The sequence below is a fragment of the Saccopteryx bilineata genome, chromosome 3, assembly GCF_036850765.1.
Source record: "Saccopteryx bilineata isolate mSacBil1 chromosome 3, mSacBil1_pri_phased_curated, whole genome shotgun sequence".
NCBI classification, from domain to species: Eukaryota; Metazoa; Chordata; class Mammalia; order Chiroptera; family Emballonuridae; genus Saccopteryx; species Saccopteryx bilineata.
The window spans coordinates 253,892,540-254,036,718 of NC_089492.1; the positions used below are offsets into that span (position 1 = coordinate 253,892,540).

General features: G+C 40.0%; 1 protein-coding gene across 1 annotated transcript; it reads right to left on the minus strand.

Moving 5' to 3' along the window:
• Positions 1–9,676: 9,676 nt before the first annotated feature.
• On the minus strand, positions 9,677–105,882 carry LOC136331181 (putative selection and upkeep of intraepithelial T-cells protein 1 homolog). Its single transcript, XM_066269256.1, has 10 exons — positions 105,824–105,882; positions 77,000–77,081; positions 74,193–74,414; positions 52,578–52,655; positions 50,571–50,915; positions 46,099–46,380; positions 43,321–43,425; positions 31,394–31,498; positions 13,576–13,698; positions 9,677–9,874 (listed from the first exon to the last, which is right to left on the minus strand). The coding sequence occupies exons 3-10, from the start codon at positions 74,242–74,244 to the stop codon at positions 9,858–9,860; spliced, it is 1,107 nt and encodes a 368-aa protein (XP_066125353.1). The 5' UTR covers positions 74,245–74,414; positions 77,000–77,081; positions 105,824–105,882; the 3' UTR covers positions 9,677–9,857.
• Positions 105,883–144,179: the final 38,297 nt, after the last annotated feature.

Genomic DNA, 144,179 nt, shown 5'->3' on the forward strand with positions numbered 1-144,179 from the left:
GTGGCCAGTAGTCATGACCACAATGATAGCCGCCTGGCCCATGCAGGTTCACATTTGATTCAGACAGATGGTAATGAAACAATGGAGCCATGAACTGTTGGCTTTGGGAGCCCTGAATGGAAAAGAAAGTGTTTTTCCACTGTGTGTATTTCTTGTTCACCTAGTACAAGCTAGGATTAAAGCTAATGGCCCACTAGTTCTTGGCTCCATTGTTTCATTATCGTCTGTCCGAATCAAATGCGACACTGCATGGGCCAGGCAGCTGTGATGGTGGCCATGGCTATGGGACCTTCAGAATGTATCAAACATTTTTAAGTGAATTTATTGGGGTGACATTGGTTAATAAAATTGAAACCAAAAAATATATCAAAGTTTGTGCTGCTTGTCACTAATTCAGAGACAGACCTTAATGGGCATTTGTAGGTCAAATAAGTTTGTAAATATGATATATATGTTTGCTCGCTTACAATTTGCATAGGGTGTGGGAGACAGGCTATCAGCTGGCAAAGTCATTATAGCCTAAGGCAGGGGTCCCCAAACTACTGCCCGGCCCGCAGGCCACATGCAGCCCCCTGAGGCCATTTATCCGGCCCCCACTGCACTTCCGGAAGGGGCACTTCTTTCATTGGCGGTCAGTGAGAGGAGCATAGTTCCCATTGAAATACTGGTCAGTTTGTTGATTTAAATTTACTTGTTCTTTATTTTAAATGTTATATTTGTTCCCGTTTTGTTTTTTTACTTTAAAATAAGATATGTGCAGTGTGCATAGGGATTTGTTCATAGTTTTTTTTATAGTCCAACCCTCCAATGGTCTGAGGGACAGCGAACTGGCCCCCTGTGTAAAAAGTTTGGGGACCCCTGGCCTAAGGCTTAGTTTTAAGTCTAAGCCTTTCCTGCCCTTTTAATACTAAGATCTTTTCAAAACTAAACTTTTCTCCACACCCTTGACTGTTGCATGATTTGGGGTGTGCACTCTTATGAGGAATCCTATTTATGCCTCAGATAAGTAGCTTTGTATCAGAGACTTTCTTATTTGTATACTAGCTTAAAGGTCTTAATTTCTACACTATAAAATAAAGGGGACTAGGGGCTCTCTCTCTCAGTTCCTGAAATTAGCATTGCAAGGAGAAGCAACCAAGATGGCTGAGTGCTGAAGAAGAAGCCAGTTTGTGCAGAGTTTGTGTAGAGAGAAGGAGATGGGGAACAGAGGTGAATAAGGTTGGTGAGATACAAACCTTTGATTTTAGGAAACTTGGATAAGTCAGTGGCTTTGGGAGCCCTGAATGGAAAGGGAAGTGTTTTCTCACTGTGTGTATTTCTTGCTCACTGGGTGCAAGATAGTATTAAAGCTAATGGCCCACCAGTTCTTGGCTCTGTTGTTTAATTACCATCTGTCCGAAACTAATGCGAACCTGCATGCGCCAGGTGGCTGTGATTATGGCCGTAGCTACTGGTTTTACAGCATTTTATTTAGATGGTCAGCAATTTGGAGAGACAAGGGCTGCATTCTGAAATCATCTCAACTCCCTATCCCCTGCCAACTATTTTATAAGAAGAAAAGGGTAGGTATAGGTTTTGGGATTTCAAGGCCGAGTTAATCAGATCATAGTTGAAGTTCATTGGATCAAAGCAAATTTCTTTCCTTGGAGTACAAAAGTTTTGCTTGCAGTCCACAGGGGCATAAAGGTGGGTTGCTCACAGAAAAAGGGATCACTATCAGCTCCCTGAGGCACAAAGGTGGATTACTTGCAGATCTCGTTAAGTCCTTTAGTCCTGTTCAGATATCCCAGTTCCTGGAACAAAGATTTTATTTGCATTAACCATTATGCCCACTGACTATTATCAAAGCCAACATTACTCAAGGTAAAATTTAAACTCTTAAGTTTCCCCTATCAAAATTACATAGGTTTCAAGTGTAGCATTCCATAGCACATCATCTGTACATTGCACCACTTGTTTACCACCCAAAGTCAAGTCATTTTTCCATCACCACCTATCCCCCCTTTACCCTCTTGTACTCCCTGACCTCCTCTTTCCTTCCATAATCACCACACTGTTATCTGTGTCTATGATTTTTTTTCTCTTAATCCCTTTACCTTTCCTTCCCCTGAAATAGCTGTCAGTCTATTCTCGTATCTATGAGTCTGTTAGTTTATGTTGTTCATTAGATTCCACATATAAGTGAAATCATATGGTACTTATCTTTCTCGGATTGTGTTATTTCATGAAGTCACTGGTTCTACTGTCTGCCCAGTGTCCTGTGTTTCAGATGAGTAGTAAGATGTCCATAACTGTGAAGAATCTGTTAAAGAAGCACAAGTGTTGTTATTGAAGATTGTTGGGCAAAGAAATTTTGTAAAATGTGTTTTTTAGGTTTGCTAACTTATATTTTGCATTGGACTAGAAGAACCCTGTGTATTAGTCTGTAAAAGGCTGCAGTGCTTGCCCTCAGGGTGGCAAATGGCAAATTGCAAATTGCAGATTACCTTCCTGCTTGGGAGGAGCATTGTATTGCTAATGTTTCCTGGAGAAGGGATTTTTTCCCCCAGCTTGGGTTTTGCAGGAAGGGCAGAGGTGTGCAGTTGTGGAACCGGAGCTGAGGGGCTTTGGGAGCTCAGCTGAGGTTGGTGGGGGCCTTTGATTCCAGGAGGAACCGGAGAAAGTTTTCTGGGTTGTGGAACCGGAGAATGTGACAGGGCTTTGGGAGCTCTGAATGAGAGGGAAGTGGTCTTCCCTGCCTGTTTGCTTGCCCACTGGTACAAGACTTTAATAAACGAAATAGCCCACCATTTTTTGGCTCCACTGTTTCTTTACCATCTGCCCAAATCCAATGAGAACCTGCATGGTCAGGCACTGGTCATACGAAGATATATAGATTCAAGCTTAATTTGTGGTAAGGTGCCAGAGAATTAGTATTGGCAATGCCATTTTAAAAGAAAAAGTCAGGTTTTCTTTCCTGTCCTTTCTTTGGAAAATGGAGGGAGAAGGATATGAAAGTCTCCTGACTTACAAGGACAAGTGGGTCATTTGGTTTTAGTTCTCTGAAAGGATTAAGGTTTCTGAAGAGCTTCCTTTCCCTTCCAATAGAAGATAAAATTTGAGGAGCCACTGAGCCATTTCACCTGCAGATGTTGTAAAGTACCAAAAGGCTACAGAATTAATATTAATATTTTAGGAGGGTTGGAGAACATTTTATTAATTTGGGTTAAGGTGTGCAGCGAAATTGTGAGAATAGTCCCTGTACTGTGATTGACATGACCAGGATGGCTCTTGCCATTGTATTGTAAATGAAAAGGGAAGGAAAGCATAGATTCCCTGACATTCCACCACACCTGTGGGGAAAGGGGTGAATGGCTAGCCAGGTGCAGGAAGGGAAAAGCCAAAATAAACCTTTTCTTATAACTATGAGCCATTTGCAGGCATTTGTCCCCACGGAAACTACCTCTCTTATGTAAATGTATGTGGTTAATACATCTGACTCTGGACAGAGAGATAGCAGATGAACACTAGAAAATATAGGAAGGCCTTTTAATATGTAAAGAGATATCTTTCTACCATTGTGTTGACTTGTAAATTTTGTTTTCTCCAAAATGATGTATGGTTTGCAAATTGAACGTGGTCCTATCATGTTAAAGGACATAGGACTATAACCAATAGCGGTAAGGGGCTCCTAATTGCAATTTTTGCTTCTGTACTTCCCACTTACAAAACTATAAAAACTAAGTAGAACAAAGGGCTGGCATGCTTTCTGTCAGGAGTTCCCGCCAAGCTAGACAATAAAGCTTTGATGTGTAAACGATGGACTTTGTTCCTGTCTTCCAATTTTGGGTCCCTCCGAATTTGGATTAACAAATTTACATACCACCCTACACTGATTTTGGTTCTCCCTCCCTTCCTGGAATCCCGATATTAACTTGTACTTCTAGGCAAAGGAGGAGAGATAGACACTAAAATATTTGTGAATGTCTTTGATTGTGTTACTTGAAAGTTTTAAACATTTTTTAGATCCCCTAGACAAATGTTATAATCTTGTTAATGCTTGTGTCATGCTGTCATGCCCCCCCCCCAACCTGTATGTGGTTAGAGGGTATATACCAGCCTCTGAGATGTATTTGGGGCTGCATGATTTGGGTCTGCTATGCCCTGTGTCAGTCATATGTGGCTGGCATATTAATAAATCTCTTCCTTTTAATAAAACCCTTCAAAATTCATTTGGACTTGGTGTTTCTATGTAAACCCGCAGAAGTAAGGTACGGTATTGTTGGGCAGATAAAATATATTATGCTCACTTTGTTAAAGATGGCGCTGCCCATGTAGAGGTCCGTCACCCAGCTGATATTATTGTGTGTTGGGGGTGGGCTGTGGGCAGGCAGGATGCTTGTAGCCTGGGGCTTAGTTTTAGGACTAAGCCTTTCCCACTCTTTTTGATATGGGGTGGTACAATCCCATCATGCCTCAGATATGTGACTTTGTATTAGAGACTTCTTTATTTTGTATATTGGATTAAAGGTTTTGATTTCTACACTATAAAATGGGGACAGAATGGGAGCTTGCTCTCTTGGTTCCTGAGATTAGCATTAGACAGCAGAAAGCAGAGAAAGGCCACATGGAGGAGGCCAGGAGAAGCAGCCAAGATGGTGGAGTGCTGAGGGAAAAGCCAATTTGTGCAGAGTTTGTGCAGGGAGAAGGAAGGAGATGGGGAACAGAGGTAAATAAGTCTGGTGAGCTAGAAACCTTTGATTCTAGGAAACTTGGATAAGTCAGTAGCTTTGTGAGCACTGAATGTAAGTGGGTTTTGGAGCCCAGTGTGCTTTTTACTTGCCCGTCAGGTGCAAGCTAGGATTAAAGATGATGGCCCACCAGTTTTGGCTCCATTGTTTGTTTACCAACTGTCCGAATCCAATGCGAACCTGATGGGCCAGGCGGCTGTGATAGTAGACGTGGCTCCTGGCTTTACAGTACTTTACATCATTTGGGGGATCGTCCAGGATCTAGTATTTTGCATCACCAGGTAGAGACACCCTGAATCGACTGGTTTCTCTGGGGGGCTGCCTGACCCCGCTGGAATCTCGAGGAAAGGTGCTATCTGAGACATTTTCAGGGCTCCCCATTTTCTTATGGGTTTGGACAGTTCTTCAGCAGATGCCCCCAGTTCCCAAATTCATCAATTTGGACGATTTGGCAGAGATATCAATGAGGTAGATAAAGCAACTCTTTTGCTTTACTGAATTCTAGCTTTTCTTCTGTTCTGAATTCTAGCTTTCCTGTTTGGGACTGGTCAGTTTGCGACATTGCATAGAGGACTGGATGCAGTCACACTCTTACAGTAGGCTCTCCAAGAGTGAGATGTCAGTGAAGAGTTTTTAGGTCTTGCCACGGGCTTTGCTGGGAGATGTCTGGTTGCACTCTGGAAAAGACGTCCATTTGTGTTTGCACATTTATTTGTACTCTAGGAAGACAATTAGTGGGAACTGAGTCAACCAGGTTGATCAGTTCTGCCTCGGGCTTCCAGAGCCATCTGTTTGTGTTTGAAAATTTGTTCATACACTAGGAAGACCATTAGTGGGGACTGAGTTCTGCCTTGGGCTTCTGGAGATGTCCATTTGTGTTTGCACATTTATTCATGCTAGGGAGACAATTAGTGGGAACTGAGTCAACCAGATTGATCAGTTCTGCCTCAGTGTAAGCCAGTATCCATGGTCACCATCACAGCCGCCTGGCCCATGCAGGTTTGCATTAGATTTGGGCAGTTGGTAATGAAACCACGAAACTAAGAACTGGTGAGCCATCATCTTTAATCTTAGCTTGCATCCAGCGGGCAAGTAAAAACACACACTGGGCTCCAAAACCCACTCATTCAGTGCTCACAAAGCTACTGACTTATCCGAGTTTCCTAGAATCAAAGGTTTCTAGCTCATCAGACTTATTCACCTCTGTTCCCCATCTCCTTTCTTCTCCCTGCACAAATTCTGCACAAACTGGCTTCTCACTCAGCACTCCACCATCTTGGCTGCTTCTCCTGGCCTCCTCCACGTGGCCTTTCTCTGCTCTCCTCTCTAATGCTAATCTCGGGAACTGAGAGAGCAAGCTCCCAGTCTGCCCCACTTTATAGTGCAGAAATCAAAACCTTTAATCCAATATATATATACAAAATAGGGAAGTCTCTAATACAAAGTCACTTATCTGAGGCATGATGAGATTGCACCACCCCACATCAAAAAGGGTGGGAAAAGCTTAGTCCTAACACCAAGCCCCAGGCTACAAGGATCCTGCCTGCCCCCAGCCTGCCCCCAACACACATTAATATCACCTGGGCGATGGCTTCCATGTGGGCAGCGCCATCTTTAACAAAGCGAGCATAATATATTTTATCTTTCCAACACTAATATATTTTATCTTTCCAACACTCGGGCTTCCAGAGATGTCTATTTTTGTTTGCACATTTGTTTATGCTCTGGGAAGACAATTAGAGGGGACTGGGTTAGCCCTGAACTTCCAGAGCCATCTAGTTGTGCTCTCAGTAAAAGATATTAATAAGTGGGGACTTTGTTCGTGTTCTAGGAAGGCATAGTGGGGATTGAATTAGCCAGGATTAATCAGTCCCGCATCGCACTGTGTAAAGCCAGTAGCCAGGGCTACCATCACAGCCGCCTGGTCCATGCAGGTTCGCATTGGATTCGGACAGTCGGTAAAGAAACAACAGAGCCAAAAACTGGTGGGCCATCATCTTTAATCCTAGCTTGCACCCAGTGGGCAAGTAAAAAACACACTGGGCTCCAAAACCCACTTACATTCAGTGCTCACAAAGCTACTGACTTATCCAAGTTTCCTAGAATCAAAGGTTTCTAGCTCACCAGACTTATTCACCTCTGTTCCCCATCTCCTTCCTTCTCCCTGCACAAACTCTGCACAAACTGGCTTCTCACTCAGCACTCCACCATCTTGGCTGCTTCTCCTGGCCTCCTCCATATGGCCTTTCTCTGCTCTTCTCTCTGCTCTCTCCTCTAATGTTAATCTCAGGAACTAAGAGAGCAAGCTCCTGTTCTGCCCCCACTTTATAGTGTAGATTCATACCCTTTAATCTAATATACAAAATAGGGAAGTCTCTAATACAAAGTCACTTCTCTGAGGCATAATGGGATTGCACCACCCCACATCAAAAAGGGTGGGAAAGGCTTAGTCCTAAAACCAAGCCCCAGGCTACAAGGATCCTGCCTGCCCACAGCCCGCCCCCATCACACATTAATATCACCTGGGTGACGGCCTCCACGTGGGCAGCGCCATCTTTAACAAAGTGAGCATAATATATTTTATCTGCCCAACACACTGCATCAGTGGAGACTTGCCGGGGTCCAGCCCCGGGGGAGAATCCAGGGGTCCCACAGGAGGAGACGGCGTCGGCGAAAATGGAGTGAGAGAGCCGAATTCTTTTCTTTCTCTTTATTCTCTGGTTAGCATTTACTGCCAGGCATCTCTACCAAATGCTAGTATAGCTCCTTTTTTATACACGCACACCGAGTTACAATCACATGGTGTTAATTATTACTTTTGTTTCACTATGTTTTCATGTTTCCGGATAACAGTTAATTTACATCTATGAGTCACAAACCAGGTAGCAAATCATTCAAAATACAAAATAACTTGAATAGCGATAACAACATTAGTAAAAGCTTTTAGAGTATTAGTTTTAAAAGTTAACTATAAAGTGAGTTAAGGGGCAGAGAGAGATTAGCAGACGACAACAATGGACCACCGCTTGCTCAGGTAAATGGCCTTGGGTTTATGCAGTGTCTTACTTTTTCTCACAAGATTCTAAAAGGCTTGCCTCTAAAGAAATTAACATAACATCAAGAATAGCTTTCATTCAAAGATATGCAGAGTGCACTTGCAAGATAGCCCAGCATCAACACAAGACATTCCATGGATTTTCCTACATTTTTGAATCTCATGAGAACATTTCATTGAGAAAGCCTAGCAATTGCCTTTAGTCAAAAGACAATTCTCTTAGTAAAACATTCTTTTCTTGCTGACTACTCTCATTCTAGGCCACACAATGGGCCATTCTACTATACCTTACCTAAGATACTATTGTCTAGTCAAATATTACTTATTTATTATATTTAAACACTAGTTAAGTTTTGACTCTATTCTTCTCAGAATATACCACTATTTGCAGATCAAAGAAGAAAGGAATGTTTCTCTACTTATCAACATGAAAAGGCTAGGGAGGAAAATGTTAAGTGAAGACCTAAGGGTGCTCTGTGCACAGCCACTGCTTCCTACCCATTCACAAGTCACAATCTATTCTTTTTAACATGATTAAAAAGGAATTCTTCTACAAACTTAACCCTTTACGAGGGATATCATAGCCAGCCTCTTATGTCTATGAGCCCAGTTCAAGGGGCTTACAGGCTTTTCTGTGGAACTCACACCCTCTGTCTCATTTCTAAAGAAATTACTATGAATCTACAGGGAAAGCACGGTACTATTATCCCTGTGCCACAAATAATAGCACACACCCAGAAAAGGGGGGATATAAGGCCAGATTAATTCAAAAAGTCAAAGAGGGGAGTATCGTTGTGCCTATCCTTTGTGGTGACTTTGTCACCCCACAGCCATTGGTCTTCACTGCAGTGACTTTGTCACCCTGCAGCCATTGGTCTTCTCTGCTGTGACTTTGTCAATCAGCAGTTTTTGATCTTCCTCTGCTATGACCTTGTCAGCCAGCAGTTGTGGGTCTTCTCCTGCTGTGACCTTGTCAGCCAGCAGTTGTGGGTCTTCTCCTGCTGTGACCTTGTCAGCCAGCAGTTGTGGGTCGGCTCCCGACAGAGACTGAGTTAACCAGGTTGATTTATCTCACCTCAACTTCCAGAGACAGCTTTGTGGTTGTCAGATCTTGTTCTTTGCTTTTAATGTTTCTGTCTAAACACCCTGAGTGATTGATATGTAAGTGGAAATCTCTGGTGCTATGCACCTGAGAGGCCACTAGGGGGAACCACTTACTTTGTCTATTGAGCTGTGTGAAGTAATTTGTTTTGTTTCTGTCAAGAAAATCTCTGGTATAATTTTAATTGGAATAAGTAAAGCGTGCTCATTTAAATTTCTTGATTTGTGATTTGTGTATATGAAGTCTTTGTTTAATGTTGTAATGTTTCTGATTTTAAGGCCTGGTTTAAGTTCTTGTGTCAAAAATTGGAGATTTCTGGCTTAAAACTAGAGGGCAATCTTAAATGGTGAATTGTCTGAGCTGAAGATTCTCTTTGTTACATATCTTTCCTCAAATCCAAGATCTATAGCTTCAGGGCACTCTGTCAGACTTCTCCCCTGAAGAAATTATTCTCTTCTGTTGGCTTCTTCCCTTTGCCTTGTGTAATAATTAATACCTCTATAGTCAAACCTCCTTTATTCTGAGTGCTAGTTAATTATTGTCTGTCTTATCTCTTTTGCTTTTATTGGTGTGCTAATCCCTGGATTTTCCAGGACCATTTCAATTTTGTAAATTGGTGGTCCTTTGCTATTAAATATGGAAGGAGGGCCCAATACACAGAGGACTCCCTTAGGTTATCTCCTGAAGCACTTTCAAGAAGCTTATGGAGACATCCATGGGTATGGAATTAAATAGTCCAAAAGAAGGCTTCACACTCTCTGTGAATCAGAATGGTGCACCTTCGGGGTTGGATGGCCATCAGCGAGGACTTTTAATCTCCGGCTAGTAAGGGCAGTTTGGAACATCATAACTGAGGATCCAGGCCACCCTGATCAGTTTCCATACATTGATCAATGGCTAAATTTAACAATAAATCCACCACAGTGGCTAAAAGCATGCTCAATACAGAGAGGGTGCCACATCTTCCTAGTCAGGCCAGATTTGAGTCTGAAACAGAATAAAAAAATAACTAAAGTGACAGTAACAACACTTCAAGAAACAAACTCTTTTAAGGGCAAGGGGTCCCCAAGAGAGTGAAATATAAAAAGAGGGGAAGAAAATGATTTCAGAAAAAATAGGACTCTGCTAGGAAAGAATCAATGTGCATATTGTAAGGAAGAAGGGCATTGGAAAAATAAATGTCCCATATTACAAGCAGCCAAGGGAAGTGTTTCTCCAGCCTCTGGGAGGAAGGGCTTGCCAGTAAGCGGTCTGGGTGAGAGAAAAGCAGGGCCGGGATATGCTGTAGGCAGAGCAGCGGAGGAAGGGTGCTAGAGTAAGGTGACAGGGAAAACTAAGGGTGAGGTGGCTGGAGGAAGTATAGAATAGAAACTAATTTCAGATATTCAGATATTCACCTATTGACCAGAAGTTTTGCCTATTTGGAAAATACAGGGTAGGAATAGCATTAAAGATTAGAACTTTGCTTTAGAAAAATATTAAAAAAGGAAAAGGAAACAGGGCCAAGGTAAAAAGTCTTAGAAATTAACAAACCACAGGTGTGGACCTTGCTAGTTATCAGTTCCTTGAAATAAATTGCAACTCCAGCCTGACCAGGTGGTGGCGCAGTGAATAGAGCATCGGACTGAAATGCGGAAGGACCCAGGTTCGAGACCCCGAAGTCACCAGCTTGAGCATGGGCTCATCTGATTTGATCATAGCTCACCAGCTTGGACTCAAGGTCACTGGCTCGAGCAAGGGGTTACTCAGTCTGCTGAAGGCCCATGGTCAAGGGCACATATGAGAAAGCAATCAATGAACAACTAAGGTGTCTCAATGAAAAACTGATGATTGATGCTTCTCATCTCTCTCCGTTCCTGTCAGTCTGTCCCTATCTATCCCTCTCTCTGACTGTCTCTCTCTGTCCCTGTAAAAATAAATAAATAAATAAATAGCAACTCCAGGATGAGTGATTGAATCATGAGTAACAGGATTATAGGGGATGGGGTTATCAGGGACAATCCCTCCAGCTGCCTCTCCCCTTCCCCTCCCTAGGACATAGAGGTCGTATAGGCCCTCCATGGGTTGGGATTAATGGCTCGTTGTCCTCCACTGGTGTGTGAAAAAATGTGAGAAAAATATTTTCTATGTTAAAATTGTATATGTTATTTCAAAGGTCTTTCTGTTAATTCTTTTTTTTTATTTGCTGTTTCATAGCCCTGTGATGTTGAAATCTTGGTTTGGATATTTAGGAAATATGTAATGATTGTTAATAACGTCTTTTTATGTAATGTTTGGTTTATTATCATTTTTGAAGCAGTATTGTTCAGTGTAAGATCACCAAACTCCAGAGAGACAAATATTACTATTGATTAGCCTAACAGTTTGAATGCTAATGTAGTGAGTTATTCAGCACTGGAGAGACTCTGAAATCCTACAAGAGATGCCAAACCTGTTTTTTCCTGCAAATTTCTACCTCTTTTATTTCAACCAGCTAATGCTGTTTTTGTATTTCTCCAATCAGTTCCAGATATACAGAAAAAAGTTTATATAAACAGGTAAGGACTCTCAAGCCCCTTGGCGAGATCTTCTGAGCATGGATTTTAAGGTCTATAATGACCAAAGGAGGAACAGAAAAGGCAAATAGAGCCCAAAAAGAGATCAGGTAAAATACCAGCTCTTGGCATATGCTCTTAAAGGTTCCAATGCCCCAAAGGAGCTTCATAGGACTCCATCAGGGCCTTTCTTCAAGAGTGGAAAAGAAGGTCTTTGAGCTAAGATCTGCCAGGCTTCTCAGCTCCCATCAGGGACATACCTTTGCTATGGGAAAAAGGGACACTGGAAGGTAAACCCCACTGGTTTTAGGTAGTATCTTCATACTTATTTGAGTTCCTATGTTCCTATGTTCTGATTCTGAGGAAGACTGGCCTTTCATGCTCTTATCCTGCTTCTCCTTCTGAAAACTTGCCCTGTTTGTATGAGCTTCCCTTTGCAATGGGAGTGATGAAATCCACAGGGTAAGTCTTTATTGAACTTATTGACCTAAGTTATATGATGCCATTTTAGTTTATGGCCTGAGATTTAACTTAAATTTAAATGGCAGTAGGATCAATTTCACTTATTGAAGTTTAACTCTTTTTGGAGAAAGTTTTTAATACTAAGAAGTGGCAATTTTCTTAGCCACATCTACATTCATCATTTCCCATGAGAATATTGTTGGTGTAATAAGTGGTTAGTAAATAATAATATGCAAGAATTCAGATTTGGTAACTCTGCCTAAATGTCTTCACTGTTTTCTAGTCTCAGTATCCATAGTGAAAAGAAATACTTACAAAAGAGACTAAAATTTAAGTACCTATGACCCATGTGGTGGGAAAAACCTCTAGAATTAAATATCAAACTTAAAGCAAAATGATACACGTTTCAGTAAGTGGGATTTTTATTCACTGGCCTGGAAGGAGAGAGTATGAAGCTTAGATGTGGTCTCTATTCTTTCTCACTGTATAACCCCAGGTCCTTCAATGAACTGCATTGATTTATTAATCACAGACAAGAACGATGATTGAGAAATTAATTAAGAATTGGAGTCTAGGCCAAAGGTGGGATTCAGTCAGTCACACCAGTTTGGCAGAACCGATACCTCATTTTCTGTTGAGTATGTTGTTGTTGAGTATGTTTTAACAACCAAGCCGGTTGTTAAAATGGCACTTGTAATCAGGGTTCTCTCTCAGGTGGGTGCCTGGTCAACAGCCCAATGTGGCAATCACAAATTTACATCCCTTACTCTTTTTTAACATCCATCTGCCCAACAGTGTATTCTAAGTGCCTATTGTAATGCTCATTTCATCCATAGGTGAGAAAAATTGCAAATGAGAATGTCAACCAAGAAGCAATATGGAAATCTCTTAAATAACAGTTTTATTGTTTTTTTTCAGGTATTATTTAATATTTTAAAACTCTTATAACATAATCTAGTTTTGTGGACTTCTTTTATTGTTCTTATAAGCATTAAATAATAAACTACTTTACCGTATATTGTTTTTTTATGTTAAAACGGTCATTAGGGCAGAGAACCAGTTGTTAAATTATTTGAATCTCACCACTGGTCTAGGCATTCAAAAGGTATCAAATAAGTCTGTATTGGTTGCTGTAGCTTTTAGGTCATCACATCTACTCTTTCTTTTTACTGATACTGACTCTTACAGGGGAATTGCACATGATATGGATGGTATCTCCATACATGAGCCTTTATTACCAGATCATAAGTTTTAGGTGAAGGAAAAGTGCCATCAAAATGTCAAAAAGAATATTTGTTGTGAATCTGCAGCAAACTTACAACAATTAATTGGTCAACAGGTAAGTATGGTGGGGCTGAAGTCTTTCTCTGTTGCCACTGAGTCTTTAATGTACATGATGTACATGGTAAAAGCCTTACTCCCACACTTATGTGTTCTTTTATCAGTGAAGAAGGGTTTGGGAATTTAGTGGAATAAGCACTTAGCAAGGTATGAGGTAAATTCTAAAATGTCCTCATTCTGCTTGCTGGTGTAGAAAAAAAAATATGGATAACCCAAGATTCCTTTTCCTTTTTCCAGAGCTTATTTGATCCTATAACAGGAGTTTCAGTGTGCAGTTTAAAGACACGGAGATTCAGGTGGAGGTAGAGGAGATAACATCATCAGAGCTCCCACCCTCACCATCTCACTTACCTCTCAGGGTATAAAGTAGACCAAAAATGAGTACGGTGAAAAACATCATCAGTGTAGTCAGGATCACAACCATATCATGCGTCCAAGTGCTATAGAATAGGGCTAAGTCATCCAGACCAAAGACTGCAAAAGAGAGAAAAAGATTTAAAAAATAGTACATATTTTAAAATAAAACCAAATAGAGACTGGAAAAGATGAACAGATAAAGAAAACATATTCCACTTAACAAAGGGAAGAGGGCAAGTTCACAAAGGAAAATCTGCCTTCTAGCCCTCATTTAATTTTTTCCTGAGCCTAATTTGGGATAGCAACTCCAGGCTTTATGATAGGATAAGACTTGATAGTTCATCTGAGCCATGAGGTGCTGAGCCATGAGTGCAAACTGCGAGGCATCTATTCATGTATCCACAGGTAAGTAAGAACATGCTCTCATGTGCTTTCATACCCTTGGTTAGGAGCTGGGGAGGCAGAATGGTTTAGAAAGGTTATAGAGATAATAGATTGGACTTCCTGGAATTTGAATAAAACAAAATTGTTTGTAATTGCAGCTCAGAAATAGAAGAGAAAACTTGAATATGCAATGTGCCCTGGATATAATCATGATATTGAAGGCACTCAAGTTCAATCCACTTAAGTAACAAATGGACAGACTAAGATAAAGAAGCTATGATTACTAAATTCAAATCTTTCAAATGCTGTCCTTGTGACAAGACCCTAGAAGGACCTATACAGAGGTTAGAGATTGTAGTTTGCATTTCATTAATGCCAAATATTACCACTAAAATATAAGCTGCAGAAGGTCAGGGTATTTTTTTGCTCAATCCCAGTATTTAAAAAATGTGACTAGCACATGTAGAGTAGGCCCTTATTAAATATCTGTGAAATGAATTAGAGTTGTAAAGACCACAGTAAGCAGAAATCAGAAATAGTTGCTAAACCATTTTAGGTTATGAGACAGAATATTATAAAATACACATATATTTTTCAAAAATTGAAAAAGACAAGTTGAAAATATTTGCAGGACAGAAAATGGTTTTAAAAAATAACATGAGAAAAAACATGAGACATAGTATGTTTGAAAAATTCTGATATGCAAGAAAGAATAAATATAAAAAATTGTAAATATATGGATAAATATAAATAGATAATGCTATGTAAAACAATTATAATAACCCTTAAGAGGCTTCAAGATCATACAATTAAAATCTCCAATGCCCATAGTAGTAACTCAACAGAGAGAAATTTTAAATGTGCTCCAACGTACTTGTTTTATTTCCTGAGAGTATTTAATTTATTTGTACTTAATAAATTATGCTTAGACTTGAATGTTCCTCTTGCAAAAAGTGCATGATAAGATTTAAATCTTTTAATCTATCCTTCTGGAAATAATTCTACTTAAACATATTATCCCTTTTGCTTATTGATGATTCAAATTTCTAACATTATCTTGTGCTTATTTGACCAATCTCTTCTATCTATATATTTCCATTCTTCCTTCCTTTAAATGCAATCATTAAATCTAATCATTTCATCTGTTTTCATAATTGAGTAAATTCTGTTGTTTATAAGCTACCCAATCTGAGGCTTTTGTTATAGCACCCTGCATGGACTAAGACATCCACTTAGTCTTTCTATGTCTGCTGTTGTTTACAAGGCCAAGTGATAATACAACATAAAGAGAAATAGCCAACTGGGTTTTTTGTTTTTGTTTTGAAAGAGAGAGAGAAAGAGAGAGAGAGAGAGAGAGAAAAGGAGAGAGATGAGAAGCATCAACTCATCATATTTATCATATTTGCATTATTTTAGTTTTCTTGGATTGTTTCTCATACATGCCTCGACTGCAGGGGTCAAACCAGCCTAGTGACTCTTAGGTTTCATTTCTTTAACCCTGCCAGTAAGTCTGTTTCAGGGCTCACAGATGACCAGCCACAAAGGAATGTCTGATGTCACAAGCCGAGAAGTCTTGGCAAACTTCCATAAAAGACAATCCTTTGTCCAGCATCCAATTAAATGCTCCATGACCCTTTCTACCCCCCCCAAAAGCCCCCTTAAAACCCAGGTCCCAGGCTGTGCTTAGCACGTGACTCTCCCTTGCAAGTCAGCCTGGCAGGGTTCCTTTCTTCCTTTTAATAAAGCCTGTAACTCGGGTCTTTTCAGACTACCGTGGATTCTAACATTTGGTACCGAAACCTGGGACAGGGTACCGGATGCCTGGACAATCCCCTTCACCAGCCAAACCTACTACCAGGGAAGCAGTGGGCAGCGGCAGCTCATGCTGGGCTAACTCCCTGATTCTGTTTGGCTGTGTGAATGTAGGTTGATTGGCCGGTGATCTGATCCTGTCTCGAACCTCTGCTGGACCAGAAGGTAAGGAATTTCTGCTCTTTCCCATCTCTGGTAGGCCCCTATTTGTCCCTCACCCTCACTCTCTCTCTTCTCAGGGTTGCTAATTGGGAAGTCTCTACTCCAGGCAGCCTGAAACATGGACTTTCCTGAAAGTCTAGGTGCCTAGCCAGGTTGCTCCATTCTCTTTTGAAAGCAAGATTCCCAGTGACAATCAGCCTTCTCGTTTTCCACATTCAGTATAAAGGATAGTTGAAAGATTCAGAGGACTCTTTCTCTATTCTCTGCCCACATGGGCTCCTCCCAGTCCCGATCCTCAAAGACCACTGGCCCAAAAATAAAATTTTTGATATTAACATTTCCAGGACCTAGATAATTTCTGCCACCGGACTCAGAAATTCCTCACATGCAGGCTTTCTTCTCCCTTCACTCCTGTCCTTAATTTCTATGCCACCTGTTCTACACGCAGGCCGTTTTTGGCCAGAGAAACCTCACCTAAAACCTCCACTCCTAATCTTTCCTTCTTTCCTAATCTTTCCTTCTTTGTGGACCCCCAACTCTCTCCCCCTCCTGCTTGACCTCTGGGGGCGCCCCTTCCCTGGGACCCCTCTCTGGTCCCTATGCAAATCTCTTTCACTTGAGTCTCTTCCCTCCAGAAACTCCCCTCTCTTCACAGAATCCTGTTTCTCATTCATTTGCAAATACCATTCTCTCTTTCTCCTCCCCTGCTTACCAGGGGCCCCTCCCTTCTCCACTGTGTTCTTAAACCCCTCCTCCCTCCTTACAGATGGGTGGCTCTGTTTTTTCTTCTTCTTTGACCCATTCTTCCCTCCTTAGAAGCTGTGGCTCTGGTGGCAGTGCCTGTCTCTTCCCCCTCCCCACCGGCTTTGGCTGCGTCTCTCCCCTCCCCACTGGCTTCAGCCATCCCTTTATCCATCCTTCCCCCTCCTCAGAGACTGCAACTGTGCCTTCCACTCCCGCTCATTCTCTCCCCTCTCCTCAGAACTCTAATCTTTTTAACTCCTCTGACCATGGTGCACCACCACCAGCATTTCAAACTCCTCTTCCTCCTCCTGCAGATTCTGACCCTTCTTCTTTCCATCTAGCTGTTCATGTTGTCCATCCATCTGCTTCTTCTCTTCCTCTCCTCTATGCTGACAACTCCCTACCATCTCTATTTATATGTAAAATCTTTATTCAATGTGTAACTGTGTCTGTTTCTAAGGCCTTAAACCAATAATTACCTGCCTCTTAAATCAAGGCTTACTCATCCCACAAACTCTCCCTGCAATACCCCCATCCTCTCTGTTCAAAAACCTTCAGGGGCTTATCACCTCATACAAAACTTACACCTAATCAATGAAGCAGTAGTTCCCCTCCATCCAATAGTCCCTAATCCCTACACATTATTGTCACACATTCCCTCAGACTCCACTCACTTCATGGTCCTAGACCTCAAGAATGCCTTCTTTACCATTCCTCTACACCCTGACTCTTACTTTCTGATTACCTTTTCTTGGACTGACCTAGACACTAATGCAGCCCAGCAACTTACACAGACTGTCCTACCCTAGGGGTTCAAAAACAACCCACACCTGTTTCTAGCTCAGAATTTAGCAGCATGCAATCTCAAAACTAGTACTCTCTTACAATATGTAAATAACCTACTCCTCTGCAGCCTCTCCCTGCCTGTCTCAAGGAGACACACCACCACCCTTCTTAACTTCCTCACCATGAAGGGATATCGTGTCTTCTCTGCTAAGGCTCAACTTCACTCTTAGTCCATAGTCTATCTGGGCATCGCTTAACCCCCACCACCTGAAGTCTCACCCTAAATCTAACTCAGACCCTCTGCAGTCTCCAACCACCTACCACCACAAATCAAATCCTTTCTTTCCTCAGTCTAATAGGCTTCTTTAGACACTTGATTCCCAATTTTGCTCTCTTAGTCAAGCCCCTCAGTGAGATCTTCTAAGCATGGCTTTTAAGGTCTATAATGGCCAAGGGAATAACAGAAAAGACAAATAAGGCCCAAAAGAGGTCAGGAAATACCAGCTTTTGGCATATGCTCTTAAAGGCTGCAGCACCCTAAAGGGCTTCATAGAATTCCATCAGGGCCCTGCTTCAAGAGTGGAAAGAAAAGTCATTGAACTGAAGCCTGTCAGGCTTCCCAACCCCACCAGGGACACATCTTTGTGGTGGAAAGAGGGACACAAGAAGATAAGCTGCCCCCTTGCTCCATGGAGGGAAGGTTCAGTCTCTTCTAACCCTGCTCCAGCTACCTGTGACCTGACCTTGCCCAGTATGCTGGGAATTGCCACTGAAGGCCCAAGGACATTGTTCATAAACCTAAGGTATTTCTTCCAAATAGCAGATAAACTGATCTCATTTCTTGTAAACACAAGGACCATCTACTATGCCTTGCCTGAATATTTGAGTTTTATTTATCCCTCAAAGGTCTCAACTGTGGGTATTGACAGTGTGATTTTGTTGCTTTATTTAATGTATATTGACTTCCTTATTTCTCTTGTCTCAATGCCCCATGCCTATTGTAGGCTGGGACCTGCTGCTAATTCCAGCTAGAAGCAGTGGTCACTCACTAGGACTTAAACTCTAGCTACAAAGTGTAAAAGTGTAACCACCCTTTCCTTAAGTACTTACAGGACTTACAGATTACTCAATAAACTGTTCAAAAACTGTCCAAGAAGCGCTTTCAGCATTACATCACCCAAGGAATGACTTTCATGTGGACAAGTCCACACACCATAATCCTGACAACTCCCACTGCTGCTAAAGTAGAAAAATGTCATGCCTTACTTCAACTACAAACAGAGAGCTGGTTGGCCTATGTATGGCGAATATATGAAGAAACTAAGGACTCTTTTAATTAAACTTTGGGAAGTGGAAAACTAGGGTAAAAAAATCAACTTAATTATCACTAAATGTTAAAAAAATTTTAAATCAAGAGTTCTGAATAGAAAGAAATTGTATGGTTTTGATAATAGAAGGTATAAGGTATGGAAATACTTTTGGGGAAAAAAAACAGGAAAAAACAAGTTGTTATAAAAGCCAGTTATTTCTGAATAAGAAAGTTTATGAAAGTTGAGGGTTTAAGTAAGTTGTAGGTTTGTGCAGGTTGTAGGAGATTTGTACAGAGAAAAAGAATTTAAATAGTCAGAAAATTGGTTTTCAAAGAATGTTTAATTAGTCACCCTAGCTAACAATTCTCTATTCTCCCCACTTATTGGGATGGCTCTTTCCTCCACCCTGATCATCTGGAGCTCAGAAACAGAGAAACAAAACCAACCCCTTGTTCATCAATTCTCTATCCACCTCTCATCTTGTATCACCCAATCAGGGACTTTTTACTTGCGTGGGACCAACAGCTATATGTGTCTCCCTACTAATTGGACAGAAACCTGTACCCTAATCTATCTCACCCCAAATATCAACCTAATCCCACTCCATGAGCCTCTTTTAGTTCCTAGTACACTACTCATCAATCTAAAGACCATAAAAGCTATACAGGTAATTCCTCTACTTGTTGTTTTAAAAATCTCTATAAAAATAGGTCTAGGGGTAGGAGAACTGGCCACTGCCTTGTCTTATTCCCCCCCCTCTGAAGCCCAGTGAATTCGTAAAAAACAAACCGAGTCATGGAATCAGTGGTTGCGCACAAACTGGGTGTCTTGACTATTGCCTTTCATTGGCCGATTCACTCTCCTATTTATTTTTCTAACTTTTGGACCCTACCTCTTATGTTTGTTCACTAGTTTCTTACATAACCACATGCAGACCTTCGCTAATCAGAAAACTGGAAAAAATCTATCTAACCTTACACACCAACCCTGAAATCTGCCCTCGCAAAACAAAAAAATCTGGAACCCTGAATATATATATATCAAATAGTCAGGAATATTAGGTTTCATTTCTTTAACCCTGCCAGTAAGTCTGTTTCAGGACTTGCAGCAGATGATGAACCACAAAGGAATGTCTGATGTCACAAGCCAAAAAGTCCTGGCAAACTTCCATAAAAGACCCTCCTTGAACCAGCAGCCAATGGGCCAATGCCCACAACCCATCTCACTGCTTCTCCCAAAAACCCTTAAAACCTAGACCCAGGCTGTGCTTGGCATGTAACTCCCCTTGCTCAGCCCAGCAGGGTTCCTTTCTTCCTTTCAATAAAGCCTGTTACTCTGGTCTTTTCAGACTCCCATGGATTCCAACAGTGACCCCTTGTTCAAGCCAGCAGCCTTGAGCTCAAGCCAGTAACCATGGGATCATGTTGAACTGGATGAGCCTGCACTCAAGCCAGCGACCTGAGGGTTTCAAACCTGGGACCTCATTGTCCCAGGTTGACAATCTATCCACTGTGCCATCACTGGTCAGGCTTCAACTAGGGTTTTTAAAGAACTTAAGTCACAAAGAATATTCTAATAGATTTACAGTCATCCCTTGCCATATTGTGGTGCACTTTTCATGGTCTCACTGTATCATGGTTTTTTAAATTGTATATATCTAATTTTCTATCTTAAAAATTTGAAAAAGATATTAAAATATTAATTAAAACATATTAAAAGAATATTAAATCATCATCATCTTCCTCATTCAAGTTGTAGTATATTCACTGGTGAGTACCCATATAGAATGTTATATGTTGTTAAAATTACATAGATTTAAGAGTGTAGAAAGTGTTTAAGAACATAGAAAGTGTTTATAAGAGTGTGGGAAACATTAATAACAGTGTGAGAAAGGTTTATAAGAGTGTGGGGAGGGTTTAGAAAGCCTTAAAATATATATAAATAATAAAATAAATATAAGATTGTTACTTCATAAATATTTGCCTATCGTGGGGGGTTCTGCAACCTAACCGCCATGGTAGATGAGGGACCACTGTACCAATATGTGTATTATTTCTCTTACTCTTCCTTAATTCTTTTTTTTTTTTTTTTTACAGAGACAGAGAGAGAGTCAGAAAGAGGGATAGACAGGGACAGACAGACAGGAATGGAGAGATGAGAAGCATCAATCATCAGTTTTTCGTTGGGGCACTTTAGTTGTTCATTGATTGCTTTCTTATATGTGCCTTGACCGTGGGCCTTCAGCAGACCGAGTAACCCCTTGCTCAAGCCAGTGACCTTGGGTCCAAGCTGGTGAGCTTTGCTTAAATCAGATGAACCCACGCTCAAGCTGGTGACCATGGAGTCTCGAACCTGGGTCCTCCACATCCCAGTCCAACGCTCTATCCACTGTACCACTCTCTGGTCAGGCCCCTTCCTTAATTCTTAATGTTCACATTATCTTCTGATGTTATTTTTCTCTGTCTAAAGAATTTCCTTTAGCAATGCTTCCCAGTAGCTCAAAAATAACTTGAAAATAACGGTTGGTAGATAGATGTAAACTGATGAAAGATGATAGATAGATAGATAGATAGATAGATAGATAGATAGATAGATAGATAGATAGATGATAGGTGATAGATGATGATGATGATAGATAGATGATAGATAGATAGATAGATAGATAGATAGATAGATAGATAGATAGATGATAGGTGATAGATAGATAGATGATGATGATGATGATGATGAAGATAGATAGATAGATAGATAGATAAATGATAGACGTATGTTGCAGCGCATATATTGTTATCTGAGAATGATTTAGGCCCTTGTAAGGCCAGTGTCCACCACTGTGGCCATGCATGTTCCCATTGGATATGGGCAGATGGTAAAGGAACTGTGGAACCAGAAGATGGTGGACCATTCCTTTTATTAGTCTTATAATGGTGAACAAGCAAACAGCAGGGGAAACTGCTTCCCTTTCACTCAGGACTCCCAAAGCCCCAACTTATTCTCTGGCTTTACTGAAGTCATAGGTCCCCACAAGCCTCAGCAGGGCTCCCAAACCCCTCATCACTCCTCTCCCTCTGGATTCTCTCTCTGCACTCTTTGCAAAAACAGGCTGGGGCAATAAACCCCTTCCCCAGCAAACAATAGCAAACAACAGCCCCTCCCAAGCAGGAAGGCAATCTGCAATTTGCAATCTGCTGCCCTGAGGGTAAGCACTTGCAGCCTTTCATAGACTATATACATATGGCTCTGCCCAGATCAATGCAAAATACAAGTGAGCAAACCTAAACCAACTTGTTTCACATTTGTTTGCCCAACAGCCCTAAATTTTAGGGTGTTCACATTTCCCCGTAATGATGGGGAAAAATCCCATCTTCACATTCTTACTACTTTCTAGTTGGCTGTGAGAGAGTTGTCCTTTCAGTTCATTTTTTATAAGATTTGAGGAGTGGGTTTTTAACTGGAGATGCAAATATATACCATTGGCTTTGTTTGGGGCCAATTCAGAAGTATGTAATAAATTTGAAAAAGCCTAAGCAAATAAGAAAGTGATTCTTTTCCTTACTTAGGCATTGTCCTATATAAATACTTCCCAGTAACTACAAATGAATGAAAGGTATTGCTAAATTTTCTTACATGCTATCATAACATGGTGTAGTATAATCATACTTGTAAATAGCATCTAAAGATACAGTCAAAGGGTAAAATGAGCCTGACCAGGCAGTGGTGCAGTGAATAGAGCATTGGACTGGGGCCCAGGTTCAAAACCCCAAGGTTCAAAACCCCAAGGTCACTGGCTTGAGCATGGAATCATCTGGTTTGAGCACAGCTCACCAGCTTGAGCCCACAGCTGGTGGCTTGAGCAGGGATCACTTGGTCTGCTGTAGCCCCCTGGTCAAGGCACATATGAGAAAGCAATCAATGAACAACTAAGGTGCCACAATGAAGAATTGATGCTTCTCATCTCTCTTCCTTTCTGTCTCTCTGTCCCTATCTCTCTCTCTCTCTCTCTCTCTCTCTCTTTGTGTCACACACACACAAAGAGGGCAAAATGATAGCTTTCAATACTGTTGAAACTCAATAGGAAATAAAATAAGTAAAATTATGCTTTCAGATTTTTTTATTAATTTTTCAAAGAAGATCTATAACTCAAAAATGCTTTTTAAATATATTTTATTTATTCATTTTAGAGAGGAGAGTGAGAGAGAGAGAGAGAGGAGCAGGAAGCATCAACTCCCACATGTGCCTTGACCAGACAAGTGCAGGGTTTCAAACCGGCAACCTCAGCATTCCGGGTCCAGGCTTTATCCACTGCACCACCACAGGTCAGGCCCAAAATGCTTTTGAATCATGGCTTTAGAGCCAACTTATAGGTGATATCAGTAATTGTGTTTTGCAAATGACGTCTGGACTTGATAATTTTGAATGAAATGATCATAAGACCTGAAGAAATGTACCTTTTCCCTTGGTGCACGAGCAACTGCCATGAGTGATGGCAGAAGTTCAACCACATACAGCCTAGAACTCCAGACATCAAACAGTTCAGGAAACAGAATCTGAAGACTCTGATATGTGTCCTAAACCCTACTCTTCCTATTGCTGCTACAAAGATCACCCAGTTTTACAAAATAACTTTTAGTAAATGGCACTAGCCAGAAAAGAGATGACTGAAAAATGTAGTTCTCCAGGCCTCTAGGAACTACCAATGTCACGTGGAAAAACATGCTCAAGACACAAACTATTGTCAAGAGAAGAGGGAGAGGCATTCAAGGGAGACAAAAATCTCTTCAATTCCTTTCTCACACAGCTTTTATTGATCATAAGCAGAAAACTTTTTATAAGAACAAAGGTAACAGGATTACAGAAAAGGGAGATGAGGCGGTAAGGGGAAAGAATGACTAATGGACTTGTGTGTGTGTGTGTGTGTGTGTGTGTGTGTGTGTGTGTGTATTTTTGAAGTTAGAAGTGGGGAGTCAGACAGATTCCCACATGTGCCTGACTGGGATCCAGCCGGCATGCTCACCAGGGGGTGATGCTCTGCCCATCTGGGGCATTGCTCCACTGCAACAGGAGCCATTCTAGTGCCTGAGGCAGAGATCATAAAGCCATCCTCCGCACCCGAGCCAACTTTGCTCCAATGGAGCCTTGGCTGCAGGAGGGGAAGAGAGAGATAGAGAGGAAGGAGAGAGGGAATGGTGGAGAAACAGATGGGCACTTTTCCTGTGTGCCCTGACTGGGAATCGAACCCAGAACTTCCACACGCTGGGCTGATGCTCTACCATTGAACCAACCAGCCAGGGCTGGACTTCTTGCTGAGATGAAAAAAGGGCTAGTTTCTGTCAGTACATTCTTTTTTTTTCTTTTTGCTAATTAACAAGCACAAAGCAAGTGGCAATTTTTACCTCTAGGCCAACTTCCTAAAGCCTATTCACATGTATTCTTTTGTGTTTGCACAAAGGTCACTCACTCTCAGTTTCTTAATATTTGCATCCAAGAGCACATTTGTTGTAAGGTACCAAAAAGCTGAAAAATTAATATTGATATTCTAAGAGGAAAAGTTAGGCTTTCCTGTCTTATCCTTCCTGTGCGGAGGGGAGGGAGAAGAATGTAGAAATTTCTAGCTTGCAAGAACAATGAGTAATTTAGTTTTAAATCTAAAATAAAGGTTAACCGAGAAACTTCTTATCTTTCAATGGGAGACAGAATTTACATACCACCTTACATTGATTGAGGTACCTCCCCCTTCCTGGAATCCTGAGAGTAACATATCCCTAGGCTAGTAAGGAAAGATGAACCCTAAAAGATTTGTAAACATCTTTGACTGTGTTACCTTGAAAGTCTTAATGTTTTCATATATCCCCTAAACAAATGTCAGCTTGTGCCATGATGTCATACTCTCTCCCACCTATGTGTGATCAAGGGTATATAAACAGCCCTTAAAATATTTTTGGCTTGCACATGATTTGGGCTTCCAGAGTGCCCCATGTAAGCTATATGCAGCTGGCATATTTAATAAATCTCCTTTAATAAAACTCTTCAAAATTCATCTGGACTTAGTGTCTCTAGGTAAACCCATGGAATTGAGGCACGAGTACTTTACAACATTTGGAACCCAACGTGGGGCTGTGGTGTTTAGCGTCACTGGGTAGAGACACCCCAAATTGACGGACTATCTGGGGAGCTGCCTGACCCGCTTGAATCTCGAGGAGAGGCACCACCTGAGACATTTCAGGGCTCCTGATTTTCCTGTGGGTCTGGACAGTTCTCCAGTAGACACCTCCAGGTTTCCAAATTTGACAATTTGGACAATTCGGCAGAGAAATCAAGGAGGTAGGTAAATTTAGAAACTCTTCTTGCTTTACTAAATTCTGGTTTTCCTCTGAATTCTTGCTTTTACTTTTCTGTTTGGGACTGGTACTGGTCAACTTTGTTTGTGACTACGATGTAGGTATGGTAGATTTATGACTTTACTAATTTGTAACTCCAGAGTGTAACTAAGGCAGATCTCCTGCTTTGCTGATTTGGAACTCTGGAAACTTGTACGAAGGGTCAATCTTAGATCTGTGGCCAATCTTAGATTTGTGGCTTTGCTAATTTGCAACTCCAGTCTGTAGGTAAAGTAAATCTTTTGTTTTGCTGATTTGAAACTCTGGAAACTTGTAGGTAAAGCAAACCCTTTTTTTTTTTTTCTCATTTTTTTTTTTTTCTGAAGCTGGAAACAGGGAGAGACAGTCAGACAGACTCCCGCATGCACCCGACCGGGATCCACCCGGCATGCCCACCATGGGGTGACGCTCTGCCCACCAGGGGGCGATGATCTGCCCATCCTGGGCGTCGCCATGTTGCGACCAGAGCCACTCTAGCGCCTGAGGCAGAGGCCACAGAGCCATCCCTAGCGCCCGGGAGGGGAAGAGAGAGACAGAGAGGAAGGCGCAGCGGAGGGGTGGAGAAGCAAATAGGTGCTTCTCCTGTGTGCCCTGGCCGGGAATTGAACCCGGGTCCTCCGCACGCTAGGCCGACGCTCTACCGCTGAGCCAACCGGCCAGGGCCAAGCAAACCCTTTTGCTTTACTAATTTGTAACTCCAGTAGTGTGTAAGTGGAACAAAACTTTGCCTTTGCTGATTTGCAACTCCAGTGTATGTAGGGCCAACTACTTTGCTGTTTGAAACTAGTCTATCTGGATCAGGGACTCTCCAAAGACTGAGACATTGGTAGGAAGTCTATTAGTCCTACCTTAGGATTTTCTGGGAGGCATCTAGTTGTGCTCTCAGAGAAGCCTGAGGGGGGACACTTGGTAGTGCCATATTTGGTGGTGTTGTCAGGAAGAAATCTGAGTAGAAACTGAGTTGAAACTGAGCTGATCAGTTCCGTCTCAGGACTTTCTGGGACACCTTTGTATTTGTTGAGATCTCAGTCTTTGTTTTTAATGTGTCTGTTTAGAAACCCCTGGTTTAAAGGAATCTCTGCTGTCACAGCCTGCATGCACCTGAGAGGCCACAGGGGGAGCTCTTCCCTTGTCCATGAAGCTTTGTCTTTGTCAAAATTATCTGATATTATTTTAATTGAAATAAAGTGTGCTCATTTGTTTGCGTGTATAAGTCTTTGTTTATTGTCTACATGTGTCTGTTTTTAAGGCCTAGCTTGAGTTTTGTGTCAAAATTGGAAGTTTCTGACTAAAAAGCAATCTTAAATGGTGATTTGTGCATACTGCAAATTTTTTTTGTTCCTTTGAGAAATCTCTTGTGACATTTCATGGTTTGGACCCCTCTCCCCTGCTCCACTACATATCTTCTCTTGGATTCAGGATCTCTGGCTTCAAGGGGCCCTGTTAGATTTTTCCCCTGAAGAAATTATTCTCTTCTTTTGGCTTCTTCCCCTTGTCTTTTGTAATAATTAATATGTCTATAGTCAAACACCTTTTTATTCTGGGTACTAGTTAATTATCTGTCTTATATTTCTTGTTTTTATTAGTGCACTAATTTCTGGATTTTCCTGAAGTAGTTTTAATTTTGTAATTGGTGGCCTTAGCTATTAAATATGGGAGGAGAATCAATAAATAAAAATAAGGACTGAATTGAAGCGGCTTTCCCCTCCACTAGGCCTAAATGCGGTTACAACTCCCAGGAGGGAAAAGCCTCGTAGGACACTTTTCACCGATATCTCTTAGAGAGACTTAAGGCTGCAGCCTGAAAGCCCACCAACCTCTCGAAGGTTGCTGGAATTATCCAGGATCCGCAGGAATCCCCTGCCGCATTTTTTGAATGCCTTTGTGAAGCATACTGGATCTATACCCATGTAGACCCAGATGCTACCGAAAACAGCATGGCTATTAATTTGGCTTTTGTGACTCAGACAGCCCCAGATATTAAGAGAAACTTCAAAAGCTAGAAGGGTTTGAGGGCATGAGTAAGTCCACATAAGTTAATTTCAATAGCTCAGAAAGTTTTTCATAATAGGGAGACAATTGAGGTAAAACAGAATAAAAGAATAGCTAAAGTAGTAGTAGCAGTGCTCCTAGAGATGAACTCTTTTAAGGATAAGGGGCCCTCAAGGGAGAAAAATAAGGAAGGGGAGGAAAGAAGTGATTCGAGAGGAACTAGGGCTCTATTGGGAGGAAATCAATGTGCTTATTGCAAAACAGAAGGACATTGGAAAATAAAATGTCCCAGGTTACAAGCAGCTAAGGCAAGTTCTAAGGTCCTAAATCTTGAGGACTGAAGGGGCCAAGGTTTTTTCCATTAAACCCCCAGGAGCCTAGTAACAGCAGAAATAGGAGAGACCCACTGCATTAGCCATAATAGTAAAAGCTGTAAAATAATTTTCAGGGAATTGCGGGAAAAATTGGAAAACTCTTATAAGCTAAAGCAACTCACTATTGGGAAAGTAATTTTGAGTAAATTGTATTTAACTGCTCAAAACAAGGCAGTTAGTTACAGGTAGTAAATTGGATTATACAAGACAAACGGCAGGAAAAAAAAAAAAGGTAAAAGTGGCAGACTCCACTCCCAGTCCTTGGAGTCTGCTTCCCCTTAAGCATCCCGCCCCTCATGCTGACTTAATAGTGTAAATTACTGTGGGTCAAAAGAGTTAATATCTCTTTGCCGGCTGGGTAGTTTGTGCCAAAAATCCCTTATTGTGTAAAAAGTATTTTCCATTTTAGAAATGTATATATGTTATTTCAAAGGCCTTTTGCTAATTCTTATTTATTGTTTTATAGCCCTGTAATATTGAAATCTTGATTTAAGTATTAGGAATTGTTAATAATGTCTTTCTATGTAATGTTTAGTTTATTATCATTTTGAAACAATATTGTTCAATGCTAAGTAATATAAGAAAAGGAGTCATATCCTGGAACTCCTGCAAATCTATTTTTAACATGCTCTTTGTTTAAAATTTCTTTTGAATGCTAGTGTACTGAGTTACTCATCAGTGGAGAGACTCTGGAATCCTAAAGGAGACACCAAACCTGTTTCTCCTACGAGCTTTTACCCTCTTTTATTTAATCCAGCTAATAACTCTGCTTTTGTCTTTTTCCAATAGTTTATATAGACAGGAAAGGACCCTTAAGCCCCTCAGCGAGATGTTCTGAGCATGCCTTTTAAGGTCTATAATGACCAAAATAGAAAGAAAAGGCAAATAGAGCCCAAAAGAGATCAGGAAAATACCAGCTTTTGGCATACACTGTTAAAGGCTCCAGTGCCCCGAAGGGGCTTCATAGGATTCCATCAGGGCCCTGCTTCAAGAATGGAAAGAAAGGTCATTGAGCTAAAGCCTGTCAGGCTTCTCGGCCCACACCAGGGGACATGCCTTTGCTGTGGGGAAAAGAAACACAAGAAGGTAAGCTGCCCCCTTGCTCCACAGAAGGAAGGTTCAGTCTTCCAGCCCTAATCCAGCTGCCTGTGACCTGACCTTGCCTAGCCTGCTGAGACTTGCCACTGAAGTCTAAAGGTGCCCAGGACCATTGGCCTCATCTCATGTCACCGTGAATGAGCCTTGAGTATTTCTTTCTAGTAGCAGGTAAACTGATCTCATTTATTGTAAACACAAAGGCCATTTACTATGCCTTGCCTAATATTCAAGTTTTATTTATCCCTCAAAGATCTCTACTGTGGGTATTGACAGTCTTATTTCTGTTGTATAGTGTCTCCTTTATTCCTCTTGTCTCAATGCCTTCATGCCTATTTTAGGTTGGGACCTGCTCCTAATTCCAGCTAAAAGCAATGGTCATTAGAACTTAGACTCTAACTGTAGAGTGTAGAATGCGAGTATAATTTCAGTGCCTTGTAGACTTTCCCTGAATATATGTAACTCCTGCTCTTTGGGACATTTCTCATAATAAAGTAAAATTGGGTTACAATTACAAATAATATGAAGCAGCAATGGTGTCAACATAGACTTAGTGAAATTACGTTAATATGTTAAGAATATTTGTAACTAAGAATTTTATTTTGAATCCTGTTATATTGGTTAGAACTTTGTTTTTGTTTAATAATCTAGTAGGCTTTAATCACTTTGTTGTATTAGGACGCTTGTTATAGTATTTGTTAACATTAGCTGTTTGAATCTTATTTTTTATTATATATATATTTTTCCAGTTTGCCTCAAAATCAGAACATAGTAATTCAAATGAGTAGATGTCACCCAAAACCAGTGGGGTTTTGGGACCCTTATTGCCAAAGGTTTATTTGAATCCAATTAGAAAAAGATTTTGCCAATAGGAAAGAAATAATTAAAGAAACCAGACTTAAAATCTACTACAAAAGGCATAATATCTGAATGTTTAGTTTGTGTCCAAGTAAATACTAATCAAAATAAGGAAATTATAGAAAAAACAGGAAGAAAGGAACTTTCCCAAATAAGCATTTAGAAATAGACTTTAATAAAATAATTAACAATTATTAGAAAGTTGCTGTATAAAATTCTTTCCAGGTTTAGCTTGCCCATTCTAGAGTTAAGGCCTGCATTTATGTTCACAGTTTCAAAGCTGGTAGGAAAGAAACTCAATATTAATTGGAAGCTAATTTGAAGTTACATTGTGCCCACAGGCACCAAAAGGTTCAGGGCAAATAAAATGCATGAATCAAATCATAAAGGAAACGCAACCACCCCTTCCTTAAGTACTTTTAGGGTTTGCAGGTTACTCAGCAAAACTGTTCAAAAGACTGTCCGAGAGGCACTTCCAGCATCGCCAAGTGATCCAGTACATCACCCAAGGACTTACTCTCATGTGGATGGGTCCACACACCATGATCCTGACAACTCCCACTGCTGCCAAGGTAGAAGGCATACCTGCCTGAGTCCATCATAGCCAGTTGAAGCCTGCAGACCCAGCAGAGGCACCCTTGTGGACAATGGAGACTGACCCCTTATAAGTTAACCCTGAGAAAGACAGCATGCTTTACTCCAACCACAAACCAGAAGCTGGTTGGTCTAAGTACAGCGAATGAATGAAGATATTTCCTAAGGACTCCCTTTTCAATCAGACTTTAGGAAAAAGGGAAACTAGGGTAAAATGAAAACCAACTTAATTGTCACTAAAGGTTAAAAGTTTTAAAATTAAGAATTCTGACTACTGGTAAATTGTTATGAAAGCCAGTTAGTTTTATGTAAATTGCAAAAAGGTTTGTGTAATTTATAGGAAATTAATCAGTAATATTTGTTTCTTTAGTAAACTGTATTGCTATTAATGATGTCTGTTATATATCTATTACATGTTATAAGTTAATATTTCTACAAAACAGCCTCATGCTCATCAGTAAATTAAGTCAAGGATTTAACTTAGGAAATAAAAGCAGTGGAGATTGTTGTAAGGTACCAAGAAGCTGCAAAATTAATATTGATATTCTAGGAGGAAAGGTTAGGCTTTTCTGTCCCATACTTCCTGTGTTGTTCTTTTTAACAGAGCCAGAGAGAGAGTCAGAGAAAGGGATAGATAGGGACAGACAGGATCGGAGAGAGATGAGAAGCATCAATTCAATCATTAGTTTGTTGTTGCGCATTGCAACACCTTAGTTGTTTATTGATTGCTTTCTCATATGTGCCTTGACTGTGGGCCTTCAGCAGACCGAGTAACCCCTTGCTCAAGCCAGCAACCTTGGGTCCAAGCTGGTGAGCTTTTGTTCAAACCAGATGAGCCTGCACTCAAGCTGACAACCTCAAGGTCTCGAACCTGGGTCCTCGGCATCCCAGTCCGATGTTCTATCCACTGTGCCACTGGCTGGTCAGGCTACCTTGAAAGTCTTAATGTTTCTGTATATCCCCTGAACAAATGTTGTCAGCTTGTGCCATGATGTCATGCTCTCCCCCACCCATGTGTGATCAAGGGTATATAAACAGCCCCTGAAATATTTTTTGGCTTGCACATGATTTGAGCTTCCAGAGTGCCCCATGTAAGCTATATGAGGCCAGCATATTTAATAAATCTCCTCCTTTAATAAAACTCTTCAAAATTCATCTGGACTTGGTGTCCCTATGTAAACCCACAGAATTGAGGTACGAGTACTTTACAACACATTTACACTCAGGGCTTTTAAACTAAAGTTCCCCAATCCAACTCATAGAGGGTCCAAAATTAGATAGGTGATTCTTTACAGAAAAATTCCATTTTTCTAGTTCCACTTACCTCTATTCCAGCATTTCCAGTAGACAAAAAAGATGATAGCATGTATTAGGAATGGTAAACACTCAAACACAATTTCAAAAAGAATGGGATACTTATCCTGTAGAACTGAAAAAGATCAAAGAGAAAGACAATTAGGAAGAAAGATGGGTAAATGAGTTTGTAAAATTTGTATTTTTTAAGTTTGCTCACTTTTATTGTTAAAAAATGGCATTGTGCGTGACCAGGCGGTGGCGCAGTGGATAGAGCGTTGGACTGGGATGCAGGGGACCCAAGTTTGAGATCCATAGGTCGCCAGCTTGAGCGCGGGCTCATCTGGTTGGAGCAAAAGCTCACCAGCTTGGACCCAAGGTCGCTGGCTCAGGCAAGGGATTTCTCGGTCTGCTGTAGCCCCACGGTCAAGGCACATATGAGAAAGCAATCAATGAACAATTAAGGTTTTGCAATGAAAAACTAATGATTGATGCTTCTCATCTCTCTCTCTGTTTCTATCTGTCTGTCTCTATCTATCCCTCTATCTCTGTCTCTGTTAAAAAAAATGGCGTTTGGCAGCCACATGTGTGATTGCCCTCAGAGCAGGGCTACTAACTGCAAATTGCAGATTGCATTCCTTCTTGGGAGGGGCCATTGTTTTGCTAATGTTTGCTGGAGGAGGGGTTTTTGTGGCCCCAGCCAGTTTGTACAGAGAGAGCAGAGAGAATGCAGAGTGCTGAAGAAGAAGCCAGTTTGCAGAGAGACAAAAGATGTACAGATGGGGTACCAGAGCTGAGGGACTTTTGTAAACTCCACTGAGACTGGTGGGCCTTTGATTCTAGGAAGAACCAGAGAAGATTCTCCTGGTTGTGGAACCAGAGAATGTGTTAGGGCTTGGGGAACCCTGAATGAAAGGAAATTTTCCCTGTGTGTTTGCTCATTAGCCAGTGTGAGATTTTAATAAAAGAATGGCCCACCATTTTTTGGCTCCACTGTTTCTTTACTGTCTTCCCAAATTCAGTGAGAACCTGCAGGCCTGACAACAGTGGCCACTGGCCATACAGAAGGCTTTAGGGGTACACTGGAATAACAAAACAACTTGTCAGACACAAGAAACTTCTTAAGGTCTCATTGCCATGTCTACTCAAACTATGTCAAAAGTCAGGCATGAAAGGCAGGATTGTGGGTGAAGATAAAACCAGGAGTCAGGGCTTACAGTACTTTAAGCTGAGGATAGAGCGAGGTTAAAAGAATGACCTCTTCTTACTTCTCCTTGTCCCATGCAGCATGTAATCAGCCTGGAAATAAGATCTAGAAAAATTAGGGTTCTGGTACTGTAATTTGTGAGTGCTTAAGGATCTAAAATTTATAAGATAAAATAGTGGTAGTTTTTGGAAACTCTGAGCTATCTAAGAGAACAAAAGTGCTTTGAAAGCCAAGAATTTTTTTTTACAGATGTAAAGACCTTAAGTTATAATGCAAGGCTCTTCTCTATAGCATATCTGTTGTTCAGATATTTAACCCTTGCTTGAATATTTGTTTTCTAGGGAACTTACAGTAGGGTGAGAAAGATCATTTCAAAGCTGAACAATAATTCTTATTAAATCATGATTTCTTGTATCAAGCTAGATTAAAAGAAAAAAATTTATTTACAGATTCATTACATTGCTAGGGGAAAATGACAAGACTGTTGGGTAATTCTGAGACATATAATACATGGAAAATAATTTTGAACACATGGCTTAATGCAGAGAAAATCCAGATAGGAACATGGTTTTATGTTTGTTTCTTATTTTGTTTGTTTTTATTTTTTAAATTATAGTTGACATGTAATATTATACTACTTTAAGGTGTACAACATAGTGATTAGACATTGCTATACCTTAGAGAGGGGTTTCCACAATAAGTCTAATACCAGTCTGGAACCATACATAGTTGTTTTTTTTTAATAAATTTTTATTAATGTTAATGGGATAACATTAATAAATCAGGGTACATATATTCAAAGAAAACATGTCTAGGTTATCTTGTCATTAAATTATGTTGCATACCCCTCGCCCAAAGTCAGATTGTCCTCCGTCACCCTCTATCTAGTTTTCTCTGTGCCCCTCCCCCTCCCCCTAACTCTCTCCCTCCCTCCCTCCTGCGTCCTCCCTCCCCCCACCCCTGGTAACCACCACACTCTTGTCCATGTCTTTTAGTCTCATTTTTATGTTCCACCAATGTATGGAATCATGCAGTTCTTGTTTTTTTCTGATTTACTTATTTCACTCCGTATAATGTTATCAAGATCCCACCATTTTGCTGTAAATGATCTGATGTCATCAATTCTTATGGCTGAGTAGTATTCCATAGTGTATATGTGCCACATCTTCTTTATTCAGTCTTCTATTGAAGGGCTTTTTGGTTGTTTCCATGTCTTGGCCACTGTGAACAGCGCTGCAATGAACATGGGGCTACATGTGTCTTTATGTATCAATGTTTCTGAGGTTTTGGGGTATATACCCAGTAGAGGGATTGCTGGGTCATAAGGTAGTTCTATTTTCAGTTTTTTGAGGAACCACCATACTTTCCTCCATAATGGTTGTACTACTTTAAAGTTCCACCAACAGTGGATGAGAGTTCCCTTTTCTCCGCAGCCTCTCCAACATTTGCTATTACCAGTCTTGTTGATAATAGCTAATCTAACAGGTGTGAGGTGGTATTTCATTGTAGTTTTGATTTGCATTTCTCTAATAACTAATGAAGATGAGCATCTTTTCATATATCTGTTGGCCATTTGTATTTCCTCCTGGGAGAAGTGTCTGTTCATGTCCTCTTCCCATTTTTTTATTGGATTGTTTATTTGTTTATTGTTGAGTTCTATGAGTTCTTTGAAAATTTTGGATATTAGGCCCTTATCTGAGCTGTTGTTTGAAAATATCATTTCCCATTTAGTTGGCTGTCTGTTTATTTTGATATCAGTTTCTCTTGCTGAGCAAAAACTTTTAATTCTGATGTAGTCCCATTCATTTATCTTTGCCTTCACTTCTCTTGCCATTGGAGTCAGGTTCATAAAATGTTCTTTAAAACCCAGGTCCATGAGTTTAGTACCTATGTGTTCTTCTATGTACTTTATTGTTTCAGATCTTATATTTAGGTCTTTGATCCATTTTGAATTAATTTTAGTACACGGGGACAGGCTGTAGTCGAGTTTCATTCTTTTGCATGTGGCTTTCCAGTTTTCCCAACACCATTTGTTGAAGAGGCTTTCTTTTCTCCATTGTGTGTTGTTGGCCCCTTTATCAAAGATTATTTGACCATATATATATGTGGTTTTATTTCTGGGCTTTCTATTCTGTTCCATTGGTCTGAGTGTTTATTTTTCTGCCAATACCATGCTATTTTGATTATCGTGGCCCTATAATATAGTTTAAAGTCAGGTATTGTAATGCCCCCAGCTTCATTCTTTTTTCCTTAGGATTGCTTTGGCTATTCGGGGTTTTTTTATAGTTCCATATAAATCTGGTGATTTTTTGTTCTATTTCTTTAAAAAATGTCATAGGAATTTTGATGGGAATTGCATTAAATTTATATATTGCTTTGGGTAATATGGCCATTTTAATTATATTTATTCTTCCTATCCAAGAACAAGGAATATTTTTCCATCTCATTGTGTCTTTTTCTATTTCTCTTAACAATGCCTTGTAGTTTTCGTTATATAGGTCCTTTACATCCTTTGTTATGTTTATTCCTAGGTATTTTATTTTTTTTGTTGCAATCGTGAAAGGGGATTATTTTTTTGAGTTTGTTTTCTAATATTTCATTGTTGGCATATAGAAAGGCTATGGACTTTTGTATGTTAATTTTGTATCCTGCGACCTTACTGTATTGGTTTATTGTTTCTAGTAATCTTTTTGTGGAGTCCTTCGGGTTTTCGATGTATAGGATCATATCATCAGCAAAAAGTGATACCTTTACTTCTTCTTTTCCGATATGGATGCCTTTTATTTCTTTGTCTTGTCTGATTGCTCTGGCCAGAACTTCTAGCACCACGTTAAATAAAAGTGGAGAGAGTGGACAACCCTATCTTGTTCCTGATTTAAGGGGGAAAGTCCTCAGTTTTATGCCATTTAATATGATGTTGGCTGATGGTTTATCATATATGGCCTTTATCATGTTGAGATATTTTCCTTCTATACCCATTTTGTTGAGAATCTTAAACATAAAATTGTGTTGTATTTTATTGAAAGCCTTTTCTGCGTCTATTGATAAGATCATGTGGTTTTTGTTTTTTGTTTTGTTGATATGGTGTAATACGTTAACCGTTTTACGTATGTTGAACCATCCTTGAGATTCTGGGAAGAATCTCACTTGATCATGATGTATTATTTTTTTAATATGTTGTTGTATTCGATTTGCCAGTATTTTGTTTAGTATTTTAGCATCTGTATTCATTAGAGATATTGATCTGTAGTTTTCTTTCTTTGTGCCATCCTTGCCAAGTTTTGGTATGAGGGTTATGTTGGCCTCATAAAATGTGTTTGGAAGTATTGCTTCTTCAATTTTTTGGAAGACTTTGAGTAGAATAGGAACCAAGTCTTCTTTGAATGTTTGATAGAATTCACTAGTATAACCGTCTGGGCCTGGACTTTTATTTTTGGGGAGGTTTTTAATAGTTTTTTTTATTTCCTCCCTGCTGATTGGTCTGTTTAGGTTTTCTGCTTCTTCATGCCTCAATCTAGGAAGGTTGTATTGTTCTAGGAATTTATCCATTTCTTCTAGATTGTTGTATTTGGTGGCATACAGTTTTTCATAGTATTCTACAATAATTCTTTGTATATCTATGATGTCTGTGGTGATCTCTCCTCTTTCATTTTGGATTTTATTTATTTGAGTCCTGTGCCTTTTTTCCTTGGTGAGTCTTGCCAAGAGTTTGTCAATTTTGTTGATCTTTTCAAGAACCAGCTCCTTGTTTTATTGATTTTTTTCTATAGTTTTTCTGTTCTCTATTTTGTTTATTTCTGCTCTGATTTTTATTATCTCCTTTCTTCGGCTGGTTTTGGGTTGTCTTTGTTCTTCTTTTTCTAGTTCTTTAAGGTGTGAAGTTAAGTGGTTTACTTGGGCTCTTTCTTGTTTGTTCATATAGGCCTGAAGTGATATGAACTTTCCTCTTATTACTGCTTTTGCTGCATCCCAGAGATTCTGATATGTTGTATTTTCATTTTCATTTGTCTGTATATATCTTTTGATCTCTGCGCTTATTTCTTCTTTGACCCATTCATTTTTTAGAAGTATGTTGTTTAGTTTCCACAATTTTGTAGGGTTTTCCCCCTCTTTTTTACAGTTGAATTCTAGTTTCAAGGCTTTATGATCAGAGAATATGCTTGGTACAATTTCAATTTTTCTAAATTTGCTGATATTGTCTTTGTGGCCTAACATATGGTCAATTCTTGAGAATGTTCCATGTACATTAGAGAAAAATGTATATTCTGTTGCTTTGGGATGAAGTGTCCTGTAGATGTCTATCATATCCAGGTGTTTTAGTATTTCATTTAAGGCCACTATATCTGTATTGATTCTCTGTTTGGATGACCGATCTAGAGCCGTCAGCGGTGTATTGAGGTCTCCAAGTATGATTGTATTTTTGTCAGTTTTTGTTTTAAGGTCAATAAGTAGCTGTCTTATATATTTTGGTGCTCCTTGGTTTGGTGCATATATATTAAGGATTGTTATGTCTTCTTGATTCAGTGTCCCCTTAATCATTATGAAATGACCATTTTTGTCTCTGAGTACTTTTTCTGTCTTGTAGTCAGCATTATTAGATATGAGTATTGCTACACCTGCTTTTTTTTGGGTGTTGTTTGCTTGGAGTATTGTTTTCCAGCCTTTCACTTTAAATTTGTTTTTATCCTTGTTGCTTAGATGTGTTTCTTGTAGGCAGCATACAGTTGGATTTTTTTTTTAATCCATTCTGCTACTCTGTGTCTTTTTATTGGTAAATTTAATCCATTTACATTTTGTGTAATTTTTGACACTTGTGGGTTCCCTATAGCCATTTTATAAATTGTTTTCTGTTAGTTTTGTATCTTGTTTGATTCTTCTCTTTTGTTTTTCTATCATTTGTTTTTGTTTGTTTGTATTCCATACTTCTTTCCTCTGTTGCTACCTTTTTTAAATCAAGTGTTTTCGTGGTGGTTTTTTCAGAGTTGGTTACCATTAAGTAATGAAAAGGGTACCTACCATATTCATTGTAGTACCCTATCTTATAAGTATTTCTGCGCTTCATTGTCCTTTGCTACTGTTAATCTTCATCCTTTCCCCCCTTTTTTTCTTTTGTTGTCACAATTTAAGTTTGGTTTTATTCTTTTCTTGGTGGAGCTGTTACTTGTGGTTTTGTTTTCTTTTGTTCTTTGAATCTGGTTGGAAAACCCCCTTTAGTATTTCCTGGAATGGGGGCTTTCTGATGATAAATTCCCTCATCTTTTCTGTATTTGTGAATGTTTTTATATCTCTTTTGTACTTGAAGGATAGCTTTGATGGGTATAGTATTTGTGGCTGAAAGTTCCTCTCTTTCAGGGCTTTAAATATTGGGTTCCACTCTCTTCTAGCTTATAAGGTTTCTGCTGAGAAATCTGATGATAATCTAATAGGCCTTCCTTTATATGTTGTACTCTTCTTTTCCCTGGCTGCCTTGAGAATTTTTTCTTTGTCATTGTTTTGTATCATCTTCATTATGATGTGCGTTGGAGTGGGTTTGTTGGGGTTAAGAAAACTCGATGTTCTGTTTGATTCTTGAATTTGAGGCTTTAGTTCTTTCCACAGGCTTGGGAAATTCTCATCTATTATTTGTTTGAGTATATTCTCCATTCCATTTTCTTTCTCTTCTCCCTCTGATAACCTGTTATTCTTTCTGATGGAGTCAGACAATTCCTGTAGGGCTTTCTTGTTTTTTATTATTTTTGAGTCTCTTTCTTCTTCTCTCTGTTGTGCCTCAAGTTGCTTGTCTTCTATTTCACTAATCCTATCTTCTATCAGGGCTGTTCTATTAGCTAAGCTTGTTACCTCGTTTTTCAGCTCGTGAATTGAGTTTTTCATCTCTGTTTGATTTGTTTTTATAGTTTCAATTTCCTTGGTAATATATTCTTTGTGATCATTGAGTTGTTTTCTGATCTCCCTAAATTGCCTTTCTGTGTTTTCTTGTATATCTCTGAGTATTTTTAAGATTTCTATTTTAAATTCTCTGTCATTTGGCTCCAAGGCTTCCAATATGTTAAATCTTTTCTCCATAGATTTTTTCACATCTATTTGTGTTACCTCTCTATCTTTTGTATCCATAATATTCGATTTCCTTTTTCTTATTGGCATCTGAGTGTGGTCTTGTTGATAGTATTAATTAGAATTAATAAAGAATAAAAAGAAAAAAAAAGGAAAACACCCCACAAAAAGAACAGTAATAATTTATTATTTCCCCCTTTTTTCTTTCTTCTCTTCCCCTCCTCTCCCCTACTTAGAGAAATATCATGATGACCTGTGAATTTTATTATGCTAAATGGAACAAAAACTGCCTTTAACAGAGGGCATGATTTGGGGTGAAGAGTTCAAGGGGCAAAAAAGGGAGTAGGGACCTACTAAATGAAAAAAAAAAAAAAAGAGGAAATGTTAGACAAGCATAAAATGATTTGCTTGTAAGTGATGGTCGACTAAGAAATATAATGAGAGGGGTAAGAGGGAAACAAAAAAAAGGAGAGAAAAATAATAATAATTAAAGAAGAAAAAATAAAAATAAGTAAAAATCTGTTGTATTAGGTGGAGCGAAGACTAACTACAACGGAGACCTTGGGTTGGGAGGAATGCTAGTGAGTTAAAAAGCAATGTAAAAAGTACCCAAAATGCCACAAAAACAAACAAACAAAGAAAAAACAAAAACAAAAGCAAAAAATAAAAATAAAAAAAATTAAAAAAAAAACAAAAAAAACCTTGAGTCCCAAATTAAATAATTTGTTTGTGATTGAGGATTGAATGGGAGGAAAAGTAAAAGGAGAAAAGAAGAAACGAATAGAAAGGAAAAAATAATAAAAAGAGAGAAATGAAGGAAGAAAAAAAGGAAGAGAAAAAAAAGACAAAAGGGGAGAGAGTGAGAGTTAAGGGTTTTGGAGTGTAGCCCTAAAGGAGAGTAAGGATGAAGAAAAGAAATAAAATGTTAAAGTCATGGGTAGTGTAGTTCAAGAAAAGGGAAGCATAAGATGGGCAGAGAATAAAAGGACCGAGGTGAGGAAATAGAAATAATAATAAAGGCAATAAGATAGAAGAAAGAAACAACAACAACGAAGAATTAGTGGAACAAGTTATAAAGTCTGTGGATTTTTCTTGATTTTGAGAGGTTAACTTCTTCCTTTTTCTTTTCTCTCCCTCTTCCTGGTCGGTGACTCTGTACCCCAGGCTCTGCCCCTGTGTCATGCTTAGGTAGGGATTTGCAGTTGATGGGATTCTATGGCAATGTCATATAATTGGCTTTAGTCTCGCTGGTAGTCAAGGCTTGTTGGCGTTTGCAGGGTCCAACAATGAGAGAGTTTGCTTTCCTGTAGTCTCTCTCCTAGTTTCCCCTTTCTGAATTAGCAGCCTTGTGATCCAGTTATGAGGCAGCCACTGCTTCTGTCTGGGGAGTAAGAGGCTCAAAGAGCTGGGAAATCCCCACTCTATCCCCACTCAGCGCAAAGCTCTGGGTAAGGCTCTGGCAGTCAGAGCCTCCAGCGTAATCAGGTGGGGCTGGGAGTCAATTGTTGTCAAGGTGACTGTTCAGCACCTAGCATTCAGTTGGACCACTCGACCCAGGCTTTCCACACTTTGTAACCTATTTTGGCTGGGAAGAAGAGGCACTAGTCGCTGCTTGCTGTATAGATCTTAATATCTGCCAAGTCCCTCTACGTTAGCGTATATCCCTGAATATGGAGGCTCTGTCAATCAGAAGTTGCCCCCGCCCCTTTAGCGAGAGGCACTGAAAAATATCACGCCTCTTGTCTTGGATCGCTGAACTGAGAGAGATCCTATCAATTATAGCCCCGTGGGTGCGCAGATTTCGTGGGTTAAGCTAATTTTAGTGATTGGATCCGCAGCTGTGCTCCAGAAAGTATTTCAGGCTGCCTGCGCGCCTCTCCCCCAACGCTTGATTGTTAGCTTGAATGGCTGGGTGAGGTGCCCCACCCACGGAGAGAATCTCCGGAATGGGGAAGACAGCCTTAGCACCCCTCCTGGACCGCGGCATGGGACGCGCGCGGTCTCTCAGGGCACACCGGTGGCTGGGGACCCTCACTCGCGGTGCGTGGGCCGCTGGGGCTGCTGGTGATGTAAGAGAGCTTGCTCTGTGACTGGACCACGGCACGGGGCACGTGCACGATTTCTCAGGGCACGCCGGTGGCCACCAGCGCCCAGGCTGCCGCTCCCCGAGTGTGGGCGGGCAGTTGCACGTGTGGGTTGACTCACCACAGGCGTACTCCCTCCTCTTCTTGAATGAACGTCCGTGTGGTAGTTAGCTTCCTTCACACCATCAGCTGTGGCCCATCTCTCAGATTCAAGTGATAACAGTCCTTTCGCTTTCAGTGTGTGTGGAACTCTGGAATGCTCCGAGGATAAATTTTTCTGTTTCTAGTTGATAAATTTGTTGAGATTTTGGGGAGATCTGTCGGATGCGCTGCTCATGGCGCCATTTCCGTGACGTCACTCTCGGAACCATACATAGTTATTACAATAGTATTAACTATACGCTTTACATCCCTATGACTATTTTTAAAACTGTCAGTTTGTATTTCTGAATTCCCTTCACCTTTTTTACCCTCCTATCTAGCAATCATCAATTTGTTCTGTGTCCACGAGTTTGTTTCTGTTTTGTTTTGTTTGTTTATTTACTTTGATTTTAGATTCCACATGGATGAACCAGGAGGATATTATGCTAAGTAAAATAAATAAGAGAAAGACAAATATTGTATGTTTCTTTTTTTTAACAGAGACAGAGAGAGAGAGTCAGAAAGAGAGATAGGCAGGGACAGACAGACAGGAACAGAGAGGTGAGAGGCATCAATCATTAGTTTTTCGTTGCGCATTGCGACACATAGTTGTTCATTGATTGCTTTCTCATATGTGCCTTGACTACGGGCCTTCAGCAGACCGAGTTACCCCTTGCTGGAGCCAGCAACATTGGGTCCAAGTTGGTGAGCTTTTTGCTCAAACCAGATGAGCCCATGTTCAAGCTGGCACCATGGGGTCTCGAACCTGGGTCCTCAGCATCTCAGTTTGACGCTCTATCCTCTGAGCCACCGCCTGGTCAGGCTATTGTATGTTTCTTAAGACACAAATACCAGCAATTAGCAACAAGAAATTTTTAAAGGGAAGAATTTTCTCACATTATGGTGAAAAAGGTAAAGGAATTAAGAAAAAAAATTCTTACAGACACAGACAACAGTGTGGAGATTGCAGAAGGGAAAAGAGAATGGGGGAGGTGACAAAGGGTAGAAGGGGGATACATGCTAATGGAGGGAGACTTGACTTGGGGTGGTGAACACCCAATGCAATATGTAGATGATGTTGAATTATACACCTGAAACCTGTATAATTTTATTAACCAATGTTACCTCAATTAAAAAAAAAAGGTCTATGAAGGGAAAGACTTTGGGTCCTTTCCCCTTTCCTATACTGTCAATATCTAGAACAGTGGCTAGTAAGAAGGAGATACTCAGTGTACATCTGCTGAGTGAATGAATGAATAAGTCAAACTGTCTAATGAGTTAGTGACCTCCCCATCACTGCAACAATGCAAGAATGGTCTTCATACCCATAAAACACGAAGAAGATCATGATGGTTGGAGCAAAGTGGCTGGCATTTGACACATCTAGTTTACAATGTTGGTTCTATATCTATATATTGTTTGAGCTTGAGCAATCTTTCCAAAAACTCTGATCCTTAACTTCTTCATTTTAAAAAATAGACTGGAACCATGAGTTTTTGGCTATAACCAGGAAGCCATAGAGCAGGTTTGTTTAAATAATTTAGTAATATATTTACTACAAATTATTTACCACATCTGTTGACACATGATAAATACTTATTCAAAGTTGTAGAGTTCTTTATAAATTGGGTAGAGGGTTGAACAATTCAAATTTTCTATTCTGTTTTAGCCTTATGTTTCCTGAATTATAGACAAATATAATTTTCATGAGAACTCTCAAAAGGCACTTTGTGAATTGTATATATGTCACTATAGATTAAATTATCTTCCCTAATCTCCCAGTCCATCTCTTCCTCCATCCAGAAGAGCTTATAATGTACAACAGCTCTTTTCTTTCCAGAAATATTTTGTGTGTTGAGTATTAGATGTCATAATCTGTTACTTTGATTATTCATCTTGCATGTTCTGAAGGTCCTAAGGTCAAGTACTTAAGGAATCATTCTCAAATGTACTGATACCTACTCTACTCCCTGCTATCAGTTCCCTGAAATTAAGCCTTCATTTCCTATCTCTAATGAGGATGAGAGAAGATTTATTTAGGTTAATTTCATAAGAAGAGTAAAAGGGGAATTGAAAGGAGATTCAGGAAGACCAAAAATCTGGTTATTGGTTCATCTATTTTTCTTTCTCTTGCCATCAAAAGAAAATATTCTGAACAATTTCATAATATTTGTCTAAATATCCCTGGTTGTCTGTGGAAGATGACAGAATTACTATTATTGAGATTCTAAGTGATGGAAAATGAGCAACAATAGTTCTGAAAAGATCAAGAGATCTTGGTGATTATGGACACTATAACAGCAGCAGTACCTGAGCCCTGGAGAGCCACAAAAGGACAAAAGATGCAGCTTACCATGAGCAATAATTCAGGATATTAAGACCTTCTATGGCAAAAATAGTAGTAGGATATATTGAGATTCAGGTTTAGATAGTTTTATAAAACTTCTCTATGCACTTAATATCTGAATAAAATACCTTTTGGTCTGAAATACAGAAGACCTTGCACAGTGAAAAAATATATCAGGAGGCATACATTCATACATGACATTGTCGATGTAAACTCTGATTTGAACAAGATATCTGAAAGAGAACAAAAAGTCTTAATCAGTAGGGCAGAAGGATCACAAGACTTCAATGGGCATGGAATGTTGGTGTTAAGGAAGGAGGGCACACACTTATGGTCCCTGTAATACTCTGTAGTATGAACTTTGGCCTCAGATGAGGGCCACTGGCTAATGAAGCTGGACTAGGGCAAAGACCAGGACTTGGGAGTTATTGAGCAAGGACAGAACAGCCTTGAATGGAAAAATAACTTTTTACTTCTTTTCTTTCATTGCAGAGTACAAATCTATGAGATGAGGGAAATTACAAGACAGGGTCCTGAGCACCACGTGGAGCTTGGGGAAGACACTGGCTGTGAAATTGGATCAGGTGTGCCCTTGGTGATAGAGCTAGGAACTCCCCAAACTCCTCAAAGTTCAGAATATAGGGAAAGGGCAATAGCAGCATTTATTCTACTGCTGCTGCCAATCACTAGTGACCTGGAGAGTGGGGTTTTAAAAGCCTTGAGAATGAGATATTGAGAAAAGAGAAAAGAGACAAGCATTGTTTCCCGTGGAATGAAGAAGATGAATTTAGAGACAGACAGACAAACCACAGAATCATACACGTAGTACCTTCGTAAATTGTAATTTTCAGATGCAGAACACAAAATAAATATCCTAATGCAGTAAATGGTTTGAAAAAAAAAAAAGCAAGCTACCTCGATGTTTTGGCACCACATTATTAGAATTTGAGAGACACATGGATTCTAGAAATAGACAAAAAACAAAAACAACGGCTCCATTGTCAAGGTATCTCCCTTACTTGACAATCACCGGAACTGAATTTGCTTTTTCATTATATAAAAGGTTTTCATTCAAATAAAAAAAAATCAACCAGAAAAGAGTATGAAATTTAGAACAACATTGATTAGGTTGGCTAGTCCAAGATTTGTGGATGACTCCAAACAGAAATATAGGATTGAGGGGAAAACCAAAAGTAAGTCTCCCATGATGTAAAACAGAAGGTTGAAATTGTGAATTGACTAAGGGAGCTAATTTTAGATTATTAAGGGACCAAAGCATGTATAGTTTTGATGGACAAGAGCAAAGGGCTTCCAAGATTTACTTATCAACTTTCTAATTATGCTTCCATGACGATGAAGAAAAAGGACATTTTGTAATTGTCTGATGCTAAGCCTTTGTGAACTGGACCTAGTTACACAGTTACTTTCTTCTGTTCAGGGGTACTCTACGAGTAAGGCTAAAACTGATCTGAGCTCACATCCAAAGACTCTCTGGTAGACACTGATGATGTCTTTCAGGGAATGCTTTCTTTTTCTTCTTTTCAGCAATAGTCCCTCTTGAAAAATACAACCAAAATAATTTCTTGTCCCTATGTTAAATAATATCAGGACCAATTTCTGTCCTTGTGGTGAACAGTTTTGGGATTAGACACACTTTCTTGTTTCTAGACTAAACAACTGAAGGCTAACAAGTTAGCTACTCATTCCAGGAAATAGTTATTCCTGGGAAATAGACTGTGAATCAAATAAAATAGCTTATTTACCAAAACTAATGATGGGCTGGCTCATCAAGACTCACTTCAAGACCTTCATCTTACCGTGCTCACCAACCCAAAGCTGTTACAGTGTAAGCTCCATTAATTCTAACTAGTTTCTCACCTTGCAAGGCTTACTTTAAAATCACCAAGTAGAGGCTCTAAAACTTTAATTATCTTCCCCTAATTACCCAGTTTAGAAGGCTATTAATATTCTGTCAAGATGATGTTCTCACTGCATTAGGTCTAATAAACTTAGTTTTGCTTGATCAACAGGTTTTCCAGATCTTTAAGGGAACTGACAGTCAATAATCTATTTGAATCTGAGTGTCTGAGTTACCTCATGGTGTACAGCCACATGAACTATCTAATTATTTCTATTATGTTTGAATTGCTGATGGGGAAGTCCTTTTGTATAACAGTTGAGTTATCCTACCTAAAAATTTGACCCTTTCACTATTACCTGTTGTCCTGTTCACTCACCTTAATTTCTCTGGGGACTACACATAGTCACAGACTGAAGCACAAATGACCATTTTACAGTGTGGACCTCTAATCTCTCTGATTATAACCATGCTTTTCCAGAGAAAAGTAACCTTGGATAATGGGTGAGAAACTGGGATCTAATTCTGGATATATCACGTATTGGTTGATGAATCTTAAATAACTGACTTCTTTGCATATCTATTTCTTCACAAGGTAGTCGTAAAGTCCACTTGTCACATCCATAATTTTAAAATCAATCTTAATTCTGCATATTACTTTATGTCTTATAAAGCTTACTTGTAATATTTTATTTCAAATTAAAAAAATATATTTTACCATATCTAAATGAGAAAAATCAATGATATTGAAAATTATATGACCCAAGTTTATAAAGCTAGAAATAGTGGCTCAAGCAACCAAGTGACATAAAACTTTTGAAGCCTTGAGATGCTAAACAGAATAAAGACTCTCTCTAATTATTGCAAGACCTTCAATTTTTAAGAACAACGCTCTTAGCATCTGGTGTTTTCCTTGTTCCTGGAGACTTAATTAGGCTTAAACATTCCATACCTGCAGCAGTTCACTATTTATAAAGCAATCCCACCTAAGTTTGTCACACTGATGAAAAATATTCTTTCTTGATAGAACCAACCTACAAGTACTCACCTGGTAGGGCTATACCTGCTCTTTTCTCTTGACCAGTAACTGGGTTAAGAAGGCAACAAGTGACAGAACCATGACTGTTGTCTTCAAGAAGAACACTCATGTTCAGGTGTAATAATCCAGCTCCATCCAGAGAGAAGATTTTTGATGAGGCTGGAATTATATTCCCTCTGCTGTCTCTCCACTGCATCCGGGGTTGTGGGAACCACCCTCCTGAGTTACATTGCACCATGAGCCCTTTTTTATCAAGAACCTGAACATTAATCTGTATATCCAAGCCTAGAGCTAGAAGAGAAAGAAATGACATTAATTATTGGTGTGAACTCAAGAATTAAGAAGTAAATGTTTCTTTTCCCCTCTTTTGCCATAAATTTAAGAGTGATGACCACAGTTAAAGCAAGGATAACAATTAAATCCAAATTCAAGCTAAAAGGGTGCCAAAGGTATTAACCATAGAAGAAATTATTGATAAATTAGGCTTTAAATTTAATAATTTTTTCATCAAAAGACAGAATGTAGCAGATGAAAAAGCAAACTATAGACTAGAAAACATTTATAACATATCTGAGAAAGGAGTGAGTCAAAAATATATTTTTAAAAATACTATAAATCAATAAGACAGACAAATATAGTTTTTACAATGGGCAAAGATTTAAAGCGGTATTTGAGATGATATCTATATCTATATCTATATCTATATATCAGAATCTTATATACTTAAATACCTTAATATATTATAAAACCAACAAGTGTTTACAAAGATGCTCAATACCACTATATCAGGGAAATGATAGTACTAATGAGGATAATGCTTACCAAACAGTAGCTTCATGAATATGCATGACAGCATTATTCATAACAGTCCAAAACTGAAACTAACCCAAATGTCCACTTATATCACAGACTAGTACAAAAAAAAAGCAAAAAAACAAATTCATTTAATAACATAAATGAATAAGGGTGAGTCAATGTATGATTCCACTAATATCAAGTTCTAGAAGAGATAAAATTAATCTATCATGATGGAAGTTAAAGGGATGATTACTTCAGTAAGAGGAAAGGGGTACTAACTGGGAAGGGGAAAGATAGAACCTTCTAGGGGGCTGGACATAGTCCATGTCTTGACCTGAAATGTGAGTTTATGGGTGACCCCATGTGTAAAAATTGACTGAGCTGTACATTTAAGATGTGTGCACTCTAGTATTTGTAGAGCACATCTCAATATAAAAAGAAAAATAATTTTTAAAAATCTAAATTAGAATAAAATTTCACTGGGTATTTCCATCTCTACATTGGCTATTTTGAACTGTGTATCATCCCTTTTTGAGCATTGAATCTGAATCAAGATTTTTTGAGAAGTATATTAGTATATAAATAATAAATAAATACATTTTTAAAAAATAGAAATGATTGGCCTGGCTGGTGACTTAGTGGACAGAGTGTCAGCCCAATGTATGGATGTCCCAGGTTTGATTCCTGGACAGGAGAAGTGACTATCTGCTTCTTTCTTCCCCCCTCTCCCTCTTCTCTTCCTTTTCCCTTCCTGTAGCCAATGGCTCAATTGATTTAAGAATGGCCAGAGGTGCTGAGGATAGCTCATCCTCACTTGGTATAAGTGCATCAGCTTCAGGCACTAAAAATAGCTTGGTTGCGAGCATGGCTCAAGATGGGCAGAGCATTGGCCCCAGACAGGGGTTGCTGTTGGATCCTAGCCAGGGCTCATATGAGAGTCTGTCTCACTATCTCACCTCCTCTCACCAAATAAAGTAAAATAAAACTAAAAAAATAAAAATAGTAATAATAAAAAATAAAATAGAAATGATGTGTTTAGAGTTTTGGTTTCCCATTTTCCTGTTGAAGACAAGCCAAATGTGGATGAAATACAAAAATCATTTTCTAAAAATCTCTCAAAGTTTTAACAAGATAAAAAACAATTACAGGACCCGAACAGAGAAAAGAGTGGAATTCAGGGAGGGCTTAGCCATTTCTGCCTCGAATGTTTACTTGTCAGGGAGGATAGCTACTAACACTGAATTTCTTTCAGAGAATTTCTGGGAGTAAAAGAGAGAGGATGGGAACCCAGTGGCTCAAAAGGATAAAGATCTGGTACATTAACCCCACCTCCTAGTTAGGTAAACATATCAAATTTAATTAAATATAAATTAAAATACAGAAGGCTGAGTAAATGTTCATCAATGTAATAAAGAAACATAGCAAATCTCTCTAAATCAGTCTATAAGTTCAATTCCATTTCAATTATAATTTTGTAATTAAAATTCATACTATAAAGAGCTACAGCAGTTTTGAAGAAAGATAGCAAGATTAGAAGATATGTCCTATCATATACCAAGACACATAGTTATAGTAATTTATATAAAGTGGTATTGTATTAGGTATGGAAAATTAGATCATAATGACATAAAAGATATTCAAAATAACAACCCATTAAAAGACTCATGCAGAGAAACGGACTTGGTAGACAACCGAAGTACCTTACAATTATTGGGAATAGTCAATAAACATATATTTTAATATTGAAAATTATCTCATAAAAACACAAAAGTAAAATTCATATAATCAAGAATTAAATGTAAAAAAAGAATTTTAAAATTTTAAGCAGGTATCTTTACACAATGGGGATAGGAAGGGATTTCTTAAATGTGACAAATTCATAAATTATAATTAATAGACTGAATATTTGATAATATCAAAATTAGATATGTGTAACATAAATTACCATAAAAGTTTTTTTAAAAATGCAATAGACTAAAAATTATTGCAACATAAATAAAAACTGAAATGTAATATCCAGAATAAATAACTATTCACATAAATTTTAAAAAATCAAAAAACTCAATAAAATGGGTAAAAATAATAAGCAAGCAAGAATCAGAAAGGAAAAAAAAATCAACTCTCCATTATATAACAAGTAAAAATTTATTATTAATAAGGGAAACAAAAGCTAAAATAAAAATTGCCAAAGTTGCCTGACCGGGTGGTTGCGCAGTGGATAGAGCATCAGACTAGGATGCAGAGGACCCAGGTTTGAAACCCTAAGGTCACCAACTTGAGTACAGGCTCATCTGGCTTGAGCGGGGGCTCACCAGCTTGAGTGCTGCGGGCCGCTGGCTTGAGCAGGGGTTCACTCACTCTGCTGTAGCCCCCAGTCCAGGCACATATGAACTGAGGTGCTGCAATAAAGAATTGATGTTCCTCATCTCTCTCCCCTTTTGTCTGTCTGTCCCTATCTGTCACTCTGTCTTTGTCAAAAAAAAATTGCCAAAGTTTAAAAGCATGATAATTCCAAGTATCAGTATGGATTTAGCTTTTGCATGACTTCTGTCAAATATAAATTGATCCAATCATTTTGATGTGTAATTGCCAAAGTAATTTGTCAATATTTGTACACAGTGGCCTAGCAACTTAACTGCAAACTGTATATCCTAAAAGAACTATTGCATGCAAATATTATAGTCTAACATAGGAACTGAAACATATCTACTATCTTAATGTCTATTGATACTATTGATATGGGAATATATTAATCAATAGTCATATATTTTGGGGTAGAATACTACACTACAGTTAAAAATAATGAATGTACCTACTTGAATAAGGATGGGTTAATATCAAAAATAAAATACTAAAAGTATAATTCTATCAATAGAATATGTTTACTGATACTATGATGCAAAATTTAAAAACACACAAAATAAGGCCCTGGCCGGTTGGCTCAGTGGTAGAGCGTCGGCCTGGCGTGCGGGGGACCCAGGTTCGATTCTCGGCCAGGGCACATAGGAGAAGCGCCCATTTGCTTCTCCACCCCCCCCTCCTTCCTCTCTGTCTCTCTCTTCCCCTCCCGCAGCCAAGGCTCCATTGGAGCAAAGATGGCCCGGGCGCTGGGGATGGCTCCTTGGCCTCTGCCCCAGGTGCTAGAGTGGCTCTGGTCGCAACAGAGCGATGCCCGGAGGGGCAGAGCATCGCCCCCTGGTGGTCAGAGCGTCGCCCCTGGTGGGCGTGCCGGGTGGATCCCGGTCGGGCGCATACGGGAGTCTGTCTGACTGTCTCCCCGTTTCCAGCTTCAGAAAAATACAAAAAAAAAAAAAAGTTAAAAAAAAAACACACACAAAATAATACCATCTATTTTTATGAATGCTTGTATGTAAATCAAAAGAGACAATATAAGTTTAATGGTTATTGCTGGTAAAGGAAAAAAATGAATGGCATTACTGATGTACGAAGTTGACTTTAATTTGATCGGAAGTAAATACAGCAAATTGTTAACCAAGTATCTAGGTTATTATATCACTCTATGTATTTTTCTATAAATTATATTATTTAATTTTATTTGAAAGTTATAAATTTTAAAAAATGCCCTAAGATCTATTTTTTATGGTTCGGCATTCATGAATTCTGGATCATGGGTCCAGAGCAGCGCTACCAAGGAAACCGGGAGAAGACTCCTCCATCCTTACCTGCTACCTTCAGATCCATGCTGGCTTCTTCAGAGATGCCCCCATCTTTAAAGAAGCAGTGGTACTTCCCCTCATCAGAAACACTGATATTGTGGATTCTGAGGGTCATTCTGCCCTCTTTCAGGGCGTCCTTCAGGAACACTGTGCGATTCATGTAGTTCTGAGTGCTTTTTTCAGAGAGTTCTTTCTCTTTCTTGTAAACGGAAACCAGTTGGTAGTGGTCCCGATACCAGCCCACCTGCATGTGCTCTGCACTCTGTGGTGGGGAGAGCTGGCAGCCGAGTTCAGCGTGTCCGCCTACCATGACCACCTGGTGGCTCCTGGAGCTGCTCACCGTGAACTGCTCTGTGGAGGAGGTCAGAGACCAAGGTTTTAGTCTGAAGGCCACAGGAGCATGCTTCATCCTCATCCCTCTGCTCCGGACACACTGGCCTTCTTTCTGGTTCTTAGTGTCAAGTCCTTTGTGACTCAGAACCACACTCTCAGAGGTATCTTCACTCTGACAGCAGCACTCCAGTCTCTGCCTCAGTATCTCTCAGATCCCAGCTGAAATGTCAATTCCTTAAGGAAATTTTTTATGACCACCCACTTAACATTTTCCCTAATCATACTTGACTATGACTTCATAGCACATATCACTACCTGATATTTTTAAATTTCTGTCTTTATTTTCTTTCATGGCCCACTAATATACAAGTCACGCAACAGCAGAGTTTTGTCTTATCCCCTTTTTAAATTCTCTTTATTATCCCCCATGTATAAAACATTGCCTGAAAATATTAGGCACCCTGTAAATACTTAACAGAAGAATGGAACATATTCCCATTGTCTAGAGGCGGGATATGGACCACTATTGCTGATCAATACCCTCTACTTATCAAATACACAGCTGCTATTTTCAGCATCCATTTTTGGCAGAATAAATATAGCCACACATTTTTGATGCCTTGTCCATGTAGAGGAAGGGTTTATGTTCCTTCCTCTTGAAACTGTGTACTCTTTGCTCAGTAAATAGAATATGGAAGAAGAGGACCTGCAATAATTTCTGAGCCTATTTTAAGTGAACAGCTCTCTCTCTCTCTCTCTCTCTCTCTCTCTCTCTCTCTGTAACAGTCTTTCTGGAAGCCATAAGCTGCCAAAAGGAAGTCTGACCACCCTGAGACCTCCATGACAGAAAAGCCATGTTGACATACCGTTTGATAATGCCAGCCCATCCCCAGCTTTCCAGCCTACGCCATCAAAGAGCCAAAGGTGAATGAAGACACTTAGGGCTCTTCAGACTATTCTGCCCACCATCTGAATACACCAAATGACCTCAGTCTATGTCACATGGAACATAAGAATGCCTTGGCCGGATTCCTGACACTAAAATTATAAGGTACAATAAAGGGGTTGTCTTAAGTCACTCATTTTGGGGATAATGTGTTATGAAGCTATAGGTGACTGTCACACAGCTCCTCCCATACTCTGAGTTTCAGCTCCTTTCAGCTGCACGAAGTTCATTCCTGTCTCTGCCAACAATGTTTATCCTCTCACCGTAAAAAATCATCATTTTCAAACTGAAGGCCCACGGCACTAAGAAAAATTTGTGGCCAGATCCAGCTCACACCTACTACTTTATCTGAGGTCCTACTGAACTTATAACTCTAAACTAAACTGTGACATAAATGATCATGGTTTGTTTTTAAGTATAAGGGACTCATTAAGATTTGCCAGTGAGAATTTGAGCCTTTTAGAGGGAAATAGTAGACATTTATCTCTCTTCTCCTAGGCACGTCATCATAGTTCTGTGGCATGGAGTTGGGGCTGAGAAAGAGAGTCACTGAAATAACATTTCTTAATCATAAGTTGTTTTAAGACTAATTGCCACCCTCAAAACTGTAACAGAAAGAGTGGAACCTGAGGAACACTGGTGGTAAAGTGTCCTCATTTCCTTCACAGTTATTTACCTCCATTATCTTTCTTTATCAATGTGACACACCATGAAAAAGAAGTAGATATCCCTACCTGAGGTGAGCACCATCTGTAAGAGAAGTATGGTCGCAAAGTATCCAGATACCAAGGAAAATGGAGACTCCATCACACCTGGAAGATGAAATGTAATTATGTGATCAGACAGCAAGAATCATGGTAACACACATACACAGCCCAGAAAATTTAGAAATTCCACCTTTTGAGAGCATTCCCTTTTACGTGCAACCAAAGGACTTGGTCAAACCTCAAATGTCAGGTCCATTGAGATGATTTCTTTTTCTCTTTCCTTCCTGTGCTCTTACTGTGGCTATTTGCCTTCCCCTAGTTTCTATTCTAAAAGGCAGCTGTGGTAGACAAGAGCATTGAGGTCCACAGAACCCAGCTAGGCACGTCCCCACTCACTCGGCCCCATCTGCCCCTTGGCCTGGGTCATGTCCTGAATGGAGAGTCCTGTCTGCTGCTTCTGATATTCCTCATTTCCTGAAGGGAACACGTGTGTGCCTTCTCCTGGGGCAAGGTGGGGGGTGGGGTGGGCAGGCCAGCATTAGCAAAACATTGATAAGCTCACTGTTACTGTTATAAGCAGAGCCCGACCAGCCTGAACCCATGGAATTTCTGGCCTCACCCACTACTTCTATATTCAAAGGAAATACCACATCAGGGAGGTAGGATCTAGATTCCCCAGTAGCTGCCCAGAGGGACTGAGTGAAATAATTCATATGTGAAGGGGTGTTAACAGGTTATAAGAATAAGCAAGCAGAGCCTGACCAGGCAGTGGCACAGTGGATACAGCATCAGACTGGGATGTGGAAGGACCCAGGTTCGAGACTTCGGTCACTGGCTCGAGCAGGGGGTTACTCAGTCTGCTGAAGGCCCACGGTCATGGCACATATGAGAAAGCAATCAATGAACAACTACGGTGTCGCAACAAAAAACTGATGATTGATGCTTCTCATCTCTCTCCATTCCTGTCTGTCTGTCCCTATCTATCCCTCTATCTGACTCTCTCTCTGTCCCTGTAAAAAAAATAAATAAATAATAAAATAAAATAAAATAAAAAAATAAAAAAAAGAATAAGCAAGCAGATAAATGCCACTCCTTTCTTGCTTTACTTCCTAATTTCTTCCACCCCTAGATTTGCTGCCTAAGCGGCAAAGCCCACCCCCAATTAAATCTTAGTAATAAGCTCCTTTTCTAAGAATCCTGGATGCAAAAAATAAAATAAAATAAAAAGACTGCTAAAATATGGAGACACATATAATTAGCATGCTGGATTAAGGGACATAAACTCAACAGTTAAGCAAAGTCTGGTTCATGAAGGTTTTCATATATGTCAATAAATAAAATATTAGATTTTACCTGCTAGAATATGGAGTGCTTACATGCAAACATAAACAGTGTAATTTTATTTTGAGATTGTTTTATAATACAAGAACATAAACTTATGTATCAAAGGAGAGAAAAGATACAGGTTAGATGTCTCTTGTAATGGTTTAATCTACTCAATGAAAAGCAAATGGAATGGGAAAGAATGAGATAGATGAAAGCGATGGCACAGATTAGGGGTAGATATTTGCAAAACTTCAACTGATAAAAGCATTCATATTCTGAATATATATTAAAAATATTTTTATTACACAAATAATTTTTAAAGTAGATAAGTCCAAAGAAAAATAGACCAGGGATCTGAATAGTCTTGACATAGAAAATACCCAAATAGGCCTGACCAGGCGGTGGTTCAGTGGACAGAGTGTTGGAGTGGGACGCAGAGGACCCAGGTGCGAAACCTGAAGTGCGAGCTCATCTGGCTTGAGAGTGGGCTCTCCAGTTTGAGTGTGGGGTCACTGGCTTTGTTGTAGCCCCCTGGTCAAGGCACATAGGAGAAAGCAGTCAATGAATAACTAAGGTGCCGCAATGAAGAATTGATGCTTTTTATCTCTCTCCCATTCTGTCTGTACCTATCTGTCCCTCTCTCTCTGTCACAAAAAAGAAAAAAATAATAATTAATTAAAAAAAAGAAAATACCCAAACATCAGAAAAGATGTATAACCTCATAAGAATCAGGAAAATGTACATTAAAATCCCAATGTAATATTGCTTCACCCATCAGAATGGGTACGATGGAAAAGGCTGACAATACCAAGTTTTGATGAGGATGTGGTGTAATGTGGCATACAGGGCATTCCTCATGTTCATGGCTGGTTTTCAGCACATTGGTTGGTAGTAAGATAAAGCAATCCCCCCTTATTTGTAGGGATACATTCCAAGCCCCCAGAGATGCCTGAAACTGTATATAGTACTGACCCTTATATGTACTATGTTTTTTCTTATACATGCAAATACTTTATAGCTTCTCTTTGGCATATCTGAACTGCCAGCATCACTATTCTTACACTTTGGGGGCATTACTAGGAAAAATAAGGCTGACTTGAACCAAGCACTGTGATACCATAACAGTTGGTCTGATAACCACGATAGCTGCTAAGTGTGTAATGTGCAGCATACACAGTGTGCGTCCATTGGACAGCGGGATGATTTTTGTCCTAGGTGGGATGAGCAGGTCAGTATGACATTTCATCATGTTACTCAGAATGGCATGTAATTTAAAGTTCATGAGATTTATTTGTGAAATTTTCCATTTAATACTTTTACACCATGGTTGACTCTGGGTAATTGAAACTGCAGAAAGTGAAACCACAGATAAGAAGGAATTATTGTATTTATATTTGAAAGTAATTCAGCATCTTCCACTAGAGTTGTAAATAAACATAGCCTATGATCCAGCAATTTCTACATCTGAGTATATAATTAATACACTGGGGAACAATATTTTTTTCATTTTTCTGTTGCATAAGGTTTTAGAACTGTTTCTATATATTTCTGCATCGCTGATTCCAAATCTGAAATCTGTTTTTTGGTGTATGCTCTAGTTTTTATGCAATTTTAATTTCTTTTTGTTACAGTTATTGGCATGCATTGGTTTTTAAATTGGAGTTAAAGGGCAACAGCTCTTGGATTGAACATAACCACAAGGCAATTAATGTTTTACAAACATCACTTTTACATAATTGTAGTTTTTTATTTTTTAATTTATTTTTATTTATTCATTTTAGAGAAGAGAGAGAGAGAGAGAGAGAGAGAAGGGGGGAGGAGAAGGAAGCATCAACTCTCATATGTGCCTTGACCAGGCAAGCAAGGGTTTTGAACCAGCAACTTCAGCATTCCAGGTCGATGCTTGATCCACTGTGCCACCACAGGTCAGGCCTGTAGTTGTTTTTAAATGTAAAAAATTATCTGATAAAAACACTCTCTTATTTTGTCTTAAGATTGAATCATGGCTTCTTCAAGTAGGCGTAAATATAAAAATAGTCCTGACACCTTCTGTTCTATATGTGGCTGTTACATACTTCAACGTCAAAGGCTCAATATTTTATCATTTGTGACATGTGCATATATTCCCTATTTTCACGTTCCCCTTGGTAATTAAGTAAAGAATTGGGCTCCTCATATTGCATGTCATAATTGTGAGGAAATGCTTTATGACTGGACAAAAAGAAAACTCAAAGGAATGCCTTTTGGTATTCCCATGGTTTGGTGTGAACCTAAGGACCCCAGCAATGACTGTTATTTCTGTCTGATCCATACAAAGGGCATTGGCAAGAAAAGATGGCATATGATCACATATCCTAATATTCCTTCAGCAATACGACCTAGTCCACACTCTGAGACACTCCCAGTTCCAGTTTTCAATGGTTTTATTTCTTCTAAGGACTAAGAAGGTGAACATGGTGATCAAGTGTATTTTGATAAGATGCATGAGGAAATGGTTGTAGAATCTGAAGAGTCTTCTTCTGATGCAAAGCAGTCATTAACCCCTCAGCAGTTTAGCCAACCCGAATTGAATGACTTAGTAAGAGATTTGGGCCTATCAAAGAAAGCAGCTGAGTTAATAGCCTCCAGGCTTCAAGAAAAGAATGTAATTCACCAGTCAGCTAGTATCCCATTTCAGGAAGCATAAACAAATTTTTGTGGACTTTTTTTCTGAAGACAAACACTTTGTTTTCTGTTATGGTATCAGTAGTCTTCTCAGCCAGCTAGGTATTACCACTTAACAGTCCAACAGAATGGCGGCTATTTCTTAACAGCTCTAAATGGAGTCTGAGTATTCTACTACACAACGGTAATGTTTATGCAGCAGTTCCAATTGGTTATTCAACTCATCTGCAAGAAGATTATAATGACATAAAAATTGTCCTTGACTTTCTGAAGTATAAGGAGCATAACTTGATCATTTGTGTGGATCTTAAAATAGTAAATTTTCTGCTAGGACAACAGAGAGGTTTCACGAAGTATCCTTGCTTTCTGTGTTTGTGGGACAGCCGAGCTGGGGAGAAACACTGGACACAGAAGGAGTGGCTGAAACGTGAAGTTCTGAAAGTAGGGATGCAAAATATTGTGAATGGACCTATAGTTAATCAAGACAGGATCATTTTTCCCCCACTTCACATCAAACTTGACTTAATGTAGCAGTTTATTCAGGCTTTGAATAGAGAAAGTGAATGCTTTCAACATATTATTTCTGCTTTTCCTGCCTTGTCTTTTGAGAAGATAAAAGCAGGTGTATTTGATGGACCTCAAATTCAAACCCTCGTATGTGATGAAGAATTTTTCAGGAAGATGAATAAGGAGGAGAAAGCAGCATGGCAGTCTTTGTGGCAGTTACAAAGAACTTCCTTGGCAACAAAAAAGCAGAAAACTATGAACTTCCGGTTCAAAGGATGCTGTTGGCTTTCTGTGACATTGCATGTAACATGAGCATTAAGATTCACTTCTTGAACAGTCACCTTGATAAGTTTCCCGAAAATCTTGGAGCTGTTAGTGATGAGCAGATTACTGCTGGAGTATCAAACAAGATTGTCCTCAATAAGTACACAAACGCAAGAGCTACAAATGCAAATTTTTGCCTGAATAGAATTTAAATAAGTTTTGCACAAATTTTATGATTAAAATAAGTGTTTTAATATGTTCTATTTTGAAATTGTAGACAAATTCTGATGCCATCATATCTTTTAGTGAATTTACTGCATTATATAAATTATTATATTTTCACAAAGATGATGCCCAAGAAGACATTCTATTTCATTATGTTAAACTAAATGTTGAAAATTTTACAATAAGATGAAAACCTAAAATCTTGAATTGCAAGAAAGCTGTAGCTTACAGAGAAAAACTAATGTCAGATTTGAGATCAGCACACTCGAATTAGGTAAGAACAAGTGTTTTTGTGGATGCAACAAAAATTTTGTTCCCCAGTGAAATCAAAGAACTACATGCACATATGAACAAGAGATATGTACAATAAATTTTATAATTATTAGTAATAACTAATTTAGGAATAATATAAATATCAGAACAGCAAATCTACACATATAATGCAAAATAATATTAACACCCAACAAACAATTTTGCAAACATAATGCTAATAACTGAGTGTTAATCACTTTATAAAACTCTTAATTAACTGCATATTCTTTTGTGAGTTTTTTTTGAGAGAGAGAAGAGAAAGAAAGAGAGAAGCATTAACACAATGTTCCACTTAGTTGTGCCATTGATTGCTTTTCATATGTGCCCTGATCATGGCTCTAACTGGCCATCTCTGAGGTCAAGCCTGGACCTTGGGGATAGAGCCCATGACCCTGGGATGTAGCCAGTGATCTTGGGCTCTAGGACAGTGCTCAATCCACTATATCACCAGCCAGGGCCTTTTTTTTTTTTGTATTTTTACACAGAAAATAATATTTTTTGAAATAATTATTTTTGTTTTATTTTTTAGAGAATTGCTTATATATAAAATACTTTTATTGAATAAGATTATTTGCAGCAACTAAAAAATACACCATGCAAAAATATTCCTAATAAAATTTTACATAAAAATAAAGCTACAAAACAGACATATTAATACAAAATAGTCATATCATGCATAGGTATAGTACTATATTTTCATAAAAATTATCTCACAAACAACTATTATAAATGCTTATGCCCAGGAAAAAATACAAAACAGAGTCAGTTATGATTTTGTCTGGATGATGAGATAAATCAGAAATTTTATCTCTGTCTTTGGCTTTTCCATAATTTCTAAATCTCATAAAATTGGTACAAATAAATTTTGTTTTGGGGTTGTTGTTTTTTTACAGGGACAGAGAGGGAGTCATAGAGAGGGATAGTCAGGGACAGGCAGACAGTGACAGAGAGAGATGAGAAGCATCAATCATCAGTTTTTCGTTGTGACACCTTAGTTGTTAATTGATTACTTTCTCATATGTGCCTTGACTGTGGGCCTTCAGCAGACCGAGTAACCCCTTGCTCAAGCCAGTGACCTTGGGTCCAAGCTGGTGAGCTTTTGCTCAAACCAGATGAGCCTGCGCTCAAGCTGGCGACCTCGGGGTCTCGAACCTGGGTCCTCCACATCCCAGTTCGCCGCTCTGTCCACTGCGCCACTGCCTGGCCAGGCCAGACTCATGATACTTTTTTCTTCAAGGTAATATCTGCCATCTAATTTCTGTTCTCACCTTGACATCTCTGAAGTATTTAGAAGTGTTGACACTGTTAGAGTCTTTCTCTTTCTTGAGATAGTCTCCTCTCTTACTTCCCACAATTTATTTGTTTTCTTACAAATGTTTATCAATATTTGATATATGGTAGGCAGCATTCATTCTAGGCTGCTGGAATATATCAATGAAAAGAAACAGACAAAATATTTTGTTTCTCCATTAACAAAATACTTGCATTTCTTCCAACAGGGTTAGCATATATAGATTTTTGAAACTATCAATTATTAACAAAAGTAGCAAAAAAATTAAGTCCTCAGGAATAAATGTAGCAAAAATGCAAAATTTTTATTAATTAAATTATGACACTGTTATAATAGTATCTATTGAAAGATCATTATTCTAAATCCCAGAAAGATGAGTGTTTATGGATTGGAAAATTCGATGTTATAAATGTTGAGTCTACACAAAACATTCTTTTGATTCACTGCACTGTCAGCCAAAATTTTGAATTTTTTGTTTTTGTTGTTTTGTTTTGTATTATAAATCTTAAAACAATGATTCTAAAACAGAGAGAACAACGGTGAGTCAAGAAGAGCCAAGATTCTCCGTCTGAAGAAGAACAATGTGAGAAAATTAATTAACTGATATCAAGACTTACAAAACTATTAAAATTTTTAAAAGTTGGAGTATTAGTGTGGAAATAGATGACTAGATTAATCAACAAAGTGGAGATACCAAAATAGACCCAAACAGCCCTGGAAACCTGATCCATGATAGAACTAGCATTGTGAATCAATTATGAATCCTATCCCATGAATAGTGCTGAGACAATTACTTGGGTGAAGTGAAGATTCTAAGTCTACAAGCCATATATAAGCTGAGTCAAAACTATAAAAATGTTATGTCATTTAATAATAATATAATTTTATGAAATTGGGTTGTGGAAAAATGTCTTAAACCATGAATAAAATAGCAATGGAAAATATTAAATTCAACTGTATTATACTTAATAATATGCTTATCTGAACACTTTATGAAGATAGCAAAATGGCAAGCCCTGATATAGAAAAAGACATCTGAACCACCTAAGAGGTGTTTCAAAGAATCATAACATAGGATCAATATCTAAAATGTATAATTACTCCTTTTTATATAAATCACTAGTTGTCTCTTAACAGAAACAATGTTCTTTTTCTTCCTTAGTAAAGAACATCCAGTGTATCTGGAGGAAATTGAACAATCTAAACAAAACTACACTTTTCAGACTCCTTGCAGCTAGGCGAGGCTGTATGACTGATTTCTGGCCAACCAATGTAATGTGAGCAGAATGGTAAACAGCTTTTTTTAATCCCTGAAAGCAGGAGGTACACACCTCCTTCTCTTCTTCCTTGGAGCCAGACTGAAGCCATTCTGATGGCTAAACATCAGCTATACCTTGATCTTTGAAGTGGAAGCCGTAGGCTGAAGATAATGGAACATCAAGTAAAACAAAAGGAGCTTGGGTCCTTACATTTACAAAGCTGCCCCTCTAGCCTTGGAAACTCACATTTGGTCTTCTTTCATCTTGTTTAATGATGAAACTCTTATGTCTTTTCTTAAATGGGTTCAGTTTACAGTTATGCAGTTGTTCATTTTATTTTTGTTCTTTAATTCAAACATACATACTATTTATACCTATTCAATATTTACCTTTATCTTTAAGGTTTTCTTAAACCAAATCAAAGAAGACAAACATTTCAATACTGGTATATCAGCTTCTCAAGATTGTTAAGGACCTAGATTCCTTCCAGATATTTTGGATATGTCTTTTCCACACCTCCTTAAACACTCATACACCCCAAAGAATGCTTGTGTGCAACAGCTTATCTTTTCAGTCCAAGAGGTATGTACATCCCCTCACAAGAGAAATCCGAAGGTGGCAACTCCACCCAGAATGTAGGACTGTTTATGCAGACTCATTTTTGTCATCAGGTCAACAATTTCCAAGGGAGCACAAGTTTCAACTTGACTTGCCTCTCCTTGAAAATAGAACATAAAACAGTGTTGTTTATTATGTATTGCATGATTTGAATTATTTAAATTTTCTCTGATAAAAAATTATAATAAAGTGCCTTAAAATATTATATCATGGAAGGTTGAGAATGATAATTAAAGTCTTTGAAAATGGAGCTAAAAAAGATAAAAATATAAACAATAAAATAGCAATAAATATATATTTATCAATAATTAACTCTAAAAAGCAAGACAAACAGAACAGAAATAGATTCATAGATACAGAGAACATTTTGATGGTTGTCAGATGGAAGGGATGTGTGAAGATGGGTGAAAAAGGTGAAGGGATACAGAAGTACAAGATGGTTGTTACAGAATAGTCACAAGGATCTAACGTACAGCATAGGGAATATAGTCAATAATATTACAGTAACTATATATAGTGTCAGATGGGTTTGAAAGTTATTTGGATGATCACTTAGTATGTACTATAATGTCTAATCACTTAAGTGTGCAACTGAAACTAATATAATATTGTATATCAACTGTAATTCAAAAATAAAAATGATTTAAAAATGAGACAATGGAAATAGAAAGGATTGTCTTTATCTTGATAAAAGCTACCTATACACACCTCCATAAACATTGTATTTAATGGGAAAGAAATCTTTGGAATCTTTCTCTTTAACTTTGAGTAGTTAAAGTTTTTACCTAACACAATAAAAAAATAAAATTGTCAGTGTAGCATAAATATTAGAAATGAAAGATGAAATGAAAATATATAATGATATAATTTACACAGAAAGTGATAAAAATGGACAAATACAAAGAAAATTTTAAAATATTACTACTTTTCTCCAGCTTAAGTTAAGTAATATACGAGATCTCTTTGAAGTTTTGAAATATGCTTTTTAAATTTTTTTATATTTTATTTTATTTATTTATTTTTTTAGTGAGAGAAAGATAGGAAGGGAGAGCGATAAGAAGCCTGAGCTCACTATTGCAGCAATTTAGTAGTTTTTTATTGATTGTTTCTCATACATCCTTGACTGGGGGGCTCCAGCTGAGCCATTGACCCCTTGCTCAAACCAGTGAACTTGGGCTTCAAGCCAGTAACCATGGGATCCCATGTTCAAGTCAGTGTGACCTTGGGGTTTTGAACCTGGGACCTCATTGTCCCAGGTTGACACTCTATTCACTGTACTGCCACTAGTCAAGTTACAAATATGTTTCTATACCTAAATAATTGGATAACTACATAATTTTCAGGGAAAGAAAATATTAACATTTTAAAGAAATTACTTTATATTAATATAAGGTCTACTGAAAAGTTCTGTCCTTTTTTGGAATAAAACAAAATACAAATTTTTCTTACTGTCAATAAACTTTATTAAATAATATAATTGCCATTATTATTAATGATTTCTTGCCAGCGTGAGGGCAATTTGTATATCCCATTTTTGAAAAATGTTTTATCTATTGATGCGAAAAATTGAACCAGTGCTTGTTTGATATTTTCTTCATTTTTGAATTTTTTGCCCTTCAAAAGATTTTGTAAGGACAAAAACAAGTGATAGTCGGAGGGTGCTAAGTCTGGGAATATGGTGGATGCAACAGACATGCTTCTGTAGCATTCCTTCCTTGTTGAAATTCGTAAAAATTACAGTGGCGTAAATGAATTTTATCAGTAACCATGGCTACACTATCGCTTCATACATAAGACTAATGTGAATCAACTTTGTTTTAGTTAATTTGCTACGTCGGTATGTATACATTAAGTGATAAAAATAGAGAGGCATGCGCCAAATAAACATGTGCTTACGTGTTGAAATTTGTTGTGATAGAAATGGACAGAACTTTCTGCTAGACCTTATATATAGCCTCAATGTAGTTCTAATAAAATGCTAGCAGAATATTAGGAATAATAGAAGAGTTTAATCTCAAAATTATATGAAAGAATTGATGCTTATTAATAGCTAAGACAATTATAGAACAACAGAGAAGTTTTTTAAATTCGTCTACCAGATATTAATAAAGCCATAGGAAAAGAAAATACACACACACTGTGGTCTTGGTGCAAGAAAACTCAAATCCAAATGAAACAAAATAGAGAATAAAAACAAACAAACAATTAAATGTGGTATTTGATACATGTGGTATAAGCTTGTCTTTCTTCATTGGTCTCCTCCAATCAATCCCCTCCCCCTTTCCCCTCATTCTGTAGCTTGCAAAACTGACCTCTACCAATTCAATTATCCGAGGCCCTTTCCTGTTTCGCTTATGAGAGGCACCGGCAGAAGACTAAAGGATGGGAGAGAAAGAAGCCAGATGCTTTCCTGCACTTTTCCATTCTGGCTTACACTTCAGTCAATGGGTTCACTCTCTACAACTACAGCTCCTGCTCACAGCTCATCACCCACCCATGGCACTGGATCTCTCAGGTTTCACAACATTACTTCATCCTTTGTTGTTAATGATGAGGTAAGATAACTCTTCATTAGCCAGACCTTGAGGATCTTGTTAGCTCACTTAATTCCAGTTACTCTTGAATAAACATTCTCTTCATTTGATTATCTTCAGAATTTCATCTGAATTTTCTTTTTGTTCACTACCACATTCCTGACTAAAACAGGTAGAATTACATATCAGTTGAAAAAGGATGGGTCCCTGAGGAAAATTGGCTCTCTCTATGGAAAACACACACACACACACACACACACACACACACACACACACACACACAAATACAGGATAATGTCTTTGTGACATTGAGGTAAAAGGATTTCTTAATAAGTTCCCAAAATACAAACTACATGGGAAAATTAATTTTACAACTTTAAATTAAATATCTATGCTGAATTAAGGGTATTATAAACAAAGTTAGCAAATGTCTGACATGTTGGGAAGATATATTTATAATAATAAGGGATTAATATTTAGGGGCATAGAAAATCCCTATAAATCATGCAGGAAAAAGACAGAAAACCAACAAATTATTAAATTGTGTGAATAAGAAATCCACCAAAAGCTAGAATTGAATAGCTAAGCCTGTATGAAAAAATTAATAATCTCACTAGTAATCATAGAAATGTAACTATTAAAAAAAAGGATGTAATTTTTTACCCATCAAGTAGGCAAAATAAAAAGGTTGAATAATGTTGAGTATTGAGGAGGATTGGGACAATGGGAGGTAACATCCCCTACAGGTAGGAGTGAACATAAACCCATTTATTCTGAAATGTAATCTCTTAGTTTAGCATTAAGTGAAGGATTCATGCATTTGTGACATACTAAAGAGATATTTGGGTATATACCTCAAGAAACTCTTTCACAGATGCCCATGTAGATGTGTAAGAGAATGTTTCTCACAGTTCATTCAGTCAAATTATGTAAAAATTGGATACATTAAATATGTATAAAGACACAGAAAGATTAAAAGTAAAATCTTGAAAAAAAGCTATACCTTCTCAACAGCAAGAATGTTGATTAATACCTTACTATATTACTATCAGACAATATAGACTTCAAGAAAAATATTAGCAGACATAAAGAGGCACATTTCATAATGATGACAATACAATTCATCAAGAAAACATAGCAATTTTGTGTACATACCTAATTAAAGAGATTCAAAAGACATAAAGCAAAGACTGGCCAAACAAAAAAGAAATATATGCAAATAAATCCTCAATTATACTTGCAGATTTTTTTTTTTTTGTATTTTTCTGAAGCTGGAAACGGGGAGAGACAGACAGACTCCTGCATGTGCCCAACCGGGATCCACCCGGCATGCCCACCAGGGGGCAATCTCTGCCCCTCCGGGGCGTCGCTCTGTTGCAACCAGAGCCACTCTAGCGCCTGGAGCAGAGGCCAAGGAGCCATCCCCAGCACCCCGGGCCATCCCCGCTCCAATGGAGCCTCGCCGCGGGAGGGGAAGAGAGAGACAGAGAGGAAGGAGAGGGGGAGGGGTGGAGAAGCAGATGGGCGCTTCTCCTGTGTGCCCTGGCCAGGAATCAAACCCGGGACTTTTGCATGGCAGGCCGACGCTCCACCACTGAGCCAACCAGCCAGGGCTATAGTTGCAGATTTTAATGTTCTTTTTTCAGTAATGAATAGGAAAAGAAAACTGAAATCAGTAAGAATAAAGAAGACTTTTAAAATCCTATTAAGAGGTGATGACAGGAGAATTTACTTGGGATGGTATATAAATGATGTATTATGAAATAGTACACCTGAAACCTATGTAATTTTATTAATCAATGTCACCTCAATAAATTCATTTTAGAACAACTGCTACTATATTCATAGAAGATTATACACAGAAACTAAATATACACCTGGAACATTCACCAATATAGATCAAATATCATACCATAAAACAAGTCACAATCAATTTCAAAGAATTAAAATCCTAGAGAATATATCCTCTTACTATAAAAAATTAAAATAGAAACCATCTGTTTTAATCTAGAAATAGCCAAATAATTGAAATTTAAATAGCACATTACCAAATAGCCCATGTGTCAAAGAATTCAGAAAAGAAATTAGAAAATATTGTGAACTGAATGAAAATTAAAACACAGCACTTCAGTATATGTGGGATTCAGCTAAAGCAGAGCTTAGAGACAAAATTATAGCTTAAATGTCTATATAAAAAAATAAAAGAATTAAATCCATGTCTAAGCTTCTATGTTAAGAAGGTGGAAAACAGAAGCAAATCAAACTTTAAGAAGCAGAAGTTAAAATAAAGACTAGAAATCAATAAAGTAGAAAATAAGCATTAAAAAATCAATTAAATACAAAAATGGTTTCTTGAAAAGATGCATGAAATTGATTAATCCTTGGTAAGACACCGAAAAAGGGTATGGGAAAGCAAACTGCCAATATCATTTGTGTAAAGGAGGCATTCTGACAGAAATTAAACAAATATTGTGAATGTTTTTATGTCAGTAAATTCACAACATAGGTTAAATGGGAAACTATTTTGAAACAGAACTAAGAAATATGAATAGTGTATAATTATTAAAGAAATTTTATTTACAATTAAAATTTTTTTACAGAGAAAACACACTGCCCACATAGCTTTCCAGTTGAATTTAATCAAATCAAACACTTATGAAACAAAATAATACTAAGACAACATATAACATTCTAGAACAACTCATTTATTAACCCATAATTGCCTTCATACTAAAATAAATCAAGAACTTTACAATAATAATAAATAATGGAATAATAAGAGCTAGACTTTTTACAGTTTAAAAAAGATGCTAAAAATATGAAAAGAGACAAAGCTAAAATAGGTTTTCTGACATGTTGGAGTTAAAATAATATATATAAAGTCACAGATTTTAATATATATAGGTAAATAAAAAATAAATGTAGAATATATGTGTATATGTATGTGTATGTCTATTTGTCTCTACCTTAACATGAAATCACACAAACAACATTTATAGAAACACAAATCTACATTGAGTCACAACAGATTGGAAAGGACAGGTAAAAACAAATAAAACTATTGGTGACTAAATACAGTAAACATACTTATGTCTGTACACTAGTAAGTACTTTACCAAATAATCATCTAAGATCAACAGAAGATTAGTCTTCAGTGTTATCCTATAAGACAGGTTACTTTAAGATCAAAGAAGAAATAAAAAAATTCCTAGAAACGAATGACAATGAGCATACAACAACTCAAAATTTATGGGACACAGCGAAAGCAGTGCTGAGAGGGAAGTTCATAGCACTACAGGCACACTTTCAGAAGCTAGAAAAAGCTCAAATAAACAACTTAACCCTGCATCTAAAAGAATTAGAAAAAGAACAGCAAATAAAGCCCAAATGTAGTAGAAGGAAGGAAATAGTAAAGATCAGAGCAGAAATAAATGACATAGAGGCTAAAGAAACAATACAGAAGATCAATGAAACTAGGAGCTGGTTCTTTGAAAAGGTAAACAAGATTGATGAACCTTTAACTAGATTCACCAAGAAAAAGAGAAAGAGGACTCAAATAAATAAAATTAGAAATGAGAGAGGAGAAATAACAACTGACATAACAGAAATACAAAATATTATAAGAAAATACTATGAAGAACTGTATGCCAAAAAACTAGACAACCTAGATGAAATGGACAAATTCCTTGAAACATACAATCTTCCAAAAATCAATCTGGAAGAATCAGAAAACCTAAACAGACTGATGACACAAAATGAGATAGAAACAGTTATCAAAAAACTCCCAACAAAGAAAAGTCCAGGGCCCGATGGCTTCACAACAGAATTCTACCAAATATTCAAAGAAGAACTAACTCCTATCCTTCTCAAACTATTTCAAAAAATTCAAGAGGAAGGAAGACTTCCAAGCTCCTTTTATGAGGCAAGCATAATTCTGATTCCAAAACCAGGCAAAGACAACACAAAGAAAGAAAATTATAGGCCAATATCTCTGATGAATATAGATGCTAAAATCTTCAACAAAATATTAGCACACCGGATCCAACAATATATGGAAAAAATCATACACCATGATCAAGTGGAATTTATTCTGGGGAGGCAAGGATGGTACAACATTCGTAAATCAATCAATGTGATTCATCACATAAACAAAAAGAAGGAGAAAAATCATATGATAATTTCAATAGATGCAGAAAAAGCATTTGATAAAATCCAGCACCCATTCATGATCAAAACTCTCAGCAAAGTGGGAATACAGGGAACATACCTCAACATGATAAAAGCCATCTATGAGAAACCCACAGCCAATACTCAATGGGAAAAAATTAAAAGCAATACCCTTAAGATCAGGAACAAGGCGGGGGTGCCCCCTTTCACCACTCTTATTTAACATGGTCCTGGAAGTTCTAGCCACAGCAATCAGACAAGAAGAAGAAATGAAAGGAATTCAAGTGGGAAAAGAAGAAGTAAAACTATCATTATTTGCAGATGATATGATATTGTATATAGAAAACCCTAAAGTCTCAGTCAAGAAGCTACTGGACCTGATAAATGAATTCAGCAAAGTGGCAGGATATAAAATCAATACTCAGAAATCAGAGGCATTTTTATACATCAACAATGAACAGTCAGAAAGAGAAATTAAGGAAACAATCCCCTTCACAATTACAACCAAAAAAATAAAGTACCTAGGAATAAACTTAACCAAGGAGACTAAAGACTTGTACTCGGAAAATTACAAAGCATTGATAAAAGAAATCAAGGAAGATACAAACAAGTGGAAGCATATACCGTGCTCATGGTTAGGAAGAATAAACATCATTAAAATGTCTATATTACCCAAAGCAATCTATAAATTCAATGCAATACCAATTAAAATACCAATGACATACTTCAAAGATATAGAACACATATTCCAAAAATTTATATGGAACCAAAAGAGAACACGAATAGCCTCAGCAATCTTAAAAAAGAAGAATAAAAGTGGGAGGTATCACACTTCCTGATATCAAGTTATACTACAAGGCCATTGTACTCAAAACAGCCTGGTACTGGCATAAGAACAGGCATATGGATCAATGGAACAGAACAGAGAACCCAGAAATAAACCCACAGTTCTATGGACAACTGATATTTGACAAAGGAGGCAAGGAAATACAATGGAGTAAAGACAGCCTCTTTAACAAATGGTGTTGGGAAAATTGGACAGCTACCTGCAAAAAAATGAAACTAGATCACCAGCTTACACCACTCACAAAAATAAACTCAAAATGGATAAAAGACTTAAATGTAGGCCGTGAAACCATAAGCATCTTAGAAGAAAACATAGGCGGTAAGCTCTCCGACATCTCTCCGAGCAATATATTTGATGATTTATCTCCATGGGGAAGTGAAATAAAAGACAGGATAAACAAATGGGACTATATCAAACTAAAAAGCTTTTGCACAGCTAAAGACAACAAGAACAGAATAAAAAGACAAACTATACAATGGGAGAACATATTTGACAATGAGTCTGATAAGGGGTTAATAACCAAAATTTATAAAGAACTCGTAAATCTCAACACCAGGAAGACAAACAATCCAATCCAAAAATGGGCAAAAGAGATGAATAGACACTTCTCCAAAGAGGACATACAGATGGCCAACAGGTATATGAAAAAATGCTCAACATCACTAATGATTAGAGAAATGCAAATTAAAACCACAATGAGATATCACCTCACACCAGTCAGAATGGCGCTCATCAATAAAACAACACAGAATAAGTGCTGGCGAGGATGTGGAGAAAAGGGAACCCTCCTGCACTGCTGGTGGGAATGCAGACTGGTGCAGCCTCTGTGGAAAACAGTATGGAGATTCCTCAAAAAACTGAAAATTGAACTGCCTTTTGACCCAGCTATCCCACTTTTAGGAATATACCGCAAGGACACCATAGAATGGCTCGAAAAGGAGAAATACACCCCCATGTTTGTGGCAGCATTGTTCACAATAGCGAAGATCTGGAAACAACCCAAGTGTCCGTCAGAGGACGAGTGGATTAAAAAGCTTTGGTACATATATACTATGGAGTACTACTCAGCCATAAGAAATGATGACATCGGATCCTTTACAATAACATGGATGGACCTTGATAACATTATACGGAGTGAAATAAGTAAATCAGAAAAAAAACTAAGAAGTACATGAATCTATACATAGAAGGGACATAAAAATGAGACTCAGAGACATGAACAAGAATGTGATGGCAACAGGGGTGGGGGGTGGGGGGTGGGAGGAGGGGGGATGGGGTGAAGAAGGGGAGAGGGGTTAGGGGAGGGGAGGGGCACAAAGAAAACCAGATAGAAGGTGACAGAAGACAATTTAACTTTGGGGGAGAGGTATACAGCACAATCAAATGTCAAAATAATCTAGAGATGTTTTCTCTCAACATATGTACCCTGATTTATCAATGTCACTGCATTAAATTTAATAAATAAATTAAAAAAAAAAAGACAGGTTACTTTAGCATCTCCCCTGTCTTCTTCAATATTCTCCATCGTATTTGGCTGGTATATAATAATATAGCTAGTATATATATTCTTAACTATGTATATATACACACATTTGCAAATACATATATACTCTTAGCTAAATATATATGTATGTGATTTCTTCCTTCCATCCTTTTTTAGCTCTGTCTAGTGAAAGGGCCTAGGAGTAGTAGCACTTCAGCAACAACAAGTATATCTAACACCCTGTTCTTGGTCACTAAATACTACTTCACTCAATGGAACCATAGTTTTTTAGACAAATAACTAATTCCAAAGTCATAATGTAAAAGAAAAACACACGATGAGACTGAAGTTAAGATATGATGGGGACACAGAATTCAGAGTTCCCACCGGCTAAGTTGGAGTAATTTGAGCTTCAAAGTAGATAAAACCGTAATGGATTATACCTGTTGAATAACAGAAATCTATGAGTTCAAACTAATATAAACATAAAAATACCTAAGTAAATGAGAAATCTTATCCTTACAGGAGAATAACAACTAATAAGTAGGAATGAGGATATTAGAAAACCAGCTATTTCAACAATGATAAAAATAATTAATTTGACAATTCATATTAATGAATACTGAAACTAGTAGGTGAAAGTAAAAAAAAAAAAAAGGAATAAAATTTTATGTAATCTTAAATAATATTCCCTACAAAACAGTTTTTAATAAAAATGAGAAAAATATGTTTTTACAATGGAGAAATATCAATATAGCAGATATTTCAATTAAGTGATCAGAGTTTCTACCAGAAATAGGATAAATCAACCTCATGTTCCACCAGACATAATGCAATAAGAATAACATAGCATTAATCATGTTGTATTTCAACCTAAAATTATTAACCTGAATATACCAAGAAGAAACATCACACAAATCCAAGTTGATGCATATTCTACAAAATGAATGTCCTATAGTTATTAAAAATCCTCAAAGTGAACTTTTAAAGATTTAAGAAGGCAAAAGAGACCAGAAAAGTAGGTACTATTCATAATCCTGAATTGGATTCTTTTGCTATAAAGAACTTTATTGGAACAAATAATAAAACTTTATAGAGTGTCTGGACATATTGGTTCTTCGTACTATTCTTAAAACATTGATGAAAGTTGAAAATTGTTTCAAATTTTAAGTATTAAGAGACTGTTACTTCCACCTCAAAAATGAGAATGTTGATAAGCTATGAAATTACAGCTTTTTAAAGCCCACACAAGAACTAAGAACCCAAAGAAGCTTAATAAACTAAATTCCAGGAGAAAGTCCAAAATTTTTTTTAAATAACAAAGTTGAAGACCTAACCCTATTTAATTTCAAGATGTATAGTATAAAACTATACTAGTCAAAACAGTGTTGTGTTGACAGAGGAATAGATATAGCATATATTAATAACTGATTTTTGATAAAATTTCAAAGTACAAAAAATTGGGGTTTAATTCTGGACTCTGTTCTATTTCATTGATCTATTTGTGTATCTTTATAGCAATAGCAAACTGTCTTGATAGTGTATATTGAACTACTGAAATCAGATTGTCCAACAGAGTTCTTCATTTTTAAGAATAACAGTATATATATCTATAGATTTGAAGAAAGTACACATCATCTTCCACAAATAACTATTCTCCTTTAGAGAATCAACTTCTGGCTTGTTCTTGGGCTGTGGTAGACACCTCAAATTGGACACTACATGACCATAAAGGTCTACACTGGCTCATGAACACCAGCTAATAGATTAGCCAATTGGTCAGACTCTTGGAATGAACCAAGTAGGAAGATTAATGAAAGGCAGTCTGGTAAAGTTCATGTATGAATGCACTGCTCACCATGAGCACAAAGTATGAACATATTCATAACTTCTTTGCATGGTTATTCAAGGTTGCCAAAGAGGAAACCCTCAATAATCAAGTGGACAAGGTACCCCATCCTGGGGATGTCAATCAGCCTTTCTTGTGAGCAACCCTGGTATTTATTTAATATATTTATATACAAATCAGATATGGTGGTGGGAGGAGGCCTATGCATGAGCTCAACAGGGTCAATTTTCCTCCCCATAGTTTCTGCCTACTAACGCCACCGATTGCCCAACTGCCAATGGCAGGGATTCAACATCAAGTCCCATGTTCTCAACTAGTCCCCTGGATGAGAAACCATTCTCCACTAATTAATTATATTGGACCTCCGCCACGGCAAAGAAAAGGATGATGTGTCCTCACTAGATTGGATCATTATCCCATTGACACAGTTGCCTTCTTTGGTGCCGTGTTTCTGCCAGCATCACTGTAACGATTTCTGCCAGGCAGTTCTGTAACGCTGCCTTATCGCCGGCATGCTGTTCCACACAAAATGACTTCTGGTTAAGAAACTCATTTTACCATAAAAAGTGCAGCAATGAGCTCCAAAGTACAAAAGTGATGGATCATACCATATATTCCTTGACACAGAAGCAGCTGGTCTTATAGAACACTGGAATGTCCTATTGAAGACTCAGGAGTAGTGTTAGCCGGAAGGCACAATCTTCAAGGCCACTACACTACCTCATAAGAATCAGTTTATCTTTGAATCAATGACTTATATGTGGTGCTTTTACATTCCATTGACAAAATCCATAGGTTCAAACTAGAGAGACAAAGGTCGGGGAGGCTTTCTTACTATCACACGCAATAATCCATTTGTTATACACTTAATTCCTGTTCCCATAATTTTGAATTCTGCCAGTCTTCTCAAAGGAGGAATAACTTCACACATGTAAGCAATATTAACCTGGTAACATGGAAGTTGAGATTGCCACCTGGCCAATTTGGGACCCCTATACCACTGAATCAACAGGTAAGTAAAAATATACTGAAACCTAGTTATTAAAGAATGATAGAGATTACCAAGGCAGAGAGGACTATCCCTGGAATCCAGGGTGTTGTCTTGAACACATCTAATTACTTCAGGTTCAGTAGTAGATATTAATTGAAGACCACAGTAATGCAATAAAGGCAAGACCATTAACAACTCAGATACTTTAGGGATGAAGATTAGGGTCTCCCCACAAGTAAAGAACCCCAATTCTCTGAAGTGAGGGAAAAGGGAATCTAGATTAGGTAATGAAAAAGTTATAAATATTATTTATAAGCCTGACCTGTGGTGGTGCAGTGGATAAAGCGTCGACCTGGAAATGCTGAGGTCACCGGTTCGAAACCCTGGGCTTGCCTGGTCAAGGCACATATGGGAGTTGATGCTTACAGCTCGTCCCCCTCTTCTCTCTCTCTGTCTCTCCTCTCTCTCTCTCTCTCTCTCTCTCTTTCTCTCTCTCCCTCTCCTCTCTAAAATGAATAAATAAATAAATTTTAAAAATATTATTTATAGCTTTATAACTAGTTACTGACATGAGGACCATAGGAGTTACACCTTTTTTTTTCCTTGCTGGGAGGTATAACAAGCAAACTTCACATTATTTTTTCTTGGAGGAGGGCTAGATAATAGCATAGTTAAGATATTGGCGGTCAGGAGGTTTGCTATTCTGAAAAGCATGCCCTATTTTATTATATACTTCTTCCATATGTAATATATATTTTATATATTATCTATAGTTCTCTATTATTCATTCATACATCTACACTAGGAAAGCATGAATATGTCCGATCCATAATGGCCTGCTTCTAAATCATCACACTGTGGCACACGGACACCTGGCCTTTTACGTTTCTGAAGATGGCAGCACCTTTAATCTGAGGGAGATCCATTTAAATGATATCGATTATAAGGAAAAATAAGAATGAATCATTGTCTTAAAGAGGAATGCATATCCTTTGCTCTAATCTTGAACCTGGACACACTTCCCTGCACTTCCTATTTCTATTAGTGTCTACAATTTATCTGAGAAAAGAGAGAGCAAACTTGCTTTCTGTATCTGCTTTTCCCAGAAACTATTTGCCTCTGAACTCATCATGGGAATCAAATAGTTTATCTCTGTGAGCTTTCCCCAAATAGGCCAGTAGCAAATTTCCCTTCTTAGAGCAGAGAAGACAAGATAGTAAATTAGATTTTTTTTTTAAAAGAGTTACTGAATAGAATCTAAGAAAGTCCACTGCTAGCTTGGAAGAAGAAGATTAGACTACTCACCTGAATATGACTTAATCCATTCAAAATTTAAACAAATCCTTGCTGCCTTCATGTTCGCAGAAACACCAGCTTGTTAACCGTGCTGCACCGTGATGGGAACGAGGCAAGGCGGGACTGCACTGGCAGACAGCTTACTCTCAGAGGTGATTCAAATGAACAGACTCAGGTCAAGCCAGGGCAAGTTATCACCAGCAGTAGAACATCTCAGCATCAGCCAAATTCCTAAATAAAGGAAATTCCCTGTCAAATATCACCTTTCAAAATTTAATTTTGTATTTCATTTTTTGTTTGTAATTGCAAATATCAGTTATCATTGTATTCTGAAATTCTTTTAAAATAATCCTTACATTTGGAGTAAAAAAGAGATTACTCAGAGAGGAGATTTGAATGCAACCCCTTGGCAGTTACAGTCAAGAAGTTAGAGATCAGGTTTTTTGTAAGTTAGAGTCCAGAGTGAGGACATGATTTCTCATCAACCACTGAGGGTGGGAAGTATGCTTGCCCAGTGGGGACTCCCACAATTTCCACTTTAGAGCATCTCAGTGCATAGCGTGGTCATGCTCAAACACACATTTTCCCCTTTTGGAGCTTGGACTAGTCTCTTGCTTGTGTATACAGTAATGGATTATGTCTATTGAATAATAGGACTTCTCAGTCTCTCAATAGTGACTTATTGCCTGACCTGTGGTGGCGCAGTGGATATAGCGTTGACCTGGAAATGCTGAGGTCGCCGGTTCGAAACCCTGGGCTTGCCTGGTCAAGGCACATATGAAAGTTGGTGTTTCCAGCTCCTTCCCCTTCTCTCTCTCTGTCTCTCCTCTCTCAAATGAATAAATAATTTTTTAAAAAAAAAATTAAAAACTTAAAAAAAATAGTGACTTATTAGAGATTTCTACTGCATAAAGCCCATCAGACTCTAGACAACAGCCACCAACAGTTCCTGCTCCACACATCCACAGCTCTGGTGGAAATGAGATTAATTCAGTTTTAATCGTTATCATGACAAAGCACAGAGTGAGTTTAGGGTTATGTCTTATTGAGATAAAGGACCAGTTATAGTCGGAAAGTGTGTGAGAAAGCCTGAAGGTATAAAGAAATGGTCAGAAATAAATATTTTGTGCTTTAAAATTTCATGCAGGTAAAGCAGTTTTTAGTGATGACAAGTTAGGTCTAAGAAGCCTAATAAAGTACAACTCTTTATCACCAATAAAATTGCTGGCTTACTTTAAGAGCCAAATGAGCTTGTTAGCACTCTATTGCTCACCCATTCTTCCTACCCCTATCACCCTGGGACAACCTGAAAAAAACTGGTATTTGAAGAATATATATACTGTCTAGGATTTTACACTGGTCTGAATTTAGGGAAAAAAAATGAATGCTTGTAGTCACTGACTTTTGACAAGTTATCTCCAGGCAAATTGAGAAAAATTGGATCTAATGGTGTCACCAACAGACCAGAACACCTTCTCTTCTTTTTTTTTAAATTTAATTTTATTTTTACAGAGACAGAGAGAGAGGGATAGATAGGGACAGACAGACAGGAACGGAGAGAGATGAGAAGCATCAATCATCAGTTTTTTGTTGCAACACCTTAGTTGTTCATTGATTGCTTTCTCCATATGTGCCTTGACCGTGGGCCTTCAGCAAACCGAGTAACCCCTTGCTCAAGCCAGCGACCTTGGGTCCAAGCTGGTGAGCTTTGCTCAAACCAGATGAACCCGTGCTCAAGCTGGCAACCTTGGGGTCTCGAACCTGGGTCCTCCGCATCCCAGTCCGATGCTCCATCCACTGCACCATGGTGTGGTCAGGCCCTTCTCTTCTTTTTTTTTTTTTTAATATTTTCTTAACATTTTTATTTTTATTTTATTTATTTATTCATTTTCGAGAGGAGAGAGAGAGAGAGAGAGAGAGAAGGGGGAGGGTGGAGCTGGAAGCATCAACTCCCATATGTGCCTTGACCAGGCAAGCCCAGGGTTTCAAACCGGCGACCTCAGCATTTCTAGGTCGATGCTTTATCCACTGCGCCACCACAGGTCAGGCCCCTTCTCTTCTTTTTTTTTTTTTTTTTTTTTAAATAATTTTATTTTTTTAATGGGGTGACATCAATAAATCAGGATACATATATTCAAAGATAACAAGACCAGGGTATCTTGTCGTTCAATTATGATGCATACCCGTCACCCAAACCTTCTCTTCTTTTGATGTGAGGAGTACAGTGATGGAACAAGAGGTGAGTAGTATTCAGGGAAATTTATTTTTATGGAAAGCACAGGGACGGTCTTCTTAGGTAAATTTTTTTTTTTCCTGGCTGAAATATATAAAAAATGAGTTTGTGGTGTTTGGGGATTTTTAAGGCACATTCTTCCTTCTCAAACTAACAGAATAAAGGAGACTGCTGTGATGTGAGTGGCCAAAGAGGAGTTTGGGTAAAAGTTTTTGGAATGAAGGTCACAGGATTTTAAAACCAGGGATGTTGGATGGCTTGTCCTTATAGTCATTGGAGCCTCACCTGGCTATACAAGGACCTGTACTAAATAGAAACAGTAATTGTTAATAGCTCTTATGTATCAAATGCCTACCATTGGCTTCAAGGTGTAAGGTATTTTACACATATTAGCTCTAGTTCCAACAACTACCCTTCAAGATAGATATCTCTGTCCCAAATACATAGGCTAGAATCAGATACTGTTATTTTGAATGAATAAGTGAAAGTGATATAAAGGTTGGTAGATGAAACAATTAAGAAATATGAAAGAAGTAGTATCTTGGTTGGATGGCATCAATAACAAACAAAGATGGGTTCTTACCTGGTAAGAAAGAAATATGACTTCTGAGGAAGTAAATGGGAGGCTTATAATTTGCTCACTTGTTTCCTGCTCCTGTGGGCAACTGTGGGAGAGAAAAAGCAGTTAGTGACACCTACTTTGTGGGAGGTGATTTCCATGGGCTGAGTCAAGTTTCCTTTAAGGGAGTGTATTATTTAAGATTATCCATAGAAACAAACCCAATAGGATGTATATATTCAGAGAGATTTATTTGATCTTACGCAAGTGTGGTGGTTGCCAGGTCTGAGATGTGCAGGGCTGGCCGGGAGTATGAAAACTCAGGGACGTGTTAATGTTACAGTCTCAGGTCCAAAGGCAGGATTCCTTTTTCTTCAGGGGACCTTAATCTTTTTTTCTTAAGGATTTTAGCTGATTGAATAAGGTTCACCTACATTATTGAGGGTAATCTGTTTTATTCAAAGTCTACTGTTTTAAATATTAATAAAATCTTTTAAAAATATCTTTAGAGCAACATCGAGACTGGTATTTGACCAAAACCTAGTCAACTTGTTTTTGGCATATAAAATTAACCAACAGAGGCAGGAATAAAGAATTATATAAATAAGATAAAGATCTAGATAGAGTGAATTTACACAAAATGAGTATCCTGGGTCAATAGATAGAATGGGTAGCAAAAAGAAATGAAAGAGTAAAGGTTTATTAAAAGGATCTAAGAAAAGAGGAGGTTGCAGGACTTTGCATTTTGTAGAGGCCTATCATGACAAAGACAAGAAGCATGGTGCGATCGGTATCTGTCAAAAGAAGACCGGAGCTGGCGAGTTTCGGTGCTGTTGAGGCCTGAGCAGGTCAGTAGACTGAGTGTTTCTCACTGTTGAAACAGAGTGCTGCTGAGGCACCATTCTGACTTCTTGGTGAAGATCTTAACTGGGAGCATAAAAGGCTGAATCACCTTAGCCACAACTCAATGTTAGCCCCTCCCTGTGGTCAGGAGGCCCTAAGCTCTGTGTATGGACTTGAGACAGACACAAGTCTTTCTATGCTATAGGAGTTGAAATACTAGCTATTCTAGACTTTTCCCAATCTTCTATCCCACACTTCTAATATTTATATTATCAGATTTGATAAGCCTTTGAGATCAAAGTGAGCAGGTCAAACATATCAGACACTCTCTACTTCCCTTTTTAATATTCCTGAGGTTCACTCAGTCCACTTCTCCCAGATCAGAACTCAACTGGCTTCACAAGCCTTGCCTAGAACTGGTTTATAGGAGCTGTCCTTCACTAGAATTTGTTCTGCTTTTGTCTGTGTACCTGCCTGGTATCCCATATGTGGACATTGCTTCTGCCACGGTCCCTTCTAAATTCTTGAGAATGACTCTTTAGCACTGCTCTTGCCTAGATCCAACCCAGGTTCTTTGTTGCAGAGAGCACTTCATGCAGCATCACAATGAAGTATATCCTACATGAGTATATTCTCATGTTTATGAAACCAAACTACCACCACATCACTGAGTCAATTAAATGTGAATATGATGAATAGGAATATGACTTTGACATCTCACTTGCATTTATCTGGGGCAAGAGAAACGTAAGGACTACAGTCCTACTCACTAAGCAATAACAACCCCCCCCCTTCCCTGTCCACTCTGCTCTTTGGGGCTGTTTTAGCTAATTCCCTGTGCTCCTGTATCCTGAGCCTTGCCATCTGATGAATAACTACCCACTCAGCCTGCCTCATCTGATATAGATCCTAGACTCTGTTTTTACTGACTTCCTGGCTCCCCTGTTAAGGAGAATTCCAAGTTCTAATGCCCTCCTGGTCTGTGTGATACCCCCCTCCCCCATGCACCTTGTGAAGCAAATGTGAAGTAACAGACTCAGTCACACTGGCCTACGTTATAACCCTGCTGGCTTTTGCTATGTGCTGCATGATCTGTGGCAAGGTTTTATCAAAGAGAAATATTAATTTTGTTCTCAAAGTATTACTGTATGGATGAAATGGGGCTAAGTCTCATGTTTATGAAACCAAACGACCACCACACCACTGAGTCAATTAAATGTGAATATGATGAATAGGAATATGACTTTGACATCTCATTTGCATTTATCTGGGGCAAGAGAAACTTAAGGACTACAGTCCTACTCACCAATCAGCCAGAAAAACTTGATTATCACAGCCTTGAAAGTGGTCAGACAGGAGAACTCTTCACAAACATGGAGGCCTAGACCATTCACTAAGCAAAAGATTTCTGAAAATGGCAAGTTCTTCCTCTTGCAATTAAATTGTATTAAGATACTAAATATCTGTCAAAGTAGTTGCATGGAGGGCATGTGGGAGAAAGAGATTTTTTAGTCTTGTTATTCCTTTACCCACTCCATTACCCAAGCCGAGTTCTTGTTCTTGAATGTTTGAGGAGGAAAAGAGACGGCAGAGTGAGACACATCCTTCTCTCCCACTGCCCCCAACACATTTCCTTCCTCAGAGGTACCACTGATGTGGCAGACGTTTTGTAAAGTGGAAGAGCAGGGGTCAGAGTTCCAACAGAGTCTTTGTAGATATAGTGTATGTGGTATTATGTGTGCTATCTTAAGTAAGGATTTTTCTAGCTGAAATGTCATAGAAGATGGGATGGTAGAGGCAGAGTTTTAAGAAGCTTGGTAAATATCCACTACCTGAAATATCAGGGTGAATACTTTGTAGATGATTATCTAACAGCTATGCTGGACAGCTGAAACTAATACAGAATGATGTTGAATGCAAACTACAACTGAAAAATAAATTAAAAATAATTGAATTGACGAAGAAGAAGAAGCAGAGGAAGGAGAAAGGAGAAGAAGAAAAGGATGAAGCAGCAGCAGCAGCATGGCAGAAACTATTTTGCCAGATAGGAGCTTGGACTTAAAAGAAGATATAAACAGAGAGCCTGGATTATACTGTACTCTACTGATAAAATGGGAAATAGAAAGAATAATTGACAATAGCATGTACCTTGCACTGCCATTCTGTTATTCTGTTCTGTGTGTGTGTGTGTGTGTGTGTGTGTGTGTGTGTGTGTGTGTGTGTGTGTGTCAGAGACAGACAGACCAGAAGGGAGAGAGATGAGAATGATCAGTTCTTCATGCGGCACCTTAGTTTCTCATTGATTGCTTTCTCATATGTGTCGTGACCAGGGGGCCACAGCAGACCGAGTAACCCTTTGCTCAAGCCAGCGACCTTGTACTCCTGCTGGTGATCTCAGGGTTTCGAACCTGAGTCCTCTGCGTCCCAGTCTGACGCTCTATCCACTATGCCACCGCCTGGTCAGGCCCATTCTGTTCTTTAGATGTGTTGTTTGATTTCTTCAGTTCAGTTCTCTGTCCTGGCCCTGCCTGGAGTCCCGTCTTCTCTGGTCTGAGCTACTGCCTGGTTTCAGTAGGTGCTGATAGGATATGGAGGGCAGGAAGGGAAGGGGATGGCCAAAATGAAAATAATGTCTTATTAGGACTTTTCATTCACATTTTAAAACTTTGTTTCTGTAAAGCACATATAGTTTTGCATTATCTTAAGCAAGTTTCTTACATTTTCTAATCCCTTATTTACTTATTACTAAAGTGATAAAAAATTAAGCAGTTTATCAACCTAATTTACAATCTTGATGGTCCTTGAAGCAGGCTATTGAGAGAGTTTTGAAAAGAACAGAGCAATTGGCATAGTCACTAAACAAATACTTTTATATAATATAATATTGCAGAGAGCCCTTCCATACCAGAGATTTGTCTTTCCTTCCCAGATTCAACTAGAATGCCTGGGGTCTAGTAATCAGCAGCTACCCAGATTCTGTCATACTTTTCTTAATATAAAGTGAACGGCATCTGCTGAAGCCTGAATTCATAGGAAAAGAATGCAGGGATCCCAACTGAAACAGAATAAGTTGTTATTTGATATAAAGTCCCAGTCCTTGAACTCAGCAGGCACAGAACAGAGGAGGAACGCCTATATAGAGAGTTCAAATAGGCCACTTGGCCCTGCTTGGTCCCCAGAAGGCATGGTAACAGTTAGTGGTCACTATTGTTGGTGGCAAACGGCAAAATCCAGGAGCAATTCTCTTAAAGGTTACCAAGCCCTACATTACAAAGACTTGCAAGTCTGGTAGCTAATGGTATGCAGTATAAGCTGTCAGAGTCCAACTTCTAGAAGAACTGACAGAGGCAATAGATTAGGATCAGAAGTACTGTCTCTATCAGGATGAATTAGAGCTAGGCAGAGCCCCAATTCTAAAGAAAACATGGTTCAAGGCAGAGCCGGGGGGGGGGGGAGGAAATAGGGCTAAAGAAATCAAGCAGAGAATTTTAAAAAGAGATTCGAGGTACAAGAAGAAGCATATGGCATTGTTAATACTTCCTTGCAACGATCTGATCTTATTCCTAGCATAACAGAACCAATCATAAAACCTCTCTGCTCATCATAAATTTAGGGAAAGTAATGCCCAGAGAGTAGCAATGATATGTGAGGGGGCACAGTAAGGCTTCACAAATCACATTTGAATATTGTGGAACTTGAAGGATATGTCTTACAAGGGCTAAGCAGTAGAACAGACAGACTGCAAACTCCCTAAAGCACTAAGAAGTCTCTCACATTCACCCGATCAGTTCCTGATCCATCTCCTGTACCAGTAAGGCCCTTGACAGAGGCAGTGTCTCAAGAGACAGCAGGTGGGGCAAAGAGCGTGGCCTGTAAAATATTTTAATTTTAAATTGGATTTTATCCAACTATAAACCAGAAAGTTGAGGGGCAATAGTCATGAGGGCTTTGGTTAATTGGTAAGGATAAAAGGAGGCTATGAGTGGGACATTCCCCCTTTAACCCCAAATTGGGGACTTATACCAGTTTGGGAGGTTCACAGGCCAGTATCTGGGGGCATAAAGTGGGTGCAGAACTCCTCTGGCAGCTTCAGAAATAAGACTGGATATGACAGAGTGGGACATGAAATTTACTGAAGGTATAGGTGATCCCAATCTCACTTGGGAATCTCCTCTTCCCCAATGTCCTAGATGAAGTGTCCTTGAACCTTAACTAGTTCCATATTTTGGGGAAGTCCAGAAACCTCTGAAACTTCTATAGAATCAAAATATCTATGTCACCTATATCTCTAGCCACTTCATTTAAGCAGTCTGGCTGTTTGGCTTCCACACAAACCCAACAGACTTTAATAATTTCCACAAGGAATCAAATACCCCAAACATATGTAGTATTTATTGCTTTACTAATGACTTGAGGTTCATAGAAGTGTTACATGATTTATGACACATGATACTATTATAATGTGATCTCCTTCTATTCTTCCCTTTTCCTTTTTGACTCTGTCCCACAGAGAGAAAATACTTTCACCTTCTCTATTATGCATTATTCTCTCACCCTTCTCAGGAGCCTTGGCACCAGCTGAAGCCTAGGCCTGTCAGAATTTGCCTACCTTAGGAGGGTTTAGCAAGCCATCGTTTCTAATAAAGGCAGTATGATCACTGAGATAAGATAAAATTTCTCACCATCAGCAAAAAAGAAATATATGTTCTATATAATTAGTTTTCTTGAAAATACTCATACCTTACACAATTTTTTTATCTGAGTTTGGCTAGGTCACATGCAAGAAAACTGGAAATTGATAAGGAGGACCGATCCCTTGGGAGAGGCAGCAATCTTGGCACAGATAAGGTGAATCATGCAAGCTCAGCCAGGTAGATCTTATTGCCCAAAATATAATGTTATAAGACATTATTTCTAGAAGGAGAGACTGTATACCAGACCAACGCCTTATTCAGAAAGTCTATGAGGTACATGTTCATGCTATTTCTTAGGTGACAATGTCAGATAAGGCTGAAAGCCTTGTTGGAGCACAGATAAAAGCAGAAATGTCAGGCTCCAGGGAGCTAGAAACAAGGGTAGTATGCAGACACCAAACCATAGACACCAATAGAACTTACAAAAGCTAACAAGAGCCTCATGTAAGAAGAACAAGGGTTTAGAGAAAAGAAAGGTAAGCATTCTCTTAGTCATTCAGGCTGCTATAACCAAGTATTATGGGCCTGTTTAGCTCAGGCTTCAGATTTTCCTAAATTCTCTCAAACAAGCAGCATCTGGCCTCAGTTTGCTCTGTACCTCTCACTAAGTGGCCCCAGGCTTTGCACCAGCAATAGCTGGCCTTGGTTCATAGCTTGGCCTAACCTGGTCAACTCCAAACCCAACATAAGTGGCAGCCATCTGAAGATCACTTTGTAGCTCATAGCAGGTGGCCCAAGGCAGAACACAAGTAGTGGCTGACCTTGGCTTACACCTCCCAGGTGGCCCCAGAGCCAGTGCACCTGATGGACAGCTTCAGACCACATGAAGCATCACTACCCAACCACCTCCTTAAGCCACACACTAAAGGAATGGACTCAGTGGGCACCAGACCTTGCTATAGTAAGTCCTACTCTGTGGGGTTGGGCCCTGCACAGCTGAGCCTCCAATGTGATCGGAAGTCACAGATTGGCACTCACAGTCAGTCCTTACAGCTAATCAGCTTGGTGGTAAATCCCTCCCATTGACATGCCAACAGCAATCAAGGCTCAACTACAAGAACAGGGTGTACACAGCCCACACAAGGGTTTCATTTCAAGTGCCTAGTTTGGATGATCAAGGAGGCTGTGCCACTAAACCCTACATGACATCTACTACAAAAGGCCGTTCTCCCAAGCCTGGGAAAAATAACATCCCTAACTAATACATAAAAACAAACACAGGGAAGTTGCCAAAATAAGAAGACAAAGAAACATGTCCCATATGAAAGAATAGAACAAAACTCCAGTAAAAGAACCAAACAAAATGAAGATAAGAAATCTACTAAATGCAGAATTCAAAACACTGGTTATAAGGATGCTCAAAAAACTTAGAACTTCAACAGCATAAAAAGGGACCAGTCAGAAATGAAGATACATTAACTAAAATAAAGAATAATTTACGGGGAAACTAACAGTAGAGAATATGACACCAAGGATCAAATCAGTGATTTGAAATTCAAGGAAGCAAAAACCACCCAATCAGAACAGCAAAATAAATAAATAATTTGAAAAATGAGACTAGTGTAAGGAGCCCCCAGACCACCTTCAAATGTACCAACATTCGCATCATACCAAAGAGAAAAGAGAGAAAGAAATTAAAACCTACTAAAGCACAGGGAATATAGTCAATATTATTGATATAATTCTATATATGGTGTCAGATGGGTACAAGATATATCAGGACGACCACTTAGTAAGTTATGTAATATTTAATCACTGGTATGTACAGTTGAAAATAGTATAATAATATATAATAATATATATCAACTGTAATTGAATAATAAAAAATAACTTAAAAGCAAAAAAAAAAAAAAAAAAAAAAAAAAAGAACAAGGAGAAATGGAATAGAATATACTCTTTCCTTCTGCTGATCCAGAGCCGCATGTCAGGCATGATATCAGGGAATGGGAAAGTTTGAATTACAAAAGAAGTTTTAAACTTGATTTTAGGACTTTCCTATACATGAGCATGTGACTTAATAAACTTAATACAAATATTATTACAGCTGAATGTGACAGATTCAAGATGATGTCATGGGACTTGGATAGGAGATTTGATTCCTTATATTTGAAGGCAATGATAGAATAATTAAAACAGAACACCAACAACCAATAACCTCGATAAACCAAAGCCCAGAAGTGTGAAAGATGAGTCACATTTTGATAGAGTGATCATCTGTCTGGCTTGCCCAGGCCAGTCCATAATTATGCTTGGTCTTTCCAGAGTAATTACTAACAACACCCTCTTTTGTTTTCGGAAATAATACAGCTTGGATGATGACAAAACTCATGAGGAATAAGCCATTTGGTCACAGACAAGCAGCTAAAAAATGGCAGCTCTGAAATTCAAACCAGGCTTATCTGGTTCCAAACTTTGTGGTCTTTCCACTGCTATTAAATTTTATTAATCTAGAGATGTTTACCTGAAACCTATGGACCCTTATTAATTCATGTCACCCTGTTAAATTTAATTTTCTAAATTAAAAAAGAAAAAAATATTTATTATTAATCTGGACTAGCAACCTGAATCAGTAAAGTTCTACAAATGAAGTTTAAAAAAAATGAATTGCAACTATTACTTTCAAGACTATACCATACTTCATACTTAAGCCAGTAATTGTTGACACATAAAAACCCTTGGAGATTGATTTTAATGAGTAAATAAGATGTGCATACAATGTAAGCATCTGGTTTTAAAAAAGATTAAAATATGTATTTTCTTAAATATATCAAACACAAGGGTTTACATTTTCCATTTGCCTATATATGATATTTCCTTATTAGCCAAACAAAAGTGAAAGTCTATGCTTAACTGATCACAAATTTCAAGTTAGTAGAGTTCAGATTAAATTGTTTTTATGTGCATTAATAAAACTGATAAAATGAGATAATTGTTATAAAAGCTTAAAATATCAAGCAATAATTTTAACACTATGTAAAACAATGTAAACATTAAAAATTACATATTACTTCCTTTTAAATATTAAACTACAAAATTTTGGCTCTTCTTAAAGAGAGAAACTTGAGTGTGTATTCACAAAGAATTCTTCCTTAGGGACATATTTTGAAATATTAAAAACGTCTCTGAAAACCACAAAAATAATGTGTCTCATGGAAGAAGTATTTTTAACTTATTTTTAGCCATTATGACAATTATCCTTCTATCTGGAGTATTCAGTCCCTTTTAATGTAATTACTAAAACATTTGAGTTGCTATACATCATCTATTATTTATCTACTATTTATTTCCTATTTGGTCTCTCTGTTTTATAGTTCTTTACCACTTTTCTTCTTTTAAATTAATTAACTTTTTATTATTTTATTTGTAGTTCTTTCATTAATTTATTAGTTAGACAATGTTCTTTTTATCTTCTTTCCTGATTTCTTTTGGATTAAATAAATGTTTTCATTTTACTCTTTCTTCTATTTAATTTTTAGTTTTACATTCTACTGCTATTTAGTAGTTATCATTGAGATTACATCATTTACCCTTGATTTATTACCATAACACAAAATATTACTTTTACCATTTATCAATACTGCTTGACCTACAGAACTTTTTTTTTTTTCATGAGAAGAGGGGAGGCAGAGAGACAGACTCTCTCTCACATGTGCCCCAACCAGAATCCATCTGGCAAGTCCACTAGGGGCTGATGCTCTGCACCGGAGGCAGAGGCTGCATGAAGCCATCCTCAGCATCCGAGCTAACTTGCTTGAACCAATTGAGCCATGGCTACAGGAGTGGGAGGGAGAGAGACAGAAAGAGAGAGAAGGAGGAGGGGTAGAGAAGCAGATGGTCAATCATCTCTCCTGTGTGCCCTGACTGGAATTCAAACCTGGGACATCCATACTCCGGGCCAAGCCATACACTCTACCACTGAACCAACCAGTCAGGGCCTAATAAAACTTTTAAATGTCATTTAACTTCTCCTGCCTTTTGCATTATTATTTTATCCATATAATTTATACATATGTATTCTAGTATATAATCCATTTCATTTATTAAGTAGTAAATGTCATTTACCCACATATTTATCTGGTCTTGTGTTCTTTATTCTTTCCGGTCTTTTTGTATTTCGAAATGGAATCATTTTCCTTCTGCCTGAATAAATCCCTTTAGTGTTGGTCTTAGTGCAGCTTTTACTCTTAAAAAAAAGTTTTATTTTACCTTATTTTTTTCTGAAGAATATTTTTACTGGGCACAGAAGTCTAGGTTATTATAGGTGTTTGTGTATGTATGTGTGTTGTTCAACACTTTATATCATAGATGTCTACCCACTGACTTATGGATTTTATAGGTTCTGTTAAGAAATCATCTGTCAACCTTGTACCCTCAAAGTTAATTGGCCTTTCTGGATACAAAAGTGGGTACAAAGCTATTTTGTAATAAGTCAGAAGGTTATAATATCCTTGTGAAATCAGTAAACCCAATGAAAAATATAATGTGATAGCTCAAAAATATAACATTTCAAATCAGAGTGATTCATCAGAGAAACTCCATTTTAGCCAATGGGCAACAAGAGTGTAGCCTTTGAATATCAATGTTTTAATAATATTTATGAGAGAGCTTCCCAACTAATATGCAGTGAGTGGGTTTTAGGTGAACCAAGTGATACTTACCCCTTAGCTTTCATAGTGGCCAGGCCAGGCAAATGGGTTAGACTTCTTATATGGGTCTCCTCATACCAGAAATTGATGTGAAGCCTTTAGATGGTGGCCAATGCAGAGTGGGGACAGATGGTGGCCCTGGATCCCCACAATACACTGAACAAGTTTACAACTGCTTTATTACCTGTAGAGTACACTACTGCCAATTATGGACAAAGAGCCCTCAGAGTTGCAAAAGGTGTTCCTTCATTAATTTCTAAGACGTAAAGCATGTAGCTTGAAGATTGATCATTGGAAGGAAGAAAGAATGGACATACCATACAAAGGTCCTAGCAGGCATAGCTTCAGATGGTGACCCAAATCTCTATCTTAAAAATTATCATATATTTTTTTCATTTTTAAAAAAAATTTTAAGAGAGAGAGAGAGGAAGGGAGAGATTATGAGAAGCATCAACTCATAGGTGCTTTTACTTTAGTTGTACATGGAGCTTCTCATACGTGCCTTGACAGGGGTGTGCCAGTGTCTCTTTGCTCAAGACAGCAACCTTGGACTTTTCATGCCAGTGACCTTTGGGCTCGAGCTGGCAAGCTTTGGGATTGTGTAGATGATTCTCCAACTCAAGCTAGGAACCCCATGCTGACAAGCCCACACTCAAAGCCAATGAGCTCAGGGTTTTGAACTGGTGACCTCAGTGTTCTGGGTTGACACTTTATCCACTGTGTCCATATACTTCTTAACATTTTACAACTGAAACTCTAAGGAGGAAAAAGCTATCAGTGTACCCAACACTACTAATGAGATAAGAAGTCTGTCAAAGAGAGAAAAATTACTGCAGTGAATGTGATAAAGAAAAGGTACTTTTCTGTGGTGAGATGGACTTCTAAATTGGCCCCCAATGATCTCTACCATTTGGCATGAACTCCCTTGTGTAATCCACCCCTCTCATTGAGTGTAGGCTGGCCTATCAACTAATAGATTATCAAACAATAGATTACCTCAATGTTGAGGGCATTTTACTTCTCTAATTGGTTGCAAATGATCCTGACTTCCATTTTGCTAATGCACTTTCTCCCCTGTTAGCTTTGATGAAGCAAATTGCCATGTTGAGAAAGCTCGTGTGGCAAAGAACTAAAGGTGGCCTTCAGCTAATAGCCAGCTAGGAATGGAGGCACCAGCCCAAGAGCCCAAAAGATGTGATTCCTGCTGACAAACATATGAGTGACTTTGGAAGCAGATCCTTCTCCATCAAACCTTCAAGTGAGTACTTATCATGGCTAATACCTTAATTGGAGCCTCATGAGAGACTCTGAAACAGAGGACTAGAAATAAGCTATGCCCAGATTCCCAACCTACAGAAACTATAAAATAATAAATATATGTTATTTTACATTGCCAAGATTGTGGTAATTTTTTATGTAGCAAAAATTAATTTTTCTTAACAGCTTAATAGCTAGAGCTCTTTCACATTACTACTGTTGTTGGGTGGAGTTCTCCATAAAAGTGAATGAGGTCAGGTTGATTCATACTGTTGCTGAAGTCTCTAGTGATTTTCTGACTACTTAATAGTCAATTATTGAAGGAGAGAGTTTTGAAATCTCCAAATAAATACAATATGTAAGAGCCTTTGCACATCAATAATAAAAATAAATATCTAAATTGGTCATCAAAAAAATTGATGGTAAAAAGTAAATCAAAGCCTTAACATTATTTATTTATTTATTTATTTATTTATTTATTTATTGTATTTTTCTGAAGCTGGAAACGAGGAGGCAGTCAGACAGACTCCCGCATGCGCCCGACCGGGATCCACTGGCACGCCCACCAGGGGACGATGCTCTGCCCATCCGGGGCGTCACTCTGTCGTGAACAGAGCCACTCTAGCGCCTGAGGCAGAGGCCACAGAGCCATCCCCAGCACCCGGGTCATCTTTTGCTCCAATGGAGCCTTGGCTGCAGGAGGGAAAGAGAGAGACAGAGAGGAAGGAGAGGGGGTAGGGTGGAGAAGCAGATGAGTGCTTCTCCTGTATGCCCTGGCCAGGAATCGAACCCAGGACTTCCACACGCCAGGCCAATGCTCTACCACTGAGCCAACTGGCCAGGGCCTCAAAGCCTTAACATTTTTATACTCTATGTCCCCTAATTTCTTCAGAATATGAAGCAGGTTTGAGGACAAACAGTTATGCTGGGAGTTGTTAATCACGGAATTTTTAATGATAACACTTTAGAAACAATCTAACATTCTCTCATAATATAGTCTCATCATCCAAGTATTTCTCTAACACAGACTTTTTCCCCCTTATATCACATGAAGTTGAGAGACAGTTCAAGTGTAGTGGGGTGACTCCATTAGATCATCAGGAATGAAGGCTTTATTCGTTCAGCTCTGTCATCCTGAATTAGTTGGCTTTTATCCTCAAGATCACCCCATGATCATGATGACTTCAGAACTCAAACTATTTAGTCCACTTTCCAAGCACAAAGAATAAGGAATGGGGAAAGGTTAAGTGTCATATGACAGCTAGGTCAGTCTTCTTTAAAAGACTTCTCTCTATGCCCACCCCACATCTCATTTGTCACCCCTTTTCTGCAAGGGATGCAGTAGATTCAGTATTTAAGCTGAATACATTGCCACCCTCTTGTGGGCACATTTGTCAGGGCCAAGTTCCAAGATTAAAGCCACCCCAGATGTTTAAATATGGAATTTTTAACATAAATTATTATTGCCTAGAACAGTAGAATGTGATCAAATTGCTCAATAAACTCTGTGGGGTTCGGAAGTAGCAAGTACAAAAGACAGCCCTAGGCTAAAGACAAATATAAAATAAAGAAACTAAAGAGTGAGAGGGTGTTCTGAACCAAGGTAAATATTTTCAGCTCTTTGAAGAGGGAAAGACTACTACAAATACATGCATTGTTATTGGCACACATACTGACAGAAGGGGGTGGCCAATTCTGGTCTGTAAAGCAGCCGAGTTCAGATGACAATGTGGGAAGGCTGGAGATGCTCTGTAGAAGTGTTGCAGAAAGATAGATGGACCAGAACTGCTCTGTAGAAGTTGTCAGAGGGCATAGGCAGGCTGCAGTTTCTCAGGAATGACTGTGATCTGCAGACACGGCAGGAGCTCTTCCACGTGTCTACTGTTGTTGGGTGGAATTTTCTATAGAAGTGAGCAAGGTCAGGGTGACTCATAGTGTTGTTGAAGTCTTCTACTGATTTTCTGACTACAGGGGATCCTCATATTATGACAGTCTCAACATACAACATTTTGAGTTTATGATGCTCACTCCTATAAAAACTTTAAAAAATTGAGATGTGAGTGTTTCAGCTGTTATGGATGCCTTGCAATGCTATAGGCAGATTTTGGAAGAGAAGAAGTCATCAACCTTCCAGACTAGCCTGAGATAATTCTTTAAAAAGGTAGAGAGGCCTGCAACAGATCCTGTACCCTCTACATCAGCTGCTTCTTGAGATGAAATACATGTAGTACAGGTAGAATCATCTGCAGCATCTCCTGTATGTCCTTAGGCAATCCTGATTCACCTGACCCAGTATTTCCAGCACCTTCTTCAGGTTCTCCTGCCTCTCCAGATTCCTCCTCCCACACTGCAATGTCCCTTCCAGTGTGCAAGCCAACCACAGAAATAAAGGTAAGGGATTTTTTACACTCATTTTTTGTTACTACAGTACAGTATATTTATGTCCTTTTCCTTTTTTTGTGGCTTAGTTGTGCTTTTATGTTCTAGATTATGATTTTATAACTGTGTTAGGTAACTGACTTAAGGAAGGGTGTGTTTTGACTTACACCAAAATTCGGGTTACATCACTGTGGTAAGAATGGCACTGTGTCATAACTCGAGAACACCTTGTACTTATCAATCAGTTATTGAAAAAGGAAATTTTAAAATCTCCAAATAAATATGTGAATTTGCCTATTTTGTTTCCTAGTGGAATGTTCCTTTTATAGTAATGAAATGACTTTCTTTATCCCAGGCAATATTCTTATGTTCTGAAATCTATTTTTGATATTAATATAGCTACTTTAGCTTTCCTTTGATTAATGATGACTTAATTGTGCCTTTTTATTTAGAGTGGGTTTCTTGTAGAAAGTATATAACTGTTTTTTTGTATTTGACTATCTCTGCCTTTTAATTGAGATGCATAGACTGTGCATATTTAATATGATTAGTGATATGGTTGGATTTAAATCTACCACCTTGCTATTTGTTTGTATTCATTGCATTTGTTCATTTTCTTTTTAAATGTAATACTCTGCTATTATGCAAACTTGCAAATACACATGGAAATAAAAAGGTAATAAAGTAAACTCCTATGCCTTGAGATGAAGTATGGTTCATACTGTTGCCTTTATTTTGGGTTTTCATCCTTTAAAAGTATGAGAGAATAAACTTCTGTTGTTATAAACAACATGGTTAATGGTACTTTGTAATGGAAGTCTAATGCAGTGGGGAAGTTCTTCAACTTGTAATAAAACAATCTACAAAAAAACTACAGATGACATCACATTTAATAGTAAAAGCCTGGATGCTTTTCCCAAATATCAAAGAACAGACAGGGATATTCCTCTCATCACTATATTCAACATGATACTGAAGTGATAACTAATTCAATCAGACTTTGAGGGGAGGAGCAAAGAAAAGAAAGGTATATATATTGGGGAGAAAAAAATAAAACTGTCTTTGTTTGCAGATGACATCAATGTCTATGTACAAATTCTAAATAATTGACATATTCCTGGAACTAAAAAAAAAAGATCATTGCAAGGTCATGAGACACAAGATTAATGAACAAAAGTCGATTGTTTTCCTATAGACCAATAAAAAACAAATAGAATTTAGAATTTGAAATTGAAAACACAATACCATTTAAATCATTTCAAAAAAATGAATGTTTAGATATAAATCTAACAAAATATTTGTTTGTAAGACCTATATGCAAAAAACTACAAAACTCTGATGAAAGCAATCACAGATCTAAATAAATTAAAACATTTTATGTTTATAGATAAAAGGATTCAATGATGTTAAAATTTCAATTCTTTCCCCACTTAATCTATAGATTAATCATAATCCCAGTCAAAATTTCACCCAGCTATCTTGTAGATACTAATAAACTGACTATAAAGTTTATCTAACCAGTCAGAAGACAGAGAATTGCAACACAGTAACAAAGGACAGAGTCAGAGGACTGACACCACCTGACTTCAAGACTTACTATAAGACTACTGTAATTAAGACAACATGGTATTAGTGAAAGAATACTTTAAAATTAACACAGCAACTGAAAAGAATAGAGACCTAGAAATAGATTCATACAAATATAGTCAACTGATCATTGACAAGGAGGTAAAAGCAATTCAGTGGAGAAAGGATAATCTTTTTTTTTTTTTTAACCAGTGGTGTTGGAACAATTGGATATCTATGTAAATTTTTAAAAATGAAACAGAAAAACTTATACACAGACCTTTCACTTTTCAAAAAATTAACTCAAAGTAAATCATAGACCTAAATAAAAGTTTTATAATATTGTATAAATTATATAAAATTTAGACAATATTATAAAACTTCTAGAAAAACAAAATAAGAAAAATCTTATGGGACCTCAAGTTTAGCAGTGAGTTTTTAAATACAATGTCAAAAGCATGATTCATGAAAAAAATTGGTAAGTTAAGGTTGATTAAAATTTAAAACTTCTATGCAACAGACACTGTTAAGAGAATAAAAGAAAAATCACGAGTGAAAGAAATATTTGAAAAACATATAAGATCTACCAGAAAGTTCTATCTGTTTCTATAACAACAAGTTTCGACACGTAAGCACATGTTTATTTGGCGCATGTGTGCCTCTCTATTTTTATCACTTAATGTATACATACTGACGTAGCAAATTAACTAAAACAAAGTTGATTCACGTTAGTCTTATGTGTGAAGCCATAGTGTACCCATAGCTACTGATAAAGTTCATTTACGCCACTGTATTGTATACAAATTTCAACAAGGAAGAAATGCTACAGAAGCATGTAGAAATTTATTGAAAGTGTTTGGTGAAGGTACAGTTTCTGATAGGACATGCAGAAAATGGTTCGAAAAATTTGAAACAGGTGATTTTGACCTTTCTGATAAGCCACGTTCTGGGCAACCATCTTTGATCAATGATGATGTTGTTAAGACCATGTTGGAGCAAGATCCTTTTCTGACAACATCGGAGATCGCAGAAAGGCTTAATTCAGCTCAACAAACCATTTCGGACCATATTTGGAAGATAGGATTAGTGTGGAAATATTCAAGATGGGTGCCACATGAATTAAGTCAGAAGAATTTGGATGATCGAGTAGTCATATGCACATCTCTGCTTGCTCGGAACAAAATCGAGCCTTTCTTGAACCAGATGATAACTGGGGATGAAAAGTGGATTACTTACGAAAACATCGTAAAGAAAAGGGCATATTGTGAACCCGGAAAACCTAGCCCTTCCACCTCTAATCCAAATTTGACTCTGAATAAGAGAATGTTGTGTATATGGTGGGACATTCGAGGACCAATACATTATGAGCTTTTAAAACTGAACAAAAAGCTCAATTCGGAGAAGTATTGTTAGCAACTGGATAATTTAAAGACAGCAGTCCAAGAAAAGAGGCCGGCGATGTTCAATAGAAAGAACATCATACTGCATCATGATAATGCCAGGCCACATGCTGCTTTGGGTACTTATCAAAAAATTGCAGAACTAGGCTGGGAAATTCTGTCACATCTACCATATTCCCTGGACTTAGCACCCTTCGACTATCACTTGTTTTTGTCCTTACAAAATTTTTTGAAGGGCAAAAAATTCAAAAATAAAGAAGATATCAAACAAGCACTGGTTCAGTTTTCACATCAAAAGATAAAACATTTTTCAAAAATGGGATATACAAATTGCCCTCACGCTGGTAAGAAATCACTAATAATAATGGCAATTATATTATTTAATAAAGTTTATTGACGGTAAAAAAATTTTGTATTTTGTTTTATTTCAAAAAACGAACAGAACTTTCCAGTAGACCGTATATATCTGTTAAAGGACTTGTATTGAAAAATTAAAACGAAAAATAGAAAACAACCACCCAATTAAAAATAGGCAAAAGATCTGGACACCTCATTAAAAAATATATACACATGGCAAATAAGCATATGAAAAGATACTAATTTGTCATTAAGGAATTACAAGTTAAAGTAATGAGAATCCATAACATAGCTATTAGAATGGCTAAACCCCCCAAAATTGACAATATCACATGCTGGGGAGGACATGGAGCAAGAGGAAATCTCATTCATTGCTAGTGAGAATGCAAAATGGTACAACCATTTTGGAAGACAGTTGGGAAGCTTCTTATAAAACCTAAACATAGTCTTATCAGACAATCTAGCAATTCCACTCCTAGATATTTGTCTAATTGATTTGAAAATATGTCTACACAAAAACTTGCATGTGAATGTTTGTAGCAGCTTTATTCATAATTGCCAAAACTGAAGCAAACAAGACGCTCCTCAGTAAGTGAATGGAAGAATAAATGGTGATACATCTACAAAATGGAAAACTATTCAGTAATGAAAGAAAATGAACTCTTAAGCCATGAAAAGACATGAAAAAAACTTTGAATATATTTCTAAGTGAAAGAAACCAGTCTGAAAAATCTACCCACTGTATGGTTTCAATTATTTGTCATTCTAGAAAGGGAAAAACTATACTAACAGTAAAATAATCAGTAGCTACCAGAGTTGAAAGGGAAGAAAAGAAGGATATGTGCAAAGCACAGAGGGCTTTTAAGAGCATATTAACGATTCTGTATGATATTTTAATGGTGGATACAGGGCATTATGCACTTGTCAAAACCCATAGAAATTTACAACACAAATAGTAAACTTTAATGCATGCAAATTTAAAAAATATTTGGAAGGTCAGATGATCCAGGGAAGGAATGCAGATTGTGACAAGAGAATCTACCTCTTACAAATGTATGAAACAAACTCACTAAAGGGGAGGAAAGGGACTGACCTGAGTAACTTTGGAAGTAAATGGAGTCTTAAGTCCAAATGCAAAAGGAACTGCACATCAGCTCTGTACTCTAGTTTGATAAAGTTGTTTCCCAAGGGGATATGGGTTAAAAATTCTGAATAGTGCTGTACTTATATCCTAGATTCTCCCTAGAGCCTCCAGAGAAAGTATGGTCCTGCTTTTGCCTTTCCATTTTATACAGAGATTTACATAATAAAATATTTATATCAGTTTTACTTGTCATAGTGAAAAAGTGGAAATAACCCAAATACCCATCAACAGGTCAATAGATAAACCATGGTGTAGGCATACAATGGTATACTACTCAGTAATCAAACTATTGAAACATAAAGCAACATGGATGAACCTCAAAACAACAATGCTGAGTAAAAGAAGCCAAACAAACATATTTCGTCTTCCCCATTCTCTTGTTCCTCTCCTTGGTGACAATGATTAGACAATTATTATCCCTAACACTATGACTCAACTCTCATGTCTCTTACATTCCACTATGTTTTGAATTCTTTATCTCTCTGTGCTTCAGTTTGGATGCTTTCTATTTCCTTGTCCTTATGGTCCTTTGTTGTGCTTAATGAACTCTTATCCCATCCTTGAGTTTTTAATTTCATATAAGGTTTTTATTCAGTTTTAAAATCCCAATTTAATTCTTTTCATAAACTCCAATTCTCTATTGGATTTTCTGTCCAGTCAGCTATTTTAACCACCTTTCCCACTCTCTTTTAAAAACATATTAATCATAATTATTTAAAAATCTTTGCTAACTGCAATATCTGAATCATCTGTGGTTCAATTTCTAATATTTGCCTTTTCTCTTTTTTTTTAATCTAAAATCCTTTTCTACATATTTCTGGTAATAATTTACTGAATGGCAGGCACTATGTGTTTAAAAATATTGGCATTCCAAAAGGTGTTACCACATGTTTACTCTTTCCCATTAGGCAGCTAGACTAAAGGAGATGTTCATCTTCATCCAACCAGGTGTGCCCAGATCCTAGACTGCTTCAAACAACTGTTTTGGTTTGTCATAAGCTGCCTCCTCACCTCCAGCTTGTATATTCCTAGTTTGTTGTTTATTCTATCTCCTTGGCACACTGCGGGTTCACTATTTCTCATGATCTTTCCAAACACAATGCTTATGATTTGATATTGACTCTGCATACCTTATACCTTCATCTTGTCACCAATCTGTGTTTCAAAAGAGTAGGATAGATAAGAGCAAGCAAGGGGTAATATATACAGAATTTAAAAAGACATAATTTCTCTGCTTCTCATCTGAGACAAAACAAGTATTTTACCCCAGGGCAGTGCTCTGCCAGGATCTTGTTCCTACAGAGACATCTAGCCCAAGACCCGGCCCTCTGCAAGTATACAGAGAGGTGGGAAATTGCTGTGGCATCAGAAAGACTGTCTCAAGGGCACCTGCTACATCTGCCCCAAATATGTATAACACAAGATGCCAGACTGTTTAGCCTCAAATCCATTTTAGGCTGAGAGGAGGTGTACATGACCAAATTAATAATAAATGAAATAAAGATGTGTTTGTACTCTGATATTTTATTGACCACTAGTGGACACTGTGAAAACCACAATGTAGTTGGATAGACGTTGGACAGAACCACTGGCTGAATTCTTTCAAAAGCTAAGTGGTAAAGGCTATAAAAGTACATGAGTGCCATCTAGAGGTAAGACTAGTACTGCAACTTATTTATTTATAATTGTATTGGGGTGATACTGGTTAATTAAACAGGTTTCAGATGCCCAATTCTACATCTCTGTACAACATATTGTGTGTTCATCCCCCCCAAAGTCAATTCATCACTATTTATCACCCCTATACCCTCTTCTACCCTGCCCCCAGAAATCTCCACACTGTTGTCCATATTCATGAGATTTTGTTTTGTCTTATTTTTTTTGTTTTGTTTTTACTGCAGCGTTTTTAAAGGCTGTTCATGCAAAAGGGGCCACTGAAATTTGTTCCCAGAGACCAGTAATTATCAGAGCCTAGTGGACATTTCTACTATTGTCAACGAGTGCAATAAGCAAGTTTTTTTTTACATCTGGGTCAAAATCTGCCTCTACCTTCCTTGACCACCTCAGACCACAGTAACCTCCCCTTCCCTGATAGTTCCTAGTATATTTTATTTATCCTTTAATCAGTTCATAGAGCACTGTCTATCCTTAACAATTTTTAAATTAACTGAATGCATTTTATTGAGCTTGTATATTCAAGATAAAATGATAGGCATTAACTTGCACAGAACATAGACATGATATATGTATCAGTCTCAGGGTAGGCAGTCAGCACTTGGCCAACAAACATTTTTTAACATAGTCTTTCTGCCAGAGTGCACTCAGCAATGGGACTATCTGCTGATTCATGACGAGTCCGTCTTTGGGCTGGAGGGGACATTGTGCAGTCCCCTCCTTCTCTCAATGGGAATACCTTGCACAACATCTCTGAAATGTGCCCTGCCCTTGCTAGGACAGGATCCTTTAGAAGAGCACCATCTCCAGGACAAGTGGACATTTACCGGCAGGTCACTATATAATGCAAATCATAGGTTTTGGGAGTCAGCAAAATGCATTACTGAATCCTAGCTCTGTCACTTCTGGAATGTGCAAACTACTGAACCTTGGGCTAATTACTTCTCTGAGACTTCATTTTCTAGTTGTTTAGTTGTTTGTTTGTTTTTAAGCGAGAGAGAGAGAGAGAGAGAGAGAGAGAGAGAGAGAGAGAGCCAGACAGGAAAGAGATGTGAAGCATCAACTTGTAGTTGTGGCAATTTTTAGTTGTTCATTGATTGCTTTCTCATATGTTCCTTGACTGGGGGGCTCCAGCCAAGCCTGTGACCCCTTGCTCAGGCCAGCAAGCTTGGGCTCAAGCCAGTGAGCTTGGACTTCAAGCCAGCGACCTTTGGACTCAAGCCAGCAATTTTTGGGCTCAAGCCAGTGACCATGGGGTCATGTCTATGATCCCATGCTCAAGTTAGTGACTCCACACTCAAGCTGGTGAGCCTGCGTTCAAGCCGGTGACCTTGGGGTTTTGAACCTGGGACCTCAGTTTGCCAGGTCAATGCTCTATCCACTGTGCCATTGCTTGGTCAGACAATTTCTTAGTTTCTTAAATGGAGTAATAATACCTACCTCGCGGTCTTATGGTAAGGATCAGCAAGAGTATTTATGACCTATACACGATCTAGCTTGATTTCTGAAACCAAGAAGGTGCTGAGAAAATATTAGCTCTTACCATTATTCTGATAATAATAACTTATAAGATTAACTCATCTACCTTACAGAATTGTTGCAAGGATTAAATTAGGAACACACACATATAGACTGCCCAGTGAGACATCAGTTCAAATTTTTTCATCACGAGAAGCTGCCAGAGGCTTCTGTCTGACAAACACTGTAAGTTTGGTCACCTAGAAGTCGACCTTTGATTTCTCTCTGAACACTTCAGTTGCGCACCTCTTAGTTAATACAAACAAAAGACCACAAAATACACACTGGGATGTGGACAAGGTGTAATAGGATTCTTTGAGGTCTAAAAAGATTGTCCTTTGCAAACCCTCCCAAAATCTGGCTACTTTGCAAAGGGGACTAAATTTGCACAGGGTTGAGGAATCTCTAAGAAAAGGGATTAAAGCCAGTCTCTTCCCTTCTGAGAATCAACAAGATTAAGATTTCTCTGATAGAGGGAAGGCACTTGGAAGCATCAGCGAAGGCTTTAACTCAGGGGGAGTCAACCTTTTTATACCTACCGCCCACTTTTGTATCTCTGTTAGCAGTAAAATTTTCTAACCACCCACCGGTTCCACAGTAATGGTGATTTATAAAATAGGGAAGTTACTTTATAAAATTTATAAAGCAGAGTTACAGCAAGTTAAAGCATATAATAATAATTACTTACCAAGTACTTTATGTCAGATTTTTGCTAAGTTTGGCAGAATAAATCTTTATAAAACAACTTACTATAGTTAAATCTATCTTTTTATTTATACTTTGGTTGCTCCGCTACCACCCACCATGAAAGCTGGAATGCCCACTAGTGAGCGGTACGGGACCAGGTTGACTACCACTGCTTTAACTATAGGATGTTCTTGGAAAAGACAAAGAAGGTAGCTATTATAAGCAAGTAGGCCTTAAACAATTAAATGAGAAGTAAAAGCCTTGTAACCATTTTTTTTTTATGCCTCAGACCGGAGAAGGGGGCCATTCAAGCATTGCATCTGGAATATGGTAGCACTCAATCAATAGCGGTTCTTATTACTGATACTGTTCCACATGGTTTCTTGCTAATCCAAGCCAGAGTTGTGTCATCTGGCAGCAGCCTCATCTGGGTCCCGTTAGCAGCCTCTCTGCGAATGCTCACTCAGTGGCTAGGCCAGAGCCCCCTTAGGGTGGAGGGAGAGACTGCAAGGCAGGGGGCCCGGACCAGGCTGCCAGACACAGACAGGGCTCAGAATTCTAAAATATTCCTCACATACTTCTCCCCTTCGGTGCTTGGTTTTCCCTAGCAGGGAGACATTCAAGAAATGCCTCAAAATAATGCTTGCCTTTGAACATTTCTAACAAGAACAACTTGCTGTAAGTGGCGTATCTAAAGAAGGCTGCCCAAGCGGCAGATGGTTTTGTTTTCTCTTTTTTCTCCCCCTACCAGTGTTATGTTTCTTGCACAGTTCAGTGCAGAATGGAGGCAGAACAAGCAGGGGAGAGAATGAAGTAATAGTTCTTGTGGATGTGACAAAGTCCAGAGGCCTCGAATTATCTCTTGAGTGTGTTGCATGTTCCCTCCCCGAGGACTTCCTGGGCTTGCTACATGGATAATACACTTTTAAGGACTTGAAACCGCAGAATGGCAACCTCAACAAAACTGGCAATTGGACGATAAACTGCCACTACTAATTTGCATCCCGATAGGGCAGGTTTCATTATAATGCACACTTAATTACATCAGAGGCATGGGAAATAAATCGTATTCCCCTGGCCTATTGCTGGGATTACCTTATAAATACAAACAGCCAGATTTATCTCTAAGTTTATTGGTGACAAATATCAGCCCGTTGTCCTAATGATGCTATAACATCATCTACTACCATGGGATGCAATTTAGGGAAATTCCTCAAAAATAATCTGGGAATGGCAGGCAATGGGAACTTGCGGGGCCCAGAAAATAGCCCATGCTTCCCCAGCCTTGGCAGCATATGTGATCACCTGGGGCGAGTTAACAGAACAGCAATGCACAGGCTCCACCCCAGACCTATTAAGTCAGAATCTCTAGGGAGAGGGCCCAGTTATCAGGATATTTTAAAGCTTCCCTGGTGATTAATATGCACAGCCTAGGATGAATGCCGTGGATATAAATCAGCCTCCTGATTATGCAGGCGAGGTTGAGGCCTTGCAGTGGAGGTGGCTGGTGCGACACTCCCAGGGGTGGCGGGGAGAGCTGTGACTGGAGCCACGGGCTCTGCCCAGTTGGCACGCTTCCAGGCTGGCTGCCCTGCCTCAGCAACTCTTTGGTTTGGTTCCCTCTCCCCACACGGCCACCTCTGCCTCCATGTCTCTGTTTCATTCAGTGATTCGTCAGATTTGTACAGAGTACCTACTATGTGCCAGAAATCTCCATTGTTGGACTATGCTCCCACCTTCTGGGTGGCTAGTCCTTTTGCATTGATTGAAGTGACTGTCCTAGCGTTCCTGTAAGCAACAGCTCCTGGCTGATCCAGCCACAAGAGGGAGCCAAGGGCCCCACTGTTCTTTGCATAGACCCACAAGTTAGGCAAATCAAATGGAAGGCATACATATAGCAGGAGGCAAGCAGTCCAGTGGAAGGGGAGATCTTTAAGAAATGACCTCTGACGAACTCCCAGGAGTGAGGCGCTCTGCTACCCACCATAAGAAAGGCAGTGGGCTACCCAAAAGGGAGCGGGCTTCACAGCCAGGTGTCCCATGGGCCTTACTGGTTGCTAGTGCATCTCAGGCCTTCATCTGAAAAAATAAAATCCTAGAGGGTTGTACAGGATTAAATGTGATCAAGTAATAGTAAATGCCATCTTCAAATAAAATATTCCCTTGCTTGCCTGACTGGTGGTGGCACAGTGGATAAAGCATCAACTTGAAACTCTGAGGTCCCAGGTGCAGAACCCCAAAGTCACTGGCTTGAACATGGGATCATCAGAATGATCCAATGGTCACTGGCTTGAGCCCAAGGTCGCTGGCTTCAGCAAGGGGTCACTGGCTCAGCTTGAGCCCCCCAGTCAAGACACCTATGAAAAACAATCAATGAATAACTAAAGTGACGCAACTATGAATTGATGCTTCTCATCTCTCTTCCTTCCTGTCTGTCTACCTCTGTCACTCTCTCTCTCTCATGCATGCACGTGATGAAAAAAAAAATCTCTCCCTGCCTTTTCTCTCCCAGCCTTTCATCCTCTGCTGTGGATTAAATGTTTGTCTCCCAAAACTCGTATGTTAAGATCCTTACCTCCAATGTGATGGTGGTAGGGCCTGTGGAAGGTGATGAAGTCATGAGGGTAGACCCCTTGTGATGAGACTGGTGCTCTTATGAAAGAGACCCCAGAGAGCTCCCTTCCTCCTTCTACCCCCTGAGGACACGGAGAGAAGACAGCCCTCTCTGCACCAGGAAGCAGCCCCCACCAGACACTGACTGCTGGCGCCTGGATCTCGGACGTCCAGCCTCCAGAACGGAGAGAAATACATTTTTGTTTTTATATGCTACCCACTCTGTGATATTTTGTTCCAGCAGCCCCGGTGGACTAAGAAACTATCCTATTCTTTGTTCCTTTCCCCGAAAAGCCGAATCACGCAGGGAGAGCCGGAGCCGCCGAGTATCTACAACTCCGCGGTGGGCAGGAATCCACTTTGTAGCCTTCCCTGAAGGACTGTCCTGTAAACTGGAAACTATAAACTTTATATTCTCCAATTACAAGAGGAACAATGCCTCAAAGGGCCCTGTTTGTCACCAATCCCTCCACCAGATAATTAGTCAGGGGATCTGGGGCATCGCAGCCCTGCCCCCCGCCCCTCCCTGACTGCCCAGCCCCACTGGGGAGCAGTCCTCGGCTTCCAGACTCCGGGGGACACTCCCAGGTTTGGAATTTGCTGCTTCCATTGGTAGGATGGCTGTCTCCGTTTTCAGCTAAAGCTCAGTTCCCCACCGGAGCTTCTTCCTTGGGCCTTTCAGAGATTTGGAGTCAGAGATACAGCCCCTCAGAGTCTTCTCTCTGTCAGCCTTTAACCAACAAGTCCCTCCCCATCCTGGTAAAACCTCCCCCAACTTGTGGTTCCCACCCAGGAAGATGACTGGTTTCATTGTGTTCTGACCAGGCTCAAGGGCAATGGACCGCTCACACGCCACTGCTGGCCAGACTGCATACACCTTGGAGCAACCAGTCAGCCTTCCCCTTCCTGTCCACCCAGGGCTTTCCCTGGTTCTCAGATTGTCCTCATATGAATTCTGCAAAAGACTGAGCTCCTTAAAAATTGATGTTTCTAGCTGGGGACTTGGACATAAAGCCAGACCAATACAACCAGCCCTTTCCTCTGTGTCCCCTGTGTCCCCTCCTCCCCTTCTCCCTCCCCAGCACACAGATGGGTGTCTATCTTCTCACCAGCACCCACAGAGCTCAGCTCTCTTGGCCTCAAAAACCTTTTATTGAAAAATTCCAATTCTTAGATTCTTTTCTGGGCAAATACAATCCAGCTCCAAAATGAAAAGTCATCTTTGCACTGAGCCCTGCACAACCAGAGCTGGTCCTGCAGGTGGAGCCACTGGCTCCTCCCCAGGCTGAAAAGGAGAACATACCTTTTACGTGGATGCATCAGTCCTTTCCTTTCTTTCTCCCTCCTTCCCAACACACACACACACACACACACACACACACACACACACACACACACAATCTAGCTGCAGAACTGAAAAACCTCCTTAAGCATGGGGATTCATCCCTGTGCCTACAAAAGCCTGGCACTTAGCACATTCTCAGCGAATGTGTGTGGGACTGAAGATGGCCCCCAGGAAGCAGCTACTCAGAGAAGCAATGAGAAAAATGAGTCCCATCTGGAGTTCCTGCTGATTAGATCCTACATATAAAGTTCTAACTGAAAGTTTTAAATTATAAAAACATTTCTGTGAGATCCTCCTCTCTTCTTTTCCCACAAAATTCAGGCTCCATTTTGGGCGCCAAAGATATGGCTCCTTATCTTTTGGCTGCAGCCCCTCGGGGGAGGGTGCAAGGCAGTTCTTTGGAAGGTTTCTAGTTCCTTCTTGGCCTACCTGTGTGCTCCCCCAAAACCTGGGATCCTGGGGAACCCCATCATCAGACAACATCTGCCTCACTGAGAGAGCTTCAGTCCAAGGATTTCCTGTGTAACCGCAGTTTGTCTGACTCCAGAGCTTGTGCCTGAAACCACTGGACCACACAGCCTCTGGCACTGTCAGCAATTAGAGATCCCCTGTGATGACAGCAGTATACATCAGCCAAGCCGGCGAGTGCATGCACTATAGAAGGAATTCACAGGAGGGCTAAATCTAGCTTCCAAAGGAGGCAATTAAGGTTGTCAGAAAAACTACACAGGTTGGATGACTATGTGTAAGGGAATTCATTCATTCATTCATTCATTCCTAGAGAAGAGGCACTAAGAATATGGTAAAAGCAAAGTTTCTAGAATCAGACAGCCCTGGTTTTAAATATTGGCTCTAACACTAAAAATCCAACATAACCTTGAGCAAGTCACTTGAACCACCACCACTCCCCACTCTCACTCCACTGCAAATTTGAGAACAATTATATCTCTATTTCCAGGGTTGCTGTAAAGATGAGATAATGTGTATAATGTAGTCATTTAATCCTCATAAAAGTCTGGCAAGACAGATACTGTTTTTCTCATTACACAGATGAGAAAACCGAAGCACTAACAAGGGAAGATGGTTTTCCAAGTTCACACAGCTTGGCCCTGGCAGAGTGAGCCACAGCATACCGTTCTGCCGACCTGGTCAGCCTGTGTTACTTGTCAGGGTGTGTGGGGTCTCCTGCCACCTGGGTGCCCACCCTTGCAGAGTCATGCATCACCATAGCCCAGGAAAACCGGCCTCAGTGCCCTCAGAATCGACATTCTTCCCAGGAGTCTTTTGCAGCATCAGACATGAACTTGTCTCTGCCCCACATCCTGCCGGCAACACGTACATCAATAATGGTGGCCTTGCTCCCATCTGTGATGGGCAGAAGGTGCTGCCTCCACCTTCATGGCTCAAGCTGTGTCCAGCTTCAAGAAATGACCTGCGCAGTTCTTGGCTGCTCGGGAAGCCCCCTGTCACAGGCCCGTGTAAAGGGAGAAGCCTAGTGCTCAAAGAAGGTTAACATCCATCTCTCTGTCCGGCTGCTGCTGGAGACAGTACCCCAGTGTGAACTCATTCGGCCACTCTCGAGGGGACCTGGCTCATCTCACCTTCTCTCGGTGTCTCTCTCCTCTCCGGACAGAGGGTTCCTTGTTCTCACAGTTCTCTTGTCCCCTTATCTGGAAGACAAGCTCCCCGAGCCCAAGCACTTCTCTGGGAGTAACCATTTCCATATCACGAGCAAAGGTAGATTTGATGACTGACAGCTGTTAGCACACAAAAGTCACCCCAAATAGTTGTTTGAAATAATCCCCCTGCAATAGATTTTTATTTGGAAGAACCTGGAGTAAGGCCTAAGAAGCTGCAATGTTAACTGGGGGGACTCCTGATGCCTACCAGCCCTGGAGAGCAGACTGCTTTAATGCCCCTGACCCGGGGTCTTGGGGCAAGACAACAGCCACTAAAACTCAGCCAAGGTCTCCGAGGTGAACCTGGCAAAAAGCACAGGGTTCAATGGCAGACAAACCCAGTTCACTTCCCAGCTGTGCCACTTTCTAGCTATGCAGCCTAATGACTTCACATCTGTGTGCCTCAGTTACCCTGTCCCTGGGTCCCTCTTATTTTTAGAGTTATCGTGAGGATGAGGAGAGGTATGATACATCATCCGTATGGTCCAGAGCCAGTGACATCGGATTCTCTTCAGTCTCTGCTTGCACTTGACCACAAGGTCTCACTCCCATGTCTCCGGCTTAGCATATGAGGTAACAGATTGAGAATGTTTGGGCATGTCTCTCTCTCCGAGTGAGCTGTGAGCTCCACGAGGACAGGGGTCACAATTAAACCCTCTTTCTATTTCCAGGGTCTAATGCAGAGCCTGGCACACAGCCGGTCTCTGTGAGCTGTAGGAACTATTAAAATAAAGAGAGAAGGCCTTCAATCTGTTCTTTCTCCCACGGGTCCTTGTCAGTTTGTGCAAGAATAGTAAAACCTCCCAGAGTTTATTGAAAAACTACTAGGTACCAGGCACTATGCTAGGGACTTGACATACCTCACTTTTAATCCTGATAAAATACCTGAGGGTATGGATTACTAATCCTGATCCCCAACCCACCCCAATTCTTTTTAATCTCAGAGATGACTGTGATTTGGAAAGGTATCCTGCCCCAGGTCATGCAGCTAGAGGATGTCAGAGTCAGAACCAGAACCCAAATCCATCTAACCCCGAAGCTCCTACCCTTCTCACAGCAGCCACGTCCTCTGCCTGCAGCCCCTTTCTTGTCCCCAGGACTCGTGGAGGTCACGGTGAAAGGCACAACAGAAGCCAAGCAAATCCCCAGGCCCACAGCCTACTTTAATGCCCATCAGATACACACTCATCTAAAACTTTCGGCAGACTAAAACCCATAAAAATCGTACCCTTATTTAGTGTTTCTCCAAGCCTAGCTCTGAGGCAGCTCCATAACTCTTGGCTGGGAATATTATTTCAAATAACTCATGCGGACAGCTGTGTAACCAAGAGGAGAGATAGATGGGTCCCGGAATGCCCCTTCGCTGTAGATCACAACCCCCCCACTCCCACACCCTCCCCCAAGCTGCCCGGACAGAAAGGGTCAATGATTAATTATGTTAAGATAAACAGAGTTAATTTTCTTCCTGGATAAAACTAATTACAACTGTGTTTGTTTTGGTAGGACACGGAATTACTGTCCCCGGTGACAAATCTTCCTAATTGAAAAGAGTGTTTATTTTAAAGGGGTGGGGGCTGGGGTCACTAAACAACAGTTAGCTAGTGTTTTCCCCATTTTTCATGTGAAGAGGGACAGTGATTAGGTGTCGGCCTCAAAGGAACACGCAAACTCTCTCTCTCTGGGTCCCCCTCCCTCAGGCCTGCCCGAGAGCCTCCCCGGCAACGGGGTGGGGCAGAAGTATGTGGCGGTTTGGAAGAGGTTTCCTGGAACCCAAGCGTTGTGGTTGTTTAGCTCTTAGTGGTGGGTGAAAGCAGGGAGCACCCTCTTCGGCAACCCAGTGAGGAGCGAGGAAGGAGTATTTTGAATCCCACCGCCCACCACTATCATAAACTGTGGGAGAACATACAAGCAAACTCAAAGAAATTCTCATAGCATTACACTAGGTCAGATTCAGTGCTAAGAGACTGGGGAGGAAGAAAAGAGAGAAACAGAGTCCCAGCTCTCAGGGAGTCCATAACCAAATGAGGGAGCTAGGGATCACCGTAAGGTGCTGCAGGACCAGGGGGAGAGGCCAGGAGAAGAGGGGGGTGGGGACAGGAAGGGCTTCATGCCGAGGGGCCAGCATGAGCAAAGGTGTGCATGTGTCTGGTGTGTTCCGAGCACAGTAAACCATCCAGAACTGAGGCAGATGAGGCTGGGAACATAGCTGACATTTGGATCATGACAGATAGTATTCGTTTGCTAAGGCTGCCATTAAAAAGTATCACCAACTGGGTGGGTAAGACAACAGAAATTTGTTGTCTCACAATTCTGGAAGCTGGAAATCCAAAATCAAGGTGTTGGCAGAGTCAGCTCCTTCCAAAGGCTCTAGGAAAGGATGCTTCCTTGCTTTTCCCAGCTTCTGGCAGCAGCTTCAGGTGCCCACTGGCTCACAGCAGCTTCATGCCGATCTCTGCCTCCATCTTCACTTAGCCGAACTCCTCCATGGCTGGGTCCAGACCTCCCCTTTTTACAAGGACACCAGTCATATTGAATTAAGGGCCCACCCGCCTCCACTAGGACCTCATCTTAATTCATTAATTACATTTTAACAACCCCATTCTCAAATAAGGTCTTACTGTGAGGTACCAGAGGTTAGGATCTCAGCACAGCTTTTCAAGGGACACAACTCAACTCTTAACGCAGGTTACAGCAGGCACCTTCAGAAGCATAAAGCTTACCCTGCAGACAGAGGGTGACACTGAAGGGCTGTAAGTAGTGGAGACCTTTTGTTTGGTTGGTTGATTTGGTTGTTTTTGTTTAAGAAGAGTTCTCTGGGTCCAGGGCAGAAGACAGACTGGTGAGTATGACCAAAGTTTGGAAGACCAGTCATGTAAAAGTTGTTACGATCATCTGGCTGAGTCTTAGTCCCACCCACACAAAGTTTGACAGTAGCAGAAACGATGGGTTGGAGAGAAAGGAATCTGTGAGGGGGATAGTGAGAGCTCTAAGAGTCTATGATGCAAAGAATGTCGTGATTACTGAGATTGTATGGGAGCAAGGGACAGCAGGGGTCAAGGATGACTTTCAGGCTTCGGACTGAGCAACTGAGCTCAAGGAGGAAAAGCCTGTTAACAGGGAGAGGAGGTGTTTGGGACAAGTGGCATTTGAGCTATCTGATCAGAGATATTCAGGAAGCAGTTGAATGGGAGGGTTTAAAACTCAGAGACACTTCCCTCTGGAGATTCAGATTTAGAAGCCATGAAGAAACGGATGATCATCACAGCAAGGGAATGGATGATACCCTGTAAAGCCTACTCAGCGTGAGAAGAGGGTTGAAGTCAGAAGCCTGAGGGACCTGGCACTTGTGGGGTTAAAGGAGGTAGTCAGGGACTAAGCTGAGCAAGCATGGTTACTGGGGTGGGCAGGAAGCAGAACAGTCGCCAAGGTCTGACTTCTCAGCCAAGCCTACTTCCTGCCGCTATGTACCTAGCAGAACTAACGTCCCCCGCACCTTCTACAGGGCACTTATTAGTCTCAAGGGTGTGTCTGTGTGTGTGCATGCGTCTGTGTGAGCATGCACCTCCTCCCCCAAAACCCTGCCACCTCCTGAGGACATCACGGATCACTTCCTTCTCTACTTCTCTTGGATCCCTCATGGATAGGTTACCTGGGAAGAGTTTTGCTCAAAACAAGTGCATGTTGCTACAAATGTAAACAAACGTAAATCAATAAACCCCCATTAAACCCGTATCTAGTGCTTATCGTGGATAAGACTAACAGCAGCCTAATACAGGGCCCCAAATCAAACAAGGCCTCACTAAATGTTGATGGAAGAAAAGCAGAAAGAGGTGGGGAGGGGAGGCAACCAGCTAGCAGTCAGCAATACTGAAAATAACAATAGTAAGAGGCTCCATTGGAGCCATGTGGTGGAGACCTTGGGAAGACCCGGGCTCTGGGAGTAAGGACACCTAGATCCTAATTCCCCTCTCTCCGGAACTCAGTTTTCTGGGCACAGTGTGCTAGTCTATCAAGTTGGGAATTTAGGCTAAAATTTTTTATAAGGTCATCAGTCTCTGTGAAACTAGATTCCAAATTAAACATCATCAAAGTCAGAGACGATGTAGAGAGGAAAGATAAGCTCTATTTGATTGCTACAAGTACACCCAGCAATATCTATATTTTCTCAGGTAATCATGATCTCTGTCTCACAGAGGAGGAAACTGAGGCCGAGAGAAGTTTGATTTGCCCAATAGCTGTAAGAGGGCAGGAGCTGGAGCAGAGGGAGTCCCGGAGAGCACCCTGGAGGTGGTGGAGAGGCAGCCACGCCACTTAATTAGAAACATGGCCTCTGGAGCCAGGGCGCCAGGGGTGAATCCTGATTCAGGCAAAAACATGTCCCACGCAGTTTCGAATTATTTGGGGCTTGGAGGTGTTCCAACAGCAGCTAAAGGCATTGGCTCAGGAAGGAAGGCCTTTTCTGCAGCTTCTCAAAAAGTAGTCTCAGATGTCTGGGTTAGTGGGGAAATGACAGCATCATAACTGTAGCGGGCAGGGCTCGGAGGGCACATTCTCCCTGGCATCAGCCTCTTTATCCTTAAGTGCTTTGTCAGTGAGCGGTAAGGTCCCTTTCCACTCTGACACGCTGTAAAACCTCTGGTTCTGAGTTCTGGGAGCCCAGAGGTGATCCACACGGCACCATTACACACTTCATTCTTGTGTGTGGCTACAGCAGTGCTCTGGAAGACTCTAATTAAAACAGTGGCTTCCAGATGCAGGTCCCTGCAGCAAGCTGCATCAAAATTACCTGTGGGGCTTTTTAGTAACGTGTATGCCTGGGCCCCTCACCAAATGCATGGTATTCAAGATCTCAGGGCAGGGCCTGGGCATCTGTTTTCAGAAAATTCCCAGGTGATTCCAGAGCCACCAGCAGAACCTGTTGGGCATGCAGCTGCCTCACCTACATTTCAGATGCAGCACCTGCCACCTGGTGCACGCAGAAGGTACTGCAAGGACCACACATGCCCACAAAGCTCATGCAGAGGGTCAAATGGGACTCTAGGATTTCTCATCTGGGTAATAAGCCCTCAGACAGAGCTGGGCTTCACTACTCACTCTGATACCCTCCAGCAGTGTAACCAGAGGTATACTTAGAAAATCTTGGCAGAAATCCAGTGTCAAATATGGGTTCTTTCCAGGAATAACAAAAAAAGTTCCCCTTCTTTTTCTTGTGAGTGGGGAAAGTGGTTTTGCTACATAATGTTTCTTGGGGTGGTAATAAAGATAGGGTAAAGTGAGAGGAGACAGAGAAGAGATGGAGGAAAAAAGCAATGCATATGTTTGGGCTTGTTCAGACTTTCGCTTTCACTAGTAGAAGGGAGCTTACCAGTAATAGAGGGCAGATGATAATAATACTGGCTAATACTTAGGTAGAACAAGCCCCATGACAGATACTTACTGGTCAAGGGCTTTATCTATACTAACACTTTGTTCTTCACAATTATAAAATAGGTACTACAGCGTGTCCATAAAGTCATGGTGCACTTTTGACCGGTCACAGGAAAGCAACAAAAGACGATAGAAATGTGAAATCTGCACCAAGTAAAATGAAAACCCTCCCAGTTTCTGTAGGATGGTGTGGCAGCATGTGCGCATGCGCAGATGATGACGTAACACCGTGTATACAGCAGAGCAGCCCACGGCCATGCCAGTTGAGATGTGGACGGTACAGAGGAAAGTTTAGTGTGTCCTGTGGCTCGCTAAATTCGAATCCATGATCAAAGTGCAACGTGAATATCGGCGCATTTATAACAAAGCACCACCACATAGGAATAACATTACTCTGTGGGATAAGCAGTTGAAGGAAACCGGCAGTTTGGTGGAGAAACTCCGTTCTGGTAGGCTGTCAGTGACGAGTCTGTAGAGGCTATACAGGATAGCTACCTAAGGAGCCCTAAATAATCTGTGCGTGAGCCCACATTGAACTGCACTGAATAGGTATGAAACCGGGAGAGTTTTCCTTTTATTTGGTGCAGATTTCACATTTCTATCATCTTTTGTTGCTTTCCTGTGACCAGTCAAAAGTGCACCATGACTTTACGGACACACTGTATTACTGCTACGGTCTACATGTTTGTGTCCCCCCAAATTCATATGCTGAAATTTTAACCCCTAAAGATGATTGTTTGGGGAAGTGATCAGGTCATGAAGATGGAGTCTTCATAAATGGGGTCAGTGCTCTTATAATAGAGGCTGGAACGGTCCCTAACCCTTCTACCACGCAAATGGATACAACAAGAAGTCTGGTCTAGAGGACAGTACTTGCCCAAATACTTTGGCACCCTGGTTTCCATTGTTTGCAGTGTGTGGTATTTTGTTATAGCAGCCTGAATGGACTAAGACAATTATTATCTCCATTTTTACATTTAAGGAAACTAAAGCACAAAAAGTGGCTGGTCCAAGACGACACACCTATTTGATGCTCTTCACTCATAGATGGTTCCATGCATGCTGATCTAACATTTCACCTGCTTAAAATTAATTTTCCTATAATGTCCCTTTTCCTCATGGACAGTTAAGCTGTCCTGGTCTCATCAGGAGATGGATTGACAGGAAATAGCCTAGAGAAATGGAAGAAACTCTGAAGATAGGCAACATGTTTGTGGAAAATGTTACCAGTAAGAGAGCAATAAAGTTAATTGAAATGAGTTTATCCTGGACCAGACTGATACATGTAAAATTACTAGAAGCAGTATTTCAGATCTCAAATTTCTACATTCCACATTTAGGAAAGTCAAGTGTGCCTCGGTTTACCTCATCTGTGAAAAAGAGAAAATAAAATGGTAACTATCAGAGCAAATGAGGTAACTTATATACAGCACTCAGCACATTGCTTGTCTCAATATTTGGTAGCTATTATTAGCACGTCAGATGTAAGCATTTGATTGAGAAACCTCAATTCATTGGGAGTATTAATAAAGATCAATGTATTTTCCCCATGCACTGCTGTTAACCATGCTGTGAGTGGGCTAACTGTCCTGGGCAAATTCCATCGATTTCCTATCAAGTCAGTTGCTCCAAGTCCAGTGTAGTCCAGTTCACAACTTCAATGTCATATCTGATTTTTCATATCCAATTCTTCTTCCTTCAATGTTGGTGAGGCTTATCGCTCAAGTTGCAAGGGTGCGGAGGGGACTTTATCTTGTCTTTCACTACTCTCTAATCTTTCTGGGGTCTAGTGCCTCTCATGTAGAGGGAAGGAGTGAGACTAGGAGGAATAGCAGAAGTCACATTAAATAAGTGGCTATGTGTCACTGGTGGAAAGAAGTCCCTGTTCTCACATTGGCTTGATCCATCTCCCTCTGTTGCTGGTGGCCTCTGCCACTCTGCTGATCTATTAGATAATGTGGGACATGGAGTTACATGTTTTGGGAGGGAGATGTTCATCTTTCTGCCAATTTCTTCCATCACTGAGAACAGCACAGAGAGGGGTAGCCAGGTGTGTATTGGATATCTGCTTTTAACTGACAAGCAATCTTTACCCCCAATTCCTCCCAGTTTGGATGTCATCTTACTTGGTTCATGGCCATCGGAGCTCCTACCTTCTCCTTCACTTTCCATTTTTTTCTGGAGCCCTGAGAAATGTGGAGGTCTTCTTTCTGTGCCCCCCCCCCAAGAGACGAATGGAAGCTGGTGAGGTGGGCACAGAGCAGAGCATTTTCTTGTTCCCAGAAAAATGTCAGTCACTAGAGTACTTATTCTCCCCTCAGGAGTAAGGTGATCTGCCAAGCTTTTGGATATCAGAAATCTGTAGTGAGAATCTGTTATGAGATTTCTACTTTTGCCCAAGACAAAGATATAGGGATTGAATTTACCCTCTTGTCTAAAGAAAAAAAGAAAAGAAACAGATGAAATAAAAGAAACAACAGTTTTCAAGACACTTGGCAACAAAGGATGGTGATGCCTGAGAGACAAGTGAGGTAAGCCTTATGATGGCTCCAGCATGCTGTCTTGAGAGCGTTTCCAGGCTGTGGTGCAGGGAAAGAAATCTCAGGGAAGGAGATGAAGCTGAGAGTCGGGGACCATGTGGGCTGGAGTTCACAGGATCCCGTAACAGAGAGGAAGAGCCTTGCAGAGAGAGCAGCCCAAAGACCTGCAGGGGAATCCTCCCTCTCTAACATCCAGGAAAGTGCCAGTGGATGAATTTGTGTAAAGAAACCCTGGAGTCCAGGGGGAAAAATAATATGAAAAGATTAGAGAACAATGTCCAGCACTCACCCAGGGCTGATAATATTGCATTTTTTCCCCAGCCAGACTGAACGGAATAATAATTTTTAGGTCTTATCTAGAGTGATCAAAGAGATTTTGTTCAGTAGTGGGAAATAACTAGCCATAGACTGCTACAGATATACCAAACAATCTTAAAACAAGACCCAAAAAAGGTCAAATTGTTTTCAAGTAACAACATCTCAGAACGAAGTACAAGAAGATTTACTATAGGAACATAAACTATCCACACTCAACAAAGTAAAAGTCACAATTTCTGGCATCTAATCAAAGATTACCACACAAGCAAAGAAGCAGGAAAATATAGTCTCTAATGAGGAAAATAATCTATCAAAACAGTCAAAGAATTGAGACTAATATTAAAATAAGCTGACTAGGATATCAAAATAATTGTTATAACTGTAGTCTATATATGCAAGTTAAGTAGAAACATGAAAATATCAAAAAGACTCAAATAGAACTTCTAAAGATGAAACTACAATGTTTTTGATAAAAAAATACTCTGACTAGGATTAAGGGTAGATTAAATATAGGAGAAGAAAAGAATAGTTAACTTGATGATACAATAGTGAAAAAAAATGAATAAGAGCAACTCAAACACAAAATAAAAAAAGTATCATGTGGAAATCAATAAAATAGAAAACAACAAAACAATATTAAAAAATCAGTGAAGCCAAGATCTGATTCTTTGAAATTAATAAAATTAATTATTCTCTTGGACAGCTTGATCAAGAAAAAAGAAAGACACAAAGCATAAAATTAGGAATGAAAGAAGTGACATCACCACAGATTTCATAGACATTTAAAAAATAAGAAAATATTATGAGTAACTGTACACCTATAAATTTGACAACTCAAGTGAAATGGACCAGTTCCTTAAATGATACAAAATACCAAAGCTTAGTCAAGAAGAAATAGATTACCCTAATAGCTCTCTGTCTATTTTAAAAATCGAATTTGTAGTCTAAAAACTTTCCACAAGAAAAACTATGGGCCAGATGGTTTCATTAGTGACTTCTTCCAAGCATTTTGAAAAGAAACAATATTAATTCTCCACAAACCTTCCCAGAAAATCAAAGAGAAGAAAGTGCTCTGCAACTCATTATTTGATGCTGGCACTACCACGATACTGACACCAGTTAATGACATTTCTAGAAAAGAAAAGTACAAACCATCATTTTTCAAAAACACAGCTGCAAAATTCCAAACAAAATTTTAGCACATCAAATCTAACAATATATAAGAAAAGATAATACATCATGGTTGAGTGGAATTTCTCCAAGGAATTCAGAGTGTATGTGTCTAACATTAAAAAATCAATGCAAGTTCTGAAGATCTGTAGCACAGCAATGTGAATACACTTAACACCTTAAAATGCTAAATTTCATGGTTATTTTGGGGGTTTTCTTTCCATAATATTAAAAAAATTTTTTAATCAACACAATTCACTATATAAACAAAGCAAAAGATAAAGACCACTCAATTATCTTAATAGATTCTAAAAAGCATTTAACAAAATCCAACAGCCTTTATAAAATGCAATCAATCTAGATAAGGACTCTCAACAAACTAGAAATAGAAGGGAACTCCTTCCTTAATCTGAAAAGGAGTATCTACAAAAAAAAAAAAAAAGTCCTATAGCTAACAGTTTATTTAATTATAAGAATATTTTTCTCTCTTTTTTTATTATTTTTATTTTAATGGGGTGACATTGATAAATCAGGGTACATATGTTCAGTGACAACATCTCCAGGTTATTTTGACATTTGATTATGCTGCATACCCATCACCCAAAGTCCAATTGTCTTCCATCACTTTCTATCTGGTTTGCTTTGTGCTCCTCCCCTTCCCCCCTAACCACCACCCTCTTGTCCATGTCTCTGAGTCTCATTTTTATGTCCCACCTCTGTACGGAATCATATAGTTCTTAGTTTTTTGTGATTTACTTATTTCACTCAGTATAATGTTATCAAGGTCCATCCATGTTGTTGTAAATGATCCAATGTCATCATTTCTTATGGCTGACTAGTATTTCATAGTATATATTATGAAAGCTTTTTAATCCACTCGTCCACTGACGGACAGTTGGGCTGTTTCCAGATCTTCGCTATTGTGAACAATGCTGCCATAAACATGGGGGTGCATTTCTCCTTATGGAACAGTTCTATGGTGTTCTTAGGGTATATTCCTAAAAGTAGGATAGCTGGGTCAAAAGGCAGTTCAATTTTTAATTTTTTGAGGAATCTCCATACTGTTTTCCAAGTGGCTGCACCAGTCTGCATTCCCACCAGCAGTGCAGGAGGGTTCCTTTTTCTCCACATCCTCGCCAGCACTTATTCTGTTTTGTTTTGTTTTGTTAATGAGCGCCATTCTGATTGGTGTGAGGTGGTATCTCATTGTGGTTTTAATTTGCATTTCTCTAATCATTAGTGATGTTGAGCATTTTTTCATATGCCTATTGGCCATCTGTATGTCCTTTTTGGAGAAGTGTCTATCCATTTCTTTTGCCCATTTTTTTCTATTGGATTGTTTGTCTTCCTGGTGTTGAGTTTTACAAGTTCTTTGTAAATTTTAGTTATTAACCCCTTATCAGATGTATTATCAAATATGTTCTCCCATTGTGTAGTTTGTCTTTTTATTCTGTTCTTATTGTCTTTAACTGTGCAAAAGCTTTTTAGTTTGATATAGTCCCATTTGTTTATCCTGTCTTTTATTTCACTTGCCCATGGAGATAAATCAGCAAATATATTGCTGCAAGAGATGTCGGAAAGCTTACTGCCTATGTTTTCTTCTGAAATGTTTAGGGTTTCACGGCTTACATTTAAGTCTTTTACCCATTTTGAGTTTATTTTTGTGAATGGTGTTAAGTTGGTGGCATCAGGAAGTGTGATGCATTCCACTTTATTCTTCCTTTTGAAGATTGCTGAGGCTATTCGTGTACTTTTTTGGTTCCATATAAATTTTTGGGATATGAGTTCTATATCTTTGAAGTATGTCATTGGTATTTTAATTGGTATTGCATTAAATTTATAAATTGCTTTGGGTAATATAGACATTTTAATGATTTTTATTCTTCCTAACCATGAGCATGGTATATGCTTCCATTTGTTTGTATCTTCCTTGATTTCTTTTATCAATGTTTTATAATTTTCCAAGTACAAGTCTTTAATCTCCTTGGTTAAATTTACTTCTAGGTACTTTATTTTTTGGTTGCAATAGTGAAGGGGATTGTTTCCTTAATGTCTCTTTCTGAGAGAAATTAAATTTTTCATTGTTGCTGTATAAAAATGTCTCTGATTTCTGAGTATTAATTTTATATCCTGCGACCTTGCTAAAGTTATTTATCAGGTCCAGTAGTTTTTTGATTAAGACTTTAGTGTTTTCTATATACAATATCATATCATCTGAAAATAATGATAGTTTTACTTCTTCTTTTCCAATTTGGATGCCTTTTATTTCTTTTTCTTGTCTGATTGCTGTGGCTAGGACTTCCAGAACTATGTTGAATAAGAGTGGTGAAAGGGGGCACCCCTGCCTTGTTCCTGATCTTAAGGGTATTGCTTTTAATTTTGCCCATTCAGTATGATGTTCGCTGCGGGTTTGTCATAGATGGCCTTTATCATGTTGAGGTATGTTCCCTGTATTCCCACTTTGCTGAGAGTTTTGATCATGAATGGGTGCTGGATTTTATCAATGCTTTTTCTGCATCTATTGAAATTATCATGTGGTTTTCCTCCTTCCCTTTGTTTATGTGATGAATCACATTGATTGATTTGCGAATATTGTACCAGTCTTGCCTCCCCAGAATAAATCCCACTTGATCATGATGTATGATTTTTTTCATATATTGCTGGATCTGGTTTGCTAATATTTTGTTGAGGATTTTAGCATCTAAATTCATCAAGGATATTGGCCTATAATGTTCTTTCTTTGTATTGTCTTTGACTGGTTTTGGAATCAGAATTATGCTCATCTCATAAAAGGAGCTTGGAAGTCTTCCTTACTCTTGAATTTTTTGAAATAGCTTGAGAAGGATAGGAGTTAGTTCTTCTTTGAATATTTGGTAGAATTCACTTGTGAAGCCATCAGGCCCAGGACTCTTCTTTGTTAGGAGTTTTTTGATAGCTGTTTTGATCTTATTTGGTGTAATCAGTCTGCTTAGGTTTTCTGATTCTTCCAGATTAATTTTTGGAAGATTATATGTTTCAAAGAATTTGTCCATTTCATCTAGATGGTCTAATTTATTGGCATACAGTTCTTTGTAGTATTTTCTTACAATATTTTGTATTTCTGTTGTGTCAGTTATTTCTCCACTCTTATTTTTAATTTTATTTATTTGAGTCCTCTCTCTTTTTTTCTTGGTGAGTCTAGTTAAAGGTTCATCGATCTTGTTTACCTTTTCAAAGAACCAGCTCCTTGTTTCATTGATCCTCTATATTGTTTCTTTAGCCTCTATGTCATTTATTTCTGCTCTGATCTTTATTATTTCCTTCCTTCTACAACCCCTGGGTTTTACTTATTGTTCTTTTTCTAGTTCTTTTATTTTATTTTATTTTTATTCATTTTTTTAGAGAGGAGAAAGAGAGGGAGAGAGAGAGCAACAGAGAGAGAGAAGGGGGAGGAACTGGAAGCATCAACTCCCATATGTGCCTTGACCAGGCAAGCCCAGGGTTTCGAACCGGTGACCTCAGCATTTCCAGGTCGACGCTTTATCCACTGCGCCACCACAGGTCTTCTAGTTCTTTTAGATGCAGGGTCAAGTTGTTTATTTGAGCTTTTTCTAGCTTATTAAGATGCCTGTAATGCTTTTTCTATGTCTAGCTTTTTCTATGCCTGTAATGCTATAAACTTCCCTCTCAAGACTGCTTTTGCTGTGTCCCATAAATTTTGAGTTGATGTATGCTCATTATCATTTGTTTCTAGGAATTTTTTTATTTCTTATTTGATCTCATTGTTATCCCATTCGTTATATAATAACATGCTATTTTAGTTTCCAAGTGTTTGAGTATTTTTCAGTTTTTCTGTTTTGGTTGATTTCTAGTTTCATGCCATTGTGATCAGAGAAAATGCTTGATATGACTTCAATCTTCTTAAATTTGTTGAGACTGCTTTTGTGCCCTAACCTGTGGTCTATCCTAGAGAATATACCATGAGCACTTGAAAAGAATGTACATTCTGCTGCTTTAGAGTGAAAGGTTCTGAAGATATCTATTAAATCAAGTTGATCTAGTGTGTCCTTTAAGTCTGCTGTTTAGTTGTTAATTTTCTTTCTTAAGGATCTATCTAGTGATGTCAGTAGGGTATTGAAATCCCCTACTATTATAGTATTGCTGTTGATCTTACCCTTTATATTCATCAAAGTCTGCTTTATATATTTAGGTGCTCCTATATTAGGTGCATAGATATTTATAATAGTTATATCTTGCTGTTGGATTGCTCCCTTTATCATTATGTAGTGACCTTCTTTATCTCTTACTATAGCCTTTGTTTTAAAGTCCATTTTGTCTGATATAAATATTGCTACCCCAGATTTTTTTCATTGCCATTTGCATGAAATATTTTTTTCCATCCTTTTACCTTCAGTCTATGTGCATCTTTTGTTTTAAAGTGTGTCTCTTGTAGACAGCATATGTATGGATCCTGTTTTCTTATCCATGCAGCTACCCTATATCTTTTGATCAGATCATTTAATCCATTTACATTTAAGGTTATTATTGATATGTAGTTGTTTATTGCCATTTTATTCTTTAAAGCTGTATTCTTCTTTTGCTATATTCTTATTCCCCTTTGATTTGTTTACAACAGACCCTTTAGCATTTCTTGTAGCATTGGTTTGGTTGTAGTGAATCCCTTGAGGGGTTTTTTTTTGGGGGGGGGGTCTGGAAAGCTTTTAATTTCTCCTTTAATTTTAAATGATAGCCTTGCTGGATAAAGTAGTCTTGGTTGTAGGCTCTTGTTCTGCATTACTTTATATATTTCTTGCCATTCCCTTCTGGCCTCAAGTGTTTCTGTTGAGAAGTCAAATGTCATCCTTATGGGGGCTCCTTTGTAGGTAATAGCCTTTTTTTTCTCTAGCAGCTTTTAATATTTTCTCTTTATCACTTAGCTTTGGTATTTTAATTATGATGTGTCTTATTGTAGGTTTCTTTGGGTTTCTCTTTAATGGAGTTCTCTGTGCTTCTTGAACTTGTGAGAGTTTTTCCAGCATTAATTTAAGGAAGTTTTCAGCTAGGATATGATTGAACAATGTCTCTATCCCTTTTTTTTTTCTCTTCTTCAGGAACTGCTATGATGAGGATGTTATTTCTCTTCATGTTGTCACAGAGCTTTCTTAGAGTTTCCTCAGACTTTTTGAGTCTCTTTTTTTTCTGCTCTGCTTCTGTGCCTTCCTTTATCATGTCCTCTAACTTGCTGTTTCAATCCTCAGCTTCATCCATTCTGCTTTTAATTTCTTCCATTGTGGTCTTTATTTCTGATATTGTATTTGTCATTTCTGACTGATTCTTTTTTATTATTTCAATGTCTTTTTTATATTTGCTATTTCTTTATTTAGGTGTTCATAATGACCATCTATTTTTCTAAGATCTTTGAGCATCCTTAACAATCATTATTTTAAACTCTGCATGTGGTAATTTGGTTACTCATTCAGTTCCTTTTCTGGAGATTTCTCTTGATTCATTTGTGTTGCATTTCTCTGTCTTCCCATTTTGTCTGTGTATAAGAAGGTTTTGGCCTCTGGAGTTCAATGGGTGTGGCCTTGGTGTTCCTAGGTGTGGTCTGTCTGCAGGCCCACCACCCCCTCTGCCACTGCTGCCTAGGGCATTCCGGTATGGGTGTTGCCACGGTTTCTACCTCTCCTCTATGGGAGGGTTTGCAATCATGTGCCTGGATCTATAAGCCTCGGTGGCCTTGGCCTTCACCCACCACCACAGGTGGGGTTATGCCTGTGCCCAGTCCACAAGCCTCAGCACCGCAAGCAGGGGTGAGCACCTTTGCTCAGCTGTGGGGCTCTGCCTGTTTCTGGGCTTCCGCCCCACCCCTGCAGGAGGAACCCACTTGGGTCAACTGCAAGCCTCGGATCCGCTGGCGGAGTGGGGCTGCGTACCTGTGCTCAGTTGCCGGACTCTACCTGTTCTGGGCTTTCGCCCCACCCCCGTGGGAGGAGCCAGCTCATGTGTTGGGCAGTAAGCCTTGGTTTCACAGGCAGGGGAGGCTGCGCAGTGCCTGCACTCTTGCTCAGCGGCAAGTCTCCACCCTTTCCAGGCCTCCTGCCCTTCCCCTGCAGGCGGGATTGCAGGTGCCTGGCAGCTGGGTCCGACCACTTTGGGGAGTCCCCTCCACCCCTGCTGGGCAAGACTGAGCTCATGCCCAGGCCTCAGTCATGGCCAGCCAGACTGCCCTTGCCAACGGAACCGTTTTTCCATGTTCCATCACTACCTGCCCTTGTGGGAGCCCTCAGTTGTGTGGGTGGGGGTGCTGCAGCTCAGACCCTAATGCTCCATACTGTAGTCCCAAAAGCTCCTTCCTTCTATGTGACTCTGCTCTGAGTGCTGCAGGAGAGCTTGTTTGGCTAGTGTCCTGCTTCCCTTTGCTGGTATTGCTGTTTCCAGGGGAAATATTCGCTTCAGATTTGGGGAGTGACTCAGCCCAGGGACTAGGATTGCTGTCCCTCAAAATGTCTCTCCCTGTGCCTCCTAGATTACACTCTCTTTCTGCTACTCCTGTCCTCTCCTCTCTCCCCATCCTCTGGAACCTCAGGTGGGTGATTTTGAAAGAGGTTTTCTGCACGGTCATTTTAAGAAGAATCCTGGGTCTGAGAAATATGTCTCTTTCTCACAAACAGTATCCTGACTTGTTTCACAGCTAAATACTGTCCATACGGCTCTTCTACACTCTGGGGCTGCAGGCTGGGGCTTTGTTTCTGTGGCTCAGGACCCTCCCCTCTCCACTAAACTCACTTCCCGCCAGGCGAGTCTCGCCTGGCTGCCGTTCGCTCTAAGGAGCTGGGCAGCCCTTTCCGAGTTTCCGCTTTTAATACCAGTCTCAGTGTGGCATCTTCAGTGTTCCTTGGTTGAAGAGTCCTCTTAGTTTAGTCCAAAGTTGGTTTTTCCAGATGATGGGTCTTAAAATTAAGTTGTAATCCACTTTGGTTCTGGGAGGTGGAAGTTGGTAGTCCACCTACTTCATTGCCGTCTTGCCACCCTGCAACAGTTGCACTCAGGCTTCCACTCAGCCGGTTCCACCGGCAGCTTCCACAGCCCTTCTGCACTGGCACCGTCTGCCTCCTCACCCAGGTCCACCGCCACGGGCATTGTGCCGCTTTCTCGCTGCTCCCACTTGTTCAGCGTCTGAGACTTCCCATTATAAGAATTTTAAAAAGTGTCCTAATATTAGAAACAAAAAAAAAGAATGTTCACTCTCACCACTTTTTTCAACATTGCGCTAAATGTTTTGATTAATACAATCATTAAAGAAGAAGAATAAGGCCCTGGCCGGTTGGCTCAGCGGTAGAGCCTAGCATGTGGAAGTCCCAGGTTCGATTCCTGGCCAGGGCACACAGGAGAAGCACCCATCTGCTTCTCCACCCCTCCCCCCCCTTCCTCTCTGTCTCTCTCTTCCCCTCCCACAGCTGAGGCTCCATTGGAGCAAAGATGGCCCGGGCATTGGGGATGGCTCCTTGGCTTCTGCCCCAGGCACTAGAGTGGCTCTTGTCTCAACAGAGCGATGCCCCGGAGGGGCAGAGCATCACTCCCTGGTGGGCAGTGCGTCGCCCCTTGGTGGGCGTACCGGGTGGATCCCGGTCGGGCGCATGCAGGAGTCTGTCTGACTGTCTCTCCCCGTTTCCAGCTTCAGAAAAAAATAAAAATAAAAATAAAATAAAAAAAAGAAGAAGAAGAAAAAGAATCATAGACAACAGTGTGGGGGTTACAGAAGGGAAAGGTGGTTGGGGAGGTGGAGGAAGGGAAAGAGAAATAGATGGTTGTGGAGGGAGACTTAACTTGAGTGGTGAATGCACAGTACAATGTACAGATGATATATTACAAAATTGTGCACCTGAAATCTCTATAACTTAGTAACCAATGTCACCCCAATAAATTCAAAAAACAATTTTAGAGAATAAAAGGAATCCAAATCAAAAAAATAATAGCCCTGGCTGGTTGGCTCAGTGGTAGAGCATCGGCCTAACTTGCAGGAGTCCTGGGTTTGATTCCTGGCCAGGGCACACACGGGAGAAGCACCCATCTGCTTCTCCACCCTTCCTCCTCTCCTTTCTCTCTGTCTCTCTCTTCCCTTCCCACAGCCAAGGCTCCATTGGAGCAAGGTTGGCCCGGGCGCTGAGGATGGCTCCATGGCCTCTGCCTCAGGTGCTAGAATGACCCTGGTTGCAACAGAGCAACGCCCCAGATGGGCAGAGCATCGCTCCCTGGTGGGCATGCCAGGTAGATCCCAGTCAGGAGCATGCGGGAGTCTGTCTGCCTCCCCATTTCTAACTTCAGAAAAATACAAATAATAATAATATTGATAATAATAAATAAAATTGTTCTTATTCTCAGGCAATATGAGTATCTGTGTAAAAAATCTAATGGAATATACAAAAAATTAACTAGAACTAGTAAGTACATTTTGCAAGATTGCAGGTTTTAGATCAATATATAAAAATCAATTGTATTTCTAGAGGTTACTAACAAATAATCCAAAATAAAAATTTTCAAAAACATTTACAAAAGTATCAGAAATAAATAATTCAGTATAAGCCTGACAAAAGATATAATAAAAGACATTAAAACTGCAAAGCTTCACTGAAAGAAAGGTTAGACAACCTAAAAAAAACACAGATATACCTTATTCATGGATCAAAAACTGAATCATATACTCTTAATCAAACCTCAGGAGACTTTTTTCATAAACTGACAAGTTGATTCTAAAATTCCCATGAAAATGCCGAGGACTTAGATAACCAAAACAACTTTGAGAAAAAAGCATTGGTGAGCTAAGGTTAACAAATGCATTATAGTCCTAAAAGTAGATCATAAGATTATATTTTTAGAAAAAAATACAGGAGAAAAATCTTTGTTACCTAAGGATGAACAAAGGTTTTTTAGACTTAATATTATAGTAAAAGACAATTCTGATAAATTAGACTTTTAAAAAATTTAAAACTTCTACACCTCAAAAGACACTCTTAAGGGCATAAAAGGACCAGCTACAGACTAGGTGAAAATATTTATAGAGCATAAATATGAAAAGCACTTGTATCTAAAATCTACAAAGAACATTTAAAACTTAATAAAAAGAAAACAAGCAAAACTCAATAAAAAATGGACAAAATATTTGAAAATATTTGAACAGAAAAGCTCCTAACAAACTGAACTGGGGTTGGGTTGCATTCGCAGGGATTTGGAATGGTGTTGGTGCCAACTTGGACTTGGTGAACGTGTTAAGGACACTACTCTTTTATGGATTCTTGTTGTATTGGCCAAGAGTTTGCTAAAAGGCTTTAATCACAGTAAAAAAAAAATATATGTGACACATATACACTATGGTATACTACTCAGCTATAAGAAATGATGACATCAGATCATCTACAACAAAATGGTGGGATCTTGATAACATTATACAGAGTGGAATAAGGAAATCAGAAAAAAACAAGAACTGCAGGATTCCATACATTGGTGGGACATAAAAACGAGACTAAGAGATATGGACAAGAGTGTGGTGGTTATGATGGGGGGGAGGGAGAGGGGCACAAAGAAAACTAGATAGAAGGTGACGGAGGACAATCTGACTTTGGGTGATGGGTATGCAACATAATTGAATGACAAGATAACCTGGACATGTTTTCTTTGAATATATGTACCCTGATTTATTGATGTCACCCCATTAAAATTAATAAAACTTTATATATAAAAAAAAGAAAAAGAAAAAAAAAGCTATTTGGATGGCAAATAAACACATGAAAAGGTGGTCATCATCGTTAGTAATTTTAAAGCCATGAATTTAAATTGTTTTATTTTCCATTTAGGCTAAACAGTTGTGTGTTAAAAAGAATACATAGTGGGAAAACATGAGTATAAGAGTTGTCTAATCTCCCTACTCAGCAATCCTGCATGCTGGAAGGAGGAGCGAAAGAGGGAGGATGAATGTGGGGGAAATGCTATAAAAATGGCCATGTTTTAAAGACTATGCCAAGTGTTGGCAAAGATGTGGAGGAACTGGAACTCTCTCACACTGTTGGTGGGAATGTAAATTGGTAGGACCACTTCAGAAAACAGTTTGGTAGTTTCTTAAAATGTACAGCTACCGTCGGATTTAACTATTTTACCGAAGATATATGAAAGAATGTGTCTATTAAAGACTTGTACATGAGGGAACCTAGTAGTTTTATTTGTAATAATGAAAAACTGAAAACAATCCAAGGTTCCACTGACTGGTGAATGGGAGATAAATTGTCTTATATACATATAATGGAATGCTGTTTGGCAACAAAAAGGAATGAGCCAGCGATATACTCTATAACATGGATGAATCTCAAAATATTTAGGGTGAGTGGAGGAAGCCAGACAAAAAGAGTAGGTACTGTATGATTCCACTTATACAAAGCCCTAGCAATTATGAACTAATTCTATAGCAACAGAAATCAGATCAATAGTTGCCTGGGGAGACTAGGTGTGGGATGAGATGGGAGTAATTTACAAAGGAGCACACTTTTACAAAGAAAAGCTGGAGATGATGGATCTAGTCACTTCATTGTATCTTCTTCTAAAATCTTCATTGTGGTAATAATGATTTTATGAATATATACATATGTCAACCATGAAATTCTACACTTTACATATTCATTCTTAATCTTTTTACATTGATTTATTGGGGTGACTCTGGTTAACATAATTACACAGGTTTCAGGTGCCCAATTTTACAACATATCTCTGTACACCTATTGTGTGTTCGTTACCACCCCCAAGTCAATCACCATTTATCTCCCCCATACCTTCCTCTACTTCCCTGTCCCACCTCACCCCCACTAGCATTCACCACGCTGTTATTCGTGTCCATGGGGTATTTTTTTTTGTCCTGAAATTCTATACAGTATTTTAAATATATACAGTAGATCAATTATTCCTCAATAAAGCTATTTTTTTAAAGAAGCAAGTATCAATCTCTGGTTCCTGTGTACTCTCAAATTCCAATGGACAGGGGTCAAGCTGTTCCTAGAACTCTCTTGTTCTGCTGTGCTCTAATAGCAGGCCTGGGATGGGCCTGCAGATTCAGCACCTCAGCAAGCATCTCACCAATGAGTGAACCGCCAGCCCCCTCTTCCTATAGACACTCCCAATCTCTAGGGGTCTCTCTCTTGAAAACTCCTCTCTCACTCAGATTAAGTTAGGGGAGAAGTCAAGAAGAGGGAGTATCCTCTGTATGAACATTGCACTTTCCACTATAATTATAACAAATTTCCCTCTCTCTCCTGACCTGTCTTCTTGTGCTGGTGTGGGGGTGGGGTGCTTCGAAGTTGCAGTGAAGATTGGATTTGGCTGGATGTTTATTTACCTGAGAAGGGAGTATCTGATCCCAATTGTTAGCAGCTGCAGGGCAATCTCTTATTCAGATAGAAAAGTCCAGCAGAGAAGCTGGATGGGGAAAGCCCTGTGTTCAGCCCAGACCATAGGGAGTGGGCAAGAGGTTTATAAATGGGGAGTGGGTAGATGCAGCCATGGGCCCAGAAAGCTTCAGGCTACATATTGAGCTAAGTCAACAAGTCTTTAATGACGCCTCTCTTGGGGGGATTAAGACTTGGGTCAGCCAGATCTTGGAGTCAGCAGAGTTTTGTCTCAGGCACTTCCCCCACATCCATCCTCCCTCTTTCGCTCCTCCTTCCAGCATGCAGGATTGCTGAGTAGGGAGATTAGACAACTCTTATGCCTCATGTTTTCCCACTATGTATTCTTTTTAACACACAATTGTTTAGCCTTAATGGAAAATAAAACAACTTAAATATTTAAATCACATACCTGTCATGTCAATCCAAGTAGGTTTGAATGATGCCTGCTGTATGCTAAGTTCTGTTCTGGATGTTCTGAAAGGAGAATGAGGGGGAAATCCTTGTAAGCCTCCCACAGGAAGTTCCAGAAGGTTCTCTCTCTGAGTCGTATCTGGAGTCCGTCTGTCCTTTACTCTCCATGCTCACAGACTGACCTCTCACTTCTCACCTGATCTGGAATTCTCTGCCTTTTCTTTGTGATTCTTGAGCAGATCTTGCAAGGATATCTGAGGCCCTGGCTCCCAGGCAGGGTGGGGTTAATGTGAAAAATTATAAGCAGATCTGCCAGGGAGCATTCTTCTGAGCTCCCAATTTTGTCTGAATGGGCCACATCAATCACTACTGAAACTTCATTCTGAGGATGTGAGCATAAGGGCCTAAGGTTATTTATGACAACCTCCTGAGGACTTCCCTCTGCCAACTGGGTTCCCCAGGAAGAAAGATGGTCATTAAACTACCCACTTCTCTTTATAAACAAGACTCTTTATGTGGATATGAATACCAAGAATAGGGTGAGCTTAGTGGGGAAGGGGACCTAGAGAGAGAAATACAAGAGGCAGATGAGCTTACATTGAGCCTTAGGGATAAAAGGAAAGTCACCTTGCCCACTGTGTAACAAGAACCATAGGGTCTGGAGGGACGGTGTCCAAGGCTACACAGGTCAAGGGGCAGGACTGAAACTATAAGTCATGTGACCCAAGTCAAGGGTCATTGTTGGGCAGATAAAATATATTATGCTCACTTTGTTAAAGATGGCGTTGCCCAGGTGAAATTAATTTGTGTCTCTGTGGGCAGGCAGGATCTTTGTAGCCTGGGGCTTGGTTTTGGGCTTAAGCCTTTCCCACCCTTTTTGATGTGGGGTGGTACAATCCCATCATGACTCAGAGAAGTGACTTTGTATTAGAGACTTCCCTATTTTGTATATTGGATTAAAGGTTGTGAAGCTACACTATAAAATAGGGGCAGAATAGGAGCTTGCTCTCTTGGTTCCTGGGATGATTAGCATGAGAGAGCAGAGGGAGCAGAGCAGAGAGCAGAAAGAGGCCACGTGGCCAGGAGAAGCAGCCAAGATGGTGGAGTGCTGAGTGAGATGCCAGTTTGTGCAGTTTGTATCTGGGATAAGGAAGGAGAACTGAGGAGAATAAGTCTGGTGAGCTAGAAACCTTTGATTCTAGAAAACTCGGATAAGTCAGTAGCTTTGTGAGCACTGAATGTGAGTGGGTTTTGGAGCCCAGGGTGTGTTTTTACTTGCCCACCGGGTGCAAGCTAGGATTAAAACTGATGGCCCACCAGTTTGTGGCTCCGTTGTTTCTTTACCGACTGTCAGAATCCAATGCGAACCTGCATGGGCCAGGCAGCTGCTGCGATGGTAGCCCTGGCCGTGGCTTCTGGCTTTACAGTCATTTTCTGAAGTCATTTTCATTTTCAAAGGAAATTTCTGAATAATTGAGAGAGATCTCAGAATCCTGCCCTGGATATCAAAACTTCTTGCAAACTTCTTTCTCCTCTCTTGTGATCAGGATGAAATTTTATTTTCTGAAAGAGGTTACCTCAGGATTTTCTTCAGAGTGTAAGAAGGAGGGGTCACTTCTCAAAATGTAGGTAAAGATAGAACAAGAGAAACCCTCCCAGCTGCCTCTGTGAGGTTATTTTTATTACTTCCATGTTGTAGATTAGCAAAAAAGGGACCAAAGTGTTAGAACAGTGTTCCTTAGTATTTGAATCCAATGTTAGTTCGATCTAAATTGTTTAAGAAATAAAAGAGGCCCTGGCCGGTTGGCTCAGCGGTAGAGCGTCGGCCTGGCATGCGGGGGACCCGGGTTCAGTTCCCGGCCAGGGCACATAGGAGAAGCACCCATTTGCTTCTCCACCTCTCTGTCTCTCTCTTCCCCTCCTGCAGCCAAGGCTCCATTGGAGCAAAGATGGCCCGGGCACTGGGGATGGCTCCTTGGCCTCTGCCCCAGGCGCTAGAGTGGCTCTGGTCGCGGCAGAGCGATGCCCCAGAGGGGCAGAGCATCGCCCCCTGGTGGGCAGAGCGTCACCCCTGGTGGGCGTGCCAGGTGGATCTCAGTCGGGCACATGTGGGAGTCTGACTGTCTCTCCCCGTTTCCAGCTTCAGAAAAATACAAAAAAAAAAAAAAAGAAAAGAAAAGAAATAAAAGAGAATAAAGAGGTCAAAATAGTATCTCTATTGGTTAGAGTTAGAGACAAATGTGTCTCATGACAGGTGCTGCTCAGCAAACTTGATTACTCTTCTTTCTGGCCATCATTTGGACTACATTTTCCAGCATTGTTCACTGTTAGATGTGGTCATGTGACTTAGTTCTGGCCAATGGACTGTGGGCAAAAATGTTGTACACCACTTTCAGGCAAGACCCATCAACACCTCCCATGTACAATTCTCTATTCCCCTCTCTTTCTTCATTGGCTGGTAGGATGTCCCAAGAAGTCCCTTGAGCAGGATTTTTTAAGTTCAGCACTATTGGCATTTGGGCCAGATAATTCTTTGTTGTAGGGGCTCTCCTATGCATTGTAAAGTATTTAGAAGCATCTCTGGTCTCTACCCACTGGATGCCAATAGCATCCTTATTTGCCAATGTGACAACTAAAATGTTTAGAGACACATCCAAATGTTCCCTGGTGGTGGTGGTGGTGGCGGTGGCGGTGGTGTGTGTGTGTGTGTGTGTGTGTGTGTGTGTGTGTGTGTGGCGGGGGGGGGGAGGGCGGGGGCAGAGGGTTGCAAAATCATCCCTGGTTGAGAAGGACTAATCTTGGAGATGTGAAAGCCACACAGTGGAAGGAACTTGGTTCCTGAATGAATACAAAGAGCAGTGCACCCTTCCCACACCTATCAATAACATGACCAAAAAAATAAGTTTTACTACACAATGACACTGCAATTTGGGAGCTGCTGGTTCAAAAGTTAGCTTCCCCTTACTTATACACTACTGCTAAGTGATCCTTATTTATAGACAGACTTGCCCAACCAAGCAGAATACACTAGACTAGGGAGCATCCCCCCAGCCTACAAGGGCCAAGACCAAAAGCAACAGCAAAGAGTCACTTCCTGTAGGTAAACACCTCTCAAGATAAGAAAAATAGTAGTGCTGAGCTCCACATGCACAGAACTTCTACCCAGATTCACTAATCAGATAAGTCATCTCTCATCACCAGGGCCAGAGGAATCTGCAGTGTGCGTGGTGGGAGAGCTTTTGCCTTGGAAACCCCCTACTCAGGAAGCCAGGAAGCTCTTTGCTGGGGAACTCCTGAGCCTACTGTCTTGCCCCATCGCTAGAAAGTCTGCTCAGTAGAGAAAATGCCTTGTGTTCCACTCAGTGCAAAACATGACCTGTGTTCTCATGTTCTCATTAAATGTTTTATCTTATTTTGTTAGTGGAGTCAAGGCTCAGGCTTTTGCCAATGTAAAGGGTTGGTCTGTGACCAGACTGGGGCCTTGCTTTAGTACAATGGTCCGGGTTCAGCCTATCAAGAACAGGCGCTGGTCTGTGACCAAAGAAGATGGGCCACAGATGGGTCAAACCCACACACTTGCCCTGATTCATTGGTGGATTTTGTTCAGAGCTCCCATCACGCTTTCCATTCTTTTCTTTGTTATCTTTTATATTTCCACTTACTAAATAGCCCAGTGATATACTAACTGCTTCCCATAAAGCTGTCAAAGGAATGAAATAAGTGACCTCAGTTCAGGAAAGGCAGACCAGTGGAAGGGAAATAACTGGCTGGAAGTCAAACAACATGGACCCGTGTCCAAATCTGATCTGTCACTAAGTGATTGTTCCAAACTGGACAAATCACTTTCCTTCTCAAGACCCCTGTCTGAGGTTTCCTCAGCACAAAATGAGAACACTGGGTTGGGCATCTCTTTTCATTTGAATGTTAACTGCACTGGAAGCATGAACCTGAGACTCTGTTTCTATGTCCGTGGCCAATGGTCACTGTGTGATGCTGCTTTGCCCTCCCTCATCTCTCACTATGCCCAGCTCAAGCCCTGCAGGTAGTGACACCCAACTAAAGTTGTCATAGCTTCCAACAGGTCTTTGTTAGACCAGACTCTCCAAAAGGAACAGAATTATATATATCCTCAGGGCCCTTCAAGCTATGATATCCTAGAATCCTAGGATTCTATGATTCTAGTAATCTAATACCCTAGATTCTAGCCTAAATAAATATCTGGGAGCCTAAAATTCTGAAAGTCTAAGAGTATTATATTCTAAAGCCATAAGAGTATAGAATTCTAAGTATAACTTGAATTGCTCCAGGAAATGAATAAGGTTACATAACAATAATAACTCAAATTTGTACTAGTTCCTATCCCATGTGGCCCAGATTTCTAACAGATATCTTACATGTCCTCCTGAACACATTTGTTCAGCTGGAAGGTAGAATCTTCTGTGCTTCTCACTGGGCCATTTAATACATAAAAACATAAAAGGTGGTGAAGAAAGGAAAAGGATTGCCCCTCTCACTTTCCTGCCAGGTCTACCTGTCTAAAACTGAGCATCGCTAGGTCAACCTCATCTGATTCCCACACACCGATTAGCAAGATCAACTTTGTCTAAACCTTCATGGTAGAGAGAGGCTTGAACTTAAGCTGAGGTCCTTCCTTCTTAATACTCTTCTCATTGAATGTTTCAGTATTCCATATTTCTAAGTTTCAGAATTCTGAGTGTCTCAAAATTTACAGTCTGAATATTCTCGAATTTTAATAGAGTAGGCTTTAAATTTTTCTAGATTTGGAACACTATGATTCTAAGCTAGTAGAAGGTGCTAGAGCATCCCCTAACCCCCAGGAAGGAGAAGGCAGGAAGGCCCTAGTCAGCTCTGAGCAAGGCTGCCGGGGGGGGGGGAGTGACAGGCCTCAGGTGTGAACACCGCCACACGGGAAGAGTGCCGCAAATCCGAAAGGAAGGGAGAGCCATCAAGCTTCTTCACTGAATGCTCGGAGTGGTCCCCCCCAGCAGGCTTCCCGGACCCTTGGCAGGAGGCAAGAACCAATGTAACAGCCTCCAATGCAATGTGTTATTTACATATTTTACAAGGAACTATAAATAGCAAAATAAAACTGAGAGTTGATGTCTGTGAGCAGGCCCCAGAGTGGTTAAAGCTGCTTGTGGCCGCGCATTTGGAAAGTTCTCTACCAGGAGGTGAGCGTGGACCCCTGGGCTCCTGCGGGCCTGGCCCAAGCCCCATATCTTCCAGGGCTGGAGTTCGGAGGCTGGATCCTTCCTCACTTGGTTGCAGACCCCTCTGGCTGTGGTGAGTGGTGGCAAGATGAGGTAGGCTTCGGAGCAGTGGAAGTGACTTAGTGTCAGGAAACTTGGGCTCGGCATGAATCTCAGGTTTCATAAGAAGCCCAGGGGCTGGCAGACATTCTTGGCCCAAAACATCCCAGAGCCAGGGGCACGATCTGCAGCCAGAGCAGTGAGGTCCCAGCTTGACGGAAACTGAGGACAGAATGAAAATGTTCTCTGTTGTGGAAGGACTGGGCCTCCAACAGAAACAGCCCCCATATTTTATCTGGTGCTATGGAGAAGGTTTGACAAATACTTTTATCAATCAATCAGCTAGTTTTATTAAGCACCCTCTAGGTGCTAGTTGACATGAGAACAGTAAGTTTTTTCATTCTTGAAGGCTGATGCCCCCAAGATAAAGCCCCAGTCCACTGCCTGGCCTTCAAGTCTTTTATGACCTGACCCCAGTCCCTTTCCAGTCTCACATCTGTTCCTCTTCATGGTGAACCCCACTGGTTCCCCCATAACCCAGATGGCGCCAGCACATCATTCTGCAGGCCCTGTTCCCCAGTGGGAAGGTCCTCGCCCCTTCTGGTGTTCACTTAACCTCAGGACCGGCTCAAACATCTCCGCCTCCTCCGCAGACCTGCTCCGACTCCTCACACACTCACGCTGCATTTCTCTCAATGTCTTAAAGCACATTCTCCTAATGTTTCATTTCAATATCAGTCTGCTGATTAGACTGTACCTTTTCCCCTATCTGTATCTCTAGCTCTGAGTACAGAGTCTAGAGCAATATTTTTGCTTAAAGTATTGCAGACACAGAAAAGTGGGGAGTGTGGTCAAAGCATGTCTGAATAAAATGGAAGAACCTGGGCGTGGTCAATGAAAACTAAGTGGCATCTAAATGGACAGCAGGAGCAAGGCAACAGTGAGACATGAGGACAGATGGGGTCTGGTGTCAACCCCAAAGAGATGTCTGGGCATTTATAGCTGGTTTCTCCCTGTACTAAGAGGATGGTCATGAGCAGATCATTTAACCTTACTGACGTCCTTTATAAAATGGGGGTGGTTATGCCTGACTGGGCGGTGGCTTAGTGGATAAAGTGTCACCTTGGGACATAGAGGACCCAGATTCAAAACCCCAAGGTCACCAGCTTGAGCACAGGCTCACCAGCTTGAGCACAGGGTAACTGACTTGAGCGTGGGATCACATACATGACCCCACGGTCACTGGCTTGAAGCCCAAGGTCGCTGCCTTGAGCCCAAGGTCGCTGGCTTGAGCAAGGGGTCACTGTTACTGGCTCAGTTGTAGCCACCTGGTCAAGGCATATATGAAAAAGTAATCAATGAACAACAAAGGTATTGCAACAAAAAAATTGATGCTTCTCATCTCTCTACCTTCCTGTCTGTCTGTCCCTATCTGTCCCTCTCTCTGCTCTCTCTCGGTCTCTCTCTCACTACAAAAAAAAAAAAAAGAAATGGGGGTGGTTATGAGGACTGACTGAGTTAATACATGTAAACTACTTAGGACAGTGCCTGGCATATCATAAGCATTCAAAAAATATTAAACCTTTGTAGTAGTAGCAGCAGCGTTAGAGAGCACAGTGGTGGTAACAGTAGCACCATTGTGTAGGTTCTAAGGAAAACACAGTTCTTGCTAGCCAGGCTGAAGTAGGCCATGTGGGTTGGTTTCTGATGGAAGGTGAATCTTTCTTACCCCCACCAGTGTGACTCTATCCTGTGACCCCATGGACAAAGGACAAGTGCACAACGGAGCCCCAGAGCCAGGGGAGGGCTCACAGTGTGCGGAAGAAGCACTCAGGTTGTCAGTCATGTGACACAGTCTGTTTGGGATTTATTTCCTTGTCAGTCCCAGTCTCTCTCTCTCTCTCTCTCTCTTAACTTGAGCAGAAACGTTTTCTTTTTCTTAGCTCTTTTCTTAGTTTTGTCTTTTACTTGGTTTTCCGCCTCTTGCTTCTGCCTTAAAAAGACGACTAACAGCTTAATGTACTCCAAAGAACCCCAGAAGGGAAATCAGAGGCCCGGGTTCCAGCCCCAGCTCTCCCCTTAACTTCTGGCAGATCCTGGGCAGCTCTCTACTCCTCTCTGAACCTAAGGGCTTCTTCTCAACAGTGCAAACTTCGAGCTGCGTGTTGTTCTAAAGTCCTTCCACTCTGCACGTCTGTACATCCCTGCGGCAATGTTCTTTTGTAATAAAACTCCTCTCTGCCCACAGGAATCATACAGACAACTTGGTTTCATTCATCATTCAGCCAATGTTTATTGAGCACAGATAATATGCCAGGCACTATACCAGATGCTGGGGTGACCGAGACAGACAAACTCCCTACCCTTAAGGAGCTCACATTTGAGAGGGTCTAGAGTAGGCATGGCCAACATACAGCCCGCCGCCGGATCTGGCCCGTGTAATGAGTTTATGCTGCCCATGATTAAATTCTCCGCTTTTATTATTCTCCGCTTTTAATATTCTTCGCTTTTAATATTCTCCACTACTTTAAAATCTCAGCTACTCAAAAGCGGAAGCATCTTTGATTATTGGAGATCGAGATATTTAAAGAAGATAGTGATACGTGGAAAAGAATTCCACGTGTGACTAATCTAGGGTTAACTTCCAATAATTGGTCGAATGGATTCACGATACTTCTTTATCTTTTAAAAAATTCCATTATAAAGATTTACAGCTTTTGTACTCGTCTATACTCAATACGAACTGTTTGACGTTTAGCGGAGATGTGAAACCCACATTCTTTTAGGCGGAGTTTGCCAGTGCGCACCCAAGGTCAAACAATTCGTTATTTTTGTGGTCAAGTGTGCTGAATCAAGTGGCACTGTAGCATAGACAATAGCTGCAGTTGATAACTGAACACGTGTCCAGGCTGTTTGTAAAATGAAATAATTGTTTTATTTGCAATATAACCCCTTCAAGCTCATTCTATTAATTAAATATTGTTTCGATTGATTGCAATACAGTGGATACTTATACAGTATGTAATTGTATTTTTATTAAAATATGTTTTTATTAAAATAATATTGTATATTAAATTTTTTTTCACTCACATTTATTCATAAACAAATTACATAATAAAATTTTGTTTACTTAAACAAATCATTTTTGTATATAACATTTTTTAATTTTAATATTTTGTCCGGCCAGTGAAAAAAGTTTTCTTTCTAATCTGGCCCTGGGGCAAAAACTATTGGCCATGCCTGGTCTAGAGGAAAATCAGATGAACCCGTTACTTCACAACCGTGGACCTCTAAAAGGAGGAGAGAACTGATGTGTAGTGAATGTCTCGTGCTAGCCAGGCAGTACGCCAGACAGCTTGGCATAGGTCTTTTTCGTGGGTCCTCACAATCCCTTTGGGAAGTAGTTATTGTCATTTTTATTTTAAAAGAGAGCGACACAGGCTAAGAGACCTTCAAAAGCTTGGTCCACGTCACCCAGCGAGATGTGATGGAGATGAGTCCAGCACCATGCCAGGTGTCCTCTCCAGGTGAGTGTCACTCGGTCCATTTTGCTACTGAACTGTGAGGTATGGGCACAGCAAGAGAGTGAACCCCGGATCCCACTCTCCAGGAAGGGCACCAGGGCAACGCCTCCGGCCTGGCTGAAGCTTCTTGGGGCATCTATGCTTCGGACCACAGCAGCTCACTCCCTGTGTCCCACTGTCTCAGCAGAGAGAGCAGGGAGATTTGTAGCTACATTCTGCCCTCCTGGCCCGTAACCCTATAAAATACCAAGCAGCCTCTATGGTAGAAAAAAAAGGGGGGGGGGACACAACTGAAAAAATAAACACTGACGAAGATTAAAAATGACTAGTGGGTCTTGGGAATTTACGTCTCATAAAATAAGATGGCCAAGGAGGCCAGACAGGGAGCAGACAGCCCCGACGCCTCTGCCTTGTGGATAATTTATCCCAGAAAGTAGAGGCCTCTGTTTGAGACTCACAAAGGCCACAGTGGTTCTCTGGGTCCTCCCAGCCCACTGTTTGAGCGGCCTGGCTTGTCAGGCTGAGTCAGAAGCTTTGTTTTCCCAGACCAAACCCATAAATTTGATACTTTTTCATTCCTTTTCACATCTCTGATCTCCTCCGAGGTTCATCTTACACTCCCCATGAGGCCGACAGGACAGGGACCCTTATCCCTGTTGGTCAGATGAGAAAATTAAAGCTGACAGAGGATGACTCATCCAGGATATCCCAGGGTGAGTCAGGACTTAGGGATGAGCCATTGTCGGTTGATGTGCCAGCCCCCATTAGATACACATTTTCCTTCCTTCTCATCCTTTTCCCTTAACTCCTAACCCAATCTCAAATGAAGTGTGTTCAGCCAAGGAATTCAACTAGCCTCTACTGAGTAACAGTATTTGCTAAGCTCTGTTGCACATCAGATGAACAAGAGTAAAGACTATACTAATTAACAAAGTAACACTTTTTAAATATATAGTGGTGGTGATGATAAAGACCATATTAATGGAGGTCTCTCTCCAATATAATAATTAAAAGAACGAAAAAAAATTAAAAAGAAAGAAAAGGAAACAAAAGAAAGAAAAGATTTGGAGAGGATCTAGGAAGAAGTGATCAATGTAGGGGCTAGGTACAAGAGACTCTGTCTAGTTGCTAGTTTCTTCCAATGCGATTCCCTGAGCATCAGGAAAGGTTTTGTAGTGGGTGACTTTTCATCCAAAGAGTTTATGGGTAAGAACATGTTTTAAGATTAATGAGTAGCTGACAATCACCCTGGATTTTTATGCGGATGCCCTAGCTCGCAGGCTTGCTGACTGTACGGTGGGCTCTCAAACATTATGCTGTCCCCCAACTGCTGCAAAGGAAGAGCTTCATTCTCCAAGGGTAGAAATCTGATTAACCTGGTTTTTGATCCCAACTATTTGCATGACTTTGAGCCAGTTTTTCAGCCTTTCTGAATTTGTTTTATCATCTCTTAAATGGAGATAGCAATATCTACCTCAAAGTTTTGACTTGAAAAAAAATTTTTTTAATGGAAAGAGAATCTTAGAGTTTAACTATGTTAGTTTGGACTTCATGGGAGGCCCCTAGATAATGGATAACACGTCGCCAAGTAAAATGCAAGACCACTATGCAAGGGCTGCAACAGTTAGTTGGTGTTGAAAAACCGCTTTTGTAGTTCTTTGCTGACCACCCACCTCTGGCATATGAGAGAGGGGAGAGGCCAAGCACCGGGCCAGAATTACATAGGGGATTTCTGGAAAGAGCTGTAAGTACATTGCACATCTTCGTCCACTCCCTCACTTCACTCAAACCCAGGAAAAGTGATCTTAATGGGACAGTTGGAGAGCTTGGTGTTTTCCCACATTTTGGGGCCACACTAGACTGATATTTGATTCCCACTGTTAAATCTACAGGGCAAGAGGCGGGCTGACCAGCTATCCTAACAGCAGAGTAAAGGGAGATGACTGTACTGAGGTATCCACATTCTCAGGGCTTATCACATGGGGTTACAGAAGAGTTTTCCCTGAACCAGACCTGGACCACACGAGAGGGGGATAGGTCATCCTAGACTTTGTCAGACGGCCACGTCAGAAGAGGAAAGAGCTCAGGAGAAAGAGGCTGGTGGTGCTGGCAGAGGCCTAAGGACTGGGGAGGAGTCAGAAGCAGCCAATTGGAGTAGAAATGCATTTATTTATCCACATCAAGGGATCACCTGTATGGGGAGGAGAATAGATTTTCTCCAAAGAACCCACAAAAACACCCCCGAGAAAAAAGCAAGGTTACATTTCTACCAAGCTCAGAGAACCCTGACCTTGGATCTTCAAATCTATACTAGTCAGGTAAGGACTCTCCTGTCTTCCTCTCCTTCTCTCCCTCCTTCTATTTCTGGCAATGGAGAGATCAGGAATCCACAATGCTTAGCAAGAGGAAGAAGACGAGTTGATGCTCTAGATAGAAAAAGAAAGGAGAAACTGAGCTTTATTCTCACTACAGGAGACTGGTCAGCAGCAGTCCCAATTTCAAGTAGGTAGTAAGAAAAAAGTTACTTTTATTTTTTTATTTTTTATATATATATATATTTTGTATTTTTCTGAAGCTGGAAATGGGGAGAGACAGTCAGACAGACTCCCGCATGCGCCTGACCGGGATCCACCCAGCACGCCCACCAGGGGCGACGCTCTGCCCACCAGGGGGCGATGCTCTGCCCCTCCGGGGCATCACTCTGCCGCGACCAGAGCCACTCTAGCGCCTGGGGCAGAGGCCAAGGAGCCATCCCCAGAGCCCAGGCCATCTTTGCTCCAATAGAGCCTTGGCTGCGGGAGGGGAAGAGAGAGACAGAGAGGAAGGAGGGGGTGGAGAAGCAAATGGACGCTTCTCCTATGTGCCCTGGCTGGGAATCAAACCCGGGTCCCCCGTACGCCAGGCCGATGCTCTACCGCTGACCCAACCGGCCAGGGCCAAAAGTTACTTTTAAATGAAGTTTATTACTACTATTATTGTTAATAGTAGTAAGAGTACTACACTGGACAAGACATGTTAATTATTGAGCAGAGACAATGTTTTCTGAGTTCAAATAAATGGGTAACTTCTTACTACTTAAGAGAAAACAGAAGAGTCATTGAATAAGTTCCAGTTTTGTCGAATAGGATAGCAGAGATTCTGCCCTGTGGAGCAGTTGGTGAAAATTTTTTCTTGATTATACTCCCATGTGTCTCTCTTATTCAATGCAACAGATACATGATATGACACATGTCATCCTTTGTACACTGCTAGACTTGAGTATATCTGAGTTTGCTTCCACCATTTCTCTGGGACTGGTTGAACAGGGTCAACAAGGTCAATCAGTTGAGGTATCTTTGAATAGCTACTGTGTATCTGACCTATGCTCCATTCCAGAGGTAGAGATAAGAGAAGATCCAGTCTTTACTGTTAATGAACACAGAGTTCACAAGGCTGGGAACCTCTAGATATATCCAGATGGGGTGACAGAAACCCAGGAGGGGCTAGAATTTCCCAAATCCATTATAGAGTTAACTATGGAACCTGGCACTCCTCTTTCCCTCTTCCACACCTGTCCCATCACTTCATACAACTTCCTCCTAGAAATCTAAGACAGAGTGGAGTCAAGTGCCAGGTTGGCTAATTTGATGATATCTACTCATTTCTTGAGTACCTGGTTGTGTGTCAGGTCCCTTATGTATGTTGGTCTTGATTCTCACAACCACCTGCCAACTCAGGAATATTCAATATCCTTTGCACAGATAAGAAAACTGAGACCCATGAGGTTAAGTGACTTGTCTAAAGTCATATGGACCATAAGGGACAGAGTTGGTATTCAAACCGGTCATTCTGACTCCAAAATTAGTGGTCTTGTGATACAACCTTATCACTAAGAGTGGCTGGGTTCAGGAAAGAGAGGTGACAGCAAGGCTACAGCTGGGCTGGGGTCCCCAGACCCCACATGGAGTCCCTAGCTATCCTACAGTGAGAAAGAACCGGTCCAGGCTGACCCGCGGACTCACCAGTCATCCCCAAGCCAAGACAACTGCAGTGTGCACTTTCAGTTTCTTCCAAGGGACAAAAGGAACAAAAAATGAGGCAAATTTCTTAAAATCATAAAACAGTATGAATAATTTTTAAATTAGTTAGCAAATTACGTGGCCAGGGGCCTTACTCTGGTCTCTGAAGTAGAAACCAATTTTATTAACTTTTTGTTTCCTTTGCACTTGGTTCTTTGTGAAGGTGGGTTCATGCAGACATGGTAAGTTCTCATTACACGTGGCAGAAATCTTGGCTGGGGTTTACAGGAAAGTACTTTTAGATTTTATTCCTGACAGTGAACTTGGCCTCTATCACCCTGTTGAAACCCAACTCTTTGCAGGCGGAAACAGGGAATAAAAAAATAAAGATAAAGAAAGAAATAAATTAGAAGGGGGAAAAGAACTAAAGAATAAATAATCCTCTTAAAACAGTCACTGAGAGAGTCAATAGCAAGAGTCTTGGACGGGGGTAGTGAGGGTTCTGGTGGGTGATTCACTTACTGGCTGGTTTTCTGACCTTGGCAAATGTCTCCTTTCTCCAGGCCTCTGTCTCCTCTGCTGAGAGAATTGACTGGGATATCATCTGATAAAGTGATTTGACTTCTACAAAGCACTCTCCACATAGAAAGCTATGAAGTATCCCCGGCTTCTGGACCGTGGTCCTTGAGTGTCTTTGGAGCCAAACCTTCAGGGTGACATGTAAGAAAAGGATCCCTCTTAGCTGAGGAAGGGGCCCAGCAGCTCTACAGTGTGGGCATGTGGGTGGGAGTGAGTATGCTGGGCAGGTCAGCATGTACCCTGTCCCTGAATGTGCACATCTGATTGCTTGGGGGGGGGGTGTAAATCCCTGCACCAGTACTGGAGGGTTGCGGGTATGTTTATTTGTTCATTAATTCCCCGGATGAGCTGTGAAGATTTGCTAGGTGCTCTGCGCTAAGTGCTGGTGAGTCAGTGGTGAACAAGACAGACTAGATTCTGCATGTGTGAGAGTGTGTTTAAGCAAGTATGAGTCCTAAGGTGCATGAGGGAGTATTTAAATGTATGGGTGAGGATGTGTGTGTGTATAAAAACACATCTGTGCATATATGAGGGAGTGTGCGCTTGTATGAGAGTCTGAATGCAAACGGTTAGAAATCTGTGACTTTGTGTGTTATGTCTGTGTGGTGAGAGAGGAAAAGTGAAAAAGAATTCTTGGCAACCCTGAGATCATCATATTTTGTAAAAATGCCTTATGTCCTAAAAGGCCCTGAGATAGCTCATCCAGTACTGATGTTTCAGACAGAAGACCAGGGGCCTGGAGAAAGGAAGCCATGTGTAGAAGCCAGCCAGCAGCACGACTAAGCTCAGGATCCACATCTGTTGATTCAGGGCCCAAGGGTCTTTGCCTAAAGAAGATGTGTGAACATGCAGATGTAAATTAATTGAGGGGCTGTAGCTAACAAGCAGGGGGGCAGAGTAGAAACATAGGCCAGGCCCAGGTACAGGGGGTCCTGTATGCTGGGACAAAGAAGAGAAACCCATTGTGAGGAGCACATGGTGGATTTGAGCAGGAGCATAGAGTGGAGCACATCAACGGAAGAAAGGGAGAGACCCATGAAGAGGCAGGTGTGACCATCCAGGTGAGAGGGAATGAGGCCTGAATTTGGGACTAGTGAGGAAAGGAGGGAACAGACTGAAGGATGTCTCTAACCTAGAATCAGAGGCCATTGCATCCTTGAGAAGCTGTAGGGCAAGCTCCCATTTTTCTAATCATTTACATGATGAGGCATTTTCCCCTAAACCTGGGAACTAGTTGGAACCTGGGAGTTTATACAAGCATTTCATTAAACCCTTATGAAAGCCCTGTGAGGTAGGTATTATTTTTCTCCATGTCACTGATAAGACAACTATCCTTCCAGGTGGAGATGTAGCTGCCCAAGGACACCCAGGCTGGCTTAGCAAATCCAAAACCAGAACTCAGGTCTCCATTGCTTCAAAGTAAACAATAAGCCAATGATCACTTATTGGACAGCTACCTAGTTTCAGGAACTGGACTTGCCAGTTTATGCACATTGCTTCATTTCAGCCTTCCAATGACCAATTCTTTCTCTTCCAGATGAGGAAAATGAGACCCAGAGATGTTAAGTAATTAGTCCAAGATATATAGTTGGCTCAACTTGAACCCAAGTCATCTGATTCCAATGCCCACAGTCCTTCAACCATCCTGCATTTCCTTTCAAAATCAGAACAAATGTGTTTGCACCATAGCTTAGGAAGAACTGAATTTAAGAATTCCCATCTCTGGAGAGCATACAGCTCAGAATGTAGGCCAGTTCAAGAGTTTTAACCCCTAGGTGATAGGTCCATGCTTGGGACTGAAGAGTCCAGCTTCAAAAACCACATAAAAGAATTCAGCCTGGGCCTCCAAAGTCCTATTTTTGCCTTCTTAGAGATAGAACACTTGTGATCTCCACTGGGTTCCCAAGGACGACGCCCTGGGCTGTGGGCAGGAAGTCAGTACACGTGGGACACATGGCCCCAATGGCCTCACTGTGAAGGTCAGAGAAGACCTTCCATGAGTTCTTTCAGGGGTCTGAGATTCTACACCCCAATACCCATCAGAGACACAGTGTGCTTTACCTTAAGTGACAGAGATGCTGGACCTTTGTATCAGTGTCAGCCTGGCTTCCTCACCCCAGGCAAGCAAGGCGCTCAGATCCACAACATTGCTGAGACCATCCTGTCCCAGACAGGATAATGAAACCTCCTAACAAAGGGTGAAATATAGAATTTGCATAGTTGCCTAAGCCTGATATCAGGTTTATCTTCCCTGAGACTCTCTGACCCTGCCACCATTTCTAGATATTTCTAGATTACTGCCATTCCCATTTCCTCAAATAGCTGACTAAAGTCCTACTATAAACTAGGAAAGACATCCACAGTCTGACCTTCAGGACCACCAAATACTTCCTTGAGATTCCCACTGTTTGGCATCATTGCAATGGGGCCCAGATACCTCACCCCTCCTGAACATTGAGTTCCAACATGGGTCATTTTGCTGACCTGAGGCCATACCAGCTCCAACACTGTCCCTACCTCCAACACTGTCCTTACCTCCAACACTTTTTTTACCTCCAACATTATCCTTACCTCCAATACTTCCTTACCTCCAACACTATCCTTACCTCCAACACTGTCCTTACCTCCAACACTGTCCTTACCTCCAACACTTTTTTTACCTCCAACATTATCCTTACCTCCAATACTTCCTTACCTCCAACACTATCCTTACCTCCAACACTATTCTTACCTTCAACACTTCCTTACCTACAACACTATCCTTATCTCCAATACTATCCTTACCTACAACACTGTCCTTACCTACAACACTTCCTTACCTCCAACACTATCCTTACCTCCAACACTATTCTTACCTTCAACACTTCCTTACCTACAACACTATCCTTATCTCCAATACTATCCTTACCTCCAACACTGTCCTTACCTCCAACACTTTTTTTACCTACAACACTATCCTTACCTCCAACACTATCCTTATCTCCAACACTGTCCTTACCTCCAACAGTTCCTTACCTCCAACACTATCCTTACCTCCAACACTATCCTTACCTCCAACACTATCCTTACCTCCAATACTTTCTTACCTCCAACACTATCCTTACCTCCAACACTGTCCTTACCTCCAACACTTCCTCACCTCCAACACTGTCCTTACCTCCAACACTTCCTCACCTCCAACACTGTCCTTATCTCCAACACTTCCTCACTTCCAACACTGTCCTTACCTCCAACACTCTCTTACCTCCAACACTTCCTTACCTCCAACACTTCCTTACCTCCAACACTCTCTTACCTCCAACACTTCCTTACCTCCAACAATTCCTTACCTTCAACACTCTCTTACCTCCAACACTATCCTTATCTCCAACACTATCCTTACCTCCAACACTGTCCTTACCTCCAACACTTCCTTACCTCCAACACTATCCTTACCTCCAATACTTCCTTACCTCCAACACTATCCTTACCTCCAACACTTCCTTACCTCCAACACTTCCTCACCTCCAACACTATCCTTACCTCCAACACTATCCTTACCTCCAACACTGTCCTTACCTACAACACTTCCTTACCTCCAACACTATCCTTACCGCCAACACTGTCCTTACCTCCAACACTATCCTTACCACCAACACTGTCCTTACCTCCAACACTATCCTTACCTCCAACACTTCCTTACCTCCAACACTATCCTTACCTTCGCTACCAGCTTAGCTGCCAAGACCACTCTGTGCCTTTGGCCAAGCTTACCCGATTTATCACACTTGAGCTGATTTCTTCTGACTTTTTAGTTCCCAGAGTTTCTAACCTCACTCACTTCTAATCCCTGAAATGAATTCTTGGCCCCACTTGAAAGGCCTTTCAAACTGAGTGAAAATAATCTTCTGCCCCAAGTGTGTTGACATCAAGACACCATGGGTACTTCCTTCCTGACCAGAAATGCCATCAGAGAGTCCAGTAAGAGCTTGGCTCCCTGCCCTGGCCAAGGTCTCCCCAACATCCGCTCCAGAAAAACATAGTCGTCAGAAAACACACCCAAGAAAGTGTCAGGAAGCAACTAGTTATCTGAATTACTTACTGTCCCCTGAAACATAGCCAAATTAGATGCTGGCCATACAGATGCTGGGAAAATAGTTATGTGGGTCCTGATGGATGCTTGGCCAGAAAAGACCGCACACTGTCATCTTTTCTTCCCACTGATAAGGCAAAGCTACACATGTCAGACTGCTCTGAGAAGGGCCTGGCGGCGGCGGCCTCACATCTGATTGGAGCGAGGTCAATGGCTGCAGCTCTTGGTTCTATTCCTGTCTCTGCCACCAGCTAATTCTGCCCCTCCCACCACCTCAGAATCTCTATCTGTAGAATCGTGGAGTATACCAGATGACCTCAATGTCTCTGTGATCCTGTGCGATTGTGGCTCAGACAGAATCAGATCTATTTTCCAGATCTGCCATCATGATGCCATTGGATCATCCTAGAGCTATTTTTCTTGGCATGCTGGAAACATTCCTGAAATTCCAACATCCCAGAGTTGCTCTTTCCACTGCTCCAGTTTCTGTTACCAGATGGGAGAACTCCATCTGGAGGAGAAAGATCTGAGCACAGAATAAAAAAGAGTAAAACAGAAGAGGGAAATTGAGGATAAGCAGTGTTTATCATGCATCCGATATTTGCAAAGCTCGATGCTGACCTCATAGGGGTGCCCCCCTGTCCTGTCCTGTCCTTTAGGCCACACTGAGCCAAGCCCTATC

Excerpts from the sequence above, each read along its gene's own strand:
- LOC136331181 (XM_066269256.1), bottom strand. The coding sequence starts at position 74,244 with ATGAAGGCAGCAAGGATTTGTTTAAATTTTGAATGGATTAAGTCATAT. Across the intron at positions 46,381-50,570 it reads CATGGATCTGAAGGTAGCAG|CTCTAGGCTTGGATATACAG; the intron begins GTAAGGATGGAG and ends TTTCTCTTCTAG. Across the intron at positions 31,499-43,320 it reads TCTGTATTTCAGACCAAAAG|TTCTACAGGATAAGTATCCC; the intron begins GTATTTTATTCA and ends GATCTTTTTCAG.